The sequence below is a fragment of the Platalea leucorodia genome (genome assembly GCF_965183815.1).
Source record: "Platalea leucorodia genome assembly, chromosome: 5".
Lineage (NCBI taxonomy): Eukaryota > Metazoa > Chordata > Aves > Pelecaniformes > Threskiornithidae > Platalea > Platalea leucorodia.
In genome coordinates this window covers 87,967,621-88,111,799 of record NC_138827.1, presented here as the reverse complement: position 1 = coordinate 88,111,799, position 144,179 = coordinate 87,967,621, and the positions used below count along the sequence as shown (strand labels likewise).

General features: G+C 44.9%; 2 protein-coding genes across 7 annotated transcripts; both read right to left on the bottom strand.

Moving 5' to 3' along the window:
- Positions 1-20,569: 20,569 nt before the first annotated feature.
- On the bottom strand, positions 20,570-24,411 carry TMEM177 (transmembrane protein 177). Its single transcript, XM_082313264.1, has 2 exons — positions 24,304-24,411; positions 20,570-21,644 (listed from the first exon to the last, which is right to left on the bottom strand). Exon 2 carries the CDS (start codon positions 21,628-21,630, stop codon positions 20,680-20,682), a length of 951 nt encoding a protein of 316 aa, XP_082169390.1. The 5' UTR covers positions 21,631-21,644; positions 24,304-24,411; the 3' UTR covers positions 20,570-20,679.
- A 45,178-nt stretch (positions 24,412-69,589) lies between these two features.
- MRAS (muscle RAS oncogene homolog) lies at positions 69,590-111,296 on the bottom strand. Of its 6 annotated transcripts, none has more exons than XM_082312445.1 (7): positions 111,207-111,296; positions 110,528-110,703; positions 88,163-88,373; positions 78,579-78,732; positions 75,138-75,237; positions 73,728-73,807; positions 69,590-70,564 (listed from the first exon to the last, which is right to left on the bottom strand). In XM_082312445.1, exons 3-7 carry the CDS (start codon positions 88,353-88,355, stop codon positions 70,465-70,467), a joined length of 627 nt encoding a protein of 208 aa, XP_082168571.1. In that variant the 5' UTR covers positions 88,356-88,373; positions 110,528-110,703; positions 111,207-111,296; the 3' UTR covers positions 69,590-70,464. The 6 variants fall into 6 exon arrangements, with proteins under 6 accessions (XP_082168571.1, XP_082168572.1, XP_082168570.1 ...); XM_082312446.1 differs by having other exon boundaries at positions 111,239-111,290; XM_082312444.1 differs by lacking the exon at positions 111,207-111,296 and adding an exon at positions 110,957-111,068 and having other exon boundaries at positions 88,163-88,376.
- Positions 111,297-144,179: the final 32,883 nt, after the last annotated feature.

The window sequence follows — 144,179 nt, the reverse complement described above, 5'->3', positions numbered from 1 at the left end:
TGCAACTAGTTGGTTTTGTTGCAATCTTGTGTACCATCTAAAGATGTCTCCACCTATGCTGCCAGCCAGCTGCAATAGGCTGTTACACAACTCAACACGTCCCAGTTAGGCTCTAAAGCTGGTTCTGCCCAGCTCTCAAGATTGCATTTCTCTTGCGATCTGTAGTTTACTACTTGTGATTTGTGCTTCATGTTTCTGGTAACGTCCTGTGCCTATACCTTCAAGGCCTCTGCTATCATCATGTTCTTGTGCTCTTGGTGGCCTGCGCTATAATCCCCTGCTTTTCTTAAGCAGACTTCAAGGCATGGCTTCCTGATAAAATAACTAATGTTTTATTAGCACAATCTAGTCATGTGTACATCCCTGCTCTAGGATCACTGGCTAGCTCGATGTACAGAAATAATGGTCCGTTAGGATGGGTATAAAGATAAACAGTGTGTGATATAAATAGATACAATGCTTTCTTAATGACCTGTTATTAATATCTGTTGGTTATGGCAATATTGCTGCTGTGTTATCAAAACTGCTTTACAACATATGCGAACTTTTAACCAGACATATGGGTTGATACAGTCTAGAGAGCTCTTTGAAGTCAAACGGTGAATAAGTGAACCAGCTTAACTTTAAATCCTCTCAGAAACCACACATTTTATGGTACCAAACAACTCCAGTTCACTTTAGAATGACGAGCTTTTTGGATCAGTGCAAAAAGCTAAATCTAAGGAAAATGTTATTACTGTTTCACATTCTATTTCTCTCTCTTCTCTAACACATGCCTCATACATCGCTGGCTTGGAGCATGGGTTTTTTTCAGTGCCTGCCCAGAGTTTAACAATGGGATGCCAGATTCACAGCTATTTACATTGCTTGACTCCCACTGCCTGCCTAAATGTCAATTATAATGAAACAGAAGTAGAAACATGGTAGGGAGATCTTTTTGCAGTGAGCTTTCTAGATTATTGTGTCTTGTTTTTTACAAGCGTTTGTCATCTTTCATCGCAGTGTCCAGTAATTGGTCTTGTCCATCTTTCAGGTATTTCCATCAGCAATCTGTTCAGTTTCTCATCAGCTTTTAAACACTTAATTGTATCCATTCTAAATATGTCTTTTATATTGAGGAGACAAGAATATTTAGGGTGCAATTAATCCATGGGTAATTCCGCGGAGCCCTATAGAATATGCCCCTAGTTCAGGCTGCTGCGTTATCCTTCCGTGCCAGTCCCGAACAGCCTCCCTGTGACTAATGTTGCCACGGCCTGATTTACAGACACACTTAGTATCTGCAACTCATTATCATATTTAAACTTCTAGGTGGCTCAGCCCCTCTGAAAAATTGGACCTAATAGCATTCTACACAGAAAAGGATATAAGTACCTATTAACCTGTAGCAATTTACCATAGCATTTATAAAGATATGAATAATGTGCACAGTCACGCACATGTTACTAATGCTGACTGAATTATTCATTGCAAATCTGGGCAATATTTTTATCAAATACTTACCATGGATAAATGTTTTCCGTATTCAGTACCTCAATATATGTTTGAATAATGCTCTGCAAATAATATTTCATACAAATGCTGCACTGAAATATTGGCACTTTCCTCCATTGAATAATTATTTCCAAATCAATTTCCTTAGGATAAACTATTGTTATTTATTCATTGAGCTTGGTTCTGTCTAGGCTAATAAACAGACATAGTGTCAGCCCTGAAGTACTTACAACCTTAGCTTCAGACATGCAAGCTCTTGCACACAAGTGGATTTCTGCACTACCGCAATATTTCTGGGATCAAAATGGAGATAAAAGAAACATAGGAAACTGAGGAAGAAAAATGAGTCAAAAGTTAGAAATGTGAAATCACTGGTTGTATATTGGTTGGTATGTCTTTACTCCACTGACTGTTACTCTTTAGGTTGGTTTTGATCTTTCTCTGCCTTTTTTTTTCTTTTAATTCCTGAATGCACTCAGTCTGTCATTACTTCCTTGTCTGTCTGTTTGACTGACAGATTGACTAATTTATATTTGCTTGTGATTAGTCCCCAATCTCTGATCAAACGCTGTGCTGCAGGACTGCAAATGCACAAACTCTACAAATAACTCTCCAGCTATTGCAATATTCTCCAAGAACCAACTCCAAGACACACAGATGCTGTTTTGTCTTCTTTCCTTTAATTTTCAAATATCAATGCAGTCACCCTGAACAAAATTCACCTTTATCACCAATGGCCAAAACAGGAGTGCCCTGGCATTTTGTGGTACAAAACCTTATGGATAGCCTGTACTTTATCAATTTCAAGGAAAGTATTTCATCTAAATTACAGGATAGATGTGTATACTGTGAAATAAAATGTGGCCAGACAGTGATTCCCAGCTCCTGCAGGCACAAGCTGGCTTGTCTCCCTAATGATCAGGGCTCGTTCTCTCTTAGACAGGTCATGCCCACACCGCATCATGGCCCTTCTTGTTGTGAGACAGCATCATCATTATTATCACCTTTATTATTACTACGATTATGAAAATGACAAGGAGCTGGCTTTTTTTCAATTCAGTGTGTGAACTACCATGATGGCTGTGCTGCAGCCCTACGGAGCGAGGCTTTTACAGGACGGTCACGCTGTTGGCCTGGTGTGTGGTGTGCAGGAAGGTGGGGGCTCTGGGTTGGCACTGGACAACCAGCTGAGGTGACGGGAGCCACACCTGCCTCTCAGAGCGCATCCTTCAGGAAACGAGCTGGTGTGTTGTGAGACCGCTCTGCGACACATCTCAAAGCACGGGACGGCGGCAGAGTTGGGAGAGACATTTCAAAAGCATGCTCCTGAGCCAAACTGAAATGCTGCTGCAGATGCATCCTACAATGCTATGCACAGATGTTACGCTCCTGCAGCAGATCAAGCTCCCTTCTCCTAGGATGAAATGCTATTTCAGAAGAGCTTCTAGCTGAAAATCGGCATTACCACTTCCTTGCAGCGATGAGGCTTTGCCAAACCGTTTACTAGCATTACAATATACCTGCCTCTTCACAATTGTACTTAGCTTTGCGCTTGTGTTTGCTAATCACTGAAGCTGAAGCAAAAGAAAATAAACTCATCGAACACATGCACACATTGCTTTAAAAATAACGCAGCATATTACCTGTTAAATATATCTCCCTTGTCCTCAAAATAAAAAAAAAAACCCAGAAAGCAAAGTCATAAAACAGGGGCTCTGTCTACTCTGCCAGCTACTTAAAGTCTCTCTGTCTTGGCCTCTGATTAGATACAAAGTCAGATATTTACGACTTTGTTGGTTTTGTACCTAGAAAAATCTAATTTGTAACTACTTTTAAAAGAAAATTTTTGTGCGTTGAGAAGGAAAAGACAATAGCAGCACAGGCCCTGGCCTGATCTGATTCCCAGGTGATGCTGTTGCAGAGGTAGTGGATTAGGATACGATACTGTGGCCCAGTGACAGCCAAGGTAAATGGTGGTTATCCATTTCTAGTTTGGGCAATTTTGCATTCACCTACTTCATGTCTTTTAGGATAACAACCATAGGAATTTTTTCACATTTTCATTTACTGCCACTCTTCTGCTATTGCCTTACTCATGAAGGCTGCAGCAGTTATTATCATGCAGTAGGACCATATGGCTTCAAGATCAGAAACAAATTTGCTGAACTCTGGCTTTATTATTTTAATTCTTATCTTGATAATGAAACACTGAATGAGAACAGATTTCAGCCTAAGAGGTGAGATGTCAGAATAATTTTATATCTTGTCACTAGGTAATGATTCTAATGGTATCTCTTACTTAGCTGCCTTCCTTAATGACTTTATGGTGAGAGCATGTTTCAGCAATTGTGAACGTGTAGAATACTCCATGTTCTGGGGCAAAAGATTAGCTTAATGAGGGGAAAGCCAGTTTCCTGGAGAAGTGTCTTACATAGTTCCTGCTTTTAAAAGAAGGTCTGTAACATGGACAAGTTGTCATTACAAGGTATAAAAAACAGTTAACTTCACAGTTTGGTACATTTATAGCACTCCTGCAGAGGGAAGAGAGAGATTAATAGATTTCTCTCACCTAGTAAAATAGGTGGAAATTTGTCCTTCCAAGTCCTTTTGCTCAACAGGGAAACGTTCATTACCAACAGATTGTGTTCAAGGAGCAGACTATCACTTAGCTTCACAGGCACTTCACAAGTTTCACTAGATGTCTGTTACACCCTTAGCTACCTTTGAAAATGTGGCCCACAGACACCAGAACTCTGTGATAAAGCTTTCATAAATGCTCATATCTTTCAAATACAACATATTTTATTTTGTTATGGGCAAGTATCTTTAACTTCAGTAGTCAAGAAGTTATAGCAACAACAGGATTTCAGTAAGTCGAAACTCCGGTGCTGCAATCTTTAGCAGAAGTAGAGAAGCTGTAGAAAGGAACGACTCTGAGCATTAGGTCATCTAGTCCATCTTGCCAACAAAGGATGTTTCTCTACAGCCTTGGCAAGCAAACCTGGTAATCAGGCTTGCCAAAATAAAAACTGGCAAGAGCCTTGATACCTGATGTGCAAAGAAAAGAAATGAGCACAAACCTAATATTTACTTTGTCTGCATCTTTTTCAGAATTTAAGCAGAAGGCTACAATGTCCCTGAATGTTCATCCTGGGAAAAAGCTGCACTGTACTAGCTGTGTCTCGGCACTTGACAGTTTATGCCATCTTGGATTTTTCCAGTAAGCTTAAGTACTGTAGTAGAAAAAATTCTACAGGGAAGGTTTAATGTTTTTTTTTTCCTATTTACTAAATATAAGATGCACTATTTACCAGCCCACATCTGCAAGTTATGACAAGCTTACCATAATATAAAAAGACTGTGAGTTTAGGTAAGAGATTTAGCATGTTGAAAGATTATAGGTTTAGACAGTCTCAAGCTCTCTCACTGTTCTGCAGCAAAAACCTTCTGTCACCAAGCTCTCAAGCTAACAGCCCTTTTCCGGTGCAACCATTCTACTTCTTGTTAAGGTGACCCAGAACACATACTTACAGAGAGAAAGCAGATTCCGTCCGTCTACAAAACTACGCCATGTTAACAGTCCACTGTGATACGAGAAAGATGAAAGAAGCTGGACAGCCATTAGAGAAGCATCCCCAAATAGAAGATATCCTCATCCCCACATAGGAATGAAGTTATTTGCATGGCAGCAAGCAGCGTGGCTATGAATACTTAACTGGGCAAAATGCCTATCCTATACAAAAAATCATCTTTGTTAATGCCAGCCACCAAACAAACCAGACCAAATACGATACCTTTAGGCTGATGGTAAACAAAAACCATTATGCTTTGAGGTCAGGGGACTAGACTGGTGATTGCCACTCTCCCCAGCCCATGCCAGGCTCGCAGGTAGGGCACTCTGAAAATCCAGGTAGCAGCAAAGGCCGGGACGCGGTAACTGCTCCCCTGCTATGCTGGTGTGACAACCACTGCTCTGCTGCTTTGAAAAGATAAAAGGACATCTACTGGAAGTCTTGTTGTACTGAATATAAACCTGCCAGTCACCTTGTGTAATAACGATTAGACCAAATTCAAGAAAAAGGAAGAGATGTATAAAATATTCATTTTTTTGTTCCTTGTCAGCTAGTAGATCTTTCTGGTCAGATTAGCTTAGCTTTCAGGACAGTCAAACTGGCTATGAGTTTGGGATCTATTTAAAATATACTGGTCCAAAACTTATGGTGGGATAAATTCATATAACTCCGCTGATTTCAGAGGAGCTGTTGCAATTTATATCAGCTGAGTTTCTAGCCCATGACTGAAATTCATAACTTGCTTCTAACATACACACAAGTGGAAACATTGTTGTAATTTCTGTATTTTAATGGAAAATAAATCTTACAGGTGATCTATGTCCTACAGACCCACAGTAAATGTGCAAAACATAAATAAAAGGATGGATATTGCATTCTTTTCAAATAAATCATTCTTCTCATGCCTGAGTTTACATGAGTTGTGGCATCACATGCTGTGACTTCACTCCTACCCTATCACTTTTGCTTGGGAAATCTCAGAGTTCTCAAATACTGAATAATTAATTGGTTGTGGGAAGCTGTGAGCAGAAAATTTAATTTTCCCAATGCAAAGATGCTGTTCTCAGAGCATCAATAAAAACCACAACATGTTAAATCCATGTCCACAGAAGAAAACTTTAAAAAAAATGCATATATCCTTTCTTAATATGCATCAGATCCACTTGTCCTGTCTGATGCCCCTGTCTCACCTCTTAGATAACTCCTACCCATTTATGGTCATTGCCAATAAAAACTGAGATTCTCACTGGACACAAGTCAGCATTATTCCACCACAAACAGTGCAGTCATGGTAGTTTTCATCACCTAAAGATCTGAAAAAGATGGAGCTTATGGCTGGGGTTACACAACATGGCTTTTCTACAGCAAGTGATGTTTTTCTAGTCTTCTGTGATTCCTTGAGTTGGTAAACAAAACAGTGATCAGAAAATTAATATCACCATTTTAATGGAAATTTATATTTTCCTGGCAAAAACCTGCTTTTGCAGAGAAGTGGTCAGGGGATACCAATCAATGAGAAGCTGGCTCAGAGACAGGAAACAAAGAATAGAAATATTTGGTCATTTTTCTATGTCACATAAGGTTGATTGCAAAATACCCCTAAGTACCATACTAAAACCAATCTAGTTTGCTAAATTTATTAATGAATGCGTAATGAGAGAGTAGTGAAAACCAGCATTTTGCAGGCAAGAAAAGTCAGTGGACCAGGAAAAAACCTCAGTAGAGTTTGACAAAACTAGAGAGTGGGTCTAGCGATGAAAATCACCATAAAGAAGCATACGAAAATACACTGCAGAACTGAAAGGCGGTATTCACACACAATACAGGTTTACAAAATCTTACAGGATTGCTTTTATATGTGATCCAATTTTTGCCACGGACATATTAGCAGTATTACGTGGTGATTAGTCTTAGCCTGACATAACTGTCCTAAGTGGGATCCAGCCTCAGATCCTGCAGCTTTCATTTGGCCACCAGTCACACCTTACCCCTAAGCCTTTTCTGCTCCTGACTGCATAAGCCCAGCTCCCTCTACCTCTCCTCATAGGTCTTGTGCTCTGTGTCTGATAACCTTGGTAGCTCATGCTGGAGCCTTCCAGCTTCTCATCATCCTTTTTGAACTGAGAGGTCCCACAGTGGGTAATCTCTGGTCATGGACAACCCCCAAAATACAGGGGCAGCTGTCATGTAAGTACTCCCATCAGTGTGTCGCCCTTCCCATCCCACCTCCATCCAAAAGCAGAAAGAAAATTAAATGTTACAAAACTTTAGGTCAATAAATACCAACATAATTAAAACTCAGCCTCTGAATTTTAGGATGGGCTGAGGGAGAAAATATCCAACAAGGACAGTGCAGGTGGAAGCAAATTTCATTCTAAATATAGTCCTGAGGATCCTCTGGTAAAAAACTTCCACTAAACACATGGTTCAAAAGGAGTTCTGGCAAAATATATGGCATCTGTTGTGGAACTTCAGTGAAAATTACACTTGATGAAACTAGTCAGCCTGGACCCCTTCATTTGATACCCCCCCCCCCCCCCCATTATTCTATCAGTGACGACGACAGGGATCTATGCCCTATAAAGGACAAAAATCACTTTGTTATCATTAAAACATAGACACCTCTATGGCAACACCAGGCGATTCTTAATAGCCACTCCACAACATCTGAGCCCAGGAAGACAAATAACAGCTCCAGCTGATAATACCAGGAGAAACTATGTCTATTTAGATTAAAAACAGTAGAGTCCAGACAAGAATCACCCAAAGTGATGCTGAAAGGGCAGAGAAGCTACAAACACCCTTGACTTCTGCAGACAATACCTTCAGCAATGACATAACGCATCTGTTTCAACGGTAGTTTTCCAGCTTTTCAGATTATGCCCTATTTGTTTTCCCTAATGGTTTAAACCTCTTCTTGGCACTTCTACACACGTTCAACAGGAATGAAAAAGCTAGCATGCAGCTCTCATTAAACACTGAAAACTGTGAGGCATGCTGTGCCCACCAGATCCCCTGGGCTGCATCCATGGAAGTTATAATCATGACATTTCTTCTGTCCCTATACGTAGAAGGTAGAAGGGGAATAAGGACGACTTGAGGTGAAGGAGATTCTTTAACCAGAGGGATTCAATTTTATATTGTAAAATTATTTGAGTCAAGGGTTGGATCTTGCTGTCACAGGAGTGCCATAATCTTGATACCAATAATCCTCAACTGGCTGATGTAGATGATCATTGCAAATGTGCAGTTATTCTTCTGAACGCCACCAAAAAAAACAAAACAAACAACCAAACCATCAGGGGATTCAAAGTTCAAACTCTAGTGCTTTTAGCTGAGGCCAAAAAGTCAAGACAGTGGCTTTACATGAGGACTTTCAGTCTCACTTTCAAATTCCCATCTTGCAGGTGCATATTCTCCTCTGGTCCTACCTTTTGCACACCTTCTGCTTCTGCCCTTCCTCAGTGCAGGGACAGGAGTTTTCTGCCAGCCTGCGCAGAGCTCAGCCAGGCCCTGCCCTGGGGAAGCCGGCAGGCTCTGCCCTCCCGAGGCTGCAGATGCATCCACCCACAGTCTGGGCGAAGGTGTCGGGTCAACCTCACAACAACCATATTGGCCAAGATGCCAGGTTGCTCAGATGTTCTCTCCCTTACGTCATTCTCACCAAAACCATAAAACACTGAGATCTCCTGTGTTACATGAAGGTCATTCCTATGACAACTAAGCAAAACAATATTTTTTCAAAATGATGCAGAGTAAGAACAAACTGAGAGCTACCTGAAAACAATATACTCATCAAGCCTACGGTACCATCATTTGGCCAACAGATACCACAGAGCAACAGAAATGCTGGGCTGATCAGTTTTTTTCATTATTGATCAAATACAAATTTTAGTCCTGGTTTGAACCACATTTTTCATCCCAGCCTACCCTTTATACACACCTCCTGCTATACCAGAAGGATCCCAGTGCTACGCCTCCAACAGTGTAGAGCTGTTGTAGCTGGCTCCTCATCCGCTGGTCTCCCTTAGCTCCTGGTTGGAGCTGCGTAGGAGGATGGAGGGGATGCTGTGAAGGAGCTATACTTAGCTCAAGGAGGATTCTCTAGGAATGGATGTCACTTGGCACAAATTAAGAGCACCTTTCAGAGGCTTTTCACCTCAACCAGGGACAGAACACAGTAGAAACCTCGGATCCACAGTCAGCTGTCTCTTTGCCACTATTTTCTAGAGTGGCAAACTTCGTACAAATAAAAATTGTGCTTCTTAGTGGAGGGTGGTTCAATTCTTTCCAAGGAACCGGAATGCTGCTAAAGGGCCAAAGCTCACTGGGCAAAAGAAAATGTCTCCACTGGTGAGACACCTGCTGCATATGCCTTACACCGGGCTTCAAGCAAAGCCAGATCTCTGATGGGAGGTTCTGGCCAAATCCCGTTGACTCAAATGGCATGCTGTCCATCTGTGGTAACTAAATAATTCATAGTTGCCACAGTGTGGAGACTCCATTCTGGTCTTATTAATAGATGACAGCAATCTTGGGCCAGTTCCCTTTCTCCTTGGTTAGACTCCCATTAATCAAGCCCTCCGGTTAGTCGCTAGTTTTCCTACCAGCATGGCCTTGGCATTAAAAATCCAGTAAGTATTATGAACGGCAGATGTAACATTAGCTGAACCAAAGAATCTAAGCCTGCACCTCAACTCAGCCTGTTAATTCCAGGAAAAGCAGTCATGTCCTCAAAGTCTAGGTGCTTTGCTGAATTCCTGAAAAAAAGTACTCTTTCAGAGAGAACGTCAAGTGTTATCCCCACTGGGCAGGAGTTACTCAAGCACATATGCTCACTGACTTGCTGCCAGTGCTTGTGTGAGTGACTGCCTGCCAAGAGGTACACAGAGCTCATACTTGACATGCAGAAGCTTACCTAGGATGTTCACTGCTCTTTGGCCCACAACATTATTTATTATCATCAGAAAAGGGGCAGAAAGAAACCTTTGAATTTGTGACTTTTCCTTAAGTTACTTACAGGGACATTGAACAGAACAGACTGGTTTTTAAACTAGGGAATCACTGCTTTATAGCTGACAGCCTGTGAACCCATCCACCAACTGCAGGGTGGAAGAACTTTTAATAGCCGAGTTACAAAACGCTTGATGAGTTTATGATGTCATGACGGATGCACACATTAAATGACAGCAAATAAAACAGCTACAACATGACCTATATTTTACACGTTGCTTTTCAGGGAACCTATTTTTGCAATAGGAAATTTATATTGCATGCTCTTTGGTAGCCTGGATAGTGACTAACTTAAAGGAAGTTACAAAGTGCTAACAAATACTGTTGTAAAGATGGAAAATTGTAAAAGACACATGAGGTGATAATACTTCTGTGCTATAGTCTATGGAAAGATTTTTTTGGATCATAATGAAAAGATTTAGCAGTCTTTTTGCTCTCCTTAACCTCTTTTAGTAGCAATACAAGTGGTAGGTTGTTTTTTTTTTTTTCCTTTTCTAGGACGCCAACATTAAAAGAAAACCAAAGGCAAACTAAGACTTGAGAAGCAGGCAGAGGGGACACTGTTCCACACTGCTGAAAATAATCTGTCCAAGGAGAGCCCGATTAGTGCTTTGTGGTTAGCTCATCCACCTTGGGGGATTACTTGGTTTCAGTCTCCTGCTTCCCAAGGAGTTAAACACTTTCCACATTAGCTATAATGAGTATATGATGTAAATGTTCCTTGGCTTGCATGATACAAGCAGCCCAGGCTTCCTCCTGTTCAGTAACCTACCAAAATACTCTTTTTGAGTCCTCCCCTTGCAGACTCACGATTCCGGCATTTCCTCCCACACCATGACACAATTTAACAAGCGCAGGGATTCCCCTCATCCATCCTTGCCTACAACACCCTCCTTCAAATAATCTCCGGGAGATTAAGGTTTAAACCTACAAATCATAAGCCTGAACAGACGATTTAACACAGGTCTACTTCCTCAACATGCACGCTAGCATGTTACACAACACAGCACAATGTCACCTCCTCCAGCCATGTGTTAAAAGGACATCCCAGCTGCACTTTGTGATGGGTTTGATCCTAGCAGTGTAGCTTCGGGCAGCTCAGAGTGCACGGACAGACAGATTGCCTCCGCAGATCCAGCAGAGGCAGACTGAGCATGGCTGAGCAGGGTTCGTTGCTGGTCAGCACCGAGCAGCGCAACTGGGTCGCTTCCAGACCCTTGCTGAATTCTGCCCAGGTAACCAGAGGTGCTTGGGTTTGAGTGATGCATGTTTTGTAATTACAAAGCTGTATCATTACATCAGTTATGCCTGCTGCTGGTTTTAGGCAAGCACCTCTATTGGATTTGGCCATCAATATTGCCTCTATTTACCATTCAAGGCAAAACTCTGTAGAAACTCTGTAAGATTAAAACCAGAGGAACACCATGAAACAAAAATAGTGTGCTGTAGGTCTGTTTTTTTTCCAGAGGCTTCCATACCCACAGTTTCAGCTGACGCCAACATGCATCCGACACCCATAAAATACCAGGCAAGGAACAATTCATTCATACCAGACATCAGATTTGAAAGTCCAAGATGAAAATGTTCAGTGAAAGGGGAAGGAATTTTGACACATCTGATCCCACAGCACGTGCACACAGTATTTTGCAGGGTTCAAAGCTGCATCAAATCTGTTTCCAGTCTCAGAATAAAAGAAACTTCAGAGACAGCCATAATGTAATTTGGGAAATTCAGGAAAACTTACCTTTGGGTTCTCCACGTAACGCTTCTCCAGTGCAAGCCATTTTGTACCTGGATCAAGGAAACAGTAAGTACGTGTGCCAACAGAACTGCTTGTTCAGAACATGGCACCACATTTTCTTTGGTTTTTTCCTACTCACTACATAAGCAGATAAAACGACCTGGTCACCACATGACTCTAGAAGAAAATGTACCTTTTTGATCCATCTATTGTGAGGTTTCAGCCCAGATTTTTTCTTTAATACTCACTGAAAGAAATTCCAAATATGTAGAAAATCCCAATTACTCTCATTCTTATTCTGTTCTTAGACTGAAACTTTTGCATTCTCATGGCTCTATATATCCAGTTAAGCTTCTGGAAAGTTAGAAAAAAAACCTGAAAGAAATGTTTTTACAGTTCAATTTGCAATTGCTAAAGCATGACTTTAATTTGCAACACAAATTATGTTCTGGCCAGGAAAGTAAGAAAAAACTTTTGCCTTTTCACCTGCTTCATAGGTGCAAAGCCAACATACGTATATTAAGCTTTCATCTAGTCACCAGCAACTACACCATTGCCATCTTCACATATGATACAAGTGAACACTATTAAGATCTGTAAGTTGTGATTGCAAAAAACTACCTGGATTTATAACCTCCATAAAATGATGGATTCAGCATTTCCTTTTATAAGGTGCTGCCCTGCTTAATGAAAACTTCATCAGTTAAGACGTTTGTCTTGTTCCTGATTTGAGTTTTTCAATATTCACTATTATGTCTTTAGATTAAGTGGAAGAACGTGGAAGTAGAAGGGAATGAAGTGTTAAGGGGTGAACATAATTTTCCAAATTCCTTAGAAGAATATATAAAAAATAATCTTTGGGATCACTGGCTTTTATTTTCCTATGGCAACTTCTAACCATCACAGGCATATAATGAATGTCTGAACATTAAGAATTTATGTGTGCTGCCTTAGATGAGCATAATTCTCAACTATTATTAATGAGGAACTACAAAACACACTTCAAGTTTTATGCCTAAATTACATGAAGTTTCCCAAAACCATAAATACATCTGTCTATGGGTATCTACGGAGAATTATATAATGCGCTTTTGTAACACCGTCACCGAGGCAGTGGAACTCATCCCATTTGAGAAAAGATCTTACAAGGAAAACTTTCTACAGAGTAATTCTTCCCCTGCTTTGTTTTCTGAAATATTTATAGATGCCTCCAGTCTGGTCAGGAAATGAAGAAGAAAAAAAAAAAAGGAAAAAAAAAGTTTTTTCAAAACCAGCATCATTATTTACAACATGGCTTGATCTTAATTTTCAATCTCCCCTGAGAAACTGATCCAGTGTTTCATTTTATAGCAATTCATTTACTGTTTAAGAATGAATATAGCTTTACAATAGTAAAGCGGATTAGTTTTATCTTTACTTCCACATTCATTAAATCTCTTTCCAGTTACAGTGGAGTAATTTACTAGTTTTCACTTCTGGAAATTCCACTTCTAGCTTTTATATCACAAATTACGGCTTCAGTCTCAGCTGATATATGCTGATATTGACAATTGTATTTGTGGTAAAAGAACTCTGCAAAATTCCATTTTCTCTGGCTGGAAATAAGTAGTAGCATGGGCTTTTTGGACCAGCATACCCTATAGAGCCAGCATGGTATTGAACTGTCACATGTTGCTTAGTGGAAGTGGGAGAAGGAGCCATCACACTCAGTTCTCAATTCCTCTAAATCAGGGGCTACTCCACTGCAATCTCTGGTGGCCATGGAGTAACTGCCTCCCGCCTGAAGGAGCGCGTGGAAGAGGAACTGGTCTGGGTAAGGGAATGGAAGCAGCAGCTTTTGTCTGGGGTGCGTGCGTGTTACCTGGAGTACCCCGAACGTGGCTGCATGAAAAGATGTGGGAAGTGATAGAAAAGGTGGCTACTTGAGGATGTACTGAGCAGATGGAGTTTTACTGTAGTTGACATGGTCACAAAGATGCTACTCGGGAGCAGTTAAGTATCTGTGTGTACTGTCAGGACCACAAAGCTTATCCCTATTAAGGGATAAGTTTGGAGAAGAGAAGGCTGAGGGGAGACCTTATCGCTCTCTACAACTACCTGAAAGGAGGTTGTAGTGAGGTGGGGGTCGATCTTTTCTGCCAAGTAACAAGCGATAGGACGAGAGGAAACAGCCTCGAGTTGCGCCAGGGGAGGTGTAGATTGGATATTAGGAAAAACTTCTTCACTGAAAGGGTAGTCAGGCAGTGGCACAGGCTGCCCAGGGAAGTGGGTGAGTCCCCATCCCTGGAGGTATTTAAAAGACGGGTAGACGTGGTGCTTAGGGACATGGTTTAGTGGTGGGCTTGGCAGTGCTGGGTTAACGGTTGGACTCGATGATCTTAAGGGTCTTTTCCAACCTTAACAATTCTATGATTCTATGATAACCCAGAAATGAGACCCAATTGGTTACAAAAGTCTACTGCAATTCTTATGCACTGTAGCGCTTTGTAACAACACAACTTCAAGATGTAGAAAATTTAAGGGACATGGGATTATTTTCCTTGGTTTTCCCTAGGCTTTTCTTCTGCGTTCCAAACCCCTCACCCTTGCAACAGTCATTCAAAATATTTTTTTGGTGAAAAGTGACTAAGTGTTCTTTTTCATCAGACAAAACCAATAGACCCCTCTGCCTCTGCTCAGTGGCAGGCGATTAAAACACATCTATAAACTCCTCAGTGGAACTGGCAACACGAGCAACTGGAGAAGGCACAGTTCTCAAAGCCAGCATGCAATACGTCTTCATGGCAGCACTCAAGTGTAACATGGACGTGCCTGAGCTAGATCAACATCTGTACAAGCAGCTAATAGTACAACATTAGTTATTATTTTTCAAGTTACAATACATCACCCAACCATAAAAGTAAAAAATTCCCTGCAATTTTCAGGACCAGGAAACAAAATTTCTAGAGGGCTCAAAGGGAATAGCAGCATCTTAAAATTGTCAGAGGCAAATGATATTAAGATCAAAAGTGAACCTGCTGCCCAAAATGGCAAGTAAGAAATGTGTCTTTCAAAAGGTAATGCTAAATGGAAAATTCAAAAGCAAGATTAATTTCTTTTTTGTGGCAAAAGAAGAAAGTTTTTAACCACAATGTCTATTTTTCATTTAGTCAAAGGCATTTTTCATTGCGAAAGCATGTAGACTAAACCTAACAAAACAAAAGAGAAGTTCAAGCTGCTGTGGTCTTTGGGTAGTACGTACTGTAGGAGCAAGTAGGTAGTGCAAATGAAAGTGCAAGTAGCAAGTGAGAGCTTAAAAAGTTCACCAATCTCATTTGAGTGAGCTGAAGCAGCTTGCGAGATGAGGCAGCAGGCAGCAGAGGCAATTAGAGTAGCAGAGCAAGGGGAAATGGAAAGGAACAGAGAATGAAGAAAGAACAGCATTCCCACTGGAAAATTATTTTAGCAAATGATAGAAACAAAGCTACCAGAGGCCAGCAAGTCTGCACTAAACCACTAGACAGTTACTAGAGAAAAGTTGTATACTGCATACCCTTTCTTAATGTTCCCTCTGCCAGACCGGCTGGAGTTGGGAACCTGGCATCGGGCTCAGTGTGTCTTATGTTTCCGAAATACTATTAGTCATCCTAATGACAGCTGATGTTCTGCAAGACATCTACAGCAGAAGTAGCTTGGCCACACACAAAGGAGGATACAACTTCACCTGTTATTCGTTTATACTGAAAGAAGCCGTTAACGCTTTGACTACATTAACACAGTAATGCTCCTGCAGACCAAAGTAGCTAGTGACTCTAAGGAACCAGATCTGGACTGGGAAAGGGCCCAACTTCCAGACGATGGAAGTTAAGCCATAAAAAAAAAAAAAAAAAAAGTTCTCTACGAAGCAGGATTTGGAGGACAATTCTTTTTTCAAAACTTAGGCCCAATACACTTAATTACTGCCATGCATAGGAAGCTCATTGTTACACTGTGAGGCAGAGGTTGCATTATAGTAAGTACGGCACAAGCACATAGTACCACAAATGGTTCCTGCAGTAAGGAGCAGAGAAAGACTAAGGTGAGGGGAAATAAGCATACACCTGGGCTGGATGTGTTTTCTAAAGAGCATTTTTGGACACAAACGGAGTTTTTAAGAGCACTCTCTCAAGACTGGACACCAGGATACATCACGGCAAACTTGGTCTGACTGAGGAGAGTGAGAGCTCCCAACTGCAGAAACGTTTCAGTGTTCCTTTCTGGCTATGAAGCTTAAGAGTTTGGCTTGTCCAAAAAAATCCTTTTTTTCCAGATGGGGAAGACAGACTGATTTCTAGCCAAATTTTAGTCATTTTCTCCACTTTACAGGTTTGGCAGCTTGAGCAGCTTGAATATACTCACTTCAGCTAAACAAACTGATATATTCCCAGTGAAAAAGCAGCCCAGCAAAACATCCATAAGCCATTGTTCAGCGCCTTCAGATTTAACTTGTCTAACATAGCAATTCCTAGAGAATAATTACATTGTTTTTCTGTTCTTAAGTCTAGTTTTGATGACAACCAAATTCAGCTTCTCTCTCTTCCTGACAGTATTCTCCTTATTCTGAGATCTTAATTATGTCTTCCTACATCAGCATTCCTCTACTTACCAGTGCCTTCTGCCTTTCAGTTATATACACTTCTAGCCGAGATGAATGAAATCAAGGAGGAACTGGTGCATGCACGGATGGCAGGTTGTCTGCAACTTAATAATTTTTATATTAATGTAATCACACCTGCTACATGAAGCTTTTAATGAACAGGAGCGGTTAACAGTTGCAGGATATGGCCCACATACTTGTCTCAGTGTCTGCAGCTTGCTAAGAATTGCATTTCCACATAGCGGAGATGCCTGCAGCTGTTTTAATGATGCCCACAACGGCTGCATATAGCAGTAATTGCTCGGGGATGGATTCTCTGCATTTGTTCTTTTAGTGAAAGCTGCCTGTGATTCAGTCATGATGACTTGCTTCATACATTTTAATTCACTCCCACCCAAGCCACACTTTGTCACAATGGTTGTTTCACAACTGCTGTGGCCAAGGGCAAAACGACAGCAGCATCCCCTCTCCCAACACCACCAGCTTACCCTGTAGGGCAACACAGGCTCCACAGCTTCGCAGTCAGCTCTCTCACCATCTTATCTGTCAGGTTCTGGAAACCACTTTAATGTGAAAACAGGTGATAACAGCACTCTACTGTAATAAGAAGTGCTGTTTTCTAAAGGAGCGCTACACTTCAACTGAAGCCCGTGTGGCAATACCATGGGGGACGTTCTTTACTCACATGCCACTTGGGTGGAGATTTCTCTCTTGGAAGCCACCTCTGAAGCTCCTTCTTCCTGTAAACTGCAAGAGGAGCCAGATACCCATAGCAGCTGATTCAGAAATTACTTTAAATCAGATTATTTCTACAGTTTGTTTGTCTTCAAGAAAACCATCTAGCTCTCTGTCTTGTTCTATTTCTGACAGTTTTATGGTTTTGACCATTAAACAAGCTGAAGGCATCTCCATGACAAGAAACCACAATTTTTATGACAGGGAAAAAAACACGTGAGCCAGACCCTGCATTTCTTGCACACCTGTGGGAATTCTGAGCAAAGCACCTAGGTAGCCCTTGTCTCTTGCAGCATTATCCACTAAAGCTTTATGTAGCAGCAAGCATTATATTTATATAAAAATTAAGTTATAAGGATCATTTTCTTTTATCTAGAAAATTCAGGATAATAACCTAAATAAGCCAGTGAAGGAAATCTCTCTTTAAACTAGATTGTGTATAAATTTAAACTAGCAACTAATTTTGGTCATTTTCTACGCATACTTCATCCTTTAATCACTTCATCAGACAGAAAGAGCGCTTCATTTTTGTAGCCAATATCCATTTTTATGAGAGTTCATTATTTCATTCACACCTTTGCTTTTACAGTTTCTTGGCTTAGGCTTCTTATATCCATGTCTCCTAGCAATTCCCTTTGCTTAACATTTTCTATTGCTTCCCTACATAAAAATTGTACGAAGTCTGCCTCATCCTGAACAGTGCAAGAGAAGCCAGTTATTACTAAACAAGTTTTCTGAACTCCTCAGTTTCAGCTTCAGACCTGGGGGAGACTATAAGGCTGTTCACTGACGCTATTTACAAACTGATTCACTTGGGCTCTTCTGGGCTACTGAATAAACCCGCTTCTCCACATCTGACTGTTCGTAGCACGGAAGAGCATGATCAACCAACGTTTTCACCTTTAATTCTGGGGTGATTGCTTCTATCGTACTCTCAAAACTAGACCCATTTCTATCACCAGTATGTGGAACTTCTATTTGATTTCATCCAAGTTCCACCTACAGAAAAACATTTACAATACTATAAGACTTTGCATGAGTATTTTCATGGCCATATATTTGAGTTGTGCTATTCTTACTTGCCAAATAGCATAGGTGATCTTGCAAGCAACAATTACCTGGCAACACACACACGATACAAACCTTTTCCAGGACAATCCACACATTCCCAAAGTTCAGGGAAATCTTAATTAGCAGTTGTGATTTCAACTCCCATTTCCCTTATATTGACAGTAATGTGCTTCTAGATTACACAGATGGCAGCAGAATAGGATCTTGACTATATAGAGATGGAGGTGTTCTAAGCCCTTGGCAAGAACGTCTCTTCGGAAGGCAAGGGCATGTCTTAAAACTAGCCAGCCCTCCCCTACTGACACCAATATGCCACAGCAAGTTTGAAGAAGGGTAAATGAGACACAGCATTTACAGATACGTGGAGCTTCTTGGAGAATTCAGCTGTAAGAATAAAGCAAAGTGCACAACTGCAAAATCCATTAGCAACACCGGGGCTTTACAACCTGAGAACGTTAAATAACAGCACTAGCTGCAGGCACCTCAATGAAAAGCAGCAGCAAGGAGTGGTAAGAGGCAAGCAGATTAATTTAATTTTTTTTAAACTGCTACTTGTTGTAAATCTCAAAGAAGCCCTCTGTTTCCTCTTTGCGCTCTTTATGTAGTAGCAGCTCCCTACACCACATAAAACAAGTGGGCCAAGTTCTCTCTGAGAACATTTCATAGAGTTTAGACTTGTCTGAAGGAGTAACACGAGGATGAATTGAACTCACGGGCTATATAAAACAGGAGTTATATTCCAGTCTTGAGCCACTACATCACTCAACTAAAAAAATGCTGTCTTGACCTGTTATATTGGTTTGACCTGGAAGAGAAATCAAATAAGATTTAGCCTAAAGTTTTGAAAGCTCCTGCCTAAAGGTAAAGTCTCCTTTTATTCCACAGACTAGGAGATTTTGTCAAACTCTTTCACAAAGGTCACAAGAACAATAACCTTATGCCCTACAGTCAGAAAGCACCTAAGAGGCATCTCATGACTTGATACTTCAAGGACAACTGTAAGTGAAGGTCGTGGTCCAGAAAAACATCCGTGACACAGATTACTTCAGCAGAAACGCAAACGTCTTGTATATATGGCTTCAGCAATGTAAAGCAACACCAGTGCCTGAGTGGCCAGTATATCAACTTTGCATCACCGCATGACTCAAAGGGAAAGCAGAACGCAGTAATGCTTTGAGCAAACACAGGCATGACAGTTATTATTGTGGCAGATGAAAAAGGGGCAAAACCAGGGCAGAGAGGACACCGAGCACATCTGTGACTGAGAAGATACAAAATAATAGAAGTCTCCTGTAAGAATGACAACAGAGATGAGGAGAACTGCTGTGATGTCACCAGGGAGGGCTACCAGAACAGCTGCAATAGAAACACAGAGAGGAGGGAACTACAAAGTTTGAGAACTATCATCTTAGAGATCACATAAAAACTCCGAGGTGAGGCTATAGCGGAACGCTTACTGCCTGTGCACTAAAGACCCTTCTTCCAGAAGATCAGTGGTCCCGGGCAAGGCTGGGTTCTGCCAGACAAAACCTTCTTAGGCTATTCTGAAACAGGAGAATGATTTCCTTTGGCAACCCCTGATCACAGACCTCACCAGTTTCTGCACCAAATGCCAGATTTATTTCTTAGACCTTGCCTTTTTTGACATAAAAGGTGACATACATCAACATGTATTTTTAAATGAAACAAGAACCATACTAAAGCAAACAGAAAACCCTCCCCTGAACACGCTTATCCCACTTGTGAGAAAACAACCAACCCGTGACCATCATGTTACATACTGCCACTGCTGGGAAACTTTCAAGATACACAGGCTGCCATCACCATGTCATGTAGAGAGCAGAACTAGATTTAAGCTAAATGACTCAGGTGCTGGTAATAATCTAGCTGTATTAGTATGAACTGCAGCATAACTAGTGTGCCCTACTGAAGAACAGTGATAGCAGCATAAGAATTTACACAGTACAAGAACTTAAAAAAACCAGAAACACCACCTTGGTATTTATGTAACAGCATGATACAGCTGCCCAGTCTTTTAAACATCTTTGGGTTGTTGCATAGGAGGAATGGCAACCATACATACAAACAGGCCAGTTTAATTTATAATGCTCCCAAAACTCTGCTGGAATGTACCGTTTCCATTTTCCAGACTGCGCTGGCAGGAAGGTAGAGCAGAGCAGCAGAACTTCCAGATCAGCATCTAAGAAGTTCCCTCCCTCTGCGGTCTTGTGATTTGAGATGCACACAGAACAGACCACTGTTGAAGCGAGTCTTTAATATTTTAAGAGAGAATTTTTTATTCACAGAATGTGCAATAACTCCTTTCGAACTATATGCAAAAATAAACCCCGAAATTCTAATGAAGATACAGAGGAAAAAAAAAATAAAAAGCAGCACAGCAGTGTTCCAAGAGAATACATAATTCACAAGTTTAAAATTCAAGCGCTCCCTTCCTGTGCCTGGAGCTCTCTTAAAATATTAACAATCAAATCTCTTCGGTAAGTGTACGGCGTATACTTTATTCTGAACCAGTGTCTTGGGAAAAGGTTACCACTCGGGGCATACATTTTCGTCCCCTGTTTGCCCATCAGACCACGAAGAATCCTGTTGCGGGACAAGATTTTATCATAAAATTCAACCCCTCCTCTGGCATAGTCTTTGGAAATGGTAGCTGCCTTTCTGTCAGCCTTGCAGTCTAGATGATAGGTCATGGCATCGTAAGAAATGAAATAGCACATTAGTCCACCAGCGGCAGTTATAAGGTTAGAGATGCTGCGAAGTATCACGGGGCCAGGAGATAAACCCAGAAGCACCTTTATACCTCTCCCACAGAGAAATGTACCAGCTAAACAAGTCGGAGCCACAACTGCACTTGCTAAAGGGCTGCCATTGTGCAAATACACGACTTCTCTGGCAATGGCAAACTTCTGAGCTTCAAGTGAAAATGTCAGAGCTTCTTTCAAAGCAACACCTTTGTTGCTCTCCCAGTCTACTTCCTTGCCATTGATCACAACAACGTGGTTGACTATTCCTTTTTTATCCTCAGCTGTGCTATCAAAATTAGGCGGGATGCCCACCAAAGAGCCTGCAGGCAGCCAGGGGATTCCAGCACTCACAGGGTGGAAGCCAGAAGCTGCAAAGGCTCGATAGGAGTCAGTGGACTTCACATCAGTATCTTGAAGGACATCCTGAAAGACATCACAGAGCTTCTGTGAGAGCTCAGCTGGCTGCCCCTCTGACCAGCACTCATGCAACAGTTTGAATGTCTGCTCGGGAAACACATGATAGGAAAGGTTAGCGCCAAACAGTCCCACACAAGAAACGGCCAATAAAGTGATCTTGCGCTTCTTGAACCACACAGATGCCTTCCGCAGGAACTGCACTGCCATAGTCAAATCCTAACCTGTTTGTAACACAAAATCAGGAATTAAAGTGTGCATAAATGGGTCTCTCATCTCTGCAGCATTTTAAAAAACAAAGCAAAAAACACGAGAAGAAGCAGAGCACAATAACCAAAGAAACATTGTCTCTTTTACATTAACAAAACACCTTTACAGAGAAAGTGATACTCATTAATTTTTGGGCCTCGGAACATAGGATGATCGATACAGAGAATTAACTTCTCCCTCTCCTCCAGTAAATCAGTTTACCACAATAAAGACAATAATCAAGCCACCATACTTCCTCCTTCCCCCAGCAATCAATACACATTCTGTATTTACCCACCATACTTGTCTAGTCCTTGCCAGCACAATCCTACTGTTGCACTCCTCTACAGACACAGACTACCGACACTAAGGCCAGAAAGAGCCAATAATTAGATTAATCTATGCTAACCTCCTCTACAGTACAGCTCCAAAAATTTTAATCAGTAACCTCAATACTAAATTCGGTAACTTGAGCTGGACTACAACTTCCAAAATAGGATCACATTTTGATTTGAAAATTTCAGGATTCAGAATTTTCCTTTAGAGTTTGTTCTAATGGATAGTCAACCTCAATATAAAAAAAACAAAAAACAAAAAAACCCCAACAGTATGTGTTTTTTCTATTTTTTTTCAGATTTCAACTTCCAAGCAGTGGTTCTAACCTACTCAGCAAAAACCTATTTTCAGAAAGCAGCATGCTTTCAGTTGCTACTTTTAAAAATTTGTCGCTGAAATAATTTCTCTGACAAATAATACATGCAATCCAGAGCACAAACTGGAACAGAAATTGTTTCAGGGCAGACAACTATGTTGTGACTCTTTAAATAAGCAGATAAACTGAAAAACTTTCAAATCTGCCAACTCCTTCGGTTCAAGAGTCCTGCTTCCCTTGGGGAGTATCAGTTCCTTTTATGGTCCAAGCCATATGATGTGCTCTGCCCAGGAAAGCTCCAATCTCTTAAAAAATCCCATTGGCTACAGAATTCTCCCCTAAAATGATGCTACTATAAAGATATAAAAGTGAATTAGGCACCTAAATCCAACAGACATCCGTGAAAACTGGATGCCCCTGTTTCCATTTGCATCTTGCAATGTCTCTCAGGGCTTCAACACATGAGCTTCAGAGAATCTTTGCTGCAGCTGTTGAAGACATGAGTATTTCCAGCTGTCCTTCCAGGAAGCCGAGGTGGCAGACGGAAACTGTGCTTTGATACAACAACCAAGGTCTTAGTGTAGAGTACCATTAAAGGTGGGTTTCAGCTACGCTGCTGGGCTTTGTACGGCAGCAGCTGAAACACAGACATGTGCTCTCTTCTTCCACTCGGGCTGAACAAGAACCTCCCGCAGAGGGGTAGGGTGGACAACTGGGGGCTGTAACGTCGCGAAACAGCCCTGCATGACATGCCAGGATACACCAGTCACAATCAGCAGCAGATGAGTATTAACCACAGGGAAACAAAAAGGGATTAAATTAAAGGCAGTGTCTTGATGATATTTTGTTACTACTCCTTCCTATGAAGCTCTTTCAGACTGTAAATTCACCAGGGGAAGAATAATCTTGTTTAATGTTTATACTGCACTGAACACATACTGACTGCTTAATAAAAACAATGATGCATGTAAGTATACAATAATTTAATATGTATTTCTTAGTGTAGTAACTGTGGTATTCTTACATTCTGCTGAAGACCGGAGGTGGTGATTTGTTTGACAAAATTATTTAAGAAAAACACGCTAAAGAGCCAAGAGCTTGGATGAAACCCAATTTCAGGAGAAAACCTCCTTGATAATAGAGCTAAAAACCAGAAAATGGTAATACTAAACCCAAACGACCTCTTTGGAGTTAACGACCTCTCGGCAAACCTGGTAGTCTAGATCTGATTAAAAAGGTCATGCCATTTACAGTGGAGGGGGGAGGCAGCACTTCAAAAGGGATGACTGTATTAAGACTATCACTTGATCCACATGTGAAGCTGAGCCAAGGACTTCCCAAGCTTCTCCTGCTCATGTTAGAGAGAGCCCTCTTGTTTGGGCTGGCTAACATCTTTTTCAGATTAGGAACATAGCAAGGAGAAAACGTAGCCCCTTAGCTTATACCCACACCAGCGTGGGGAAGGTCAGCCCACGCTGAAAACCAGTCTACTCTCCTTTCTTGCATCACCGAATGGTGCTTGCCAAGCACACGGGACGCTGAATCCTCCTCCCGGTCAGCGACTCGGGACGCCTGGAAGCACACCTGGAGAGGCAGGCAGCCAGCAGCCCACGGGCCGTCGGGCGAACCGCAGGAAAGCGCGCAGGAAGCGCTGTGCTTATCTATATGCTTCTCCTAAACAGCAATAATGGCAGGATACACCCCCCCCCATGCATTAACACAAATTTTTTTCTGCATCAATCATAAAAATTTTAACTGTTGCTAAGTTTTTGTTTTTTGTTTTTTTGTTTTTTTTTTTTTTTAATTAAATTAACCTTTGTGCAGGCATGGTTTCAAACCTTTGTGGACAGACCCCTCGCAGCCCAGGCTATATTCTTGACTGGATTATGCCCTATGGTCCTACCAGATGCCTAATGCAAGAATAACCAGGAAATAAAGCAAGAAAAAGCAGTATTCATTTTCTCGTCATAATCAATACTCACAAAAACAACAGGAAAATTACCCTCAATACCTTTCAGCACTCCTGCTTTCAAATCTTCCCCCAAGGGTCAGCACAGACTCTCAGCTTCTGCAGAAAATCCCACTGCAGCCCTCACTGCCTATGGCATCTTTGCTTTTATTCATAAACTTTGTGCAATTTAGGTATAAGGAAGGCAACCGGAAGCTACAAGGCAATTTATATGGACCGTATCCTGCAAACTTAATCGTTTCCTTAGCTCCCATCAAGCCACAGCAACCTTTATAAGGTGGTCTCTCCCAAATGCTGAAATACTGTTTGTGGTGTGGGCGCTCATTCAAGCACATCCGCTTAGGTCTGAGAATTTTAATAGCTAAAGTCCAAAACGGGGGACATCCAGGCAGGTTTTGTCCTCATGTCTGAATAAATTTATTGCTTCTAATTGCGTGCAGCCGAGGGGAAAGCCCAACTTAAAACGTTATCAGTCAGGAAATGGGGGAGGGCTGGACCCGCCTCCAGGGCTCAGGATTTCAAGGCTCACTTGCCGAAAAATGAAAATTAAAAGGCGGGGGGGACGGGACGACGACGGCTAAAACTGGCTTTACGCGAGGGGCCGGCGAGGCCCCGACCGGCCCCGGAACCAGGCCGTGGGGGCAGCGCTCCCCGCCACGCCGGGGCCGCTGAGGGCCGCGGCCAGCCGGTCCCTCAGGGCCGGCGGCCCGGGGCGGCCGCTCGCCTCAGGACGGCCTCGCCTCGCCTCCCCCCGCCCCGCGCCCGCACCTACCGAGGCTCCCGGCGCCGCGGCCGAGGCGGGGCTCCGGCGGGCCGGCCGCCTCCCCGCTGCCGAGGGCGGGCGGAAGGGGCAGGGGCAGGGGCGGGCGGTTCGCTTCAGCGGGGTTTGGCCTCGTCGCGCTTTGAAGAGTTGGGAGCCCCGTGGGTGAGCCGTGGCCTCGCGTGAATCAGCGGCAGAAATCTCCCGTGGGGGAGATGAGACCCGAGCCGCCGCGCTGCCCTGCGTGCAGCATGGAGGCGAAGAACTAGGCCAGCGCTTTAATTAATACAGCCCCCCCGCTGCAGCGCAGGAGCACTTACTGGGAAGGCAGTAAGTGGCGTAACTAGCACCTGCCACACCGGATTTTTCTATCATCCGTAATAGGCAAATAACACATGCAGGGATTTTGATTTGGTTTAAGTTATGATTTGCTCAAAGCAGAAGATGGCCAGGGTAGTTTCTCAGTAACCCTACATGGATTTGTCCCGCAACCCGGGCGCCCTGAGAAAGGCCTGGGAAGCTCTGCCCTCCTCGGCAGCGCGGCTCTGCTGGGGCGCGGAGGTGGTGGGTGACGGAGCAGCTCCCCTCGGCAAGCGCTGGCCTCCCCGGTCCAGCCTTGCCCCTGGGTTGTGCGGTCCTTGCCAAACAAGGACAGAGAACAGCGTTTAGTCAGCTTAAGGTTTTATTTGGGCGGTGGATAGTAGAAGACTGGTTTTGCCTCGTCTATAGGAAATGTATGCATTGGTGCTCGATCGTTGCTTTAAAATGTCCCTTCACACCAGGCAGTCATTAGGTAACCAGTTTTCACAATCCAAATGGAAATAACACTTTGTGATGGCTTGAGAGACAGCAGAATAGAAATAAAAGCAAGCTGTGGTTATTATCTACTTAGATTAATTTCGATGGATCTTTCTTTCTTTGTAGCAGCCCCTGATTCAGGCATCTCTTACAAGTAAGGGTGCAGTTCCTAGACCTTCTGGCCTGAGATTTGCTTTCACATGAAAGGATTCAGATTATAAATTCAATACTTAGGAGTTTTCATTCAAATTCAGGTCTGCCTCCAGGACTTACATGAAAGTATCCTAATGAAGATATTTATCCTATCCTTTTCCTGCTGGATGATCTGCTTATCCCCTGCATTTTAGAAATGCTAGTGCTCAACAGGCCTGGCTAGGCATACCCAGCATCCCTCCCTGTTGTGAACAGGGGCTGTTAATGACAGCCTTGGTTTTAACTTCCAATAAACAAGTTGCTAATTGCTAAGAAAACAAACTACTTTGCGAGAGGGCCCAGTTCTAGCCTTAGGTTATGGTTTTATGGTGGCAAGGCAGATGAACGGTTTGCTGCCACCCAAAGGGAGAAATCGGAGGAAAGATCCCACCTTACCTACCTCTCTGTCTCCCTCTGAACCACTTAATTTTTGCAAGATCTGGCATCCATCAGACCCTCTCGTGCACTGCTTTTAACTCACTATCAGCATAAAACATAGTAAAGGAAGAAAAAAGGGATCATTTTCTGCCAGGATAGCAAGCCGAATGGGATAATTGAAAAGTCTGAAAAGTGCCAGGGCTGTAACAAGGTGGGAGACAGCCAGAAAAAAAAGGAGAGGAGAGCTTCATCTCCCCCTTTATATCAGCAGAGAGCTGTTCCAGCCATGGGTCTGCAGCCTTGGTGTGTCACTTCATCATCTGCCAAAATTTATCATTTTTAAGTTGGCATTGACATTCATGCTTCGTGCAGATGTACAAAGAAAAAGTGCATGCAGGTGATGAGGGACAGCTGGAGACCAGACTCCTCACTGACCGAAACACAGTGTGATGACAGATTTTGAAAGCCTGAGACTGACTTATCCTACTGGTGAATACGGAGGGAGGGTTGGACAGGTGTGTACAGCCTGACTTTCTGAAAGGTGCTTCTGCTTTCTGTACCAGCTGGAGATGTCTAGAAACCAATGATTTCTTACACAAAAACTCAAGAGGCTGACACAGCATTGCATTTGCACTATGGTTTCTCTTAAGAGCTTTATAATAAATATAATTATGCAAAGTAGAGACCCCAACCTTACTAATCACCATGTTGGCATGATTCTGGTTTCAAGAAGCAGCTGCTACAGCAAGGAAGGTGAAAGACGACTGAAGTGCACCCTGTTTCTGTTGCATAAGCACATCATTATAGTCAGGGACCAGGGGATATAGACCACTTTTAAATTAGCCTGCTAGGTGGTGCTATAGGACACGCTCTAAGTTACTAATTCAAAAATACATTACAGTTCTGTCTGATGTTTTACCAGAAGACATATAGGTGCCTACCATCACCTGCCTCTCTAACTTACAATTTTATATATAAAGTCTTGTTGCTACATTAGCAGAAAGGTTGATTTTTAAGTACAGAACTGAAAGTCATTGACTTCTCTTAATGATTTATGTGCTATCACAGTCTATTTTGCTTATGTGATCTCCAAAGTAAATGAGGTAAGTCAGTGAATGTCCACCAGCCTGAGATATATACATTTCTTCCCCCAGCCTCTTCTTCCTCTATGGAGTCCATTTATCTGCCCTTTTATGCAAGTTTGGGGGTAATTCAGCCTCCAGACATAACCTTTAATGGAGGGTAGCATGAAGAGCCTTGCGATTCTGGCCCAAATTTATGCAATGTTGCATGTCCCAAATGCTTCTTCCCGTAGTTCAGTTCTTGCAGGTGTCAGGTGGAAGAGACACTGCGGGATTCTGGGACTAGGGAAAGGTACTGTGTGAGTCTATGACCATAGAGTAACATTGACAGCCGGAAGAGAGACATTATAAAGTCTGCAGGACAGGGATCATCTGCTAATTATCTACAGAAGCAATCATGAAAAACAAGGGACTGAACAGTGTAGACATTAGGGGTTTCTACAAGAGCGCTTGTCAAATTAAAGACATGAGGACAGAGAAGAAGTCTGATGAATAACAGAGGAAATGTTAAAGTGCAAAAAGAACCTGAAGTGAGATGTGTTGGCAGATCTGGGGAAGATCTTGTCATGAAGGAAGGGCATGACATGTCAGTCTGGGGTTTTTTTTTGTGCAGCTACCTGGACAGCTTTCAATGTTGCTGAGCGTAGTGCTTCAGTAATGAGTGGTGAGCACATGGCGGAGTGGTGCAAGGCCCTTAAGCAAAACATATACCTAGAAAGTACCTGTATTAAGGTGATTTACAATGACCCATGCTGGAAGTACTTCCAACTCAGCAGAAGGCATCAGGCAATGCACTGAAAACTGATGTATTAAGTGACAGGTTCTTGACAGGTGTCAGAAGGTCAAGCCTGTTCATACTTAAATGGCCATCTTACTTGCACTGAAGGGGAAGAAAAGATTGTGGCAAAATGGCTTTCCAGCCTGTCACTCTGAACAAGCTGCACATCTCCGTATTGCAGCTAATAGCAAAGTGACAGTGGGATTAAAGTGTACACAATGTTTAGCAAAAGCACAGAGGTGCAGCTTTTGACATCTCAGCAATTTCAGTTCCTGTAGAGATGTCAGCAATTTCAGTTGCTGAAAACAGAAGATATCGGCCAATATTGATAATATTTCCTTGCATGTCCCATTCCCACTGCTCCTTTTATAGTTCCATCCCAGACGGAACATTCACGTTGTCCAGCTGATGTAGGATACAACTGCAATTTTTGCCTGTGCTCTAGGATTTTGCTATGGGCTCAGATAGCACAGGTTAGAATCCACATCTTCCCTTGTGTTCAGGTTTGGCTGGAATGCCAAAAGCTCTGCCAGTCTTATGCTGATAATCAAAGCCATGTGTAAGAAGTAGTAGGATAAAAAGCTTCCTGTCTCTTTGTTAAGCCTTTTCTGTAGAAAAAGATGATCTATTCCCAACTATTTATCTTATTCCTTGGGCACGCATATGTTCTTAAAGATAAACACATACCTCGTGCTGCCCTCAAGAGGAGTGATACATAGACAAGCATAGTAAAGGATGAGCATTCAGAAACACAGCTGTGGGACTAGAACAGGGAATTCTATTTCTGGTCTCAAACCAAACCTTTAAACCCCAATATTCAAGAAGGAGTGAAAAGATGGCTAATTGTGTTGTTGGGATTGGCAGGTATATAGATCAAAGCAATCAAAGTAAAACAGAGAGTCTTTAGAGGAGCTGGGAAGATATTTTCTTCCCAATGCACTACAGCTCGGAATTGGTCAGGGATCAGAAGCTAGTGTTTTAGAAGGCAGCAAAGAGGCTGTGAGGCACTTGGCTGGCTACATGACTTTGTGGGACTGACTTCTGTTTCCACTCAAACACCCTTGGCATTACATTTTGAAGTATTCCTCTGCTGGTGCAGATCTGCCTAAAACTCAGGCAGGCTCTTTGTGGTGGCAGATGTGGGAAAGGGAGAACACTCAGGTGATCATGTTTTTATCACTTGGCTACTGCATTTTCAGATCCTGGGACTAATTGTACAAGCTCCCTCAGACCTAGCTGTATGTACCAGAAGCTGATGATAAAGAACGAGCATCCTGTGCAGTAAAAAAGAAAATCCCTCTCTGGAACAGGACTCCTTAAGTATAATCACCAAGAAATCCTTGATCTGAATGTACTTTGCAATCTCTGCTAACGGACACGTATCCAGGTTAACATGGATGCTGATGGAAAATCTGGATACCGACAGCAGAGAGCTGAGAAGCAAAACAACTTACAGATTCTGGGTAAATCAATTCATGCTGAACTCTGTGGTTCTGCAAGTAGTCTACTGCTATTTAAAACTGCTTCGGGTCTATCCACATTGTGCAGACAGACCCTATACCATATTGCATTTTAAATTGCATTAGGGTCTAGTCATATTACAGACATCACTGTGATACCATTTGGCGAAATCAGAACAAAACTCAAACATAAGTTCATTGTCTAGCCTGGGATTTCTTGCCAGTGCATACGAGCCAAACTTGTAACCAGCAGAACTGTGCATTGTATATAACTAACATAGTCTTTATTTTCAAGAGCTCTGGTCCTGCAGTTAGCTAGCTGTAGTGAAAGGAAGGTAGCTATAGTGAATTAGGATGTCACATGTCTTCATAATAGAGCTAATTAGCACCATTCCCCTTCAGAACTGGAAGCAGCATGTCTTGGGAAGGGGAGGATGCCAATTCTTAGAGGCAATGCTATAATATTTAACAGATTTAATCATACTATCTAACCTTGATAATATTTACAATTCCTGATATCCTTACTGCAAAGGTAATGCTATTTGACAGCGAGCAGAAACCAGCTCTGTTTCACCGAGTCAGTCAGCCTAGGTGGTCACTGAGCACTGCTCCGTGGTGGGAGTACTTTGCAAACACTATGACCTTCCAGCACTCCCTGCAGATAAGAATATATTTTCCTATCTCATTGGTAGCTGTGGAAAGTACAAACAGAACATAGGCTGTTCTGGCAGGAGAGGGTCAGGGAGCAGAGACTCTGTGGACCAGATCTTTGGATTCTCTTTTGTGTTGTGGAACAAAACTTTAAAATGTTTATAATCCTGGTCCAGAGATAGACTTGGTCCTAGCTCTTGCTGGCAAGACTGGGAGGCAGAGCACAACTGCACTCAGAGGATTTCCTTCAGTGGAAATACCATGAAGAGGATTATTATTAAATATCCCATTTTATGCGTAGCTAGAATGATACGTGGAACAAGACATACCTGGAACAAGACAACATAGAAGTCCTAGGAATAAGTGTATCTATGAATCAGAAATGTTAGCTGCAACACACACAGTATTCTGATATAAGCACTAACCGAGACTGTTGATATGGATGCAGTGCCCCAGAGAGCTGGAAATATGTGCTTTGCTTAAGAAAAGCAGAACCAAGGTATGGTTGAATACTGGAGATGAAGTGCAGTTAATTTCTTTCACTTGTGTTCAACAGGGCATGACTTTGTACACCAGACCTAGTACACGTCAGCTTTGCAGGTTATCAACCTGAAAAAATACAAGACAGTATCTAAAAATCAGGTGGGCATGTTTTTGATTTGCTGAACTTTTCATGCACTCAGACTCATTTCTCAATAATCTGGACAGATCGCAGCAAAAACACCAAGAAGGCAGACACTGTTACCCCTGCTAAGGCTACATTTCAGAAACAAACCACTGTTATTAAACTTAGAATTTGTTGGCACCTACAGAGTTATTTAGAAACTAAAATGCGTGATTGATGTCCTCATAGCCTCAGTAAAGCATATGCATAAGTCTGGGGTCGTTTAGTGGTGCATACTTTGTAAGGATGTGCAAGGATATGTCTGCTGCCCCTAGCAATTTGAACTCTAAGGATCAGATTATGCCTGGAGAGGCTGGGCAAAGGAAGTCAAATCAGGGATGCCATAATATTTTCAGTGAAAATTCTCTATATTTCATGCATTTGAAGCCTATGAAAACAGTACATATGCCTGGCACAAGCACAGACCACAGATTCCACCCTGACTCAAGTCAGCTGAAGAGACACCCCAGTCTGGGGCAGACTTATCAATAGCCATGACTGGATTAAATGAAGAGGAAATGCAGGTTGAATGTTAAAGTGAGATCTATTTGGAATGTATTGAATTAATGGAAACCCAACTGGTTTAAGACTTGCCTTATTCAGTATTATAACCAAAGCTCAGATCCACATCTGTACTGTCTAGGGAAAGAGGACTCCTGCTGATAGTAGTAGTGAAAGATACGTTGTGTAATGCAGAAATAACTTCCTATCACCACTGGAAATCCAGCATTTTCTTTATGTTTCCCTACAGAATGCCAGTTTGCTCAGTGCTTTGCTGGAGACTCCCAGTCCCAACCTGTGGAGCTTCTAATTTAAAAATAAATTCTACCCAACTACATATTTTTTTTCACACTCAAAGTGGCATCTAATTTTTTCTCAGTCAGAAAGTCATAGTTAAAATAATTAAGAAAAGGTCATCCTGAGAAGATGGGATCATGCATAGCTGTAACCCTCAGTATTTTTTCTTGGGCAGTGTGCTTAACTGGAGAAAAATAACAGCTTCTGTGTGGGAGCTGATCAAGTCTTATGAGGAGCGTGTAAAGCAGAGAGCAGCCACAGTAAACTAAAGCTGTTTTCTATAAACCAATTGCTCTGCTGAACCAGGTGAAATATGTCTGCTTTGACACTGGTATGTGTCTGTGTGTAGGAGGGGAGGGGTCTGATCCCACACTCTCCAGAAAAAGCAGAACATGTTCAGCCACTGAACAGTCTGTGTTTCTACTGCAGCAATCACTTAAGGATCTTACAGTCCTTTAAGAAACATTATTGAGCTGTTCTTCAGACTGCACAGATCTCAGACTGGACATCTGGCAGCTTTAAATGTGACTGGATCAACTTGTGTGTGCTGCATCCTTGCAAATTAAATAAGTTTTGAAGACATCCCCTCTCAGCTAGAAGTCTAAAGAAAGCAGTACCATCCAAAGAGACTCATTCCTGTTTAAGCAATAAGTTTGATCAGGAACAGACAAGTTTGTTTGCATGGTTTACTAGCATCGCTTTATTTAAGTACTAGCTTTCCAGGTCAATAGCTTTTTCAGGATAGTTGCTAAAATGAAATCTGGATACCACAACATCAGGTTTATTTATAAATCTACTGCCAATCCAGTTATATGTTGCTGGTGATGCCTGATGAAGTTTACACTATATACAGTTTCCTATAGCTGGCTTGAAGCATAAGCATTCCATCTGCAAAGGTAAGCTCTAAAGAAAGATGCTGTGGGTACCTTTCAAAATAAGCACTGGAGACCTCTACAACTGATGCAGCATCCAAAGATCCAGTTGCCACCCACAGTCACTCCAGAACAAATTTATATGTTGTCCTCTAAGAGCTGCCTAAAACTGCAGTCATATTCCAGGTCTGAATACTGAAAAGTAAAATACCACAGGTTCAGTATCATTGGAAATGATAAAGTATGATTGTAGTATAAATAATAACGCTTCTGGAGTCTGTCATGTCCACCAAATAACTCTACATGAGGAGAAACTCCTGTGAAATTCCTGAGACAAACTTCAAGCCAGCCAGCATCCTACGAAGGGGAATGTGTGCTGGTTTACAGAAAACAGTTTTGTTTCAGAGAGCCTATTGTTTGAATCATGGTCTCCTCAAGAGGGTGTTACATCCTCTTCACGTCTCCTCACGAGATATTAATCGAATCCAAAATAGAAGCTGTTGTTTTTCCCCAACTAAAAGTATTCTCCAAGGAAAAAAATAAAAAGAGGAGGCTGAGAAGGTCTGTGGACTATGGTAAGGATAACATACTACGTGCAGATGAACAAGTGTGAAATACTATGACAAAGAACGTGCAAGGCAGGAACCTTGCAATTGTTAGACCGCTCCTGCAAAAGCCTATTATCACAGTAGTTTGCATTTGTATATCACAAATCACAAGGGAAGACACAGGGATAACACTTCAGAAGACTGCGAAACTGATAATCCCTGTTCTGAAACAGAAATTGTTAAATGCCAAGAATGGTTTGCATTCATCAGAAGTAATCTCCCTACTACTCTGGAGTTGATAACAGTGACTGATCTCACATGTTACATCTGGAGAATCACATGGGAGCCAACAAACTGGAGAGTCAATCAAAAAGCTGGAAGCTGCATTTGGAGAAGCAGTCCACGTTATCCATAAAGACAAAGGAAAACTTATCGTATATTATGATAACTACTTATTGGTTAGCTTGCCATAGGTAATTTAGTGCTAAAGCCAAAGTTGAGAGCAGCCATATCAAGTGCAACAGATATCCAAGTGGTTTTCAGAGAGCAGCTTCACAGATGAGTGATGACACCTAAGAACCAGGTGAGAATGAGTCATGGTGTCCTCAGCTTGAAAACAGAATACACTTTTAATAAATAGATCTATTTCTGTCACATGATTTCTTCATACAAAGTTAACAGGAGAATGATTTGAGCTTAGGAGAACTTACAGAACAGCACTGTAACCAACAAGAGCTGATGTTAGTTTACAGATCACTTTGATATTCTGATTTGCTGCACACAGATGTCGATATTTCAATCGACTGAAGAGTTACAGGACAAGACGACTGTTACTAAGTACACTGGCAAACCTTTGGGTCACTTATTTTTGCTTCACGCAAAGGAGCGACTACAATGAACAGTTTACACGGGAACATGCATACAGACAGAAACTATAGCTCAGGGGGAAAGAAAAAGAAAAAAAAAAAATCAACAAACCTCTTTGTGCTCCAAGCCTGTCCACAGTAATGCAATAAGTCAGGAACAGTGAGAAAAGCTTCATTTGCACAAAGACCAGCAAAATAGGAAAAAAAATAAACATACAATTTCTTCTTTATCTTTTCTCTTTCTTCTAAAAAAGACATTTGATTTACCAACAAGGTCTCTCTCTCCCTTAAATCTCCCCCAAGTTAATTAAGTGATTCCTCTCATCATCCAGGCCACCTGAGTCTTGTTTCCTTTCTAACCTGCATATTTGAAAAACACTAAGGACCATTTCTAAGGATGTGATCAGTGGCTAGTTAGTTATTTTACACAAAAATCAAGACCTCAGTTGTATGTTTACTATTGTTAGTGTAGGGGAAAGAATCTAATAGAGCCTCTGAACCTAAAAACCTTGTTCTGTTTATAACGTCCACAATGTAGTCCAGGCCTTCCTCCTACCCAAAAAAACCCAGTGCCTGAAAGGTTCAACCTGGTCCTTTCATCTTTTCTTGGCCTCTACTATTGACCACTATGTTTCTTGCTTTATTCTGTAAAGCTGTCTATGGTGCAAAATGTAGGCAATGTGCAATCTGAAATAAAGCTGCTTATTGCACAAAGGATGCCAAAATTAATAGCTCTGAATTTTAATGTGGAGATCCTTGATTTCTGTTCCACTGGGATTGCAGAGAGTAAGTTAATACACATGAAAACAGGGGAAAAAATAAATAGAGCAACCAACTTTTTCTGTGTAGGAGTTCATCCATTTAAATGGCTGTAACAAAACCTGTCTGCAGTGGACAAAAAAAAAAAAAGCTTTCTGTTTTTCAGAGACTACATGCCTGAGCTCTAACAACCTGCATTGCTGAGCTATTGTAGGTCCAGGCAAGGAATATCAAAACGGGTGTGTTAGGGGAAAGTTTGCTGCTTTCAGGTCATTTTAGAATCAGTCTGTCTGGGCAGATAGTGCCAGACTGACACCACCAGCCGAGCACTCGTGCTACCATCTTTGCCCTGCCAAAGTACCTCAGGAGTGACCTAGAGAGCCTCTTTCTCCAGCTTGAAAGTCTGTGCTGAGCCCCTGCTGTCCACAAATACTGTTTAGCATCTAGTTGCAAGGCTTGTTTTGATTACATATGCTAGCAGTCAGGCTGTGACTAAATGGCTATTGGCAAAGGTATTGAACCAAAGCCTAAAAGAAATGGAAACTTTCGTTTGGACTCCAGTGGGCTTTGGATCAAGCATAAAAAGAATAAAAGCTCTAAAGCAAATAAGGCAAAACTTCAAGATTCCCACCCTGTCTAGTCTCATGTAATCAAAGGCGACCATCAGGATTGTTCAGCTGTTAGATGCTATCAAATGCTATCTCAAACCAAGGTAATTAAAAGAGATCTTTTGAAAAGCAGCAGAGAAAAATAAATGCATTTGTGTTGACATAATCAGTTCTAGATAAACAACACATAAACCCATTTCAATTCAAAGTCTTCCCCAGGAGGTCACTAGGACTGCATGTGCTCTTTAGTTACTTAAACTGGGTTTTACTCTCCTCTAAGCAGAAGGGTGATCTGCTTAGACTTGTCCAGGTAAAGAGACTTTTTTCCTTTTGAAAAACAGACTGACCTCAGTTCTTCCTCATGCTGGTTTTGAATTAATACTAGTTTAAAGTAGCTAGGGACTTTGTGCAGTAGCCAGATGTGTTCAGAGTCCTGGACACCTTTCAGCCAATGTTAGACACAAGGCTCCAAAGAGTAGGCGGGCCAAGTAAGATCACCGTGGGGGGAAGCATGACAAAAAGTACCATCACCTGGTTATTGTTGCGTTGTTATGGACACGAATGGTTTCAAAATTCATCCTGAATTCCATCTCCATCTCCTCTGCTCAGCAAAGAACTTCTGTCCAGGGGGAAACGCCTTATGATGATTTAGAAAGTTCTCCCACTTCAGTCACCCTTTAATGCACGCATGCCATCTCGCTCTTCCAACCAACCCGTTGGCATTTTACCTGTGCCCCGCACAAGTGACCCCTTCCCCACAGCCCCGGCTGCTGGGCTCTGTGCCATGCATGCCCATTTCCATCAGCTGCCAGCCAGCCCTGGGCACCAGCCCTCCGAAAACAGGCAGCAGTTGCAAGAGGCAGTTCTAACCCTCCACCTTTTGGAGGTTTTCATATGGTACTGCTAGAAGAGGCACCAGCAGACCAGAGCTTTCTTGCCAGATTTCCTCATGCTTTATGGTCCAGGCAACAGGAAAAGGTAACCCTCTGTTTCCCAGTGGTTAAGAGAAGTTTGTCTGCTCGTGGCATGGCCATTGACTAGTGCCTGTGATGAGAGAGCAGGGTGGAGCACGAGCTGGCCGAAACCAGCATGGGTTTCACCCCGTCAGTTCTCCAGGGGTGGTTTCATTTTGTCACTCCCCAGTGACAGCATCTTATGCACTTACACAGTGAGGGACCTGATTAGTTGTAGGTAAGGAATTTGGAGCAGTCCATACGGGTTTCTACCTGATAATTATTCTTAGGAGAAAGGCTTCAGCTTGGTACCAGAGCATCCCCTGTGGGCACGGAGGGAGAAAGGGCAGCTGGCAGAACTCTGTCCCTTGCCATTTTTCACCCACCAAAGCTGAATCTGATCCAGTTCCCAGTGACACTCTTGACTAATTTCCACTCGCCTTTCCCCAAGTGACCTCCTGCTTCCAAGGATGATGAGGAAATAATTTGCCTCAGCAGCTTTGTCTGGGAAGTGTTATATTTGCAGTCTTTAATTACTCTTTATTCAAATGAATTGCTTTTCGTTTCAATTTACCTTTAAACTTGGCTGTGTGACTGGGAGGAGCTTCTCTGCAGTGCACAGTAAAGAGTGTATCCCATACTTCTTCCATCCTTTCATATCTGCACAACAGCAAGACCTGGAAAGCAGAAACATTGAACCATTTTGGTCCAGGAGTATAACTTATTTCTCTACGAGCTGCCTGCGGCATCACATGTATCAGGTAAGAAGTGACCCCATTCTTCAATGCACAGATCACACAACATAGCTCATTTAATTTGCAGGCTCAGTGCTTCATAAATGATACTTTCCTCCAGGGACTGTTGTGGGAAGACATCAGGGTAGAGAGCTGTGTTTCCCTCCTCTGCTTTCTAAAGCTTTGCACCAACCCAGAAAGCTTCCCCTCCTCCATCCCCAAGTAGGAACTCCAGTTTGCTATAAATCAGTCCTTTACGGTTCTGTACCACTCCAGATTTTATGGAAAATACTTCTGTTTGGCAGAGGATGGCAAATGGTTTGGAGGGGATTCTTCTGATTTTGCACAGTACACTGGGAGTCATTATCAAAGAGTTCATTCGAGCATTGGTAAAGTGCTGAAATAGAGTCTTAGCAGATCCTAAAAATGCCCTCTGGGTTTAAGAGAGCAAAACATCAACACATTCTGTCTAAACACAATTATATAAATGACTGTATGGATCATTAACAAGTCAAAAATGAAAAATCCTCCTCCTCTATGTCATCCTGCTGCTCTGTGTTACAGTACCTTGCTTGCACAGTAAGCGTGCGCAGCTCAGAGCAGGGAAGATTACCCACTTCAAAGGACTTCTAGTAACTGTGAGTAGGAGCAGAGTAAAACCTCAATAGGAAGCCCCAGTTCTGTCTGTCAGAAGGCACTGGACGTTGTAAGGACAAATTCTGAAGCAGGGAGTGCCACATCCTTTTACACAGATCACCACAACACGCTTTTGTAGGTACTCTGGATAACTGAACTTTCCTGGAAAGCCTAATCATTATTTGGAGAAAGTCCCAGGTACAGTAAGTCCTTCTGCAAACTGTCACCCTGGGAGTTGCTCTGAAACACCGAGGTGCCTACTGTGAATGCAGCCTTCTGACTCGTAGTGTCAGTCACCTTAGCTCCTCCAAGGAGATGACTGACACAAAAGCGTAGTTTTGAGAGACATACTCGGAAGTGCACACTATGCACTTCCCACTTTGATTGCCACCATCCACCGTGCTTCTTGGTCCTGAAAAATTGGCATTGCTATAACCTGAGCAATAACTGGCATTGCTATAGCCTGATGATGTGCTCTGCCTCTGGTAGGTGGGACCAGGACAGCTCCACTGTCTGCTTGCCATTAAATCTGGATCCTTCTGGGCTTCTTTTAGCATCTTTTGGGTGTTACTTGATAAATAACTGAACTGGACTTAGCTGTCATGCAGAAATTTGGGAAACTGTATGAACCCTTCCAGCATGACTCTCTCTAATTTAAAATTCTCCAGTCTTATCAACAGTCCAAGTTAGAGTACAGATAAATAATTCTTTAATAGAGAAGGGGTCTGCAATTCTGATAAAATAGCAAGCAAACAGTGCAAAGAGAGAACAAAGTGACCTCCCTCCTCTTTTTCCTTGTGGCTTAGAGAGTAACCCATCTCATCCCACTTACTGCTGAGAACCTCCCTCGTGGACTAGCCGCTTGGTCACGCCACGTCCCACCCTGACAGAGAAGGAGAAGCATGCCCAGCATTTCTTTACAAGCCTATCTCCAATCCCAAATTAATTCTGCCTGGACATCCCACCAACTAATCGGGTTTACTGACTCAGCTTTAAGAAAACCTCAGGTAGATAAGGAGATGAGTATCCACTTCACTAATCTTCTGCCTGATCTCCCAGTGCACGGTCCTCATAAGCAAGAAAGGGCAGGCACACTTTGAAGACATTAAGCTACAAGCCATTTGCAAACAAATTTTCTCACTTCCTTCAAACAGGCAAGTGCTTACTGCTGCTCAGCATCCAAATTCAGGATAATTATAGTGACCTCCCAGCTGTCACCAACAGAAGTGCGGGAAGGCAGATTATGCACATGAAGCTCTCTACAGCTAAAGCCACCATATGTCCAGGTTTCACTGGACACATTTCATAAAGCCAACTTTCTCCAGGCTGAAAAAGCACTCTGGCCATTTATCCTGAACTTGTGCATGTCTGGAACCCCTCCCAGGCTGGCTGACACTTGGACCGGAGCCATGAAACACGCTCAGATCCCCTGCATGATGGCTTCAGGTATGCTGGAGTCGCCATGTTTGTGCTGCCCATCTGCTGGGCCACAGCCTGAGGAGCCTTGAAAATCCAGAAAGAGAGGGAGGCTCAACCTTAGCGCTGGCAGCTTTCATCAAGGTAGGGAACTGAGAGCTCGCTCCTGCGGGCAGCTCCCAGCATGGGCTGGAGGGGCTTGGGGCAGGAGGTAAGAGCCCGTGCTCTTTGGCAGGAGGCTGCTTCTCCAGCGAGGCGCTGAGGTACTGCACCAGCGCGGCGAGGCGTGGGGAGGCAGCCCTGCCTGCACAGCCTCCCTGCTCCGCTGCCTCTGTGCAGACAGCCCCGTGCTAGGGCCTGGCAACCACAAAGATCTTGTGAACCACAGGTTATTACAGCGTTAGCTAAGTCTTGATTAGAAAATGCTTTCTGCAACACATTACTTGTAGCTCAGCTACAGATTCAAGAAGGTTTTTGACTGTTACTCTTGGGGTTTAAATGGCAATCTGCATTCTTCCAGTTCCAGAGATTCACAGGAGATGTCCTACAGACATGTTACTGTGAAATGAGATCACCTCCCCTCATCATGTCTCCATTGAAAGACTCAAGTTGGTAAGCCTCAATCAGTTTAATTCACCAGGAACTTTTTGAATGCTGAGTCTGTAGAAATGTTTGTTTAAGCTTAGGAAAAAAAAAAAGAACGAACCCTATGCCAAGGAAACTGAGAAGAAAACAAACAATTAGAACATGCAGGGCTTGACTTTTTCCCTCCAGTGAAACAACACAGACATTTTAATAATTAAGCAGTTTCATAATGTTTGTAGAGGGAAATGAAAGTTTATTGCTTCTGCTGTTTCTATAAAGGCACAGGGCAAAGCATGGGGGCTTGCGGAGTAGAAGACTTAGGGAAGAAAAAAAGTGATGGTGCTATAGCAGTGGAAGAACAAATCTCTAACTCCCTAGATAATATTTACAGTATTGCAGTGGGAGCTTGGTTAAGGAAGGAATGAGACAGGGTTTGGGGCCTCGTTTTGTAAAGCAATATTTTTGCACGTGAGGAACTTGGGTGAGTATGTACAGCACTGTGGTTTAAGAGAGACACCCTTCCAGCCTGACCCACTGAAAGCTGGATTGTGCAATTCTGACATATTTTAGGATCACTCATGCTCTAATTTAAATCAATGGGAATTTTTTTACTGACGTGAATGGGAACAAGATTAAGCCTTTGCTGCATTGTGATTCCCTTGGAGAATGTGGGAGTAGGGTAAAGTTAGCTGATACTCATTAAAAGGATCAAAATTTGGCCTCCAAAAGCAAGTGGTCACATCTTCCTCCTCTCTCAGAAAAAGTATGTGAATTGGGAGCAACACATTTATTTAATTTCTTTAGACAGATGTGCACTCGAATTAAACGCCCTCAAAGTTAGGAGGATTATTCTTCCTTTGTATCTATACAAGAGAAAAGCAAAGTTGATTCAAGACATACAGAGCTAAGAGATTTAAACTCTGCCAGTTCCTACAAAGTGTTGAAATTGATACAATATGTCTGGAATTGATTTTTCCTTGGATGCTGCAGACAGATCTCAGAGATGTGTTGGTGCCTGCTCTATAAATGAAGGAGTGACTGTAAGATTATGGATAGCTGGTTTGTACTTGCAGCATTTGGGAACAAAGAGGGGAAAAGAAATCCAAAGCACGAGCAGCAGATAATATGAAAACCAAGAAAAACACAGAGCCAGCACTGACAGCTATACAGCAAATGTAAGAGCCTGGTCCTACCCCTTAGTGGGAGTACCACGCTGTTCAACACCAAATGGACTGAAATAAAACATGGCATGGGTGGGGAAGAGGAAGGGATTAAAATTAGCCAGATCCCAAGAAAGACTCATAACGGAGGAAATTTAAAATTTATCTAGCTTTGTTTTTCTGATATATTTTCAAGGGTTTTTTATACAGTGTGATAGAGCAGCTATTGCCAAAGTAACTATTTCATTTTCAGCAAAAGTGATGGCAGATCCCAATAAATCGCCTGTCTGACAAATAACTGTTTTATAAGTTGCCTCATTCACCAATGATTTTCTTGTATTGCCTTGCTATGAAGGATTTGCCTGTCTGGGGGCATTGACCAGGATAGATCCTGGGGCAGGGTCAGATGTGGTCATGCTGGTGGACAGAGCCGGGTGTTCAACTGCGTCTTGTGACTTAGTGCCACTTGACAGCCCAGCTATGAACGGGCACGGTGGGAAGGGTTGAGCTTAGTCCTCGTTAGATCCTCTCCTGTCCCTCTCTGCTTGATAAATCTGTGCTTGGCAGAATAAGTTCCTGTGTGCACATTCTGGTCTGGAAATAAAGATACCTTATTATAGACTAGGAAGCATAGGAATAAACCCTAATTTCGTAGAAGCTGGATCAGCCCCTCTTCCATCCAAAAAATACAAAACGACACATCACATTTCCTTTCTTTTTGGTAATTATTTTTAAAGTCCAGACTTCACTGCGTTCATTAGTATTTTATAGCATACAGTAAGAGGTACTCTTACGTCTTTGGCAAGAGTAGTTGAATCTGTGTGACCATGCTACATTCCAGCTGCCTCAGCAGCAAATCCACTTCAAAGAAGTTTGAGTGCATAACCACAGAAAAAATTAAGTTAGCACACCTGAAAGGGCTGAAGCACTCATAGGTGGGGACTTGCACTCAGAGAAACATCTTACACTGGCTGTATTACTGGAGCAATCCTGACGTGGAACCATCCCCTTAGTGGCAGAAGAGCCTTGTCACAGGGACAACTACGAACTTTCTGCTGTGAAACAGGATGAGGTGACAAAGCTGTAAGGAAACACAGATTTGCTTGCCTTGCAGCCTCGGTAAGTGAGATTCTGCTTTGATTGTACTGCCAGATGTCAAAGCAATGGTGAATTACCAGCCTGAGCTAACTAATGCAGGGAGAGGAGGGGGAAGGAAGTGTGAAGTGCTGACACGTATAAGTATTATATAAAATGCACTTGCTCTGGAAAGGATAGGTCCCAAAAGGCCCATAGCATATGCATGTACCTGCTTGGACAGCGTGGTCTGCGTGGGGACCTGCATGCTAGTTCAGGCACAGTTAGGTACTTTATGTCGTAAGAGGGGACATACAGTGAAAGGGTATTTGGACATTTCTGCTGTAAGTGTAGAAATATATTTGGGATTGGAGGCAAGAGAGGTGGTGGATGAGGGCTGCTCACAATTTTCACTGGTTTTATGCTCCTCACACCTGTGGGGGAGGAAGGGGAGGAAGGGGAGGAAGGGGCTGTTACTGCTGCTCTGGAGGGGGAGGAAAGTGGGGGAACAGAGACCCAGAGGAAAGGACTCACTTGCCCATGATCCCATCACTGACCTGTGGAAATAATAGAGATTATAGCCCACATAGGAGGATGCCTTCTCAGCTAATCAGTTAAGCAGGATGGGAAGAAAGGCATGCACAGAGACATCAAAGCTCAAGCAACGAAGCCAGACGTTGTTCCCATGGTTCGTGTACAGGCAGAGCTCCAGCGTGGGCTCTCCTAGGCTTAGGAAGGGTCATCTCCATCCCACCCTTCCCTCCACCCTGTGCAGCAGCCTGAGGTCCTTAATATTATTTATCTTCTCCACTCCTTTCATGAAATCTGTGTATAATCAATACATTTCAGGTCTCTATTTCCCTCCTCCTGTCAATTGGTTTAAATTTGGGTGATGCAGCTGACAGTGATGGGACTGGGAGGAGAAGGACATGGATGACAGACGGTGCTGTTTCATAAGACTATTTTCAAAAGGAAACATGGCTAAAAATTGAGCAGTCTGGTGTTTTCTATTGGTAATTATCAGAAGACACCATCAAACCTCTGCTGATGAGGAGTATGATAAAACCATGTTGAAACAGACCATGTTTTTATCAGCACAGATATCAGCATGTAGCAAAGTAGTGAATCTAAGAGTGACTTTTGTTTATTTAATTTGGGTATCAACAAAGATTTTACATAGGGGAGGGGTCTTGGTTTTAGTTAATTATTAAGGAGGTTCCCTTGTTGCTGATCACCCTTGCAGAAAGATTATTGCGAAAATATTGGAGAGAAATTTTGAAGCCTCATGACCATGCTATTTTTCATGCCCTAATTACCTGGCGAAAATCCTACTCTCCACTGAGTCAGTCTTTGCTGAGATTAGTGGAAATGCTTTTGATTTACAGTGAGATATGAATTAGTCAGAATGTACCCCGAGGAGAGAGAGAGAATGCCATTTAATATTATTAAAAAATGAGAAAGAGAAGCTAAAATAGCTTTTGTCTGTGGCATAATACTGTTCCCAAAGAACTGTGACATCTCTGCATCTCCCAGGGCTAGAAAGGCATGATGTTTTGATATTTACTCCTTCAAAAAAAACCCCTGCTAACAACCTTTTTTCTGGGCTATAATAGCTCCATATCCACTTCAAATTGGTTGAGAGATACTGGAAGGCAAAGCACTCAGTAGGGACATGGAGTCTTTAAAGCAGCTCCTTCATCAGCGGTCTAGAGATCCTGGCAGTGCAGGGGTTAACCTGAGGCCAGGGAAAGTGCTGGGAAGGTTAGCACTGGGGGAGTCTTGAGGACAGGGAGGGATTTACTGTGAGCTTTGGAATACGTTCAGTATAATTGTGCTCCGGGAATGGAAAGAAATTAATAAATACACTGAAAAGCAAGAGCATGGAGGAGACGATGAAAGCAGCAGCAGTGTGGACATGGTAAGGATGCCCACCACGAAGCAGTGATACCAACCCTAATTAGGAGCAGCAATACTATTACTCTTACGGCAGAGCACAGCGGCTCTGACAGATGCTCCCTGGGCTCCCACCTACCTGCAGCTGGGTCAGCTGCCGAGTGCTCAGCAGCCCCTGCGCCGTCGTCACGTTCGCGCGCGGCCCCAACCTGCTCCGATAGCCCAAGTCAGGACCGTCACATGCAGGTCACCAGCAGGCAGGATCACAGCTATGCTGGAGGATTTCAAAGCCCCAAACTTGACCCTCCACCCCAGTGCACACTCTTCACCCCTCACGTAGCCCCTTGTGCACAGTTTGCGCAGCTGTGAGCGGGGTGGCAACTGCTGCAATTGCATTAGCAGCATGGAATCAGTGTTGTGCAATATGCTGAGCTGCACCAATTTACTTGCCCAAAAGTACGAGGCAGTGAAGAACTGGGGCCAGAACCTCTTTGAAGAGCTTGCCATCTGGTGCCGTAATTAAAGACGGTATTGATTCGAGCAAGAGCTGCTCTCTGGATGCTTGACCTGGATGCGGGTGTTGCACACGATTCCTCAGCTCGGCTGCCCAGTGTTCTCTATAAAAAAGGGTGTATTCCTAGAGGAATCCACGATGTAGTGTGTTGTTGTCCATGGAGGATGTTACAAGAAAACAGGCAAGCTCAGGTGTCAGGGTATTGAATCAACAGTGCAAGAGAGCTGGGGAGCAAAGGAGGACGAGCACGTGGAAGAAGAGCTGGTTTGAGTAGGACTGGGAGTCCCAGTTTCTCAGTGAAGCCTCACACTCTTCCTCTGCTCTGCCCTCCCTCCCTCCAGTGAATCCGGGGTGATTTACGTACAGCACGATGGAGGTGGGAGGGAGAGGGTCAGTGCACCGAGCATCTGCTGGGAAACCTATGTGGAGGCCTTTTCTGCCAGTACAGGTAGCCTGTTAGAGGGAGTACACGTATATCAGGGAGTGCAAATATTACCTGTAGAGGGAACAGGTTGGTGCTACTGGTCCTGACAATATATTTATTGCCCAACCTCTAGCAAAGGTTTGATCACACCAGCCCGCCTCAGCTCCCTGACTTCCATTTTGTGTGCAAGACTGGGGAAAATGGGGAGGCACCAGGTTTGTTACAGGTCCTCTCCGCCCTGGAGCCTGCAGCTTTGTTTCTTCTACTGGTGTTTCTAAAAGCTGTTGGCAGTGTGATGCTGTCTCAGGGCCGCCTGTGCAAGTCCCTGTGACACCGGAGGCATCTAACAGTGTCACCGGCGTTCAGGCAACTAAACAGCAAGAAGTTCAAGCACAGAGACGAGGCCTCCCCGTTTTCTGTGCCAGCTGCTAGGATGCACTGCCTCATTTCAACCAAATGGTAAATGAAGAAATAAGAAATCCGCATGCCATGGCTGAAAGAGAAACCTCAATTCCTAGAAAAACTCCCACAGCTTTTCTGCTTTGTATTTACTTGGGTCTGCTCCCCTCATAAAACGGGCAACAGTTGAGCAATTGAGGAAGAGAAAGGAAACTTAGATACACAAAAATTTGCATCGAGGACTCTGATTTGAGACCTCAGTGTCTATTTTAACCTAACCCTTCTCTTTGCTTCATTTGCTTCCCCTTGTTCCTTCAAGCACATTGCCTTACCGATGCAGCCATAACAAGGGACTTGAAGTGGGTTGGGAAGCTCTTGTTTTTTCCCTCTTTTGGAAATATTTCAGAGCAACCATCTGCCAGTTCCCACCAGCCCGGGGAGCTGCTCTGACAGCGGATTTATGCAGCATCTCCCTGCTCCAGTACTGTGAAAGGAGGGGACAAGCGAAGAGCTGCACAGGGCTTGGGAGCAGAGCTGCGGGTTGCAGCTGGTGTGAACGCTTTTGCTGAAGTGAAAAACCACACCAAATGGCTTTGCTTTCTCATGCACGTGAAATTGCTTGTTTGCGACAGTCAGTAAAAAGTAGATATTTTGTTTATTGCTTTCTGTGAAAAAGGGGAGGAGGACGGTGTGGCTGTGTCACAGCCACGTCTCCGGGGCTGGCGAGATCTCCAGAGTTAAGCAGAAGCAAAGCTGGTTGGAAAACCTCCCAGGGGAGCAGTGTCCTCTAGGAAAGGGACTGCTGGTGGCTGACTTGGTGGTGAATTGAGAAGAGATGAAAATCACAGCTTAATAATTTTGTCTTAATTGGTTGTAGGTGAGAGTTTGCTAGAGCAGTGGATAAATAACATAACACAAGAGAAGCCAGTACTGAAACCAATAAGCACCAGAATGCTATGAGTTTCTGCTGTCTTTGTAACGCACATGAACAGTGTCTCTGCTTTGCAGGAGTGAATGCCTCTGTTGCAGGTGAAATGTCAGAAATCAAATCCTACATCCATCCATACATCCAAATATTTGTTCTGCAGGAGCTGGTAGTTATTCATTCAAGAAATGGAAAACTACCTTACATTTTCTGACCACTCGATACCCCATGAAACTCCCTTTGAAGGCCTCATAGCAATATGCTAATGGATATAATACTTCCAAATAGTTACCAACTATTTGCTGACTTACCAAACTGTACGACAGCTTTACCTAATATCAACAGTAGGCTGACCATCAAAAAAGCTCCTAGTGTTCTGTATGTCAAAGTTTCCCCCTCAAAGTTTTAGCCAAACTCCAGACTCCAGTGATTAAACCAAACCTTTGTGCATTTTCCCCTCCTGGCTGGGAAGTGGTACTCCTTTTCCTCCTGTACTGCTTCACATTCCCCAGGCCTGTCATACCTTTTTACTGCTGCAACTGCTGTGTGAACGAATCCAGGATACACCTGATCATTTAACATGGTCTAAGTCCTGCATCCAGACTGACAAAATTATCCTAAATCATCTGTGGCTCTGGGGTGCAAACAGCCAGCTGGTTGCTGGTGCTTTGGATCTAGGGCTAGCGTAGGTGGAGCCAGAGTGTATATTGCTGTACCCAGGTGCTATACATGCCACAACTGAAGCACAGATGGCTTTATTTCCAATAGAGGCTGACAATATGTATGGTTTTTTATGTGGCAATAGGGCTGCATTTGGTCAGAGGCTCTAAGTAAATGCAATTTTTAAATTACTCTCTTTGTAATGAAACTTTAATGCTGTAGAAATCCATGGAGGAAATAGAGGAAAAGATCTTACTAGATACAGGAAAAGCTCACTCGTGTTTGATCTGTCTCTTGTACCCTTTGGAAAAAGATATATTTATTTACAGCACAGTCTCAGCTCCACTGAAGTCAGTGGGAAGTCTGCCACCAACTTCACAGGCAGCAGGCTGGTGCCTCCGAGGGCTGATCCGCTGAGCACGCTCTCCTCCTCTGCTGCAGAAGGAGCCATGAATGCATGCCCTTTGGCTGCTTGCTGTGCTAAACCCATTTATCTGAACCATGACAGCCTAAGAAGCAGTTTTGCTGATTAACCCACTTTTGTGGCCATAAAACTAATCAAGCTGCTTCTTTTTATTTACTAGGGAAGTCTGTTTTAAGTTCCCAGATGCTCAATTGTAGGGAGGGAAGGCAAGTTTTGCACGTTTAAAATGGAGTATTGTATTCATTTAAGGAGCGGGGGGGAAGGAAACAGTGAGCGATCCTTTCCCTGCCTGAAGATTGACAGCCTGGCAGCTTCCGAAACAGAGAAGTCTTTGTTTATTCCATCGCAGCTACAGTGCCCACAGCTGTCAGGTCCGGCGCTCCCGTACTGGCCAGCTCATAATATCAGGAAGAACCACTGTGTCCAAGTCGTCAGGGACAAGCTGAACAGATTCATCAAAGCGGGGCACGGGAGCCAAGCCAATAGGTCAGGCAGCTGATAGCTGAAGGTTGGGAGATCCTGGAAGTCCAGGCGGGTTAAGATGCTCAATGCATCTATAAAGCTGTGGAACAAATCTTCAGGGAAAATAACAGTGCAAGAAAGCTATCAGGTGCTTTGGGGGAGGGTGGTTGGAAGGTCACGCTTCTCTTTGAAGTGGTTTAGCAGTGTTAAATGTGCACTTTGAAGATCAATTATAATCTGAAACTGTAACATATCCCACCTCCAACCTGCCTTTCCTGGCTGCAGGGGATGAGCAGTGACTCCTGCCAGCAAACCGTGTGCAGATGGATGGAGAGGTTGGCGGGTGATGAAGTCCTAAACCACGGGCTTAACCTTCACATGGAAAAGTCCCGAGAGGTGCCAGCCTGAGCTATCCCCGCTGCACTGGGAGAGCAGTGGTGGGCAGGGGCAAACGGGATGAGCAGAAAACACTGTTCTTCAAGTTTTAATAGTAAGAGGCCCTTAAAGCACAACACATGCTATTCTCTTGATTTCTAGGAAGAACAGTTCAGACGAACACCCATGGGAAGTAACAGCCCCCTCAGTGCCACAGAGCCCACCTTCACCCTGCTTTATAGCCCTGAAGAGCACAGGTGATGCCGGTCGGCCGCAGGTGGTGGCCTGCCAGAGGGGTTAAAGGCTTCCCAGATTCCCCAGCCAGCTTTTCTCAGCTCCAGTCCAGGCAGACCTTGAGCCAGCATCTAAACAAAAGAGCTTTGCCCACAGCTTTCCTCAGCCAACTTCGAATTGCAACTTAAACAAACAGTCCCCAGCCGTGACTCAGAGCAGTGCTGCTCGCAGGCACGCAACCGGGACCTGCCCTGCTGCTGTTTCAGCTAGTTGCAAAGTCCCTCTTCTTGCTCCTGATGTTTCTTAATCCACAGGACACATCTCCTTCCTTCTTTTGCTCCTAGGAACCACAACAAGCGCCTACTAGAAATATTAGCAACTCAATTGCTTATCAAAGAGCAGCCTCACTACGCTTGCTGCCCCTTTCAGCAACTGTTTGCACCAGCCCCGCTGCTCTTACCCTGTATTCCAGCTGGAGGACTATGGGAAAAACTAGCCTGTGAAATGTTGTCTTGAAAGAATTAAGGTTATTACTGAGATTGGGACCTTTCAGAGATGCTGCAGCAAGCATGCTGAGGCTGGTTGTTAGGTTGGGCAAAGGTTTGCATCGCAGGGGACCGATTGGCAAGAGCTCAGGCAGTAAGGCAAGCCTCGGCCACAACTGCTGGCCCTGAGTGAGCCATTTGTGGTACTTGCTAATAAAATAAAATGAGATAATCATCTAAGTGGAGCAATGGAGCAGTTAATAGCCCTCCTAGATTTGAAACTCTGGAAATACGGAAGACAACTGGTTTAGACCCTATGTTGTTCTGTCCTTGTTAGCTGCAAGTGCCAGCAAACGTGATGAAGATGGCAGTCAGAAAGAAGCTGTATTTGTAACTGGTTCTGAATTGCTTGACAATTCTAATAGTTTTTAGCTGACTCAGATGAAGGGACAAGCTATGGACACAACAGAAAAGCTGAAGTGAGATATGGGAGTGTGAAAAGGAGACAAACGTATTATAAACCTTCTGAATGCAAAAAAAAAAAAAAAACAAACCACCACCATTTTTGCAAGGGTTTTCGGGTGCCAACCAGATGCCCACAACAGGGAGGAGGAGACTGAGGAGCACTGGTAGCGCTCAGGAATTCCTCCCAGGAGCCACGCACAGGGTCACAGAAACAGTTTGCCTGAAAGCAGCTGGGATGTTGCTAGCTTTTGGGCTTTGAACCCAGGTACAGAGGCTAATGAGGCAATGGAAAGAGCAGTGCACTGCCACTGAAATAAGTCTTCTATGAACAGCAAACCCAGCAGGGATTCACAGTCCATGCCCCTTGCACTGTCCCACTGCAATAATCCATCTCCTTGCCGTTCCTGGGGACATCCCAAAGAGCACACCTAGCTCCTCACCCCTCACTGTGATTCCTTTCCCGTGTTTTTCTCTCCCCTTTTCCATGTGTTTGGGCCCTTCACTCCCTGATGTGGCCTCTAAGCCAGCTTCCCAGCTGCCTCCCTGCCCTCCATCATCCTTTTTGCCTCTTGGCAGGTCAAAAGCCAACATGGGATGTGGCTAATCTGAAGCTACACAGGGCTAACTGGCAGCCAGCTGCCACCAAGCAGAAGAGGTGGCCCTTGCTTTTCCCTTGGTAGAGGCATTAATAATTTTCTCTTCTCTCCAGCCATGGGTTTCTGCATTGAGCTTATGGAAACTTTCTCTTGGAGGCCTCCAGCCGCCTGCCTGATATGTTTATATGGCCAAGAAATTCACATTACAGGCAGACAGAGAAACAGGCAGTGGGACTGTGTGGATGCATTCCTCTTAGGGAGCTATGTTGAAAAACTGGAATGGTATATTTATGTATTCCTGAAAAAAAATAAAGAAATCTCTAATAAAAGAAAGGGTTTTTTTACTAGCTTCAGAAGAAAGATTTCTGGGGAGCTGACAGATAGCAAATAGCTCTATGCACATCATCAAATGTCTGTTAGGTGCCCTTTGAGAAACAAAGTCCGTATTTCTACATGCTCTGTTCACCCTTTGGGAGACGCCTCTTCCTCAGACTAACATTTCTGTTACATTCATTCACCGAGGCATTTTACAGGAAAACACAGCAACATATTCGATTGTTCAGGAGGTACTGAACTTTACATAGATGACATTTGGAAACAGAGAGAGCTCACGCTTGGGAGCTCCAACTGCTTTGAAAGAAGCAAAGCTGCTGGACTCAATTATATAGAAATGTAAATTTGCTGTAGCAGAAATACCAAAACAGGGAGAGAAGTTAGCGCTGCTCGATTGTGCTACCCTCAGCTGCAAAGTGTACTTGAAGTTCACAGTAAAGTTGCTAAAAATGAAGGAGCAAGAAGACTTTTTGCAGTGAAAGCCGACTTGGGGAGAGCCACCTTCCTCTGGCTGTCCAAAGCTGCAGTCTGAGCATGCCATGGGGATAACATCCTAATGAATGTGAAATGTAAATGTTTTAAGAAACCCAGGATGTTTCCAAGGTCCCAGTCCCCCACAACGAACACAAAATTAAATAATCTGTCATGCATTTTAGATAATGCCTCAGTTTAACAGGCCAAGGTGTAAGCAGTGTGTAGGGAAGCGGAGGTGTGGATACCTTACTCCTCATTAGCCCCTGCAGAGGAGTCAGCGTGAAGGAGCGTGGGTCCAAATAAGAACATGCCACGTATGCGAAAAGGTGCCATGTCAGCTTATACCCTGTGTTTAGCGTCTTCAAACCACAGAAGAGTGCCAGGGAAATAATCTGTCTCACACTGACAACAGAAAAGAAAGACAAATACATGCACTGCCAAACGTAGTCACAGGAGAGCTACAGCAACACAAGGAGGCGAGTAAGCCCAAAACCCAAGCCTGCCATCATAAGAGCAGCCCCTGGGAAATGCTTCATGTTGTGAACACGACGATGAGTGGCCTTAAGTGGGGCGCAGGTGTTACAAACACAAGGCAGCTCTGGGGGCAGAGGAAGGTGACCCTGTCCCAGAGGAGATGCACCCTCCAATGCCCAGAGAAAGAGAAGATGGCCAAGTTGGCCAGCCTGGTCCAGAAGATGGGCCATAACCCAGGCAAGATGCTGGATCCTCCCAGCCCTGCACTTGCTTAACTGACCACTTGGCTTTCGCCTGCCACTGATGGGAGAAGCTGGCATGCAAAGCTGCAGCCTGGGAAAGGGCAGGGGCTCCTGGCCAGCGTGAAAGGTTTTATTTGAGCCTGGTGTGCTCCAGCAACCAGCCAAAGCTGGGCATTGGGCCCCATCAGCTACATTTACCCTGTCAGACCTGGGAGCAAAAGGGAAGGCATAACACAGTGCCATGGATGTACGGAAACTGGGGCCAAAGGAGAGAGTCTCAAGTATAAAGTCAAGATATGACAAGTCTATGCAAAGCATCAGTTTCTCACTCGCACACACGATTCTCTCTCATTTCTGAGCACATCTTGAAATATGTTCTCCTCTCTGGAAAAATCTTGCCTCCCTTCTTCCCAGCCAGAGAGTGCAAATGGGTTTGTGAACCTTAGTACATCATTTACAGCTGCCGTAAATCTGGAACAACATACACTATCAGATGTGCAGGTCTCATTTATAAAGCAGGATTTATCATTTCACCCCTTAGATCTGCAGATGGGTTTTATTGTGATTTATGCCTGTGTCATGAAGGACCATACATAAGAATTACCTGATGTTATCAAGGGACCTATTCTTTTTGGCCCTTATCTTTCTTCTGAAAGCAGAGACTACTTAATCACTGTTAGCTACATACAGAGTGCAGTGTCCTCTGTGATTTACCTATATCCCTGTTTTCAGTATTATTAACTTGTGATGGTAGGACTAATCCAATGAAACACTCACAGCACATGCTGAATTGCAACTATACATACAATTTGTAAATGGCTCTTCGGTGACTGTGTTGGTAAATATAATTACAATCTTTTTAAAGGAGACATTACATCAACATTAACTGAATGCCAGCATCAAACTAAGATACAAAAAAGGCTCTTCAGGTCCTCTGAGTAAAATATTAGGTTTCCACGATTATTGGTAGAGGCTACACATCAATAGCATAAATTGTAGTGAAAAATTCCCATTTCTGAGAAAGGTTGTGGCCAGATTTCTGAAAGCATTCAGCCATCTAACCACTACTGATTTAAAAAGGCATTGAAACACTACAGAGGATCTTGCCTGGAGAAGCAGAGGGACACCTAGTAGAGTTTCACAATACCCCATGCATTAGGCTCCCATGGTTTTCACTGGACCTGGGTACCTAAGAGCTTGTCAGAATGCCGCTTAGGTCTCCCCACACCTCTTCCAGTGCTGACGTGCCCTCAGAAATCAGGCCGATAACCTGTTCTTCCTTGAAAGCTAGTAAGTCATGGGCTCCTGGAGATGTTTTGGTATCTTACAGTCATTGGAATTGCCTTTGATGGCACAGGTCTAACTGCATAAAAAAAAGATAACCTGTGCCCTTTAGGTGGATTTGAAACATCTGCAGCAATTGCTAGGAGATGCTGCAGTCTTTCAATAGATCTGTTTACTCTCAAATATACTAACGGCCAGGTGAAGGCCCAAAACATAAAGCTCCAGCATTGCATCCTATTCTGCAAGTGTTCCTTGGCCATGTAGGTCTGATTGATAGTCCTTCTCTCCGCTTTTGTTCCCGGAGAGAAGGGGAATTTCTCTACTCAAAAACTCATACAAGCCTGTGGTGAGACACTGTCTTGATGAGAGAGGTCTTTGAATCTCCTTCAGCCAAGGGGTGAATTAACCCTTGGCTTCCTGCTTCTTGCTGATCCCAGCACTAGGAAACTATACAAAATGTGGCATTGCCACTGCCCTTCCAGCAGCTGCGGCTGCGTGTTGTAAGAGAAGGGCCCAGGTGTGTTTGTGGCTCCACCTCTACAAACAGGTCTCAACAGTGATTGGGCTTGAGCCCAGTCTTGGTTTCAAGCACCACAGACCTACCATAAGGGCAAACCTCATGTTTAATCACACATTCGTTTATGTGAGAGGATAACTGTAACAACAGCCCTCTTCCTCCTGCCATTTCTACCTCAGCAGTAAGAAGTGCTCCCTGGGAAGAGGTTGGGGTGGTCTGAGCACCAAGCCCTCAGAAAGCATCAGGCTGTGCGATGCTACTGCTGAACCTCCTCCCATGCGCCCTGCCGAAAGCAGCAGTTATCTGCAGTGCTGGACTGTTTCAGGGAGGGAGTTAAAGTGCTTTCAAGTAGCATTTTCCTCCCTGTGTCCCCCAGGACATTTGTGTGAGCAATGAGAGGGATTTCCCGGAGCACTTTCTTATTCCAGGCTCCGTAAAGATTTTTTTGCCGCACAGGAGAGGAACTTACCAAGCATGCATCATCCCCACTCTTGCCTTGCCTGCCGTGATGGTAACTTCTTCCTCTCTCATGGAGAAAAAAACCCAGCAGATTTCTGGAAACAAAGTTGGGAATTTGGGTCAAAAATGGCACTGATCGCAAAGATTTTGGGTCAAAGATCGCACTGAGGCTGTCAGGGTTGGGTGGAATTGTTCGTTTAAATGAATTTGGCTTCAGGAAAGGACTCTTGTGATTTGAGTCCTGGTTATTTTTTACATCCACGTGTGATGTGCCAGGACTTTGATCTCGATTACTGGCACAGAAGCCACAGAGGGTGAGATGTCAGGCACCGGGCTTAACTTGCTGCCAGCCACGTGTGGATGCAAGTTGCTAGGAAGTCCTTTTAGGAGCTGGAGAGTGGCCTAAACTGCCTGTGTAGGCACAGCTGCTTTGTTTGAGGTATTCTTAGTGCATGCCTACCAGGCTGAGCTGCTGCAGGGATTTAGGGAAAGGAATGCTAAATTTCTGGATCCCAAAGAGCTGTAGATTCACATGACATGCTGAGCTGCTCAGCCTGGACAGGAAGGGAGCACTTCGGAGACCCAGAGGTCGCAACAACTGTAAACATCTGGGGAGCTTTAAACAGGGAGATGCCTTTGGAGTTTACACATCTGAAAGCCTGTCAAAAGATGAGTAGGGGTTTTTCAGTGTCACAGTATTAGATTTAGGCACCTCCATCCCACTTTAGGTTTAAGTCTTTAAGTAGATCTTGTTCATACCACTCAAATTAACTTCAAGAATTTTCTTATTCTATATCCAACTTCCCAATAACTCTCCCATTTGCTTTCAGGTTGACAGCCTAAAGCACCCCAGTTTAGATCCTTAACTGCTAAGTAATGTACATTTTTCATGAAAGCAAGTAGAAATCTTAAATGAGATATAGATTCTTACCAAAATTTCAGCTTTCAGCAGTTCTTGTTACATCCATTTAAAAAGCGTGTAGGCAGAAGGGTTTTTTAAAAGTGTAGAAGTTAATTTCTTCTTCAAGCTTCTATAATTCAAACAGCAATTTAAGGACTACAAAACATATGACCCATTCCCAGTGCTTTCTATCACATCTCCCTATTTTCTCTCACACAGAGACATTTAAGAACAAAAATCTCAGCCCCAGAGGAGCATCTCAGATGACACAAGGGCATGAAAATAAGAGGCTGAAATGCTCAGTGTTTTGTAGCTTTCTAAGTGGGCCTAGAAACATTTACAGCTTTAGCTAATCACATTACATTTGCTTAATTAATGGGAAGAGCCTATGCTCTCAAGCTGACAGGTTTTGATAGATGAGTACAGATTGCCCTGGCTTCCAGGAGCATGTGTGAGTGCTTAACGGGAATAGGGTGGGGGACAACAAGGGATGAAAAGCAATGAAATAAATGTACTATATGTGAACGGAGCTCCCATTCATGCTTACTCTGCCACTGAGATGGAGAGGTAGCTCCAAGTCCTCTACCTTTGTGTCCGCTGTAGCTGAGGCTGTGCAGGGATCTGACCCATCATTGCTGCATGGAGGGGGCAGCCCTTTCCTTGGCACAGCCCAGACCGTCCCTGTGCCCTGGGTCACCAGCCCATGGGGGTGCTCCCACTCAACATCACGTTAGGCAGCTTGAGAGAGGCTTATTGTAACAAAGAATTGGCCGTAAATGAGAGCTAGAAGACAGAGAGAGCAGCAGTGGTTTCCTAGGCAGGGAAAGAGAAAGCCTGCTGTGGACGGCACAGAAAATCACCTGTGTTTTTGAGAGCTTCTCCTGTACTTAAATCAGAAAAACAGCCTGTCTCTTGAATTATCTGCTCCGTTCCTGTCCAAAGGACTTCTCGTGTGCTTGCATTACAGTACACGAGCCTAAAACACATGATATAAGCAGCTGCCAGGCCAACTGCTCTGATGATAATCGAGCCAGTTGTACATACTTTCGTACATCATACCCCATTGCATCCGACTCTTACTCACCCTGCTACCAACTGCTTCTTGTCTGTTTTCTCTAGGAAATGGACTTTATCAGTGTAATTTGCAAGAAACCCTCCTGATCCCAGCTGGGGATGTAATACTCTCCCCCACCTCCCTTCCACTGCTTTCTTCAGGGCTTTAAGTTGCACAGCAGGGCCAATTAGAAATTCAAAACAGGTAGAAAGTGAATATACAGTAGCAATAAGAGCCAGTGGCATGATTGATGATGCTTATACAAATGCTTCTGGTTTGAAAAGCAGTGTCTGGGTTGATTCCAGAAGCTGTGTCTAATTTCAAAAGGATCTTCTGAAAAAAAAAAAAAAGGGTTAGCAGCGCATGCTACAGAAAGCAACTTCCAGAGATTATTCCATCCCCAAAATATCAACCAATTACTAAGAGCAAAGCGTGAGGGAACTAACAAGAGCTTTTACTCATGCTGATCCTCCTGCACATTTGCTGAAATAGGGATGAGACTTTTTTTAATGATGTGGTCTTCCCAACAGTCAGAGTTACATTGGTCTAAGTATGGTTTTAAACTTGTTACATATATTAGGAATAATGGCTTAAAATTACAAAAAAATGAGTAGCTATTAGCCACAGTAAAAAAGCAAACACTGAATTTCCCACTGATTCAAATGGATCTGTGCAATTTTTGGAGAAAATAAGAGATTTTTCTTACATCAGCCTCTGATTTTTACAAATGTTTGCTAGTGATGCCCATCTGTGCATCTGTGGATTTGTGCACAGCTTTGATATGGTTAAACCCAAACGCCCCATTCCCTGCCTGTCCTTCCTCGTCAGTCAGTGGCCCCTCAGTACTGTCCTGGCACATCCCCTTCTGCCAGCCACGGCAGGAAGGGAACAGGAATCCTATGGAAAGAGGTTGACCCAGATTTACCCTGGAAGCCGCCAAGCCCAGGAGAACAGAAGATGAATGCAGGGTGGGCGTCAAGGAAGTGTGCGGACCTGCCAGCTCTACAGCGACGCGGGCGATGAGCTAGTGGATATCTGGATATCTGCCAGCCTGGGCTGCTGGGCATCTGGAAACCCTGGGCAAATGCAGAGGGACACTGTGTCCCATGTGCAGCAGGTCTGATGCATTGGGATGTGTTAGCCTTCTTCCACATGCGCAGAGGCTATTCTGAGCAATCCAGTTTGGGATGCTTTAAAACACACTTTTGGACCCGAAGGAGTTGTTAAGTTTGTGTGTACAGGCTGTAACAGGACTGGGAGAGCCCTGGAGGGTGCAGGGTGAGTGCATGGGCATGGAAGGATGGTTAAGATGGGACAGGGGAGCCAGAGGTCTCCTCTAACTCTTGGCACTGAGGTGAGTATTTGCACAACCCAACCTGAGGCATTTAAATGAGGTGTCTAATTGAGAACTGTGGTCTCCAGAGGCCCTTGTACATTCATTGGAGAGAGGCAGGCTGTCCTACAGGGTGGTCTGCAGCAGAGCCTGTATTATGTGGGAGAGGAGCCCATCTCATCCAACAACTGCAGAGGGAGCCATGGTAGTTTGGACTCTTCACTTGCACACCTAAGCGAAATGTACGGAGTTAAATGCTGTGACCAGCACGTCTATCCGAGAGGGAAAAGCCATAGCGCTTATGTGTTTAAACAGGTGTCTGGATGAAACAGGACATCCCTGGCCCTAGGTACAAGACCCTTAACCCTCAACAGACCATATCCCCGTGGTCCAACAAGAACCGCCTCCCTCTGGGTCGTACCAGCAGGACTGCTGCTTCTGGCCTCATCCTAGCTCTTGCCAGTGGCGCAAAAGATGATTTCCCCTTATCCAGGTGTCTGAACAATACTGGGATCTGACTGGCACCTACTGCTGTCAGACTGTTTCCTGGACTGTGTGTGGTGTAACTGGTCCCTGACTCAGAGGTGGGTGTATCATCCCTCTGAGTAACTACTAACCATGGTCAGACATGGGGCAGCCTCCAAAGTCCCACCTCTTTGAAAGCTTTTGCTCCTTTGGTGACTACTACTTCATTGCCTCTAAAATCCTTAGCATCAGTAGAGCTCTTCAAGTAGGTTTAGAGTTTTCAGGGTGCTGGCTGTTCTTTTATTTTGTAAATACCAAGTGAGAGGCAGTCAGATGGGTAATCACTGATGCTTCGTTTAAGGCATTGTTGCATGTGGCAATTCATTAAAAAGCCCCAGGGGACTAGAATGAGGTTTTTATTTTAAAAGCTATAATCTCTAGGACACACACAATGTTCTCTCGCAACCCAGATTTGTCACAGCCGGCTGCTATAAAGCGCCATTCTCTGCTGTAAGCCATCTTCAATGCATTGTCGTTATAATTGACAACAGATCTGTTTTTTTCAAGTGACACTTGAGGAGGATTGGAGGATGACAGCACATGACAGTAAAATTATAGTTAGGGAAACATAGGAAGAGCCGACTCTTGCCAGAGAGCTTGTGGCTGTCAGGCAAGGTTTTCTTTTTTGTGTCTGAAATGGGATTAAGCCAAAAGGCTCATGGATTTATTGCCGTTTGTGCTCTGGTCCTTTATAAAAACAAGTAAACCAGTGTCTATTTTGAATACACTGGATTAAGATCCAACCTCACGTTTTGCAGTGTTTGGGCTTTGGATTGAGTCCCTGGCAGGGTCCGGTGTGCACCAGGGGGTCTGGGGAGAGCTTCCCACACTGCTGCCTTGGGCTTTCCAGTATGGTCGTGAACGAGCCCCTTTGGCTTGCTGGGACCCCCCTGCCTTGCAGGCTGCTGCATGATATGCACAAGACGGGGTCTCCAAATTTGTTTTTGGGGTTTAAACAGTCTCTCTCCTCCAGTCACGTTTCAGGCAAGCAACATTAAGCTCTTGTCTAATTACTGCCTCCCCTCCACCTATAAGGTCCCTCTACTCATTCAACTGACCAAGACTCCTCTTTGTTCAGATGAAGCCCCTGCTCCGGTGCCACCTTACAGGCACAGCCCTGAGCAGCAGGGTACATTTTAGATCCTACATTCAAAAAGGCTTCAGCAAAGAAAAAACATTAAATGCCAGTAAGTCTTAAACAGATGGGAGAGTCAGTGGCAAGAACTACAGCAGAGAATGCTCCAGAAAGGTGATGTAATGAAGAAAGGCTCTTATACCAGCTATGGTGGATAATATGGAGGGAAGATGGAAAGGTAGTGATGGAGGAGTGAAGGCGACAGCTAAGAGAATGAAAGGCAGATAAGGAGAAGGAAAATATGAAAGGAAAACTGATGAGAGTGCTGATTTCTGGAGAGACAGTTTACTCTTGTAAGCTGCAAAGTACAAACGCTCTGCTTGAAAGTACCCTGCACCAGCAACGCAAAGCATTTTCTCTGTAATGCATGCATTTGGTGAGCACTCTGGATTATGTTGTAATGGCCTGCCATAAGTCTCTTAAGCAGAACTGAATGTGCATTTAACTGCAATGGTTTTATGAGGGTAGCAGGTCAGATGGACTACAGCCCCTCTGCAAACCAAGCCTCTTACTGTACTCAGCAGATATTACTTGTGTTAGATCTTAGAGATTAAATACATCTCTGTTCAGTTTTGTATGGCAAAAGTGCAGAAAATACTTGTTAATAGACTACCGCTGCATGTCACTGTCATTTTTATGTGGTCATGTCTTGCCAACCCCAGTGAAGACGGGCTCCTTGACCAAGCAGGGCACTGTGCAAAGCAAACAGAAAGGTGATTCTCGAAGCACAAGAACTAGCAAGGCTCAGAGTGCAGGTAAAGAAAAATAAACTTCTGTTTAAAAAAAACCCACCCATGAACTGACAAGTGATCAATTCACCTGGAGAAGCATCTTTCTGCCTTTTAGAAAGATGTTACCAGATGAAGACAAGAATAAATTATGTAGCAGAATTGAATGTTTTAGAGAGAGGTCATTTCTTAATTGAAATTGTCCAGTAAGAAGGATGGCCATGAATTAAGGCATAATTGCAGAGCCGCATGACTTTGGTATGAAAAAAGAAGCTGGTCACAGCTTTTCTGTCAAAATGATTACTGAATTGAAAATTATTGGCGAAGCTGGCATTTTTTGTGGAGTGTGTCTCCTCTCACAGAAGCACTCTCCATTTCTGTTGCCAGAAGCCTAACCAGCGCAAGGTCTCAGCCACTGCTTCCCCTCATGGTTTCTAACTGAATAATATCTGATTTATATTTTGGCTTTCTTGATGAAAAGTCAACATTTTTTCTGCGTTTCTCTCCATTGCCCTCCCCTGTCCCCTGTCTAAGAAGGGAAAAGCAGAGAAATAAAGCAGCTACAGAAAACAGCCTCCCACAGTACCTCTGAATGGACAATGTGCTTTAGCAGTGACTGAGGGCTCCTTTGAAACCAACAATAAAAGCATCTTTTCTGTCGAGGAGCACAACGCTCACAGGGGCAAGAGACTTTAATGACACCATTATCTTTCAGGCAATTAGGACTCACTGGCACAAGCCAGCATTGGTACAGGCACTGTTTTGATTGCACTGCCATGGCTTAGTGAAATGTAGACTGCTGAGACTTAGGAACATCATAAATCGCTTTTCATCTCAAACCACCATGGATAAAAATGTACTAACACAGGCATAGTCGGAATTCACAGGCATATTTTCTCTTTTAAACACATGCCCAGGAACAGAGGTCTCCCCCCCTCCCATCCCCTCCCTGCGTACATGAGCCACGTAACGCTTATTCTCCTGCTTCTCTCCTAAAGCGCTTGCAAAACCGGGTTTGAGCTGCCAGCTGCATGCGTGTGTTTGTTGTGCACTGTGGATTATATTTTAATGACATACCCTAAGCCTCTTACGCTCAAATGAATGTGCCTTTAACTGTCTGTGCGTTCGTGCCGGTTTATAAGGTAGAGGGTCAGCCAGCTTATCCCCCATCTTCTCTTCGAGAGCACTGTCCAAGAATTTTAATGGAGCTTTCAAAAGCCTCCCATTACGCAAGGTGCCCTTAATGGAGAGTCCTCCTGCCTCTGAAAGTTCCCTCGTTGCTAGACACAATGAATCGCGAGCCATAATCTCTGCAGAGAGCGCCCGGATTTTTTCCTGTTGCAGCGTGTAGCTGGGATGCAAGGCATGGCTCCCTCCGCTCTCCTGCCACAACCAGAGGGATTCATTTCATTAGTTCGGAAAGCTATTTCGGAGGGAAGGGAGGTTATGTAGGTCACCGATTCATCCCTGCTGCCTTGCAAAAAGAATTCATTATGAAATTTCACTTTAATTAATGCGATGCACCGGCTCTTAATAGTATTTCATCAGGACATCTGGTAAAAGCACATTAGCTGCAGTTTAATGTTAAGACATAATTGAACAGAACTCCTGTTGGAGCTTGGCTTTTGCAATATGTTTCACTTCTGCTTCTCTTGCAAGCTGCCGATTAAAGGAATTGTGGGACTCCCTCATCAGAAGGTGATGGAGCCTGATCCAAAGCCTGTTCGACTTAACAGAAAGGCTCCGGCTAACATTCACGGGCTCTGAAGTGGGTCTTTGAGGAACAAACCCCACATCCATCTTATATTTATATACCAGGTACTACTGGTACTGCCGCTGATCTATAATCCTGAATATAAAGTAACAACTCTGGTGTTTAGTTCCCCTTGTTTTTGAAAGGCCACCATCAAAAGGTCTTTATAAACCATTTTCTTTTGGCTTAACTTAGAGCTTTTTCCTCTTCTAATTTTATCTCTGCATAATTGTGTGTTTTAATACTTATTTGATTATCTGCCCATATTAATGTCAGCGCAGCAGCTTTCCAAACAGCTGTATTAAATATTCACATCCAAATGGGATTTTTTCAGCCCTTTGTTTTACAATGATCTCCTGGAGTATAAATGTGAAATCTCAAAAGATTTTAGTTACTCAGTAAGTACTAGGTCATGATTATTTAAGTCTAACTAACAGGCTAAAGAGCCTTTGGAAGATTAATATATTTAGAAAAAGTTTGTGAACAGTTTGAAATCTTCTGTTTGATTTGAGGCTGCTGCCTCCACTTCTCCTTTTCTTTTTTTGGGTAAAAGTGTTTGAATAGCCAATAACAGTAATAATAAAAAACATCCGCCACTAATGCAAGTGCAGATTCCTTTGTTTCCCTTTTACACTCTGCCCCTTTGGCAGTTTTTTCACCATTTTTTTGGGGCAGTTTTACTCCCAGCCTTTGCGGAGAAGGAACACAAAGGACTAAGGCGTTAGAGAAGCTTTTCCTGCTGTTTAGTTGTTCCTTGGGTTATTTTCCACACCAGTAGAAAAGAGAAGGGGACAGGAGGGATCTGGAAAAACATAGTATGCCCTCACCGAAGCCCCCTGCAGGTTCCCAATGGTGCCCAGCACCTGGCAGTCCTGCTGGCAGTACCTACCCTGCCCACACATGAAGGGGTCCCGAGGGCATACGGACCTCCCCGCTCACGCCAGATGCTGTACAGCCACCCACCCTGTCTGCATTTGCTGCTGGACATTGTCACAAGGGGCAGCTGGGACAGAAGGAGAGTGCTGGGACAAGGCCAGACCACACGGCAGGTAAGGCCACCTCTCCTCGCAGATGCTCTCCTTGGGTCCAGCCTCTCTATAAAATAGCTAATCCTGATACCAAGTGAAAACACAGACAAATTGTTCCTGTCCTTGGCCGGTCGACGCAGGGGATTAATTTCTGGGAAACAGCCAAATTGCCCCAAAGAGATGCTAAGACCCCCTTAGTGATACACGGTGGCAATGAATTTGCCCCTGTCCTTGAAGCTGCTCCATGCAGTAGACACAAACCCAAGCCCACACCATCAAAGTCAAGGCACCAGCCTCTCTCCAGGGAGGAGCACCAGCTCTGTCCCACCTTTATAGAGCTTGTGGTAAAAGGCTGTTGCTGAGAAGAGGCAGCTGGGCAGTAAAAGATGCTATGCCGTAGCCAAAATGGCTCTCCAGTGATTTTTCAATGCTACACGTCCCACGCTGGTCACAGTAAGAGGAAACCCAACTGAGACCATTACTAGGGCTGAATCAGCCTGCAGTTTGGCATTAGTTGGCAATAAAATGTAAGAAACATGTAGGCAGCCTTCCTCCCTACAGCATTGGTCAGGCTGATGCTAACGCTGGCCCGAGAAGCAGAAGTAGTTTATTCAACACAGGCACCAGTAACATCATCTATATGGCCAGTTCTGAAAATCCTCTGGATGCTAAAAGGAACAGCGAGGCTGGCATTAGATGATAGCATACTTTCTTTGTTGTTGCCTTAGGACAACATGGCCAAAGGATCTGTCATTTTAAAAATGAGCATTAGCCTCTGCCCCTTGGAAACTTGAAACAGCAGCCCAGCTGTGGGCGCACACGGCTTACTCTTGGCACTCACGGGTTTGTTCTCCTAGGGCAGCCCCTCGCTAATACAGTCGCTGGTATTGGGGACTCCATGGGACAAGCAGGATTCAAGCTTTTTCTGTGTAAGAAAAAACAAAGCGGTCATGTAAATAAGTCCAAAGGCATTTTACAAAGAGTAAACTTTTTTTTTTTCCTAAATGAAGTAGAACTTGTGACCTTTTCCATTTTTATTTTATCTCCATGATGTGATAAGCTGAATCCAAAATTAGGAAGGAGATGGATTGTTTAGGAAAAAAAAATCAATGGAAAATACTGGGAAATATGCCACTTCTGGAAGCAGTCTATATCTAGTAGGTATTTACAATTTGTATCAGGGACTGAACCTCTCAAGATAGCTGGCCTTAGACCTCTTCTTTCAGCATTTAATATTTATCTTTAGTTAAGTCTATGCTAATTGTAGTTTCTCAGCTTGAAGCAAATTGAGCACAAGTCCCAGCAGTGCTAGGTGTTTGGGCATCTCACCAACTTCAGCTCTTTGTTTCTCCACGCTTCGGATCTCTGCACTCTCATTTCTGCAGCCTACAGAACAAGATCTGCCACCTCTGAGTGTCCTGACTGCAAAGTGGTTGGATTGATTCATGAATGCTTTAAGGTCCTGAAATGAAAAATGATTAGTGCCACTTCTCTGTTCTTACACCAGCAGGTATTGTGTGAATTTTCCCAGAATAATTGTTACGTGTTAAGAGTAAAACCACCAAAAACGTAGCAGAGTGCCATCTCTGACTTTAAGTATTTCATGCTGGCGGTGTGACTCCTCTTCCCCATGAAGCACCTTCTGCCAAAGGCTGCCCAAACACCCCCCCACCAGCAGGCTAACCCTTCTGGCCAAAGGGTGCTGAGGAAAACAAAGAAACTTCACCAAGCCAAGCAAAAAAACGTGGGAATGAAACTCTGTGACCAGCTCTGTGGGAAACTCAACGCCAGAAACTGGCTTAAGCTCTTGTGAAGGTTTGGAGACGAGGATGAGGGCAGGGTAAGCCAGGAAGCTCCCAGAGGAGGGCGGGCAGCACCCTGTCCCCAGCTCACACCATTGTGCTTTGTTCAACCTCCACAATTGTGTGAGCAGAGCCTGGCGCATCAGCCTTCACTTCCAATTTCCTGCTTTTTGTCAGCTCGCATCCCGGGGACTGTTGTTTGAAACACAGCTCTTATTATGGAGCTTGCAGAAAAGAAACCCCTGCCCCATAAGCATGTGCCCAGGCCTTTCAGTGGGTTCCCAGCACCAGGGCTCCTGCTTTAAGGGGACATGGACTATTGAGATGCAAAGAGAGATGCCAAATACCCGACCGGGTCTTGGCCTGGCTAGGCTTGACTGCTGCAGTTGAGAGGAGCTGCTGTCAGAGAAGCCACATGATAACCCCCTCTGCATGCACAGTCCAAGGACCAGCTCGTGACTTGTTCAGCTGGGCTGACTTCTCAGCAGAGATTGTCCTAATCACAGACCATGCAATGTCTCTTACCCAGATTTGCAGAGGATTTGGCTTTATAGAACAGGCTCCCAATTCACAAAGCTCCTTCCTCCTCCTCTTACTCCTGCTCTCTTACTGAGTAAATCCAGGATTTTGTCTGAGTCGCTCCTCTTTGGCTGTTGGACCTGACCACATGCCCAGTCTGAGCTCTCAGACTACGTCACATGCCCTGGGAGGAAGGACGGAAACCAGAGAAGCAGTTAACGCTTGTGGCAAGTCAGACTGCTGTGTTGGGCTTGGAATGATGTTGCTGGTCCCCCAGGATTTGGCAAAGGGAGCTCTCAATTCAAAAGAAATAAAAAAGCTGTCCCAAAACTGCCAGAAGGATTAGGGGATTTTGTCTGTCTCTACTCTGCACTCAGCACTCCAGGACATCTCCATCACTGTCGTGAGCACTAACGCCTGTGTTCACCAACCTGGAGGGTCTCACGTGCTGAGCGTGAGCCTTCCTCCCCCATCCCCCTCCCCTTGGCACCGCACACAGCAGCGACGCAGCGCCTGCACTGCTTTGGAGGTCCTGCCTTGGGAAGTCTTGGCCTGCCTGACCTGCTGGGCACTTACTGGTGACTTCTTGGAGCTAGAGGGATTTGCCACAGTGGTGGGGAAAAAAAACCCCAAACCAGAGCATACCTCCATGTTGCCGCTCCTCCTTGTCTCTCCCTGTCACAGGATCCAGCACACGTAGAGTCACCTCCTTGCTCTGTTCTGCGGCAAGCAAGTCCCATGTCATCCCAGAAACTGTGTCTGTGAGATCATCTATGAAATATTTATTCCCCTTGCATGCAGGAGAAAAAGAACCAAAAAGCCTGCATAGTATCGATGGAATCCCTGATAGTCAAATATTGAATTATTTACAGCCTAATTGTGCAAGTGAGACTCATGAGATCGCTTAGGCTGCAAGATGCAATTAATAATTTTGCAAAATTGGTGACTTCTACGTCAGGCTTTGTTTTGATGCATCGGTGAGTCCCTAAAAAACAAATGAGATCCCTTTGCAGGAGAAGAGCTAGAATATCCACAGCCACTTGAAACAGCCACAGACTTTTCTCAGAGCCCAGCTGTGAAATAGGAAAGGGCTCTCAAACCACCAACTAGCTGGTCAACTAGCTGCCTGAAAATACGCATCTGGAGTCATTTCACATGCTCACGTGAATCTTACCTGGCTGCTAGCTGTTGCTTCAGAAGAGCACAGCTCTCCCATAGGTCTTGTGTTACATCTGAAACTCCCAGGCAAATGCCCTGCATACCCAGAGGCATCTCAGGAGGCATTAAATACATGTATGCAAGACACAGAATTGAGCCTATGTGACTGCTGGCCCCAGCAGACCTCCCAGCACAGGGAGCAGTGACCAAGAACTGCAGCATTCCCTGTGTTGTAGCATCCTTCACCTCCTTTTTACTGTAGCGCTGGATGTGTAGCTGTAATGCAGTACTTCACACGCGCACTAAAGGTCCTCCTTTCTGCCCAGCCTACAGCAGATAGATTAGATTGGCCATTGAACCCCAACTCACAGAACTTGGATTTCTAGACACAGTTTTGCTGTCCAGTCCCACGTACACGGGTTGATGTGGCAGTTGTCACAGGGGCTTGAATATTTCTCTAGTGCCAAACTTCTCTCAAGCCCTCTTTCTCTCATTAGTAAATCCGTATCTGAACTCTGACACTTGGAGTAGTCCACAAGTTGTGTCTCTTAAAACACTCTTATATTCTGTACTCCTCATTATATTCTACCCTTAGCAGGGCTTTTGGGGGATCACCTCATTCCCAAGCACTTCAACAGCATTTAGTGATCATCCCTTGAAATCACTGGAGCTGAACAAGGCTCTGGGCAGTCGGTTTTGGCCTTAGGATGGTAACAAGCAAAAAAAAAAAAGGAAAAGTCTGAGCCAGTATTACAATGCTGTCCTCTCCGTGCCTAATAATGCTCATTTCCTCTCGAGACGAGACACATCATCTATGTCTAAACGCTTCAGCCTATCCCAATCTACAAATTCTAGTACAGCTGTAGGTTTAAAGAGCCAGCCAAAATTAATTATGACAGATTAAGGAACTGAGCAACATACTGCAATGCCCTCTTGTTAAACTGAAGCATCTGATCCAAACCAAGCCATCTCAGCCCCTCATTAAGCTCCTGCTTGTCTTGTTCACCATCTCTAGCGTTTTTCCGCTGAGCACCATCAGCTGAACATGGTTTACTCAGATGTACCCAGGCAGTCATTCAGCAGCTTTGCCAGTGATAGCACTGGCCTTGGCTGAGACAGCCAAGAAAGCAGGTTTGTAGGTAGCCCACCACCCATAGGGCTGCACAGTTGGGGTCTTTTTGTTTGTTTTTGTTGTTATCAGGCTTTTGTTCCATTGAGTTGGCAGGCAGAGAGGGACAATTAAATCCTCTGCTCATGCCAGAGAAAAATGTATTTATTTTAGCCAGGTACTTTTCCTTCTCTTCCTTCCCACCCCCCTTTTCCTTAAATGAGAGACAAAGATAGATGGACAGATGACTTTGCTTGTACAATAAATGCCATACATCTCAAAAGCCGATAAGAAAACAAGCCACTGTCTGCTTTATAGGCAGGACCTGAGGGAGGAAACAGCAACATGATCTGCCTGAAGGCAGTGGTACAGCTGGGATGAGATCCCAGGTTGGGGAGGTGAATTACGCCTTTACAAAGCCAAAATTTATGCAGCTTAAGAATTTTTTTGTTGTTTTACAAATACTACTCAGTGCCTAAAATGAAAAAAGCAGACCATTTGGTAATCAAATACAAGTGAACCTGTAAGGTTTTACCCCTCTTCTCTTCTCGTTTTGTTTGTAGGTGTCTATTGAAAGCAAGGTAAGGCTATGATGGCCAGCTCTGCCGTCTAAATTCCTGTTTAGCAGAAGAGGAACCAGATTGCTGTGAGACAAGTGACTGCAGATTTACCCAGGGGGTGAAGATGACGTCAGGTCACTTAGACCATCAGTTCTTTGGAAAATGAGCCCCAAGCATACCCTTACAGGCTCCTTCTCCAGACTCTGACCACAGCAAAGAAGTCCTTTTCCATTGAACGTTCCATAGAAAAAAATAAGCCACCCACCAGCACGGTTGGTGCTTTCAGTAGCATAAGTACCACCAACCAGTGTCTCTCAACCCAGGTCTCTAGGTGCTGCATATAGCAAGGAAGGTGCTCTTGGTTTGCTAACAGCTCTGAGTATGAAAGGGTGAGTTAGATGGCAATAGGCTTTGTATCTCTTCACTGTTTTGAGCACCCTAAACTCATTAGAGAGGCGATCCCTGTTGGAAACCACTCCTTGCTATAAAGAAGTTGATGAACATAGAAGAAAACGAGCATGCTTTCCCCATTTGCCACTACCCATATTCAGTTGTTAAATGTGCTCCTTTCCCCTCCTTCCTCCGTTATTCTGCAGTATCTGTTAGTTGCTAAAGAAGCTGAAGAAACAATTAAGATGCTTCAGAAAAAGCAGATAGATAATTTCTCACATGCAGTGCTGAGTACCCAGCAGATGTGACTCAAGATACACACATGCTGTTTTCAAGCAAGTATTCCCAAGGGTTTAGATAAAAATAATAAGGATGAGGGGTTTCAGCAGAAATCAGGTTATTTTTAAGTGGAAGGGCTCTAGGGGGTATTAGCAGGGCTCCCTGAAAATGCCATCATCTTCTTGTGTGGGGGATCCCATAGCATTAGTTGTGTATAATTAAAAAAAATTAAGCCAGTAGCCAGGCTAGACAGGGATTCTGGCAGGAAAGCAGTACCGGGGGTTACAGCAAATTGGGTTGGTTGCACACATCAGACGCTTTCTGATTTACTGGAGGCAGAACAAATGAGATGTCTACAGGGAGCTCTTCACCCCCAGAAGACAGTGGCAAGTCTCAAGAGCCAGGATTTGACCCGGATGGTTTCGGTCAGCACAGTTCAGCCAACAAGGAAACAATATAGTGGGAGAAATGCTGCGATGGTCTGGAGCCAGATCTCAGTTGACACAGGGTGTTGCAACTTTAGTGAAGCGTGTGGCCCACATTCAACGCAAGAGACCATGAAAAATATTTCTTCCCAATATCTATCTGCCGCCTCAATCCAGCCCCAGCATCTGTCATCACACAAAAGGGGACGGAGGCAGTGGAGCCAGCGTTATGGTAAGCAGCTTGCTGAGCCAGCCGCAGACATTTGCCATCTTCTGGCTGTGATGAAGATTGGACAAATTAGGAAAATGTTTTCATTAGCTGGACTCACCTGAAAAATAATCCAGCAGCCAACTCCCATTTCACAAGGTGACCTGGCAAAGACTCAAGAAACGAAATCCAGCGGCAAATGGATTGCAAAGACAAACATAAACAATCAAGTTTGTGATGATCCACCATCTTGAACAGATCTTCAGTATCCAATACTAGGATTTTCTGCACTCAAACACACAAACCTCAGGCATTCATACCCTGCCAATATTTTAAGTCATGCCCATAAAGCATATTTGAATAGGATTCAAGCTGATGAAAAGCAAGTTGTTACTTTTAAAGGGGTTTGGTGACCCTGTGAATGGAGCTGATGGCTTCAGTCCAGCAGATGACGACCCATTAAATTAAAGTTGCCACTGCAATTTTTAGTGCCAGCAAAGGTGTGAGAGAAAATGTGGCCCCTCCAGGATGAGCACAACCATATTTCTGGTGCCACAGATGGCAGCTTGAATGGCTGCAGGTTTTCTGCCTTGCCTTTTCCTAAGGCATGAAGATATTTAGTCTCCACTGCTTCCACGGAGACATTTTAGATATACTAAGCTTATGAAGAGACACATCCCACTTGAGTAATTTTCAAAACACCTCTTCCTTTCAAGTCACCAAGTCTCAGCAAAGAGGGGAGAAGAAGAAATGAAGAAACATTGAGCCAAAGCTCATAAACAGATTTTTTGTGTATGTGCGAGATGAGCCTGGGAAAAGCAAAACAATTCATCTGCCCAAGAGTGGCTTTGCAGGGAAAGGTTAAGGCATAATAAAGAGGGATTTAGATTGCACCATTTTACACACATTTATGAGGGAGAAATTCAACACGCAGATAACAAATTCAGTTCAGCTTTTACTTCCTCTCTCCCTTTCCTCCCCCTTAAAGAGGACAAACCCTTCCATTTGTAAATTACTTTAATTTAAATACTTCCAGGTTAACAAAACGTCTTAACTTTGACATGCCCCAAATTACAAAACAGAAACAAAACCTCTTGACAAAAGGGTAAGAAAAAAAAATAATCCAAACCCAAACCTCCTTTCCTAAGCTGGAGTTTATGGTCTGTGAGCTGGCTGCCCTCCAGAGTCTGACACAATGTCTGGAGCACCCAGAGCAGCTGGAATTCATTTTCTTCCTCCAAATCTATGCACTTTCATATGAAGTCGTGTTTTGGCACTGCCGCCTAAGAGAGAGTTCAGTGCAAAAAATCTAACCCCGGCCGTGTTTCTTTGCAACCCAACGCTTGCTGAGCAAACATGAAAAAGGAGAAGAGGACAAAAAAAAAAATTTAGAGAAAGAAAAGAAAAGCCCTTTCCCTTCCCCCACACATACACAGACAACTGTACCAAACAGGGGGGCTATTCATGGCTCTTCAGAAATGGGTCACAAGGAGAAATGTTTGCAGCTAAAACCAACACTTTTTTTTTCTTTTTTTTTTTTTTTTCTTTTTCTCCCTTTTTTTTTTTTTTTAAATAAACATCATGGAGGCCCCTGGAAGGCGCTGGGGATGTTCGAGAGTCAAGGTCCTGCTGATCCCTTCCGCCTCCCGTTCGCGCGGCTCCCACGCCAGCCCCGACGCGCAGCCCCCCTCCGGGGGGTCCGGTCCCCATCGAGCCGCCTCCGCCGAGCCCGAGCGCCGTGGGGAGCCCGAGGGGGCGGCGGGGCCGCGTGGGCATCGCGCTGCTGCTCCGTGCCTGGGGTGGCGGTGGGTCAAGGGGGGAGGAGGGAGGTGTCCAAGGCACTCCCAGGCAGTCCCGTCACAAAATCACACACTGGAGTTTGTGGGAGCCCGTGGCTCTGTCCCCTCGCCATTTGGTCTTTTTCTTCTTCTTCTGGCTTTTCTCTGGGATCTGTTGCCTGTTTTGGGAGACAGAGAGGAAAATAAGCAGGTGAGACACAAGGCTGGGTCGGACATCAGCGTCCAGAGCCCTGGGCAGCCAGCAGAACAGCATCTTAGTGTGCATATATATATTTGCATATATATCTCCATATACCCTTCCACCACCATGCGGCTTTTCATGTCAGACAGCTAACAAGAAAACTGCCTGTATTTTCAAGGAAGGAGGAAAGAAGCCATAAGCAAACATTAAGGCTAACGGCAGGGATGTATGTCCTGCTAGGGAACTATGCCTCGAGTTGCCCTAGGTGAACTGCTGCCTCCTCCCCTGCCAGGGGGCTGCTCTGGGAAACAGGGATGCTCTAAGCAATGCAACATCATCCATCACACTGCTGCTAATGCTTGTTAGGGAGGAGGGCGAAAGAGATACAGACTCCACAGAGAAATAAACCCTCCCGGCAAGATTGGCTTTCAGCTGGCATTGCCCTTAGCCAACTGCACTGCTGTGGACTTGGTTATGGAGAGGGGCTAAAAAATAATAATGAAAAAACAGAGTCTGCTGCTGACGGGGCTCTGGCCTCCCCTGGAAGCTGCGAAGAGCACCAGAGCACGGAGAGCGAGCTGACCCCAGAAAGATGTCCCTGGTTGCCTGAAGTCACAGCTGTCAAACGGGCAGCTGAGAGCCCGCCTGCGCTGCGCGCCGGCAGCCCCCATCAGTCAGGTGGGCTGTCGGCGACCTCTAAAATGTTATGTTGAGGGCTTCTCCCTTTTCACGATGATAAGGCATTGCCGAAATGCCTGTTTGCAACTGTACCTGTTTGCAGCAGCTACTCTGCTAGCCCAGTGGTGCAAATTCAACAGAAGAAGGCTTTGCAGCTCAAACACCCAACAAGCAGCCCGTAGACTTAGATTTTATTGCAAGATAAACCATACGAACACCGGCAGCTTCCGTTGATTCAAACAGTCTCTAAATAACCAACCTGAGTTCCAATAATTTAAACCCAGCCTCTTTGCTATGTAATATGCCAGGCACTAAACTGAGTGTTTAGACCAAGTTATCCAGACCAGGATGAGACGTATCTGGGGGGCAAATCATTACGGCTTCATTTGGTGTTTTTCTTATAGCCTCAGCTCCCAAATGCTTGCAACCACCTGAAAAAATGGGCTTTGACTAATAAGATTTTTTTTCCAGCAAGTATCAAGGCTGGAGGCATAAAAACCATAAAACTTCAAAGCTCAAAACCAGAAAGCTGAAATAAAAAAATACTTTAAAGTTAATTTGGATAAACACTAAGCAGTTGCAAGCTGTTCACAGCGTTCTGGAACTGTTTTAGAGATCCAGAAAACCACGTCCCGCGCCAGCTCAAGATTTCTGCTGTGACAGTCCTTGTGTACACACCGCTGCAGCATAAAAGGGATATCAGGAAATTTAGAAGACCTATTGGGCGGACTCAATCACCTGACTCCTTTCTGAATTACTTCCAGACAACAGTTTCTTGCATGAAGCTAAATAAACTGGGAACCGGCCAAGTGCAAGGAGCACAAACAGTGCCAACCCTGAACAAGCATCCTCACCCTGCAAACTCACACGGGCTCTGAGGAGCCTCTGCATTTGTAAAGCACTCCAGGAATGACACAGTTATTAGGGGGTTGTAAATTTACATTTTCTTTGGAAAAGCTCACTTAAAGAAAAGCAATACTTGGTGGGTGATGCCATCCTATGGATGAGGACAATTTGCAATGTCCAAAGACCAAGCGAAGCTGCTTTGTGGCAAATGACCAGCTAGATCACACAGCACCTCTCTGCTCTCTGACTTAACCCGAGTTCCAGCTCTTGTGAACATCTCTGGTGCCCTTGATGCCACGGAGGGTTTCACCTGGCTGGCAATGACTTTCACGGTGACTACTGAGGGAACTGAGGTGCATCACCTATTTTTGAGGTTATGGAGTGCATTTTCAGGGCTTGAATTTAGTGATGTCTCATTACAACACTCCTTCCAGCCTGTCTGGAGTCCCGTTATGTAGAGAAAGCAAACAAACAGAGCCTTACCATCTTATTTTGGCTATGTTTTTTTTCCCCCCCGAGTAGAATAGATGGTGGTTAAGAGCTCACTGTAACACAAAAGTAATATCTAGCCAGCTAATGCTGAGTTACAGAACAGTTGGGAAATAGCTTGGGACATTTCCAACTCAGCTCTGTAGTTCTCCAAAGACTTTCTGCCCCCTGCTTTTGAGACATGTGGGAAGAGTGGGCAGTACCATCTGCTTTTGATGGAGGCTGACTCGAGGCTGCGCTAAGATATTCACAAGTACAGATATGCTGTGAATAAATGCCTCATGGTTTAATTGCCGAGCGAGGCACTTTGACTGCACGGCGGAGAGGAGCATGATTTCAGCTCAGCACCCTCCCAAAACATGAAAAATGAGGGCCCAGAAAAATCTGGCAGACAAACGGTGCCAGAAAAACAAATCTTCTCAGAGAGATTTGAGGTTATCAGCCGAGACGCCGAGATGTGCATGCAGCTCTTTTCCTGCAGGGCAGCCGGGATTTTGGAAGGCAGTCCCTCCCTGCCGGCAGCGGGAGCAGGGGTTCGCCCGGAGAGCAGGCGTTTGCCAAAGCGAGCCAAGGCAGCTCATGCCAAAGCTGGGAACAAACCTCTGCAGTCTGAGGAGGAAACCTGTGGCTTAGCCATTAGGTCATGCTGTTTCTCCTACAGAGCAGCTTAATTTTTTCCATTTAGTGAGCAGAAAATGTTAGAAGTCACCTACAACACTAGAATTTTGTAGAATTTTTTGCCAGTCCTTTTTTAACTTCTGGCAACATGAGACCCTGAGAGGACAAAGCTATGAAAACCCAAATTACTGGTCCAAAGCTTTTAACGCCGGCCTTTTAAAGCTGATCATTGTAGTAGGCTTTGCACTATTCATTGAATAATGTATTTTTGTCATGGCCACAGCTAGTTCTCAACCTGCCTAGCAATGATGTCCTACAAGGGTAACTAAATGTTAGTAACATCCCTATGCAGACATAGGACAAGAAAGTTTAATAAACCCCAGAAATCTCCCACCCCCAACCAAAACACCTGGCCCCTGCTCCCCGAAAGCTGGCTCCTGGCTCTCCGGGCCAGGACTCCTGCACGTCCCGTCCATGGGCAGTGAGCAAGTGAAGAGTTTGCAGCGTACCTTATTACTCTCACCAGATCATGGAAGGCCTTGTCAACATTTAGAGGTGGGTCCTTGGCGCTAGTTTCTATATAGGGAATCTGGAGGACAGAAGCGTATCATGAAAGAGATTAGTAACAGCCTATGCGTTGGTAGCAAACCAGTTTCAAAATGAAAAACCCTAAGGGCTGGAGAAATCGGGTGCCTAAGAGACCAGGGAAATACAGGTAAACCAAGTGTTGTCATGACACTGCTACCAACACCTTCACGCTCACAGCAAGGTCAGCAAGTGCTTACAAAAGGTCTGGAATAAGCACCAGGCAAACCAGCTGCTATGAGAGCTCCAGGTTTGGGCAAGAATAATCATGGACTTCATGTTGTCAGATGTTCTCTCCCTCTAAGCTGTGCTAGCAGACATGAAAATAGCCGAAGGTTGTTGAAAGACGAGCACTTGCCAAAAATTCTTGCTTGCCACATTTTATTAGGACTACTGCATGAATATTTCATGACTACAATTCCCCTTCAGTGTAAAATGATCTTCTCCTTCAAAGTCTGACAGCCAGATGGGGCCTCCTAGAGTGCTTGTCCAGCATGCTGGCAGATTTATAAAACTGCCTCTGATAAGGTATTTTCGTACACGGCTTTTTCCAAAGCGTGTGTGTACAGATGGGTGCAACATGTTGCAGTTTAGGTGTCCTGGCTCCTACAGAAATGAGCTTCCTTGGGGAGGGGAGGGAGTGAACCTGCCCTGCCAAACCCCCATCGTGACTTCTTCAGAAACACCCCCCGGTTTGCTGTTAAGGCACAGCAAGGTGCCATGAGGTCTCAGGCTTGCTTGCCTTTACCTTCCCATTCAGTTCCTCCGACGGGAGCTGTTGCCTCCCTCTGGGTATTCACGGCTGCTGGCATTTAGAGGTGATTAGTGGAGTATCACGTCATCTATATTAATCCAAGACTGATTTCTCAGGCTAAACTATGGCATGAATAATGCAGAGCTAAGATGGTGGGCCAGATTTATATAGGCTTAACAACTCTGTAACTTCATTATCTTTCACAAGCTCACTTCCTACGGACACCTGGGTATATTTCCTAATGCCTGACTCTGCCTTTTCCTCCAGGAGGGTGTACTTTCTTCCCTCCTTTTGAACATTTCACATTTCTCACCACTTGCAGACACCTTGTACACGTGGCTTCGTGATGGCCACAGCTTTGCTACAGCCTGGTGTACAGCAGAGGCTCTAGTTTCAATGACGAATTGGCCCTACTGAAAAGAAACTGTATAGCTACTACTCTGTAGTAGTCGAAAATGTAATTGTGAATGTTTGATTGTAAGAGAAATGCTTTAATTCAGCTCCAAATGCGTAGGGAATTAAATTCTGAATGCCTATAATGGTACTTACAACAACCAATTAAACAATCCCACAAACTTACATTATGTTTTGTTGCCATTTCTCTTCCCTGTTCTCTTGTAATTTTCCGTAAATGCATTAGATCAACTTTGTTCGCCACCAAAATCATTGGAAAGGACTCTCTGGAAAAAATCAAAACCACCACCCAATTATTAGCAAACTACAATTAAAAATACTGAGCATAAGTTTCACTTTCTGATGCTGACATCATCTAACATTTTCAGCTACAGACATACCACATACGTGTAAAGAAATGTAAAGAAAGACCAAAGGAACACACACCAGCCCCCAGCCTGTTCTACACATATGTTCGTATCCTAAAAATTTACTTGACAAGTTGCATGCATGCCTGCACACATCCATTCTTATTTGCAGGCACTTCAGGGACTTAGTGTCATTCTTTTTGCAATGCCTGATAATAGCTAAGACTGACGATCCAACTAGATGAAGAACTACAGAATTAGTCAGGAAATTAACTGAGACATAGAGACAGATCTTGAACAGGAGAACGGGACTCTTTTGCAACAGTTAAGGCATCTCAGTAACAGCATATCTTGGCAGCTGCTAGTCATTGCAAGGTAATGAGCTATGTTGGAGGAACTGGTGTCGGCTCATGTCCTGGTGGAGACTCATCCACTGAGAGCAACTGTGGGGGAAGAAAAGACGGACTCTGGGAGAGCTGGCACTTTGCGGGGCACCTCATGGGGGAGAACATGAATGGGGGCAAAGATCCCCACAGTTACCCCAAGAGAAACTGAAAGAGTGGAAGTGGTAGCTGGAAGGATGCTGGAGGGAACCGAAGAGTCTTCCTAAGTTTCCAGATGCTATTACCTGCCTCTAATCCCAGAGCAAAAACCTGATGAACAAAGGTCCCTTTGTACCAAAACCATCTACCTCTGTACTAATACTCAGTATTTCTTTAACTTTACAGGGCATGTAAGTGACTGTCTTCAGTCACTACCTGCAAAGAGACCCATCTCCCCACAGCATGTCCAGTGCAAGGCTCTCCTGATGAGGTGTGTGGGTCAGGCTCTTCCCTGGTAGAAATCCCTGTAGCTCTGGTGACTAAACCAAACCGAGCCACCTTGTGCCACGGGCGGTCCTGGCAGTGCGGCTGCTGCCCATCCCACCCCACCCCACCTCCCATACGGGAGCCTCTCCTCTGGCTGCGTGATGCAGAGAGCACAGGCGTGCTGCAGGGCCTTTACCCACTGCTGGGATGAAGGAGGTCCCTTCTGATAAATGACAATTATTGCAGTATTATTTTCTTGTATTTAACTTTAAACCCTCCTAAAATGATTCCAATGTTCTCTCCTGTAACAGGGCTGATTTTATGGGGCTAAGGAGCAGCTAGCCATACTCATTTCTGCATAAAACACTTCCCTGAGTAACTCTGGATTTTCAGACAGCGTTTCTGTGTCATTTTTCATCACGACGATAAGGGCTCCATCTTCTCTCTGGCACGTTGCCCCATTGCTCTGGCTGGAAAAACACCGTACTGCACTCTGCATTTTAAATGAGTCTTAGAGTTGTTCATTCTGATAATGTGGCTTTGATTTAATTTTAATACCTGAGCATTGATATATCTTGACTCTGATCATTCTGGAGCAAAACACTTGCTTGTCTGGATTATTTGATTCCTTTTTGGCTTGCAGCACATTGATAAGAAAGGGATTGCATTTGGACAGTATCTCATTTGCCTTGTTTACATCAGACATAAAACTCTATGGGGACTTTGTTCCCCGTTGTAAACCATACGATTGCTAGCTGGACAAAGCTACTATGGTTGGAAGTTTTACTGTAATGAAGATTATGGAAAGAAACAGGAGGAAGGCTTTGAACAGCTCTGCTAATGCGGCAGCCTGCAATTCCTTTGGATTTTAAGCTGCCAAAACTGACTGCTAGCTTGAAAACCAGGGTGATGCTCTGCTCCCAGCTACCTGCGGGTCTGGCAGGACGGTTTCTTTACTCACGCTGCTCCTATTGCTGCAATTTTGTGAAGGTGCTCAGGTTTTGGATGAAGCATTAAGCTCCCCGGGCTCTGCGCTCCGGTGGCGTTGAGCGGGGAAACACAAACAAGCTCAGCAGCCTGTTTCGCTTCCTGCTTCTCACATGCCGGCTGCCGTGTTTGCACAGCGTACGGAGGGGTAGAAGTTTCAGTCCAGAGCAAAACAATGAATACCACACCTTATTTTCACGAAGTTAAATTAGATAAAACTGACATTGGTTTGGGGCAGGTTACAGGAAACGCCGTCCCATCTTCTTCAGCTTTCAGAAACAGATTTAATTTGCCCCAAGCTGAGCTGGCAGTGAAGAAAAGACTATCGTGATCTGGGAGGCAGACTGAGTGACTGACATTTCTCTTCATTTAGATGAAATCAAAGGGTGGTTTTTCCTTTACTTTTCACTCTTGTGGGCTCTGCTTTGGATGCTTTACTGGAAGAGCTGTCAGCTGTGAACCTCACATGATATGAGTCCACCCTTCCTGTGGGGAAGTTATTCAGAGCTGCGAAAGGAAGCCAGCAACGAGGCCCGAACCCTCTGGTGGCTTTTCTTGATGACTTCCATAATTAAAAGCCATTATGAATGGAAAAACTAAGTGTTTCAAAGCTGCAGACATATAAGGGCTTGATTCACACCCCACCCAGTGAGGACGGATTCATCACCTCTTGAACTGGGATAGGAAGAGGGAGTTATCTCGGAGATAAAACCCTGGCAGCTTCCCCTCCCTCTGTCAGGACATATTTTCTTACCACAATTAAACCCTCGGTGCTACCTTCTCCCACGCATGCACAAGGTGGGGAGCGGGTGACCTCTCTTGCTTTCTCCCCAGTCACGCTGAGATGTTTTATTCATTGAAAATGGTTGCTGCAGAGCACGATGCATTAACTGCATTACACCCCTTGTAAGAAATACAGTTCCTCCTGACGTGAGGTGTTTTCCCCTTCAAGACACTTGTTCACAGCCCCATATCATGCAGGACCTTTGAAGGCTTGTTTTGCCCAAACTGAAGCCAGGGAAAGGAGGATGCTGACAGGACACACAAAAGGATTAGGGCTGAACGAACACTTGTTGAGTCCCTGCTGGTGTTCCCGAAGTGCCTGCACTGTGCACAGAGCATCCTCCCTCTTCAGAGCCAAACGGGTTACCTTCAAAGGTGTCTGCCTTTCTCGCACTGCTCTGCCAGACTGTTCTGGCTGGAGTTTCTCCCTTCCAGACCCATTTTCACTCCATCATAACACTACTGAACTTTTCCATGCTGAAAGCACTAGATGCTTATCAGAAAGGTAAAATACTTCTTTTTCCTCATATGTAGGTCTATAAACCCACACAGAGCATGCACGAATTTGCCCCAGGACACCTGGGAGGCAAAAGGCAGGGCGAGACGTGCAACCGCCCCCACGGCACGGTCTCCAGAGCGGCGGGAGGGGGGTCAGGCAGCGCCTGGCTCCACGGCACCCACCTGTCCTTGACTCTGAGGATCAGCTGGTGGAACCGGTCCACGTGCTCGAAGCTAGCCTTGTCCGTCACTGAGTAGACTATAAGGAAACCATCTCCAGTCCTCATGTACTGCTCCCGCATTGCGCTGAACTCCTCTTGGCCTGCAGTATCGAGAACTAGGAAAGAAGAGACAAAGGTTTTTAGTTACGGTGATGACCTGCAGCTGCTGTCACCACTATGTGTCCTACACGGCCCTTCTGCCTCCGCTGGGCTTGGTCCTCTCAAAAGCTGCAAGATTTGATGAAAGCAAGTTGGATGGACAAGGTGGTTTCTTGTGACAAAGCAAAAAACATTCCCAGACCCCACTCATCACCGTGTGCCTACAACAGGAGCGGATGGAGGGGAAGAAGACTACATGGATTTTACTTTCCTTTTCCAGTATCAAATACTGACCACTGAACTTGGGGATTTGCTCCTCTGGCAAGATATGGCTCAAAGTATTTCGCAGCCCTCCATCTTCCAGCTCCCTTTGTTCCCCGCATGGAAAAACCCAAGACTGGAAGAGTAAGTAAATGCCAGTTTAAATGTCAGGGACAATCTACAAACTGCAGGGTGAAGCAGAGCTGGGAGACAACCCAGAGTAATAGCTACAAGCATTTTCCTTTTCTCAATGCCTGGATATTATTTCTACACAATTATGTGCTTTCAGAGCAAGACAGTACAGTCTTGAGGAGCTCCCCTTAACTATTTATTCCAAGTGGTGTTCTGATATTGAGAAGCTAGTTAAAACAGGTGGAAAAGGTTTAAGTGATTTGCATATCCTATATAGCAATTGTGTTTCCGTGCATTGACAATGCCTAGATCTATCCTCAAATCCCCTAAAACACCCCAGTTGTGGCAGCAACCGAGATGCTGTTCCCCACTAGATTAACCGCCTCTCTAATGTGACCATAACCCACTCGTTCTCCATCATACTGCCTTGCAGGGGGTCCCATCAGCCACATCATGGACCACATGAGGAGCAAACTACGCCAGCCTTCTGGGTAAACACCACATACTAATGCACATCATCAATGCCAATTCTTGGGCCCCAGCTTCGTACACTGCCAGGGCTTTGACTGGCAGGAGGAGGGTACAAGAGGAGTTCATCAGTTTAAGCTATGCCAGTACAAATGTGGTGTGAGCTCAAAATGCATCGGTTGCTCAGAAGTAATAGTCCTAATGCACTGTTGTATCCCAGAGGCAAACATGGGACCTTTATGACGACGGGGAACATTTTCACATCCCAGTCAATTACGCTGGGTGGGAAAACTGTTTCTGCCTCTGCTGTACAGCCACAGCGTTAGCATCTGCTGCCCACGAGTGATGGGGAAAGCCCAGGGCACCGGTGGATGGAGACTGTGGCAGGAGTGTACTGCTGACAGCATGGCTTGATACGAGTTTTTCTAGTCTGAGCAGGCCTACAGTCCTAGCAAGATGTTCCCTGTAGGGGTAAGTACTCAGGCTGCCCCGATTTCCAGATGGGGCTAGGATAAAGCCCACTTCGCTGCCGGTGCTACTTGCTGAATCAGCATGGGTGGCCACAGGCAGACATGCTGCATGTCACAGCGCACCCCACGAGCCAGCCCCCACCTTCACTATAGGTCTGGAGGAAAGGCAAGTATGCTGGAGGACCTGGAGACCTTGCTTGGTGATGGCAGGCCCTTTAAAGCCTTCAGCCTCATTCGTTCACCTGCCCTAGCTGGTCTTGAATGCCTGTTTCCAGAAGCCTTTAAGGTAAAAAGAGCTTCTAGGCTCTTGCAGAGACCCTGAGATTTAGGCTTGTTTGCTGAGTAGCTGGAGCTTGCTGGAAAGTCACGGGTGCCTTTTCATAGTCTTTTATCCTGCTTCTATCCTCTAAATCTAGGAAACAAGGGTCTCAGCTCAAAGGCATCCAAGCTATTCTTAAGGACTGTACAAAAAAAAAAGAAAAAGAAAAAAGACAAACAACCCAAAGACACTGCATGTGCTGGTGAATTTCTATGCCCTGAGCAGAATTGCTACCATGGAACATGGCCAGGACCACGTGGCTAGGATGGAAGAGGAAATTAATCCTTCCTACCCACCCAACCTGTAAGGAGAGGTTGGGCTGCCCTCATCTGACTCCTGCACCAGCTGGACACAATGTCAGGGCAGGGCTGAGAGCTGACAACCAACAGACACACACAAACACACACTCCCTCCCCCTCTCCAACACACAAACCCAACTTGTGGTGGAGTGGGACAGCTTCTTGCAGGGGGCCGGGCTCTCCAGCCCTCCCTCAGGTGCCCGAGCACAAGCCGTGGGCAAGGTGGAGATGGATGTGCTGTATCCTGCATGGTAATTTGCTTAGGGACTTCCCCTTGCTCTGGCACATTTGCAAACCTCCCATGAAACACATGAGGAGCATTCCAGCTCTGCTTTTGCACCCATCAGCCCATCCCCAGCTGCTGCCCCTCCAAAACTTTCCATCCCCTGCGAGAGGGCAGGGGATGAGCCCTGGGGGGTCTGTGGGGATACCCAAGGGACAGCACAGGGCTGTGCTCCTGCCGCTGCTATTTTGCCTGGATCTTGGCCACAGCATCACACTAAACACAGGCAAAGCTGCTGTGTCAGCAGCTGCTATTTAAAGGGAATTCACTTGCAGTGTTCGTAGAAAGGCGAGCAAGTCCAGGCAGCATTTAGAACAGCACTTTGGAAATGCAAGTAAGACACGCAGCAGTGAAGGTTAAGGTTAATCTCAGATGGGTTATTTATGCAAAATTAAGCATCATGTGGTTGGCTAGAGAAAGTCTTTGTTTTAACTTTAAAAGTGCTCTTAAAGACACCGCCTCCTCCCCCCCGTCCTAACAGTTCTGTGCTACACGAATTGTAAACAATCTGTGCGATCTGGATCCTTCGTAGGCAGGATGGGACCACATCCTGGAAAGCATCAGCACCGAGAAAGGGCCAGATGCAAGCAGCTTTGCTTCTTGTGGCATAAGAACTTCAAGAAGACTCTTATTTACAGAAATGGGAAAGTAGCTAGGAGAAACCTTGAGAAGGTGAAACTGGGACGGCGCTTTGACTGGCTTCCCAAAGGGGTTAGGAGATTTAGGATGTTAGCCAGCACTCATCTTTTAAAATCCCCGTTTCTGCAGACAGAGAAGAACTGTGAGCTCCCTCCTCCCCTGGTACACTTTAAAACCAGCAATTGCCTCTTACTGGCAGTTGCCCCACTGGCAGTGCATAAAAGCCAATGTGGAAACAAGGCTGGACCAAAGCACAGTGGGTTTCCCCTACCTCATTCTTCCAAGAACTGAAATCAGATTCATAGGCTGCACAGCACATGGTGAGGGACTTCCAACAGCAAACTTGGTGAAATTCCCACAAACTCGACCGAGGAAGCAGCAAGAAGGAGCGTTAAGGAGTGTTTGGGTGAAAAGAGAGGAGAGAGAAGCCAAGGAATATGTCTGATGTAGGAACAGATATCCAAAGAGGGCAAAGCCGTTTTACAGAGCTATCATGCAATCAGCTGGAGACTAAACTAAGAGCAATTAGGCTGAGAGAGCCCAGCAGAGAGGTCTCTTGCTTCGCAGGTAAGAGGCTGCTCAGCAAAGAGATGCCCTTTTCCACTTTCCAGTGGATATGACCCCAACTGTTGTGATGAACTCCTTGCTAACTGAATCCTGCCCCTTCAGTGCTCTGCATACCATTTTCCTGTGAATCCTGATGGGTTAGGTAAGAGTGCGGCAGCTTAGAGAGCACTTCTGAGCAGGCACAGGAGCCCAGGAATACACAGGAATTTGTGGCCCAAAACAGAAGCACTTGGTACTTCCAGGTATTTTATGTGGCAATGTCTCTGCAACCACTCTGCTCTGAGTGCCCATCCAGAGACACAGGCATGTAAATCTAAGCCAAGGGCAGAGACGTACTATGAAATCTAAGTCACAGCATTGCTTCTTCTAGAGCCTAGGCTGGATTCAGTTCCGATTCAAATACAGCCTTCCCAGCCTTCAGAGAGCTCATATTTGGCTGTATAGGTGAGTTCCTCTTCTCTTTTCATACCTAGGTAAAATGCCCTCCTATGTCTTTATCTTGACACTGCTGGGCAGCTAGGTGTATAGATCAACCCAGGAGAGTTTCTCCACTGTCCATGGCACCTAAGGGGCCAAAGATGACTAGACAGGCAGGTTAAACCCATTTTCTATCCTTCAGCCCTTGGGTTTCACTGCTCGAATCAGACACCGGTGGCCCATTCCAAGCAGTGACTGCACATTGCCGCAGCCAGTCCTGAAAGCAGCTCCAGGCAGCTCTTGGAGCACCCTGCCTTACAGCATCCAGAGGAGTGGCTGCACACCACGGAGCTCAGGGACAGGACAAAGTTGTTTGTGCCTACCTTGATCTCATGCTTGGAAAGGTGAACACAATGTGTACGATTCGATTTTTGCAAGCAGTCTCCAGTGAAATCCCTTTGGCTACATACACCTGGCACACGTGCAAGCCTTTAAGGAGCTGGATGGGTCAGTGGGCAGGTAAGAACTGGGTTCACAGCGCCAGGGAGAAGAGCAGCACAAAGCAGCCTGACCCCAGGTGTTTTCTGCTTCTTCAGCGACTTTTTAATATGGAATACAGAAAAGTCCCTGCAGCAAAGAGCACAACTGGGAATGTGGCACTGTCACGGGAGCACTGCCATCACGGATTACAGAGCCAGACTCCTCTTGGCACTTCTCTCTCAAAGTCTTGCTTCCCTCTTGGCACCGCAGCTCTGCTTTCAAAAGGTGAGGCCAGAGAGAAACTCCATCCCCAGCTGCCCTGCAGCTTGGCAGCTAAGCTTAAGGGAAAACTCAACTTGAACTGACAAGTCAAACCAAAGAGTCTCAGGCTGAGGAGAGCCATCCCCACAGTCTTCATCTTCCTTCCATCAGCAGCGTGGTGGGAGAGGGCAGCCCCCATCAGACACTGGCTTCAGCCGAGGAACTGGTATTCTGGGCACTGAGCAGATGGGGTGCAGGGGCCAGGGCTTATATTCTGTATTCCCACATCCCAAGTCACCCTGAAGAGGTATGAGGTGCCCATGCTGTGCACAAGGCAAGGCAGATGCTTCGCTTGGTCACTCTGATGCTTCTGCTTCTTCTCAGATACAGCCACACTGCCCCCAGCATGAGAGCTTTCCTCAGGGAAGAACACAGGACTGGGAAACACTGGGGCTTTTATGAGCCCTTCTTCTGTGCCCTAACTAAATACACAGATGTTATAACATGGAAAACCCAAGTACTTGAATTCTTGCCCTTTCTTTAAGGAAAAAGAAAAGAGGGGCCTTCAGAAGAAAGGCTTCCACATCAAGAAACAGAATAAAGATGCGAGCCCTTAAAGGAGCTCTTTCTCTAACAAAGGGCAAGTATTCAAAGCCTTGTGTTTTCCATGTTGCAACATCAAAATTTTCCTGGCAGGAAAAAAATCCCCACAACCCAAGACAAAAAACCCTCTTTCAAGGTTGCAAAATCCCAGCAATTAAGGGAGGAAAAATACTGTACACACAAATAAAGGAATGAAAGTACAAACTTAATTTGAATTTTAATTCCTTCAATGACACTACCCAAAGTTTAAATAAAAAAAAAAAAAAAGAAAGCGAGCCGCAAACCAACCCTTCTGCCTGGAAGTCTGAAGTGACCTTTGATCTCCCTCTGGCCTCCTGGCTGAATTGTTCCCCAGCTTCCTGAGGAGAAAAGCAGAAAAGCAGGCAGCCTGTCCTGGGATGACTAGCAGCAAAAACCCTCGGCAAAAAGGGCTGCATGGGAGACACGGGTGGAAAGAGCAGAGAGGGAGCCCAGGGGAAGGAACGGTGCTTGGTGTTACTCCATGGGGGTGCACACCAGGGCTGTGCAGGTCCAGCCCCACGCAAGGGCACCCAGGAACTGAGAGGGGACTTGGGAAGAAGAGAAATAAAAAGGAAAACTGAAGCGCAGGAGTAGGAAGACAATTTCTAGGCAGTGAGAGTTTCATCTCAATCATACCGGGGAAGGAAAGGGAAGAGGTGGGAGACCACAGCCTCCTTTCACCCAACACACAGGCACAATTCCTTGCTTTGCTGCTACCAATTGGCACAGCCCTACTGACAGCTCAGGGTTTAGCCCAATCCATCAACATGCCCAAGCCATGTGCTTGTGGCCATCTCCTTCTCTCCTCTTCCTCACCACCTTTTTATCTCTGTGTGGTTTATGAGCTGTAAAGAATTTTGAACCATTGGGAATTTTTTGCCGCGTTAAAGCATTCCACTTTTGGCTTCATGCCCAGATTAATAATTCCAGACTGGCATTTTGCAGCCACACCAAAAGAAATTCTGTGCTAATTGCTAAGTTAGCCCACACGCAGAAAAGAGTGTACAAAATTAATGATAGCAACTCAACTGGAGCAACAGCTAATCAAAGCAGATTAACCCTGGCCCCCACTTAATTCTGACCTGATGTGTCTATATGGCACCTGCGTGTGAATGCATTTAACCAAGCACATCACTGTCCTGACCTCTGCATGAACAGCAGGGAATAAATGAAGATAACATATGCAGAGAAGATTGGAGGCTGATCATAAAGCCTTGTTGGGGTGGCAGCAACTGAAAAAATGGGCTAGCCACAAATTGCCTGTGCATCCCTTGTTCAGGGTAAGTGCCCTGTTCCACTCTATGACACTTGTCCTCCAAACACTGCATCGGTGGTGTTATAAAGCTAGTGTAAGGCCAACACTAAAGTATTTTTGGGTAGTGTTGGACTTGAACACACCAAGCACAGGTCCCACAATCTTCTGGGAGGCAGGGAACTATCGTAGACATTTCTTTGGTAAGAAAATAGACACAAAGCCAGAGAGAAAATATGTAAAAGAAGAGTTTGAATGCAGGTTTGGCTCCAAGGTCTAAAATCTGAAATAAAGCCTATTTCTTTTAAGCTTACTTGCAGTGAGAGATTTCAGCAAAGGAAAAAAAATACAAGTCAAACATTTCATCACACTGCCAGTTAGTGCTATTGAATAAATGTGGGTGGAGGTCTTCATGGAGGGAAGCCAAATGCTTTATGCAAGCTGGCTAGCACAAGGGTGTTTTTTACAACATAATGCTGGTGCAGATACCAAATGATAGAGATGCTTTGTGCAGAACTGCTCAGGCAACAGCCTGGAACAGGGTGGGCTGTGTTTTCTTTTTTTTTTTTTTTTTTTTTTTTAATTAAGTTGTTGAATGCCAATGTATTTGGCTTTTTTTTTTAATAACTATTTCTGCAAGCTTAGAAGCTTATGGAGCCCCTCACGCTATATCCTCACTTGGTAGTCTCATCTTCTAAAACTAGTTCCTATTTTGGGGGTGGGCAGCTTCTTCTCCCCACCAAGCACTGCACAAAGCATCAGCTTGTAAAGGATTTAGCCATAAAGTACAACTGGAAAGCCTAGAATTTATCATGGTGCATCTTTACCCTTCCTATCATGTTTGTCCCTAATTTTATACCATAAGTGATTCATGCAACCACGTGTAACCACAACAAGTGCAGCTGTCCAAGTATATGGTGACCTCCAAGAATGGCCTAGATCCAAAGCCTATGACGGAAAGCTGTGGCAGAAGACACATGTGATAGTCAGTCTTTATGCCCTGTTTCTACTGGGCAGATGGCAAAGGCTCACATGCTTTTCCAAGCAAGAATGTCGCCTTTCTTCCAAAATTCTGATTGTTCAAAATCTCAAGCGGTAGGAAAGAGAAGGAGAAGCTGCAGTTTCACTTCTGTGGCTGCAAGGCATCTGTGGGCACAGGAACTCTGAAAGTCAGGGATTCCCAACATGCCATTCAAGGCCACAGCTGAATTCAGTTTAGCCCAAGTACAGCCACTAAACTCCATCTGAGCAAAAGAAAGGCTTTTGCAGTAAAACAAAGGGTTAAGTTTCCACTTGTTGGAAAACAATTTCTTTCCCCACTCCCACCCAGGTCAGGGTTGTTTTTTATTTTCTTGACTAAACAAAAATTCCAAATATTCAGTGAAAGATGCCTTTTCTACTTCCAAACATTTTACAAAACCCAGGCTATTTCAGCCAACAGCAATGTGTACAGCAGCTGGTACTGTTATATCAGAACATGGGGCATATCAGCAAAGATAAAGGTTGCTCATTTTAGAGGGCTGGCTCTGGACTAAAATGAAAGAATGGATTTCATTTACAGCAGGACTGGATTTTTCTTTTATACAACACTGCCATTTTAAAAATAAAGGTGCATAGGTACATTACGTGATGATTAACGGAGAGCAGGTTATCAACAAGAGACATATTTGGGCACCAATTTCGCAAATATTCCCTCCTATCAGCAATCAACTACTAACATATTTAAATGAACAAATGTTGGCAAGATTAAGTTGCTTGGGGTTTTTTTGTTTGTTTGTTTGTTTTTTAAATACTGAGTAATGACTGTTCTTTAAGGACCTTGGGGCCATTTGTACTCACTAAACTGTATCTGGTAAATCCTTAAGAGTGCAACTAAGATTCAAGTTTCCAGACCACGCTTACGGTCTTCACAGCAAACCCCACCACCCTCCACATTCCACCACTCATGCCTATCCCCCAGTTTTCTGTCCCCACACACCAATGAACCTACAGAGACACCAAAGATCTTGAGCGCCTTCGTGACAAGAGGATGGAGGTAGGAACTTGTCGTAAGTGAGGTTAAATTTATTTCAGTTGTGTTAGTGGCCACATACATGCACTTGGGTAATTAAGGCACAAAATATTTGCTTGCTTTTATGTACTACCTAATTATTGTATAAAGCCAAACAAAACTTCTAACATTTAACAGCAAGATTCCCCTTATGGCTGTGGTCAGTCTGTCTCTTGCAGCACAAACTAATAAGTTGCAGCTTTAGGTAATATAGGGCTTTTCCCTCACCTGCAGAATCAAGATTTTTTGGTTTTGTTTTTTTGGGGTTGGCCGGTTTGAGTTTTTTTAGTTTGCTTGGGGTTTTTTTGTTTGTTTTGTTTTATTTTTGTTTGTTTGTTTTAAAAAAAGCCATTTTTCTTCAAAGAACTGAAAGATCTTGGTTACAGCAGCTCTCCAGGCTGGTACCCTACCTGTATTTAAATGGAACAGGTAACTAGATATGAAAACATCACGCCTGAATGATGGGAGTTAAGAGGTGTTACAATTCTTCACTGTCAGTGGATGACAGTTTTGATTAAATGTTCTTTCTGGTTATAACCCTCATTCAGTTACCCACTCACTGTTATTTCCCAGGGGATGAGCCTAACCACAATGAAGTACCATTAGCAATAGCCACCTCACAGTGCTATAATTCACCCTTCGTAGAAGCCTACCCCAAATGTTTGATGATCTATAGGTTTTCGTGCTCCTGCAAGAAACATTTCTGTGCAGAACTGGAACCAACGCAACTGGAAGCAGAAGCTTTGCTAGAGGTCAGCTGCAGACCACGCTCCGCAGTGCACAGGCCAGTTTGCACTCAAATTCCTGGCAGCCCACAGCAGAGTAGGAGGGACACAAGGGCACAACACGCTGGGGGAGGCACTGAGGTCGATTTGTGCTTACGCTCAGCAAGAACGAAAGGGGACCACGAGAGTAGCTGGCTTACCATCAAGAATTGCCCATTGCCCATCTATTTCTGTGTGCTTCAGGTAGGAGTCTTCAATAGTTGGGTCATAGTCCGGCACAAAAATCTTCTGGAAAAACTGGATGGTGAGAGCGCTCTTCCCCACGCCTCCATCTCCAACCACCACCAGCTTGTACGTGGGGAGGTTTTCGCTGGGAACGGCACTTGTAGCCATGCTTCCAGTGTGCTAAACCTGCTGGAGAAAGAGATCATCTCTGATCACTCGTTAGCAATGAAAAGAGGGCAACACGCACAAGGCAACTTTCACCTGGTGCCGAAGAAGCGAGGATGAAGGCAGTACTCCAAGGCAGCATCCCAGGGGTTCTCCTTGGCTATACCCCCTCCCTGATGCACTCTGACATCCAAAGTCCTTTTGGACAGGAGTGGCAGCACGTACCCTCCCCAACAGCTCTACCGCAACCCAGACCCATCACTTAGAAGTGCAGACAACCCCACCGCTGTGGCTTGTTTACTCCTGCCTTGTCTACAAGGATCACTAATTGCCACCAAAGGCGTGTGCAAAACTTTTATCATCTGAATACCTTTCCTATAGGGGTTGGGCCCATGCAGCCATGCCAAAAATCACCCTGGGTCAGCGCAGCTGTCAAGTTCCAGATAATTTCCAGTTGCCAGTGACCAAATCCCATTGAGAAGCCAGAGCCTTGCTATTTTTCACTGCTTAACCTGGGATACAGCAAATATTAAATGGTGCATTACATCTGGGGGGCCAGATCTGCTGGCAGAACCGGCGGTGATGGATGAAAGCGGAGCTAAAGCTCCAGTCCTGGCTCTGCTGGCAGACAAAAATGCACTCAGCTACTTTCTTCTCCCTCATTTTCAAGTTTGAGAAATAAAAACAAGAAGGCAGCAGGCCAGAAACAACAGGTGTTTTTTGTTTTGCCTTTTTTTAAAAAAAAAAAAAAAACAAACCCAACCCTGCCATGGCAGGAAGGCTGGTTTCTGTGGCTATGACGCAGCCCGGAGAGCCAGGAGAGCAGCTTCCCCTGCAGCGCGGTCACACCGCTCCCCTCCTCTCGGGTGAGCCGAGGAGGAACTGACTCTTCAAAGAGAAAAGAAAAAAAAATTCACCGGCTGGAACTGGGCAACAGCACGTGTGTGTGGAGAAAGGAGAAGAGGCAGCCATTGCTGAACAGCCCATTTCAACACTCAGCAGCGACCACTTATTTACGAAGAAGCCAGGCGAGTGGTTTTGTGTGTATGCTGCAGAAGGCAGTGTCCTCCACCCGCTTTCCCCACATGGGCAACAGCGATGCTCGCTCAAATCACAGGGGCAATGGGTGGCCACCTCCCAAATTTGAATGGCCATTGCATTTTCAGGGAGGTTTTTCAGACAGTAGAAAAGTAAAATAAAATAGAAAAATCCATCCTAATGATAAGGCTCAAGAGAGGGCAGTTGATTTCCTTGGTATCAGTTTTCTTGACACAAGCCGTACAGTGCGGGAGCAGCTGTGGTGACACTTTCTGCAGGCACCTGCTCCCATCCATTTTGGTTTTCCCATCCATTTTAGTTTTGCTTGTGCCCTTCCGGCTGCAGGCACTGGCTGGGGTCAGAGCTGATGGGGGGCCGAGGACTGCTCTGGGGAAGCCTCCAGAAACTGCTGACATTCCGATCTGTATCCCCACTTGCTCACATAAGCTTCTGGAGGCTTCCCCAATAACCACAGGGATTGTTCTTCATTAAGAAGAGGACTTTAACTTTTTTGTTCTCAGAGACCACTGAGCAAGGCTGATGCACTCGGTGCCGCAGGCTGACCCAGGTGGTGCTTAGGAGCCAAGACTGCAGGGCTGCTGTGTCCACAGTGCAAGCTGAGCCACCAACTAGTATCATTTTATTTCAGCCTATAGTATAGAGTATTTTTTTTTCCCCCAGAAATTCTTTCATTTTGATATTTTCCAAACAAAACACTTTGACTCTTCATTTCCAAAGAGGCCCAAAAGCCAGCTTGGACCATTTTTCAAAAAGACAAGAGCATAACCCCCTAATGGTTTGATTTCATATTGAAGAAGATATCAGACTTCCAAGTTTCTTTTCTAGTTTCTCCAGTCCCTTTCTCCTAAATCACTATTTCAGTTTAATCCAAATGATTGAACCATAAAGGCACTTGCTTGGGGGTCCCACATTCCTTACTGTATACTGGAGACCCCATCCAAAGAAAGGGCTTTTCACAGTCATTTCACAGCTTTACTAACCAGCTTTTCCCCCCATGACTTACCCACCTTCCCACACGTGTAGGTAAGTGCATGAAAGGAGACAAAATAAAACCAGTCGTGAACATTTGCATTTGAGTTTAAGTTTTACTTATGGGAAAAAGATCCTCCGGCCAAAGCAGTTGTATCTGAATTTGGGCTGTAATTTAAAATATAACCCCCCAAAACATTTGCTGTCAGCAGGTGACCCGAGGCATGCTGTGAGAGCACCATTCAAATCATAGCAATGCCCAAAGACAATATTAAAGACAATGAAATGCGAGTGATTCACCCTATGCTTTTTCTATCCACAAAATAGGCATGAGAACAAAGTTTCCTTGCTCTTTCTTGCCTCCGATCACCATAACATAATCCAACTAGTGCCAGCAGGACACAGCTCTGGGAGTTACATTCCCTCCTACAGTCACAGCTCAATGCCAAAAGAGAAAAACCCTCCCATTTTTCAAATGAGGGAATCTCCTCTCCTCCATCCTGCCCAGCACCGTGTTATGTATGATGACAACGTACAGCTTGCACTTCAGGGACTTCTGCAAACACAGAAATAACTTCCCATATGCACAATCTGTATGTTGTGCAGGTTAAATGTCTTGACCCCTAATTAAGGTCACGTACTGTACATTTCTCCTTGAACCAAACGTATAGGAACTGTCTTAGTTTCTCCTCTAAAAAGAAAATCCCGTAAGAGGGAGAGAGGGTGATCACAGAGGTGAGATTGCTGAGGCTAATAAGAGCTGCAAAGGCCTTTTGTCCAAGTTAAGACAAGCCAAAATTTTCAGAGCAAGAAGAAACATGATCAAGTCTGCTTGTTTCTAAACTATCTTTGGAGAAATTCTTGGGAACAGCAAGAATTTCCACTGCAAGCAACAGCTGCTGGACGGGGAGAAGGAGACCAAGCACCAGCTGAGATCTCAACCAGTCTTAATGCAGTTCCTCACCATAATCCCTAGTTTTAGGGAAAGTAAGCCACTTTGTCATGTTTCAAAGATCACATCATCAACAAGCAGCATGCTTGGCTAGACAGAAACCTATGAATTTCAGCTACATTTCTCATTTTTCCTTGGAAGACCAAATTTTCCTTCCACGTAATCCCACTAGGGCCAGATGATCCTCTCAGCCTCTTTAGGACAGAGACCCTGGCTAAAACCCTGCCCCCCCAGCACATTTGACAACCATTTTTTGCTTTGCCCATTGCCAAGATTTCACCCCATCCTTCTCTACACGGCGGAGCAGCTCCGGCCGGGCGGTATGAAAGGCCAATTGTTACTGACATGGCGGCGGACAGGCTGCGGATGTGAAAAGCATACTCCATTTGTGCATGATTTTTGACCTCATCACAAAACGACATGCTACTGCTCAACAGACAAGTGTTACATTTTCATTGATGTTTAGTACCAGCCCCTTTAACTCGCTTCTAAGAAGCCTCGAGCTTATCTTGCGTGAAACGCTCCCCAAAGTACTAGGATAATATTTAGCCCGTTGTACAAACTGTGACTCTGCCCAACATACTTACGGGTTGAATTGGGGCATTTGCTTCCCATCATTTCCAGAAGTTTGGTCATACTGTACATCTAAGCTACCCGATTGAGTACTATGTAGCCTGGGGAGAAACAACAAGAACTGAACTGAACTGAAAAAAAATAATTTTAAAAAAAAAAAAGTCAAGCACTGTAGGCTGGTTTGTTGAGCACAAACCCTCCATATTTTAGGTGACGTTAGCATGAACAGACAAAAACTTCTATTGAGTGTAAAAAAGCAGCAAGTTTAGATGTTTCTGCTGAGCTGGTTCTACTGCTCATGGAAACACTCCTTCTACTGAGATGGCAGGTCCTGTGCTCCCGACATGCAGTACATAAGGCAAACCCTCTGAAAGCCAAGTTCATCAATCCCTCTATACCTCCACCTGCCCTGGTAACCAAAGCAAGAAGACAGCTCATGCCTTGATGAGATTATCATCTAAACCAGACAATAAATCAAACGTTAAAAACAACATATGTCACCGCCTGGAAAACATTAAACACTCCCAAAGGTGTGCAGAGCTTCCGTGCCAGCTGGTTACGTTGCTACAGGCAAGTGCACAAGACTTGGGCTGATTTTCATGTGTTTTTGGAAAGAGTACTGACACAGTCCTCCTCAGATGGGAGCAAGAATAAGCGTGTTTGCTGTGGATCCTACTGAGAAAAACGAAGCACAGACGTTTATCTATTGTCTGAATACAAAGCAGCATGTGGTAATACACTAATAAGCTCTGATGATAATCATCTTACAGTTTATGTAGTTGTTTATTTTGAAGCAGCCAAGAGAAAGATCTATACCCTACACTGACGAAAGCTGTCAGGGCTCTGGTTAAGTCACTGGAAGGAGGCGATTTATACCACAGTCTTCATATGCACCAGCAAGATCTGCGTCCTGACAGCACAAGCCAGTGATGCTGAGACAGTCAGAAATGTGACTACTTCTGGGTAGGCGGCAAGGAAAAAAGAGAAACGCCGACCCAAGAGTGTCACTGAGGCTGAGCCTCCTCTGCAAAAAGGATTTTTTATGGAGGCAGAATAAACTGTGTAAAACCCCATTTACCTGTCTGGATGCAAGGATGGAGTGGAAGGGCTGAGCTATCCCCTTGGAGCAGCCAAGTAATATAAAAACACCAAAGACACAGAAATTCAGCTCAGTTTGTGCGACTGGACCCCCAAGTCCCAATGGGTCGCCACAACATATAGGTAGTGTATCTAATCCCCATTTTCGTTGCAAAACTTGCTCTGAATGCAAGTGAGATAGATCTCAGCTTGTGTAAATCGGTATAATTTCTGTTCATCTGAGCAGAGGTGTGGCCACATACCACAATAATAAAACTGACCCCAGATATTTGATATTCAATGAGTGAGCGCTCCTATCCCCAGTCCCAGCTCTGCTCTCCTGGAGGCAGAGCTCTCAGGGCAAAGCCATTACAGCAGGTAAACGAGCTCAGAACCAAGCCCTGGCTTTGCAGAGGAGGTTAGCACAATTAAAGACACTGTCTCCCTGACAGAGAAGCCCAGCATGACAGTGATTTACTGTCTCCATGGCAACACGTGACACAAATTGCTTAATTCTGTTATGAAACCTCAAGCAAAAGCTGCAGCAAGGTCTGCGTGGGAACCACCAGCTCCCTCCTCCTCTGCTACAGCTCTCCAAAACTGACAACTTTAGGGAGCCTGCGGCCGCTATAGCAATAGGTTGAGAATTAGCATACACTTAGGTATATGTATGTATGCTGACCAATGCCATCAGCCCATGGCCAAGGGAATTTTTCTATCATTGGCTTGCTTTGGCCCACGGATAGCTCTTCACATACACCCTGCCAGAGCTCTGCGTACCTGAAGACACCAACCTCACCTGAGGCCGAGGAAGACTATCAGCCACTAAGGCTGCCAACTACTCCTACGGTCGCAATTAATAACTCTTCCTCTAGCCATAGCTCACTGGATTACGCCCTTTTACCTGGCCACTTTGCAAGCATTAGCAGCTCCATGCAATGCCTCCAGGGCTGAAACTCTGCAAGATCTGAACACTTCCCTCTCTGTTCCTCTTGCAGACTGCTGGCTGCAGCCACACAACCACCACGACACACCCAAAGACGCTTGCCAGGTACCAAAATACTTCAGCCTTATGTGTTGCAGGCAATCCCTTGGACTGGGAGCTACTGAGAACCTTTGAAACATGGGACATGCCCTTTCAAGAGGCAGCTGCCTCCCTTGAGTCATGCCGATCAGGACTGAATGAACTTCAGGAATTTCTCCCTCAAGTTGGCATGACCATGTTCCAAATCTTCGAAAGCCAAAGGACCCACAGATGTATGAATAACCACCAACAACTATTATTTAATAAAGATGATTACCTCTTAGCCAGGTTTCCTCCAGTCTGTCAGATTTCCTGCTCGGTCAATGCCTCAAAAAGGACACACCAAGCCAAAGCTGGGCTGCGTGCAAGTCTTCAGTGGGAAGTCAGTATAGAAGAGATCCATCATGTGGGAAGCCAGAGCCTGATGCCCTTTGTAGTTCTGGCATTAAGTTGTTCAAAACCCACGTGAAATTTCAAAACTCTTGAGGTTTTCTAATAAGGAGGATCCTGCCAGGTGAGAACGTTCTCAACTCCCATCAGCTTCCAGGAGATCTGATGGAGCCCAGCACCTGGCAAGACCTGCACTTGAAATTACAGGCATTTCCTTTTGGAGCAGTGATCAAAGCATTATCATATTGCTACTAAAGAGGAGGGGAAAAAGTCATAAACCAACTGTTGTTTAAAAATAAAATCCTCAACCCAGCAATAAAGAGCTGCAACCGGTTGGGTTTTGAATTTGGGGGGTGTAGCTGCAGGCCTTGGAAGCAGCCTCATGAATTTTCCTCCAGCGCAAAAAGATGCTGTACCCCAAGGGCTGCGCTCCCTGAACTCCTCACCAGCCTCACGTGCCAGCCAGACCTTTTCTCCTTTTCAACCCAAGATTGCATTGCCTCCCGCACCGCACAGATGCTGCTCAGATTTACTGTAAGAGAAAGAAAACTCACCGGGGGAGTAATGAAGCACTTGAGATTCACACAAAAGGCAGCTAAAGGCAGTAGCTGCCTGATGAATACTCGGTAGTTATTTCAGGAAACATGGAATTATAGCCTGAACAAATAATAATAATGAAAAGCCACGTCACTGGAAATTGCTTAGGTGGTAGGTGGCCCCCCCGTCTCCCTCTGCTGTGAATCCTTAAGTGATAAGAAAGAGCCCTTGCTGTAGCACTGAGCAGCAGCTTTCCCATGGCCAGGCTGGGCTCAGGGGCTCACTTGTATTTACTTGGAAGCACGTGCTTGTCGGTGTCCTGATCTGTATGTAAATGCAGCACAGGATGCGTCAATCATATTGACAAATGTCATCCAAAACGAACTCCGCTTCCCTGCCCCAACTCCTCCTCCACCTCCCACAACCACTCCATTAATCTTCAGCCCGTTTCTCTCAGTGATTTAGTGCTCTTTTCAAAATACATAAGAAGATCCCTGTCACTCTGACAAGCCAACACTCAGATGCAGAAGCCAGATTTTTTTTTTTTTTTTTCATTAAAAACAACACTTAAGTCAGATTTGGGTCATCTGTAGAGTTACAGCACTGCCACTACCAGTTTTGTAGGAGAATCCAGATACGCAACCAGAAAGCAGCTATCCAAGATCCATTCCTGTATCTCTCAGACCTCGATTAAAACTGTATGGTTTCCAGTTCAGGGGTATCCACTGGAGGCTGATCCAAGCCTTTTGCTAAGGCGTGAAATGAGAGCATCCCTGCACATTAGACTGGGGCCTGAGGAAGCAGATGGCTCAGCTACTTTTACTTCCATCACTTCTGTGTGTTTATATCCACCATCCCTTTCCTTACTCATTTATTTCCAGAGCTCTTGGGAGACATCGAGGGATGACAGATTCCTGTATTACTCTTGAAAATTCTTTGCTAGCGAGGCCAGGAATGCCTCTCCTATGTTATCATGGAACAGATGAAGCTGACCTAAACATACTATAGCAAAAAATCAGATAGCCAAGACGTTCCCCTGCCCTGCCCAGCCAGAGATAACACAACAAGAACAAATTTACAGTGGAGGAAGCGGCTTCGAATTCCAATAGCTGCCCTTCCTGCTCGCACAATCCCTGGAAATGGGCAGCTTCCCTCCTACACATCCCAGTCTGCTGACACGCCAATATAAAGACCCCAAATCCACTGCCCTGGGTGGTTTTGCTGCTCTGTTATACTGCTCAGCAAGGTTTCCAAAGCAATAGCCCAGTGCTGAGGCAGCGCTCGGTTGGCAGCCAGATGCTCTGCTGCCTGCACGTGGCCCCGCTGCTGGCGATGCAGCCAGATGTGCAGGGCACAGCCCTCCCGGCCTCGGCTGGCATTGCCCCGGGCAGGCAGAGTGGTCCACCTGCCGAATTCATGCACCGCAGAGCTGGGGGGTGAGATCCTGAGCAGTGCCAAAAACTGCCTAGCATGGACTCACAGCTTCATTCTGCCTTCCCCACCCACGGCCCTGCATCGCCCTGCCAAAACAAGGGGTGCTCAATAGTATCCTGACCACGCTGTGTACCTGCCCCCTGCCCAGCTCCTTGATGGCTTGTCGCACTGTGGTTTTATGGACATCATGATGTGCAGAGGGCAGGCATGACTGAGCCAATGCACAGACTTCATGGCACCTACGGATGCTTTGGAGATGAATAGAAAGGGTACAGGGCCATCTCATCCCAGTCACCCTCCTGCAAATCAATCAATGCATTTGGCTCCAAGTTTGTCTTCCAGTCAGGCTCAATTCGGTATTTAATGCTTTTTACATCTCCAGTGTTGCTACCGGATGTCTTTCGGGATGTAAATGGCTTTTTAAAGACTCCTTTCCCTCCTGGCAAACACACTCTGCATCTCTTCAGACAGCTGTAAAGAGCTGAAGGCTGCGAAGGTCCCTGGTAATAGCATTTCCATGTGGGGATAGGTGAATCCTGTCAAGTCCATGGCTGATGCTGCCAGAGCCTTTTGGGGGAGATGGAGGAAGGTGAGAAGAGTGGGGATCTCCAGGCTATTTCCAAAACCTGTGCTCTACTGCAAGCAGTCTCCAAAACTTGACTCATGATTACGTCCTTTCTAGGCAAAAAGACTATTGTTGTCCAGATCTTATGGAAAAAGAGACAGATTGCCCACTCCCTCTCTGCATCCCACTGCTCCCTGGAATTACCTGTGAGCTACTGAGCAGCACAGATGTTTCTGCAACACTTCTACACCCCAGGGCACAGGGCAGGGCGCTCTGTCAATTTTCTCAGGCTGCTGGGTCAAGGACAGTCCTCCTGGTTCCCCACAGCTCATTTAATACTCATTTACAGGTACAGAAGAGCACAGAGCATGCTAGTCTCCGATGCTGGAGCTTTAGCAGAACTTCACCAGTGTGGAATTCATCTCCCAGGTTTACCCAAATAGGCACCTTGGGGATTTTAGGCAGAATTTCATGACTGTAAATCCCAGAACCATGTGGAAGGCTATTTTCCAGGCATTTCCCGGGTCCGTGTCACTACTCTGTCACTTGGAAGACTCTAAGATCTAACCGCTGGCCCAGGACCCATAACAGTAATTTTTTCCAGGCTTGTTACAGTGTCTGCCAAGAGCATGTGCCTCTTATTTACGTACAACATGCTGGGGAGGCGACTCCATACTTGGCAAATCCCAACAGGCTTGTCTGAAAGAGGAATGTGGGCAGAGCTCAGAGCCAGGTACTGGGGTGAGGAGTGGGATGGGGGACATGTGCAGCCCCCTCCTCCGCCCCACTCATGGTGACCCACAGCTGCGTGAGGCCACAGCACCCCTGTGAACTTGTCTGAGGACAGGGTGCACGTACACCACCAGCATCCCAGCCACGTGCCGGGCCAGCCCCAGCGCCTCTTCTCAGCCCTTCTCTTTGGCAAGCTGCACAGCTGTCAACTCCCTCCCTGCTGTCCTCCTCCTTCTCCCCGCCAGCCTGGGCAGGCTCTCGCGGTGGCAAACACACACCCTGATGCTCAGACCAGCAGGTAACCGGCCAAACCACCCTTAAGGAACAGAGTTTACCCACGCATGGCTCAAGTTCTCCCTCCCATCGAATGCATTCACCCTGCCAGCACTGGAGAGAAGCATCCTGCAGTGATACCCCTTTGGAAGAGAGGTACCAGGATCCCAGCTGGTCCTGCTCAGTACCTGCACTTTGCTATTGGATGCTCACGTTTCTTCTCAGGTGTCACGAGTGGACGATTCCACATATCAGAGAGCAGCAGCTGAAAATCAACACATCTTTGAAAACACCCTATGGCTCAGCTGACCCAACTTCAGACCCCGGCCACCCCTCACCCCCCAGTTTCAGCACAGACCTGCATCAGGATACCCTAAGCCTGTTCCGTCCATGCTCAGGCTAAACCCTCTGCCTCAACTTTTAAGTCATTCAACTTGCAGCCGCGTGGGAGGGTATATATGTACATTCATTAACATTTCCATTATGCCCCGTGGTTTGGCAGGTGGTGCTGCATTATGGCTTTAAACAGTGCCAGCAAGCAAGTCTACAGCACTTCACTGGATTGGCATGCTATGGGAAATCATACCTCAAAAGTGTCTTGCACTCTCGTGAAGCACCTCCGATGAACGAGGCAACAGCAGGGCTCCAACCACCACTACCTCTGTGCAATCACATCAGAAATTCACTCACAACTTCAGGAAAAGATAAATCCCCTCAAAAAATCAATTGCCATTTGGGAAGAAAAAGAACATAAAAAGCAACAGCAGAGTCTCTCCCCCGTTAAAGGAAAAAGGAGAGGCACACCCTCCACTGCTATCGCCACAAAGCATCTTTCACACACACCAAACAATAACATCTTCTGCTTTTGCCCTATAAACTGGTTCTAACATTTACATGGGAGAAACACACCAAACATGGTTATACTCATTTCAGAAGTCACCCTTGAAGGTACTCAGCCCCCCAGTGCCCCGTGCCAAAGATGATGCCTTCTGTCAATCATCGGGCTGGCACTAGCACGTTTCTAGAAACTGTACGGTCAGATTCCCCAAGGGGATGCTGTCCCGGAGGGATGAGGAGATGTGCTGGGCTACACCCAACCCACCAAAGAGCTCCCTCCCCACAGCAACGTGGACAACAAATGGACCACTTGGTATTGGTGAAGGGGCGGATAAGGAACTTTGATCGGACAAGAGGATAAAACATTAGTTAAACACAAATATCACTGCATTTCTCATCATTTACTGAGGCTGGACACACTTGTTTTTACTTAACTGTGAGTGGTCCTACGTGCAGTTGTACCTGCTGCAGTACAGAGCGCTGGCTCCCACAGGCGTACAGGACTTCTGCTGTACCCGGGCGATGGGAAGGGTCGTTTCACAGGTAAGACCACACATGAACTGAACAAACCAAAACTGGACAAAGTTTCTGCCTAGACTCTCGAGGTCAAATCAAGAGCTACTTTTAAAGAAGAATCCCTGGTCCTTTATTAGCTCTTCCAGAGCATTGTTTTCATTCAATTACTCTGGTCTCCTATGTGAACAGGTTTCCTTGCTTGGATTCTCCTGAGTTTCAATCCCCTACAGACCTTGGCTAGAGAAATTTCATAGAAATGTTTAGGCTCTACCATCAGAGCCCAGGAAGATTCTTTCTTTTCTTCCATCCACCACACAGATAAGAAGTACAGCTATCCTGCTGCAAAGTCACAATGGAGTCAAGACATCAAGGTCTATTCTCAAAAATACTGGGATGCAGCGCTGTGTTGCTCTGACCTTATGGCAGACCTCCTATGCCAATCCTATGCCTGTATAGCGCCATTGTTTTTAATCGCCAAGCAAAGAGATGCTAGCCTTAGTCTTGGCAACTCAGGTACATCTCTCATTTGCATCACATTTTAAATATCGGACTCACAGAAAGAGAAAGAAATTTGGATTTGGCCCTTCTTTGAACACTGGGTTCTCCCTAAGGGACATTCACTCCACGTGGGGAATCTTTTTCATACACTTCAGTACATTCAAGGACATTGCAAAAATAAAATTTTAACTGAAAGGCAACTGTAGATATCCTTATGTTTTATCTTGACCTTGTGAGCTATAACACAACATGGGATGGTTTACCCTGATGGTGTCTTGACATGTTTCTGCATATAAAAATCTCTCTATTAAAAGCACAGATAGAGATGGCAGGGATTGCAGCCACTTGAAAAAAAATAAATAAAGCCCCAAAGCATTAAAGGCTGGTAAGGGACAAGATTACTTTCATCCTGCCACAGCATGTTTCAATTTAACCACTGCATCTCTCAGCACTTTTGGTTCATATTCTTTTACCACACAGAGACACAAGTTTGGTATACGCCCAGCCTTAGGAAGGGGAAATGGTATTTTGGGTCATCAGCTCCACCCACCGTGTCCACCCACCCCTCCACTCGACAAGGCTTTTGAAGTGCACCGGTCTCAAACAGGAGCGAGAGCACATTAGCCTGGGGTCAGGAGCGTTCCTGACATTGGGAGGCATTTTGGGAGCTTGTTGGGGCCAAGCGGCTTCATCAGCAAGTCCCTCACCTCCTGTTGCCCAGGAGGACACCCTGCCCAGGGCTGCCTGCCCCTCTGCCCCCACCATGGATGCTAGCAGACACTTGTTCACCTCCTTCCGCAGCTCCTCGTTCACTGCCTTGAAGGTGGCAGACCTCCACCCGCTGCCTGAGTTCAGCAACCCTTCACCTCTTTGGCTTAGATAACTCCTCTTTGTGCCTTCCCACCTCCCAGCTAGACCCATCCACCTCTTTGCGAGCCTTCCCAAGTCCATGCAAACTGCAACTACTGTTATTTTACTCTATCACTTTTCCCCCCAAACAGATGAGGCAATCTGACCTCCAAACCAGAGAATTGTTCCTGGTGTTTTATGCAGCAAAAGGATTTATCCTCACACTGCACGAAACCAAACAGATGCTTCAACGCAGCATATGCCTGAAAACATGATTTTGCTCCTTTGCTTTGACAACCTAACATGTATTCCCATATTCTTGTGAGGCTGGTATGTAAACAACAGGGAGTGACTTGCTGTGCTCAGGAGACCTTAGAAAAAGAGTTGTATTTCTCTGCCCTCCCGCATCCAGTAAGTCGTCCTCCTGAGGTTCAAAGAGCTCCTAATCTAAAAATCCAAGGAATAAAACTGGGTTGCTGGAGATCCTTACAAACACAAAAGTAGATTGAAACTGTTCTGTTATTTAATAATTCAAATCCCAGATGCTTAATTAAACAGACTTGCTACATTGCAAAAAGAATAAGAAATTATATATCCCCTAGAAAACTTTGCTGATTTACTTGAAAGACTTCACACTCCGCAGGTGTTCAGTCCAAGTCAAACTTCTGAAGATGGACTTAACACTCCACAGGTAAATCTCACATAACAAAACACTCGCAGCTCACAGGACAGGGGCATTGCAGCATCTTATCAGCATGTCTGTGCTGCATGGAGCCATTTTGCAGAATGCGCAGAGGAAACGATGCTCAGCAGAACATTTTAACAGAGTTTTTTCAGACCAGACCAAACCAAACCTCAAGAAAAGCAAATGGTCTGCTCAGCTCCTCATGTTTGCTATTTTGCCTGTTTGCAGATTAAATTTAAAAGCATCCACAGCATGTGGAGGAAACAGAGAAGTCTCTCTCCCAGCGCTCCGTCCTTGAGCTACAAAATATTTTCTGAGGGAAGAGCTACAAGTACTCGTTCAAGTCCACCTCATCGCTACAGCTCATCGTAACCTTCGGACTTTTAATACAGAGTTATGATCCTTCACCAGCTGTCACCAAAGTCTCTTCAGGTGGAAGCGAAGCAGAGCGTGCACAGGATGGGCTCAGGCGATACCTGCCTTGTTCTCCAAGGACAGTTGCGTCAGATGTAGACTTGTGGCTAGGCAGGTACCCAACAGCGAGATCATACGCTACTCAGAGCCACGATGGCAATACTTGATGTTGCATTGTCATTTCACAAAACCAATTTGCAACAGCTTGGGATTTTGCCAGAGCATTCGGGCACGTCTCCTCCTCCTCGGTTAGCTGGGGACTCTTGTCCCCACCAAATGCCAGCAGCCATCAAACCAACCTCCAGTCTGCAGCTTGGCAGTGAGCACTCCTGAGCCAAAGGGATTCCTTCAGTCATCTCCCCCTTCCCAGTTCGTCTCCCCACAACACAAGCTCTGTGAATGCCCTTGATGACTATTTCTGGGATTGAGGAAGAAGTTATTCAGTACTCAGCGCTCATGAGTCCTGCTTTATAGATAGCAGTTCCCCACCCGGCAAGTCTTCTACTTACACTGGTGGCACTAATACTTCCATACCAAGTATTACACAAGACATCAGCTACGTATTTTCTGAAGATCACAATCTCTACTAAATTGCCAGCTGTCTATGCAGACCCCTCAAGAGCTATTTGGGTATGTTAAGTACAGATGACAGACCCGATAACAGTGTCTGGATGTGCCTGAAAGATTAAATTCCATCTGCATCCTGTTACTTTTTGTCATTTCATACCTTTCTGGAGTCTTTGTGTGTCACAACAACCAACTGGTAAAGGAGCTTGTATCACTGGCTTGCAAACTTAGAGAAGAAATCCGCTAAATGCTTTTTTGGAGTGACCAGGTACCTGGAGACCTGCGGCAGGGGATGTTTTGGTAGCCCTTTAAGTGGGAAGGCCAGATTAAGAAAAAAATGCACGGGATTCCCACTGCACCAATGGCCATTAACATCCTTTCAAAGTGGGTTGGGTGGGTCTTTGTTCCAGCTATTGTACATCAGACTCACCATTAGGCTTTGTGCTGCCAGCAATGCAAATAACATATCCCTATTCAAAAGCTTTTCAACCCCTCTTACTATTGCAAGATGAGCAAGTATTTGTTTCCATAAACCAGAGACTTACACCGTTACAGCCTTTTCTGTTTTCTACTGTACCCCTGAAAAATATACCAAAGGAATCTTAAATATGCTCATTTTGATACAGATATGACCGATTCCTAAAGAAGCAAAACAAAAAGCCCACTAACCCTGAAGACTTCATTTTAATGATTATTTTCTGCTCACTTTGAAAAGTCCTTCTCTCAAATAAGTGGGCGAAACAGAGGAGCTGCAGAGCACCTTGTTGTTACCAAATCTGCATTTTCTGGGCACACCACGCTGTCTGGGTTTGTTCAGTGAGTCCGTCTCCATCCTCTGTTCCTGGCCCACCCAACAGAAAAGCCCCCGTCCCAGTCCCTCCTCTGCCTGCGACCAGAGCTGAGCCACACTGGCAAGCAGACACTTGGAAAGCTGAATTCACTGGCACTCTCAAATAGAACAGTATTTCATTAAGGAATTTTTAAATAAAAAAACAAAGAAACAAACAAACAAAAACCAACACTTGCACTTCATAATTAAGTGCAAGCCAACTGAATTAGTGTCAAGGCATGCCATAAGCGAAAGTGTCTGAATCCTGGCACCCCTGTGTCCCTAGCAGGCTCTGAAAGGAAAGCTTGGCAGCTTGTGCCACAGCAGACCCTGACCTTACTTCTCTTTGGGACTACAGCTCTTGTAGAGGAGCGGGCAGAAGCCGAGGCGTGCCCAGGCTCTGCCTGCTCCCACTCAGGGTGCAGGTACCTGCTCATGTGGTGCTGTAGGCATGGCTTGAGAGGCACAGGGACATCCCTCCCCGGCTGCGACCAAGGTGTGACTTTCCAGTCGCCGCTGGGAGAGTAAAGATCTCTGCTGCAGCCCGCGGCTCAGTGAGCTCCCGCCCGAGCTCAGGGAAGTCAACAGCACTGAGCGCTCCCAGGTTTTTCAAGAAGAGTATTTCACTGTAACCAGCACAAGGTACATGATAGGGACCCCGAGTGAGGCACAGCGTGACTTAGAGCTGACTTCAGCAGGCTTTAGTTTGATCCATAAATCCTCTAGACACTTCACAAGAGTGTTGCTCAACTCCTGCTGCCTTCAGCCTCACAAGAGGTAGACATAAATACTTAGCATTAGCATAGCTCCCCATGACTCATTTTTTCTCCTTTTTAAATATAGCATCCTATAAATGTGGATACATTCTGAGCAATAAAACTCATATTGTTACTGTTCACCATGCAACTAAAACAAAAAATTCCTCCTGCCAGCTTTGCGACAGCTTCCTCCCCCAAAACCAAAACACTGGTGCCCCTCACAAGGCCGGGTCAGAGCGAAGGCAGCTCCGCCGTCAGGGAGCCCAGGCAGCACAGAGACACAGCGCGGTGGCAGCAGATGTGGAGCCAGCGGCTGGGCAGAAGGCTTCATCGTCAACCCAGGCACTCATATCAACTTTATTAAAAAGAGCAGAGCTGGCTCTGGGCACAGGAAGAGCAGGGATTTACCCCAAGTAAAGGAGTTTCGACAGCTGTGAAGCAGCCTGTGTCAGCATCGCTGAAGCTGGGCTCGCTGAAGAAGTGCTGGTGGCATCTCTAGCTGGAGGATGCTCCCCATTCCCCATCTTCCCCTAGACATACATAATTTTCCTCCCTCCATCACCAGGCTTGAGCTTTCCTCCTTCAAAAAGCCAAACCACACCTTGGCTAGCCAAGGAAACGACCCAACAGCCTCAGAAGCACTGTGGAGGAACCTGATGAGAAGAGCATGGACCAGAGCTCAGTGGTCTTCATGGGAACCGAGACCCAGTTTCAGCACCCTCCTGCCTGTTCTGCTGCAGACTTTCTTGTGTGATCCTGTGTGCTGCATTTAGCTTTACTGAATGCTCTGGTTCCCCAGCTGTACAAGTCAGATAAATAGTAGCTCCCTATCTCACATGTATGTTGCAAAATAAATAGATTTTGCATTACAAGTGTTACAGGAACGCTTTAAAAATTGCACAAGTACCAAGACTAATCCATCACTGCTCAAAAAGAAACGGAAGATTGATAGCAAATTAAAGTCTTACCTACACAAACATAAATACTAGAGTATGCAAGACTGTTTTCTTAGTTTATCCATTTCTTCTGATAACCATGTTTGCCCTGGTGACTCGAACTGTTCCAGTCACAAGTTGTTTGAATTCAGTGCACCAAATCATGTCTGGAGAAATGTATGTTTTGCTCTGTCTACAGTGACGGCCGAGACATCAGTCATCCTCCTAGCTGTCCTGAAGACATAGCTGAAAACTACATGCTCACATCCATCCTGCTGTCAGGTGACTGAAGAGTAGACGTTTTTACATCTTAGACCTCTCTAGTAAGATTACCCATGAGAATCTATTTTCCACGGTATTTTTCTAATTGTTGCTTCAACCTCCTTATTTAATATCCGAAATGAGCGGAGTGGCAGAGCTGCCATGCTCGTCCTAGAAACTGTCATTTTAAAGACACGATAACAGAAGCCTTTTCTTAAAACTTCCAGGAGTATGTGTGGCTTAAAAAGCTGATTCCTGTTTAAAATAATGACTAAGACTCTTAGGAATCTAACTCCCGAAGTCACACAGGTAGTTTTGATTATGTTACCCTTTTAGAGTAATTATGCCATCAAAGTTCCAGTCAAAAGCTGATGAGCATTACTAATATATGCCAATGAGTGAGCCTGTAAGTGAAAGACCTTCTTGCTTTATTTACACTCCAGTAGATTAGAAAGCACAAGACTTATTTTCACATACAGGAGTAACAGACCTGACCCCAGGAGACACTTAGCGAGGTTAACCCACAGCCCAGGGAGCAGGTTTATTGTAAACTGGCTGCAAGCTGATGCAGCTGTACTCGTTTTCACTGGAGATGATGGAAACTTGGAGCAGCTGTTTGGTCTTCAGTGGACTAACAGCAGTCACTACATAAACCAGTGGTCTGGCCCACCATGTTTGATCATTACAAGTCACCGTTCAGATGTGAACCAGTCCCCAGGAAGCCCTCAGTGATGCTCATCTCTAGACCAAGAGCTAGGCAGATGCAGTCACGAGTTGGCAATAACCAAACACAGAGAGCAGAGATCAGCAAACCATTTGGGAGCATCTCCCCCACCGTTGGGAAAATACATAGATTTTTTCCCCTCCATTAAATGAAGTGCCCACTTCAAGTAGGTTTAGCAAGTTAATACAAGAATGAGAACTGTGGTATGTTCAAAAGAGAGGCTTTGTATGAAACTGGAATTTGCAGCAACAACGAAGGCTTAAATAGTGGAGGGCTGAGAGGGATGAAGAAAGAATAAACCATTTTTACCACACTGCATAAAGTTATATATTTGGTACAACATCCTTTCCAGAAGCAGACCTTCTGAAAGGGTAGGCAAGGCAGGCATTATATTATCTATCTGGGAGAAGGTGAAAGGGTGTCTGCACAGTTTTTAAGCTGCTCTATAGTAGTAGTAGAAGAAAGTACAAGAAAGTAGCTCAAGGTTTTAATCTCAAGCCCACCAATGGCAAACAAACTCTGAGGCAAACAAGATTTAGCCAAAAATTAATAAAAAGACCTCAGTTGTAGAAGCACTGAGCAATTCTGCTCGTCAATTCTGTCCAGAAGAGAAGCCAGAAGAAAGAGGAATCCAATCCCAAAGTATCCCAGATACTTAGATGCCTTCTGAAGTATCTCAGCATGTGCTATATTTATGCTTCCAACACACCCCACAAAGAAACTTCTACTACCCCATTTTAGAAAGAAGAAAAGTGGGCTCAATGAGAGACAGATTGACACTTACTGGTATCTATAAAAGCTGCCTACCCACCTTTGGGCAGTCTGTGACAGAGAAGGTACATAGGCACCTATCTCTTCAGCTAGCTCCAGCCATTGGACTGGTCTCTCTGATGAAACCTATACATCTGAGCAGCATTAACCACCACTTACTGAAGAACTAGTGTCTGAAGCAGTAAAATTAGCAGGAGAGTCAGTAGTAAGTACCATAAGTGCTATAAGTACAGCAAACTACTTAAAAATATCATTAACCTCCCCCAACCCTCTCCCCACCTCTTCACTCAATCATTATTTCAGGAGATATTTTTGTATAATTATTTCATCATCTAAGAACAGGTGGCCAGTTTGCCATATTTCTATGCAAGACTTCCATACGTATTACTCCTCCGCTGACATTTTCTCACATATACATGCATGCATGGATCAGCAATTGCTCCACTACATTCTCAAATGGAGAATAAGAGAGTCGTAAATCTCAAAAAAACAAGTATGCCAACAAAGTCAGCATCTGAAGTTCCAGCTGTTTATTTCTCCTCTCTGTTCAGAAAGAGCCAGTTGTGGCTTATTGCAGATGCTATTGAAGTTGATGGACTTGCTCTAGATTTACATTGGATACAAACACTCAGGATGTGACCCACTGGAGCGTTGGACCTTCGTTTCCCCCATGGAGAAAAATACAGCCAGTGACATTCAAGTAGAAAAGGCAGGCTGTACTCCCCTCCCCACTGAGTATCTTCTGTCAAGTCCCTCTGTAGGCAACAACAGGAGAAAGCAGCGATAACTCCAGCAAGGAGTGGGCTAACGTTCCTCCCATCTGCCAGTCCCACGCTCATTCTGTTTTCACTTGGACCAAATCCTCCCAACCCCTTCTGCTTTATACTTCATTAAACTTGGGTGCCTCAGACACCAAGAATAATATTGTTGATCTTTGAAAGGTCACTTTCAAGGCACATTTCCATATCTTTTAACACCACTTCTCTTCCTCAGCCCTGCCTATAGTACTGTCTGGGAAGCCTGAAAATTAATTCCATATTTTCTATATTGAATCTGTCCCCTCAACCCTGATGTACTTATTTGTGACAGTAAAAGCTTATGCAAACACTGCCAACATGGAAAAACACTCCCCTCTTCGTTCCTGTGGATTCACGTTAATATTCTCCATCTCCCAAGTCTGGAGTACCCTCTGCGTCAAGGGCTGCACATTCCCATCCTGAGGCGCAATCCCTCCTGCCTCCACCTCTGCAGGTAAGAGAGGCAAAGAGATGCACAGTCACGGAGGAGTTACAACGCTGAGGCAAGGGCAGCTCCCACACGTAGGGGCACCACGCCGCACCAGAGGTTCCACGCAGGCTGAGCGAGGAGCCACCAGGAGCGACAGCGTGGCTGGAGCCGTGCAAAGCAAACAAACCAGGCAAGACCACATGGAGACTGGTCCAGTTGAAGCCTGGAGCCTAAAACTTTCACAGGGCAGACTGATTCATCCTAATGAACTGGCTCACCTCTACCCAGCAGGGATGCCCAGCTTGGCAACTGCAGGAGGTAGGTAGAGGCCCTTGGCTTGAATCTAGTCACAAAAAAATATTTCACACCCGAAGAGGGAAGATAAAAAGGAAAGGGCAGAAATGAATGAAGCCAAACAGCCTTCCTCAAGGAGCCCTCCAGAATTAAGAGCAGTAGGGAGCAGAGTTTCTGCCCTGACGGTCTCAACAGCGAAACACCACTGGCAGCATGTGGTGTGAGCTAAAGGGTCATGCAGGTCTTGGGTACAGCACACTGCTTCTGCCCACAGTTAAAGAAGAGCTCTGAGGAACCACAGCACGATGTCAACAGTAACGATTCACATTCATTTTTCTTATATACACTTGTCCCTCCATTGCCCTCGTGTACTATATTGCCGATGACAACACCAGCTCATGTACAGGACTCATCCTCCTCCTTCCAGTCCCCAAATGCCATGTTTCCCCCAGGGCCAAACAACATGTGAGGAGAAGGAAAGAAGTCCTTTCTAACCACCAGATGATACAGTTTTATTCCTCCCTTTTGTTAGCCTCAGTGGCAGTTTAAGAAAAAAAATCACCCAACGCAACACATACCAAAAACTCCCCCCATGAAGAAGGCAAGCTATGTTTTTGTAATTCTTAGTTCCTCTGCGAAAAATTTTGAGCTTGTGAAAACACCCACAAAAAACTTCAATAAGTAGAAACTGCCTTTCACATCAGTTCTGAAAACAGATGCTGGGCCAGCTCTGGCCCCGGTGCAGGAGTCATGCCAGTGGGGTGTTTGGCCCTCTGCAATCTGGGCTACACACTCCTATCGTATGGGATATCTCCTGGAATGGAGAGGCAAAATCAGAGGAAGCCAAACAAATTAATGCAGAACTATAATATGAAGAACACATATTTTTCTATATGCACTATTATTTTTAAAGAGATGCTGTCAGCTTTGTATTTTCAGACTCAAAGTACAGAGAAAGAAATCCTATCTCTATTAGGCAGTCCTAAAAAGCTGTGCTACTAAGAGGTAGTTCTTTTAAAGCTATTACTTCATTATTTCCTTGCCACACCCTTGTTCTCTCTCTTACCTTCTCCTAGTTTTTCTTAAATTAATAGACCCCATTTTTGCAATGCCCCTAACAGATCCAGAGCAACAGAGAAACACCTTTCATAAAGAAAAATAATGACAGCTGACCCATGCAGTCTTAGGCCTTTGAAATGCGTCTCTTGTGCAGAAAGGGCCTGAGCTAACCCGATATAATTTCACAGTGAAAATTCAGAAAGCACACCTATATCCAGGTATGACTATAAAGTTGGTGTGCTTGTTCTTAGTACCAACTACTGTATGAACAACAGTTTCCAGATAAGACATCAACGGAACATTTCCAGTCAATAGCATCCCTTTAAGCCTGCCACCAAAATCCGAATTTAGATGCCTTAAGATACCTAAGGAGTTGGTGGCTTAGATTTCCACACTTTCATAAGATTAGGCAACTAACGTAGACGAGTGCCAGCTGATGGGTGCAGAAGGGCCGCAGTTACCTGTGCTGGGGGAGAGCCTCACGCGGCGGTCAGGACTCCACCATGCACTTTGCTCTTCTAACAGAACCCCAGGCTCTGCTCCGAACCGCCACGGTGTAAAGTCCCAGTTTGTTGCATAAAGTCATCAGCTCAACAGGGAGGGTTACTAGCGCAGCCAAGCGCAGGAGGCAGAGACTTGGTCCACCCAAGGTCTAACTCTTAACTTGTTCCTCTGCTTGCAGCCAGCGTGGCTTTCTCTTACTTTCTCGGGGAAGCAGCATTTTCTAAACACTGCTTCTAGGGCTCTTGAGTCGTTTAAAAAAAGGAAAAAAAAAAGTTACAAGTTTTCTTTCTAATCCCCAGCAATCCCAAACACAAGAGCTGAAAAGTCCTTGTCCTTCAGCTGTGGTTCAGTTCATTTTCTTAAAGCAGAGAAAAAGTAAAACCAGGAAAAAAAGTACCTCCTCCTCTTCTTGTTTCTTTGTAATTAAAGATAGCATCTATATCTTTCCTCTAAAAGTCTAGCAAATAACTCAAACACATAAATCTGGAAGCTTTCACAAAGTATATAGTGGTCCAAGAGCAGTTTTAATGCCAGATAAGAAATCTTGCAGTACACAGATAAGAACATGCAAGCGGTAGGAAAGTAAAAGATTGGCGTGGCTCTGAATCTGCTGGGGGGAAAAAGCCCAGACAGCGCAAAAATCCAACAAACCCTCAACTTATAAAGATCTTTCACGACACGGCGCAACTCAGAGCGGCCCCCTCTCCCCACCACACCCCCCGGAGAAGACATGAGACCCGCAGCGGTCCAACCATCGCTTTATACAGTCCCTCTTCAAGCGGCCAGCAGGGAAGGAAAGAAACCCCCCGGACACCGAAAGCCCACCGAAAGCAGCGAGACCCGCGGCACAAAGCGACCGTACCGTCCCAAGCCCGGCGTCTGGCGCTGCTTAGAGCGGCGGCTCCGCGGCGACAGTCGGCGACAGCGCTTTCTTCCCGACACCGACCTCCGGCCAGGGAAAGCGGCGGTGCCCGGGGAGCGTTCCTCCCGGCGGGGGGGCTCATGCCAGAGCGGGGCACCGCATTTCAGCAGGAATGACTGGGGGAAGAGGAGGGGAGAGAGGGGGGAGCCCCGCCGCCGTTACCGCTGGCTGTCACGGCGGTCCCACCCCTCCCGCCGGCTTTCCACGCGTGGAGCGCCGTAACTCCGCGCGGCGCTGTCCCGCACCCCCTCGCGTCGCGGGGGTAAAAGCAAAAGAAACTGCGATTTATTGTTTGTTTGGGTTCTTTTTTTCCCCCCCTGCTGAAAGCGCCACCCAGCCCCGAGCCCTCCAGCCCCTCTCCCCGCTCACCCGGGCTGCCGGGGCCGCGCCGCGCCGCGCCCTCAGCGCCCGCCCATGCCCGCCGAGAAGCACCCCCAGCCGGGCAGCGCCGCCGGCCCCCGCCCGCTCCCGCCCCGCCGGCCGCGACAGGGCAGCCCGCACCCGGCCACCCCTTATATCGCCGCGGCGGCTACTATAAATAGCCCGGCCCCGCCGCCCGGGGACGGGCCGGGTGCCGCCGGCGGGGGTTTCTCGGCGGCGGCCCGAGCCCCGCCATCACCTGCGGCTCGGTGACGGCGACGTTTTTCTCACTTTTGACTCATTTGTATGCCGCTCTCCGGCGGGCGCGGCGCGGCGGCGCGGCTCCCGGGGGGCCCGGGGCCCGCCGACCCCCGGCGCGGCAATGGGCCCGTCCGCCGCCGCAGCCGCCGCCGCGTTAAGGTGGACCGCGGCGGCGGGAGCGGGCGGCGGCACCTTAAGGCGCCCGGGCGGGCGGGAGGGCGGCCGGTGCCTCGCCTCTCCCCGCCCGGCAGCCCGGGGGCGGTTTGGCTGAACGGGAGCGGAGAGACCCTCCGGGCCGCTCGGCAGCCGCCAGCAAAGGAGGAGGAGGAGGAGGAGGAGAGTGAAGAACCGCGGGCGCTGCTTGATGGACAGGGCAGCAACCGGAGGGCACGGGATTATACAACCGGAGTTCACGGCACATGGACACAACGCACACTATGCCATTAAGAACCGGCTACTATACACACACACACACACATATATATATTCATACTAAATACGAGGAAGCCGTATCAACTTTTATCACAGTAACAGAATTTGTGTTTAATACACCAGAGTCCATCCTAGATGGGAACACATGGGCAGCAGTTACTTTTCCTACCTCTCCTTTGTGCCCTTGGCAATGGGAGACAGAACCAAAGCAGCGCTTCACATCTCCCCTGCAGACTGCTTTGCCACCTCACACCTTCCCCTTGCAGCCGACGGGAGCGAAAGCCCAGCTTCTGTGCGTGCACGGGTTTATTTACACGCGCTGCCCTCACAGAGGACGCAGGCAGCAGCTCCGTGACAGCAATCCACGTGAGGAAGGACTGCTTGGTCTGGCTCTGCCCCGTGTCCTACAATGGGAGCATCTTGGGCACCATCCTGCAGGGTGCTGAGGGACATGCCAAGCACCCAGCGCATCTCACAGGGCTGCATTTAGACACCTGCTAACTTACCTTGCTGGGTCAGGGTGCACCTCCATGCTGGTTTGCAAAGCAGATGTATGTGACTTGAATTGGTTCTCACAGACAAGCGAGCAGCCCCAGCTTCCCTCCTGTGCCAAACTAGCATTACATACACCCCAGTACTCCCAGAAAACATCTACCCAAGGCAGTCTGGCACGTGCTGCGGCCTGCACAAAACAAGTAAGAGGCAGAGAGGAGCACGCTGCCATTTTACAAAAAAGATACACGAGCCTCTGCCTCAAAATCTGCATTGGTCCAGCAGCATGGAGGAGGTGAGAGGGAGCAGACCCACAGCAAGTGGCCACAGCGCCCACGCCGGCTCACCCTGCAAATTCTTCATTAATCTCACCCTGTCTCGAGACACAGGAGACATGTCCAGGGGAACCCTTGGAGGCTTTCCGGACCAAACCGCGGGACTGAGGCGTTTTGTTCACGTGAATGAAAAGCTGCGTTTGTAAGACGTGTTTGTCAACAGGAGTCACAGGTTTGCACGTGAATTTGGTGCGAAACTCAGCTCCTCTGTTGGTTGCAGATTTTTCTTCCGGGACAAAACGGTCTCCTCAGTTTCTCAAGGGCAGACTTTGTTAGCAGCCACATGTACAGCTCAGCAATGGAGGTGGCTGGCTACGAGGAATCTGTTTTTTTTGCTATCAGCACATCTTGCCCTGAGCGAGGGCAGCACTGGCAAAGCTGCTGGTGAGCGGTACCCATTAGTGAGTCTCAAAACACAGCAGGTCATTTATACACCCTCGAAGGTGTGGAAATGTTGTCACTAAATGCTGGGGACACAGCAGTCCTGCGACCGGTAAGTGAAAGGTTTCAAGTTTAGATCTTTAAATCTGAGCATCCAGCTTTGTACTTGGGCATCTTAAGCAAATCACCCTTCAGAGCAGGCACATTTCTGCTTCTGTGCAGGCAGCTGTGTTTCCAAACCAAGCCCAATATTCAGACACCCAAACCTGAAAATATCTGATGTGTTTCATACCAAAGTCAGTAACATTTGAGAGGAAAAGTCCATGGCCTGGCTCCTGCACGTCGGGTCTCCAGGGTACTCCTCAGTTCTCAGTAGCCTTCCTGCCCATAAGAAATACTAAAATTATGTAAGGAGGAAAGCCAAAAACTCCTCTTTCAATTCCAGCCAGTATCTGGAGCAACATTAAATTTCTTGTAGTGCGTATTAGTTAACAACATTGCTAAAGGGGAATTGCTGCTGTGGTTGAGCGCTTACACAATACAACTCCTATTTAAGTGCATTTTTGTATCCTGCTGAGTCATCCCAAGGAGCCCTCAAACAAAACTTCACGTTCAGTTTGACAGCAGAGGCAGTGGCATGAAGAGCCCCCCCCTTTACCAGCCCTCCCCGGGGAGATGTGAGCACAGGATGGGCAATGCTTCAAACTGTGGAACTTAATACAAAGCTAAAAGCAAAAAGTGCCTTAAGATTTCAGCCAACATTCCCCCCCCCATACAGCTTTAAGCACACGACATTTCCAGTCTGTTTCAGCTTCACTTAATAGATTAAAGTGACCGTACGGTCTCTGAACAGCTCAGGTCAGCCTATACTTCAGGCGAACTGTCTCTAAATAAGAGGACACATTATTTATATGGCATAATATTTCACTATTAGGGCTAGATGAATGTGGTTGTTTATTGTCCCATATTAAAGTTGCGTGGGTTAACGCAGCGTGAGCCACGTGTGGCCTCTCAGCTTGTTTTGCTGGCAGCTGCCTTTGGGGCTGGCTGAGGATGCTTCCCTTGCCGGCCCCTGGCGCGCTGCATGCGAGCTGAGGTCTGCAGCGGGCAGCTGCAAGCACACGGGCTTGCACAGCACGGCAGCAAGGCAGGGACTGTTTGCACAAAAAAAGCAATGTTTTCTCTGCAGAAACAGGGCAACGGGTAAGATTTTTGTCTGCAGAAGTTCCTGCCGTAGCCAGGGATAAGAGGATAAGAGGTCACTGCAGAGAAGGCAGAGGGTGGAGATGGGGTCTGAGGGCACGCGGTGGCCCTGCCATGAGCTAACCCAAGGAGCTGCTGGCATCACTGCCTGGAGGGCAGCTGGGTTGTGCTAGAGCAGGGAGCTGTACCCGACTGCACCATGCAGAGATGCATCCACCATCCTGCACCGGCTCAGATCTTGCTAGAGTGGAGACCCACGCGCCTGGCCTTTGGTGTTGAATTTGGAGAAGAGCACAAGGAGACCAAAGCCTATGCTCTGCCTGATGGCTCAATCTCAAATGAGAGGCAAAGGAAAAAGTTGAGGTGCTCCTATGATGTGCCAGATGGCTCCAAATCTGCATGAAACCAACACAATAGCTTTGCTGTCACTGTAAATCCAGTCGGTCAGAGGTAGCAGATCACTCCTTCAGGCTATGGATGAGGAATATTGCTGTGCATCTATGGACTAGGAACAATGAAGCTATAAAAAAAGACAGCTTAAACAGCTGAGATTCATTTCACTGAGTTTCTGTGTGGTGCCTGGCACGGGCTGCGGTAAAGCTACTTAGCGGTAGAGGACATCTAGTGATATTCACATGCAACTACATAAACCCGATAAAAGTTCACATGTGACTGCGTAAGAGCCAGCGTGGCTAAAGATGGGATATGGTGTGGCTGTAACAGCTGCAAGAGGGCTGGGACAGGCTGGCCACCCAGCACCCTCTATAAACAGGTCACGAAGCAAAAAACCCCGAGAGGCTTTATATGTAGAAAACATACAGCGAGGCCGTAGACAGAAAGCTCAGGGGAGCTGGTGGTGCTGCACCTTTTAACAAGGAGACGTTACAAGGAAGCACAGCGCTTTTATTTCTACAACAAGGACCCTATAAGCAGGGTTACAGAGATTAAAATCAGTAGTTTTCTTTCAGGAGTCTTTGCTCTTATCTCAATTTGCCTTTCATGTGACTCACCCTGAGCACACACTGCGAACATCAGCCTCAAGATCAAGATTTTTTTCCTTCCCTAGTACAAGAGATCAGCCCTTTCTCCATGCCCTTTTGCAGGCTGCCTCTCTTTTTTAGGAAGAATACATAGAATACTTCCCCCCTCCAGGTTATTTATACCAGGGGATTCTCTGGAAATATTTTTCCATACATACTCCAGACCTGGGATGAGGAATTTAGCTGTGAAACAAAGAGACTGCCAATTTGGTTTCTAGAAAGACAAGGAGCTTTATGAAAGAACACACTTCCATAAGGAAGCAGACTAATTTTATCTGACACTTCCTTTGAATGGAATTACTCCCATTAAGATCACCATTAATTTAGGAGTAAGGGCTTCACAATTTGAGGCCTCACCATCTTGCACTTATTTCCATGCCAGATGCACTCAGTTTACAAATGTTGAGGAAAAATGGGACTTTATTATTCCTAATAAAACTCAAGACAAATAAGTTTCTGCTGGCCAGATTAGATCCTTGGGAATAGCTGTGCAAACCTACAGCAGGCAAAAGTTTGTGGCTCAGCTGCTCGAGCTGGCTGCAGCTCAGCAAACAGGTCTGATACAGGATCTGAGTGGTACCTGGCTATTAAATGATGGCAGCAGACCAGGTCTGGGAATAAACTCTGACCAGCGCAAGCAGAGAGCCACCACAGCATCGGTGAGTAGCCAGACAAGATTTTTTCTCTTACAGAATAACTTTTCTGGGCTGAATTGCATGTTGAAGGCCCGATCCTGGACACTTGCAATGAGAACTGAGTATTAATTTGGTATGCAGAGATATCTCCTCAAAATTCAAAGGATGGTGTTGAAAGGCCACAGGGACATGGACAAAAGAACAGAGGAAAAGGCTGTATTAGCTAAGATGATGCTGCAACGACTGTTTGTTCTTGGGCCCTTCATGCATTTATGTTATTTATCAGTGGGCTCTATATTTAGCAATCATAAGACCAGAGTGTGGAGCAGCCCCAGCTCCTTGCTGGCGAAGGGGCTCTCCGGAGGGGAGCTGGTGGCTAGCAGAGGCTGACCCAGTCCCGAGAGCTTCGCGGTAGCTGCTTGTACAAGGCAGGAGTCATTTCTCCAGCACACTGAGTCATTGTAGGAAGGAGACCGAATCTTACCCAATTTCCGAAAGCAGAACAGCTCTAAGCTCTCTTGTGATGAAAGAAAAGCTGGCAGAGCACATGCTGTTATGGAGCAGGCAGAGAGGCCACTTGAGACACATTCAGGAGGTCTTCATATGAGCAGCAGGAAAGGACACTTCAGAGGCTGAAAGCTGCTGGTGTTGAGCAGGGGAGGCACAGTGCTGCTGCTTCAGTACTGGAGAGCCGCAAATTAATGTATGATGTGAGTTTTAAAGCAGAGGAGATGAGGAAATCAATGACCCAGACAGAAGGGGAGATAGTGCCAGATGAAGCCCGATGACGACATTTCCAGGCAATTTGTTCACACTGCTGGGTGAGCTGCTTGTGGAGAGATGGAACAGATTAGAGATGACTGCATATACTTTGCCCAAGAGCAAGATTGTGAGATTCACAGTTGCAAGGGCCTTGGTGGCTGTGCTGCTGCCATGCAGAAATATTAATAACTGATTCTCTTAACTATCAACGTGTTAGCTCCAGCTGATTTTACCATTTCTGCATGTAAAAAGGTAATTACTTTCCCTCTTAGGGATTTAATCTGAGGGATGTACAATGTTACAGTCAGTTACATGTTCACTCACAAATAGAGTCTGGTGAAAAAGGCAGGCTCTCAGGGGAATTTGAACCTGAAGGGACACATATCAATCAGAACACTAACAAAATTTAGCTATGAAAATCTTAATCTAAGAAATGTTGTACTTGGCATTTTACTGGAAAAAGAATGACAAGGGCTTCTTACATTGTGCTTGCAGTCCAAAAGCAGTTGCAGTAGACTAACCTGCAGAAATCTAACAGTCAACAGGAAGAAAAACTAGCTAATCTATCTATCTATCTAGTTAATGCTCAGGTTTCTGGTTGGACACTCACCACACGTTAAGAGCTAAGGCAACAGAATTAAGCACAGGAGAAAGACAAGTGGCCTGGACACTGGCTGTGTGCTGCGAGACATGAAGACAGAACACAGCAAGTGGAAAGCGGGGTATATTTGCATTGCTTCAGTTTTTAATGATCGCAGTCCCACACGTACAAGAGAGTTTATCTTCTTGGAGTGCTTGAGCTTTGGGCAGGTCAGTTCAAGCACCGCAGCTGAGATGCAGCACCACAGCACTCTGGAGCACACTGTCTCTTAGCCTGCAACCCCAAACACAAAGCAGGGAACACACATTGGGAAATATTATACAGGGAGAGCTGTAGCAGCTGCAGTTGGTGGTGGCTCTGTCCTGCTCTTCTCCAGCACCACCCTACAAGTTATTTATTATTCCCTAGGCTCATTTCAACCATCTTATCCAGTGACCTTATGCATCTTCTGGGCTGCTTCAATATGGTTAGAACATCGAAGAGATGGTCCCCTAAGAGAAGGTGCAAGACAGGCTCAGCATGGAGACTAAAAAGCAGTAAAGCACAGAGGCAGGACTTCCCCAGATCTCTGTTCTTGCACCTGGAGTTTATTTCTGCTTCTGCTGCAAACAGGCCACAGATGTATATGCAGAAAGTCCTGTGCGCGGGCAACTGTCTGCCCACATGCTCTGGAATCGGCAGGGCTAGTCTGCCCTGCCATTTACTGAGGGCAATACCTTAATAAAGCAGTTGAGCTTGTAGTGGCTGTCAAACCTACACTGGGGCAGGGACCCTGCTCTTTACTTGGGCTTATTGGCTTGTATACAGAGCAGAATGCTGTAAACAGAGCTATAAATACTCCTGTGCCTGCTGCATGCTCGAGGTCAGAGCAAACGAGCATAGCAATTCCTTCTGGCTTTAAAAATAAGCTATGAATCAATGCATTCATTGCAGGCTGAGTATCCCTGGAACGAGTCTGATGGTGCTGCTCCAAAACGTTGGCATTCTGGGCAAGAGCACTGTAGAGAACAAGGTACATGGGAGTGAACAACACAGAAGAGGGCACAAAGCAGCCTGGTCCCTAAAACCCACCTCTGGCAAGAAGTGATTCAGCAGAACACCTGGATGCCAAGCCTGGAAATACCTGTTGGCTCAAGGAAGTATTTATAACCCTCTGAACGGCACTGACCTGTCAGGTTACATCTCAGATCTCTCTGCTGCATCTCAGCCTCCACGCTCTCCATGTGCAACTCACTTTATCAGCTCATAGCTGAGGAAGCAGGACAGGTGAGAGGAATGGGAGCTGACCTGGAGTTGGAAAGCCAAACCTCAGCCCTAGGCGGGGCAGCACAACTTCACTGCCAGCACATCAACTACCACCCTGCAAGCCCAGAGAACACAGTCAAGAAGGCAGGATGCATCCTGCTCAACATTGCCAAGAGCAAAAGCTAATGCTCTTCAAACTCCTTCAAGCCCAAACTCCCTACACAGAGAAAAGGCCCTGGATCCAAACATCTGCCAGGATTATATGGTGGTAGAATCCAGCTTTAGATTAATCCTGCCTTAGCCAAGCACGTGAACAAAGGTCCATCCTCCCTACCTCCTTAATGGGAAAGCCATGTAGTTACACCAAGAAGTGATGCACCCTCTGAACCCACCTTGGATGTCCCCTGCAGGGAGACACTTCTCTGATTTCTGAAAGACGGTTTTATGTGGAAAGAACAACTGTCTCCAGTAAATTCTTGATGCTCCTGGCCCAAAGACTACGGTAGCCAATATTTTTGTAGAAAAGCATTTCAAAGAGGCTCTCCCTCGGATTCTCTTTCCGATTCATAGTGGTCTTCTCCCCCTACTTACCAACTCTGCAAATATTTTTGTGGCTGAATAGCATTTTTGGTCCACTGCCTGTTTCAATCAAAGAAAACCTTTCTATTGGCTTCTGGGACAGTCAGGCCCAGCTATTAGTGAAACATAAAAGCATTCGAACCCCACACTACTGGGACTGTGTGTGTAAATGGCATTACTTCCCTCCTCCTATGGTTGCTCATGAGATCAAGACACAAAGGCAGCCTGTCTTTTGGGAGCCTTCCTTCCTTTAGAAGCCTGTTTGCCTTTCTATCTCGTAATGACAGTGAGAAATCCTTAAGGGTTTTCTAACTCCCATTCCCCAGCAGAGAGCCCCAGCAGGCAAAGGCTTTGTCAGGCAGCATGTTAATGAAACAGAAAACATGACCTGAATTTTTATAGCTTGTACTTAGCAGGTCATTTACTTGTCATGAAAAGGGACATTTTGCATTGGTTGCCAATAATAGCTTCAGAAAAGCAAGCACTTAGCTCTCATGTTTAATTCCCATGAGGAGGAAGGGGGAGAGGAGACCCAGAGCTGCTCCTTTTCCCCCACCCCACACTGGGATATTCAAACTATGCAGAGCACTAAAATTTAGTTGCAGGAATGGGAGTGCTTTGGTGACCCTGATAGTGAAGCCCACGTGTGTGGCCAAGCTGAGCCCCAGATCCCAACCGAGAAGGGTTTCTCATCCTCACAACATCCCGCTCAGCGGCAGCCCAGCTGAGCAGCTCTTTGCAGAGCAGGGCTTGCCATTTTCCTGGCAGGCTTGCACTGGTCTGGCTGGTCAAGTTAGCTCTCAAGATCAAGGCTGCATCACCAGACCCAGGCTAAAATTGTAATACAAAGTGCCCTAGCTGTGGGGTGATTTTCACAAGCTGGACAGTCAGGCCTTCCTCTTTATGCAAGGGGAACAGTGAGGCATGTCCTCAGAGGTAAGGAAGATGTTCTTAAACAGTCTCTGCATCCAAACTAGCGCGTGTACCAGCTGCAAGACTGAACTGGGCCCAAGAGCAGTCTAGGCCTGTGCCAGACACTAATCATTAGATGAAGTGCTGATAAGCACTTTCAGTCTCTACAGAAGGGACACAAGGGCCCATTTCTCTCCTCACCTCTCCATGCCCATGTAAACTTCAATAATAAAAGAGGTTGGGATGAACCTCCTCACAAGACCTTTGAGCACCTTTAGCAGCTCCTGCACTGGCTGAGAGGTGAACAAAACTTTCACCGATTCCAAGTATTGCATTTTCAACTGTGCCATATTCTTTGTGTCTCATGGAGAAACCTTAAATTTAAGACCAAAAATGTTGGTGATTTCCACTCTTTAAATGGGAAAACCGTCAGATTTCCATGGAAAACTCTAGAGACTGATCTCCCTGGTTCGTACAGACTGCTTTGCTCTCCACCCAGTATTCTCAGTGTTTTGGCTCAGCCTTGCACCTCCTGTTGTCCTTGTTGCCATAAACCTCTCCAGTGCCTCCTTCTTGATGCCTTCAATTAGCTGAGCCCCTTCCAAAGAAGCATGCTAAAGACTGATGAAGAAAAAGAAAGCAACACTGTGATATTGTTTCCAGCGCTCTCATGATTCCCTGTGCATATATCCAATATCCTCTACCCATCCTTAGACCCCTTGCTGTGACACTAGGGTGTGAACTTTTGTGCATTGTACAACATGAGAGGACTCCTGGGCAGGGTCACACGCTCCTGGAAAGGCATGCTGGAAGGAACCTGTGGAGGTCTGTAGTCTAACCTCCTGCTCAAACTGGAAGTTATTGCCAACACTAGACCAGCCAGCTGTGGTTTTGAGCCCAGACACAACTGTAGTGCGCTAATTACTGCCTGCTGCTCTCTCACATATGTGAGCTATGTGACTGTTGGTCAACGGTAACAAAATTGAGTCACAGTATTATTCCATTAATTCCTTCTATTTCTACAGCTTACTTCTAAGTCTTGCTGTCATCTATACTATTAATGAAGTCATCTATACTGTTAATGAACTAAGATCACATGCCCATTTTTCTGGAGGGCATATAAAACTAAAGGCCAGTGTTTTCACGCCCTCACCAATTAGTAGTAGTAGCGTAGTCTGTCACGGATCAATGGGGCTGTTGTTGAATAGCCCTTTGCTCCAAAAAGAGCCAGGTATCAGAAGACTGTCCTCACCAAGAGACAGGACTTGCCCTCAAGAGCTTGAAGCAGACCAAGCATAGGTGAAGACACATGACTGCATGAGGTAGGAGCGAGGAGCGCTGACATGACGGTGCTCTAACTCATGTAGGTCCGCACGCTTCATCATGCATTTATGTCTCCGAGGGACAAATCCATGCATCGGTCGGACTGGTCTGACCGATGCCTTTCACACATGAGCTATCAAACTGCCAGACTTGCCCCTGTGCAGGGTCTTTAAGACCCTGTTATCTGACTCTACTCACCAGGGCAGGATCATTGAATTACTGAGTGCACTCAGCACAGGATATTTAATAAGGGCATGAAAAAGCTACCAAGAAACAGAGATCATGACCCTGTTTCTGCTAAACCAGTTTAATTTTAAAATAAAAAACTCTAAAGAAAAATTCAAAGGGACCTGTAAACATGTATAGCATGGCTCATCAGATTAATTACAGGACAGAGTGCATTTCAGATATTGATCTGGGTCTGGAAAGGATTTAATAAGATTAGTTAGGAGTTACTAGCACAAGATGGAGATATTCATCTAGTTCATAGCTTTGCTGAAGTCAGGGTACTTACACTAGACAGAAGTGCAGCCCTTTGAAATCCCCAAGCAGAAACTACCACGAGCCTTACAAACATCAGTAAATCAAGCCTCAGAGGAACTGTTACCTCATTTCAGATATGGGAAATGGGAAAACAAAGGCTCTTTGCCCCACTGTTTTAAAGGTGGTTGATGGGAAACCTTCAAACACAGCAAATTTTAGAAGGAGAAAACCTACTCACAGCTCAGTGAATCTGCCAGGCATTACATCAGGTCACCAACAAACTTATACTCCTTACTCAAAAAAGGATGGTCTTGAAATGGAAAGTCGCTAAAATTGCTGTCATGGTTGGTACAGGTTAGCTTCTTTTTCGGTGCTTCCTGGAAGAGGAGTTGAGTTTGGAACGGTTTCAAAGACAGACTAATGATTTCATCCTGAAGAGTCACTGCTCGCCCAGCATCCAGGCACCACGTGGAGACCTTATCAGGTTGCTGCTTGTATTGTGCTGCTCTTCACGTTTCTTCTGCTTGCTGCCAAGTTCTGATAAAAGTGAGCTATTTCTTTTCAGAGGGAAATCAATAATATGTTGCCTGAATGAGCAAGGACTCAGCCTTCTCTCCCCATCCCCTTGCTCACCAGGCCTGGGTGGTGTTTATGGAAGGCTGTACATTTTTACAAATATCTCTTTACAAGAAGCAAAGCTGAAGGTCACAAGACTTCAGTGGAAGTCTCCTGATGAAGGCTCCTAATGCTCTAAGAACCTCTGCTTGAGTATAGCTACATGGATGCATGCAAAGTTGCTTGCAGCATTGAGGCTCCCTCTCACCCTCAGTATATTGCCGGTCTGAAATTCATTTTGATAATGGACATTGCTTGCACAGGTCTTGATATCTGAGGACGTAATCTTTTGAATTCTGTGACAGTCTGGGTCCCAAGGAATAATCCAAAGGGTGTCCTGAACGAGCACATGGGGGTTGTTTGCACCGACAAGATGTTAATTTGATCTGAAGAGATGCTTCAGCATGCTCCAGTAATTCAGATTGCATGCTAATTCAATCCCTGGCCTCTTTTCTGTTGAGAGTATGTCACCAAAATTTCCAGTATCCCATATCAGCCATGCCCTTTTAAAAAATAGAAGCTGCCAGCTCATTAAAAAATCAGCTATCAAGTAATGTCAGTTTTTACTCAGACCCCAGCCAAGATCCACATCAGCAAGACCAGAAATAAAAGGCTCTGAAGTGGGCTACTAGCTGGGACCCATTCATTACCCCTCAGCTGTGCAAAGATCATGAACAGTTACATGATTTGAGAGCCTGAGCAGCATTTCTCAAGCCACAGAGAAGCCACGGAATATAAAAGTCTAAGTGTCATGACTCAAAACATTTGAGGAGATATCATAACAGAGTATGAGGAAAATTCAGTCACTTGCAGAGAGAAAATAATTTCTGGGTCACAGGGGCAGGGGGACCTAGTTCACCCATGGGTTGTTGAAAGCAGTCTCGCCGTTCATGAGAGATTTCCCCTTCTTCTGCCACTAGAGGATGACATAAACAATGGAGTGCATTGCATCGTTGCCTTGAAGTAGACATCCACTAACAGGAATGGGAAATCTAAGACTTAAGAGAAGATGGTCTCGATGCGTGACTTTTTAAAATGTTGCAATTAAAAGAAAAACCCCTGAGGAAAGCAGAAAGTGACACAGGAGACTGAAAATAAAATACTTGGAAGAATATAGACTCAGGCACAGAATACAGGGATTTAAGGAGCTGACACATCACGTGCACTTCAGAAAAAAGCTACAAATAAAAGTAAGCATTCCTTTGTAACTTGTACTTTTCTTTGGGAGTGAAGAAAAAAAAAGCCTGACTCACAGTTCTATTGGGGGAAAAAACATCTGATTGTGTTCCTCTCTAAAGAAATTAAGCTAACAAGGGATTTAGATTTGAAAGGAAGAAAGGGGATCCTCTGCTTTCAGATTAAATACCTAACAATGGCACTTCTGCCTGGAGTGCTTAAAATCTGTGGAAGTGCTCACATGTACACTAAATCCACAGGAGTTAGATGTCGGAGGCTGAGACTGCAGAGGCTGGGTGAACACCAGCAGTCGGGTTCCCCCTTCTCCCACTCCCTTTTTCAGCTTTGATGTGAAACCACCATTTCCAGGACGTGTTCTTGGAAGCTCACAACCTGATTTTGGGGGAAATCCTTGAACCATGATAAGCTGTTTCCACAGGGATTAAATATTTCAGTTTCGTTTTTGTGCTGGGAGCTTCTATAGAAGATTTACTTGCCAGTTTTCATGCCACTAAAAAGATAAGGAAAATATCACCATGACAGAGGTCAATTTATACTCCCTCCATGTAGAAGATACTGGGTAGGGTGAAGTATGGCTTCTGTACGACAAAATTCTGTATGACAAATCCAAACATTTTCTCATTATGGAATAATCTCAATATACATATGAATGAGAAATATCAAGGGATCAGTTTGAATAGGTTCAAGTCTCCCAGTCCCTATTAGCATTCCAGAAGTGGCAATAGAAAAAACAATCCCCTAAACCCAATCTGTCTGGAGAGTAAGCTAGGAAAACTGGCAGTAATGACATACCTAACCAGGGATTTCTCATTTGCTTTTTATTGTATTAACAATAACTGTCCCCAACCTGAATTTTGCAGCTACGCAAGATTCCCAGTGAAGCCGCCAAGAGTTTACTGGGGCAGGGAGGAGGGAAGCCTCTCAGTTGCACCTTTGATATCTGGAGTCACTCCACCTGTGTGGAAAGGCTAAAGCATCTTGGCCATATCCTTTTATACTTGATGGAAAAGCTCTTAAGTTGTACCTAACTTAGTAGTGTCACTTCACTGATAAAAAATACATCTTTGATACAGTTTTTCCTCTGCTTACTAGATTACAGAAACACTTATAAAAGCAGAGTGTCCCATTTCATTATAGACTACTTATTCATACCTCCTGATTGCAAAACAGATATTTCCGTGGCTTGGCAGGGCTTTGGTCCTGCTCCGTACCTGCCTATTTGCATGAGTCTGAATTGAGACTAGATTCTCACAGCTTGGACATCTCCTTCACATATTCCCAAGCTTAGTCACTGAAACCAGTTGTGAGGTCTGTGGGGTAAGCTCTCCTTTGCTTTTGTCTCCTCAGATGGGCCATCTGAGTAGAAGTCTAACTAGCATCCTGCTCTCAGAGCAGTGTCCCTGTGTCAGGAAGCATGGATCCAAACTGGTCTGCAGAAGAGCCAGAGCAGGCACAAGCCAGCACAGTAAGAGCAGGCAACTGAGCCATGCAACAACCCAAAGCTTAACACTGACTTGGCACTGGTGACACCCAAATGGGTCCTTCTTCAAGGCAACTCTGCAATGCAAGTGCTGTTGCTTGTGCCATTCATACTTGGATGGACCTGGCTTAAAAATGATGATGGGAGACACCATTGGCCTATGATCAGGACCTGAAGGATTTGTCATAGTCCTGGAGCTGGTCAGACAGTGGTCAGAAAAGTTGGGTTTTTTTCCTCCAGAAGTACCATTTTCCTGTTGAAAAAGTGTGTGTGTTTGTGGTTTGGGGGGGAACCTTCAAAATAGGTTTCATCAAGAATTCTCATGCTTTCACTACACACCTCTAACACTTTTAATCCCAACATTTTCCAGGGGGAAAAAATCCCACAAAAGTCGACAAGAACATCATCTAAAGCAATCCTCCTGGCTGTCTTTCTCTGCTCTTTCACATTAAGAATGGGAAAATAATGAAAGGTGCTTTCTGGACAGCTGTGTTGGTGAGTAACCTCCAAAGGATATGGGACTTTGAGAACACAGAAAAGACTGGTTATCTTATCCCCTCCCTACATCTACCTGCCTGGGAAGCCAGCTGCAGTGCCTGTCCACCTTTTTGTTGTCAAATAATGCCAGCCTTTAAGGTACTCAGGAAGATGCTGGGTTTGGACACTGAGGAGTAAGCAAGCACTGCATGAGCTAATTTAAGCAGCAAGGAGAATGGACGGGGACATCTTTGCTTCCAGCTGTTTTGTTGTGTGCTGGCTCATTCACTTAGTGATTTGTAATTTGTTGCTGGTGAAGCAAACCAGAGCTTCTGCCCATCGCTGCCACATGAAGAGCAATGGGGAAAAGCCGCCTCTGTAAGCTGCCAGTGACACAGACCTTCCCATTGATGCTTCTAGGTTTGGAGCATATTCGCAACACATTGTTTAAAGGCTGAATTTGATGCCGTCTATCCTTTTAAAGAAGCTTTGAAGCCACTTCTTTCTATTTAGCAAGTATCATTACTTTGAAGAAATTCAGTTCTCAAATTCAGCTTGAAAATTACTATTTCCCCCAACCCCTGTTACCAGCTGGAGTAAAATATCCACACTGTTTTCTTGATTAAAAGATTGTTGCAATCAGCAACGAATGAACAACTGTTCATGAGGGTAAAATTGAAACGATCCCTGATGTGAGCACATGAGCTGTTACAAATTTTTCCATGCTGAGCTTTTAAAATAATTATAGTAACCCTGCATAATTCGGCTTGGGCTTTATTGTATTCCACATCAAATCAAACCCAATAATGGTTATTTCTAAAATAGCAATATTCTTTCAGTACAACTCACCCAAATAGAATCAGTTCTCTCAGTGGGTTTTCTCTTCTATGAAGAATACAGCGTGATTTACGCTTACACAGAAAATTGGCCCATTGATGCAGTCCTATTGGTAGTACCATGAATAACAGGCTCTGCTGTCAGAGATTCACCTAGTTAAGGACAGCGGGTATTTCACACCTAATGCACTAGTGACAGCCCAAGCCTTCCAGCTGCTCTCAGACTACACCCTGGAGAAATAAATGCTTCTGTTTTTTCATTCTGGTCCTGATCTTGCACATAAAAGCAGCTCTGCCAACTGGCTTCCAATAGTCACAAGCTGGATCCTAACAATTCATAAGAAAAAGGATCAGGTTAGAGACCCATGTCCTGAGATTTGGCTGGACAAAGAAAAGGAATCAAGAATTATATAGCAAAGGAAAAAGATCAAATTAAGCTGAATTTAAATAGGCTTAAAATGTTGTCAGATACAATTGTACAAGTTAATGCTCAATTGGGCAAAGGTTGGAAGCCCTAGAACATAATTAGAAGACTTTGGACTGACGAGTTTGGGGAACAGGAATGGGAACTGAAGGAGGTAATCCTCTTACTACGCTACTAAATTGTTGGTGGAATTACTGGGTGAAAGTCCAACTCGTGAATTGATGCATTCAAATATTCCCCATTGACTGGAAATTTTATCCTTCTGGAGTTTACCCTAGCAGGCAATGACAGTACTTGAACAACTTGCTGAAAACCGAAGCTGGAAAAGTTTCACAAAGGAAATAAGGCAAAGTATTCTAAACCAAAGTCGGTGTTTATCATTGGAACAAATCCCTGGTGGAAGGGCTGGATTTTCTCCCATTTGTGCTTTTGTATAGAGACAAGATGCCTTTGAATAAGATCTGAAAAAAAACAAAACAAAACAAAACAAAACAAAAACCCCACAGTTTTTGACCTTAAAATAGGGGAACTTAGTAAAGTTAGGATCATCTGAATTACAATGTTGTTCCTTCATGAAAGACTTCAGTTTTGAAATAGGTTTTTGTCTTCCACCAGCTACAGAAGTAAAGCTTTCAGGACTCTCCAAGTCCCAAGGACAGAAAAGAAAGATTCCCCACAACAATTAGCGTGCCAAAGCCCGGGGCGGATCTGCGTTATGGAGCTCTGGTTCAATCCCTTCTCTGTCCAGGCTGGTGAAAACTTTTGGATCTCCCTTTTTGCATAATATAAATGCTACGAAGGTGTTTCTTTAAGGTGAGCAATACCTATCATACTGAAATTAACAAATTAGTAATAAATTCACTGATTACATTTATTAAAATAATTCCCATTACAGAGACCCGCTTCAGTTTTGGGAAATGGGGCAAGGGGGAAATGTGAAGAGATTCCTCTGCAATTCCACATGGTGTTACGTGGCCTGTGATGTGCAGGCGATCACAATACATGAGCTGGTGGGCACAGACCTTATTCTTTCCAGCTTTAGACATCTAGGGAGTAAGATTTTATTACTGAGCTAGGTGAAGTTTAAAGGTAGATATAACTAGCTTAACAGGGACAGCTGAAAAAAAACAGACAGGTATCTTTCCTTCAGTCTGAAATAAACACTGAGAACTATGTGAGGTTTCCCGATCGACCATTTAGTTATCGGTAAACATGCGAGGGGGGAATTGCCTTCAGCATGAAGCACGGACTGATGTTTTACAGAATCAGGACCCAAAATGAGACTAATACTGTCTGTTCAGTAACTCATTAGCAGATATCACATGAAAGCGTTTGCACTTGGTTATCCACAACAGGACAGCCGTGCTCTTTGGATCAGGAGGGATTCTCAGGGATTTTCAGCTCTGTATCAGGCCCTACACCTTAGAATTTGCCACGCTCCCCAGGCTTCAGAGGAGCTAAGCCAAGCCCCTGAATGTGGATTACACTGTCTACAAGTGTGGGTCGCATCCTGAAGCCATTCAAACCCACCAGGCATCAGGAGAGACGCTGCCAACCCCCAGGTGCGCAGTCAGAGCCTGCAGAGGGCTTAATTTTGAAGATTAACGCCTTACGTAAAAAACGCGGATACTCAGATCTTAATTTTAGCCCCTGTCCTTCCTGAAACAAGAGCCCTCCCTTTTGCTAGCTGATGCAAAAAGCAAGTAAGTGAGGACACTAAGTGGAGAGTCCTATAACAACACCCTCCTGCCCGAGGCAGCTCCCCGATGCAGCAGGAGGCCAGGAAAGCAATACCTCGATTTTAGTGGTCACTGGAGCTTCCCAGTGCCAGGCCAAATAGCAAAATGGTCACACAAGTGTTCACACACACAGCAGTAGCACCTCTGACCTCCAGACAAGCAGACTAAGATCCTGCTCAAGTTCTATACAGAATAAATGACAAAACTTGATCCCCTTGCCAGGCAGTGTAAGCATTGTAACCCTCATCCTTCCATGCTCCAAGCCTTGTTCCTTCATGCTAGCTCAGTGCTCTGGGCAGCTTGATATCTCAGTTTATTCAGTGTGGCATTATAAGGCACAGCATTGACTTTTACATCTCGCTTGTGAGTGGCGAGGATCACTATGCTGGTATCAGGGAAAAGACTTCTCAGCACCTTCTGGTGGTGGGACTATGAAAAGACCTTGGCATTTGCATGACTTGGGGGGAAAAAGATGCATTATTGTTCACTGGTAACTGGAACAAAGTGATTTTTCTAGGAGAAGAATGTGGAGTAATTTACTCAGTAATTTTGAAAAAAAAAAATAAATCTAACATCTGTATTAGATACCAGGAAGCTGAAACAATACCCTGATGTCTGACATTTTTAAAATACCTGACTGAAGTATCCTACAGAGATATATATCACCCGTTTTCTGGTTCTTTTGCCTCACTGGCTGTTTGCATTGCAAGCTGTGACAAGAACTTTTCTCTAACCTGTCCTGCCACTATAGATCTGAGATAGCATAAGAGATAGAATAATGTCTCAGACTAAACCAAAGGTTTTTCTCCCACACAGTTTTTCCAAGGCTATTATGTTTGCAAACTCTGCTAACCAGGTTAAAATTAGGTTGCAAATGAAATTTTTTTTCAGAGACATCTCTGTAGCACATAGGGCATTTGCAGCAATGCTACTAAAAATAAGAGCACGGTCTGACAGAGCATTCAATTATTCATGCGTTCACAAGTACAGGACAGGCAGGCTTGCAGCCTTCAGAGCTGCCACCACATCACTGGTACCGTCCGGATCCAACATCTGTCAGTGCAGCATCTGCTGAATGCACTGCACCCTTTTGTTTAGAAGGGGCCAAACCTTTATTTAACAAAAAATTATGGAAGTCCAAGAAGGAACATCCCCAGGTTCTTAGAAAGCCACCTCAGCTACCGGAGTCTTCGTGGCCTGCCCCTGCAGGCACTCAGGCTGTCACCGCCACGCCAGCTCCTTCCTCTCAGGCAGACATCTGTTGGGAGGCCAGCTCGCGAAACGTTCACTCTGCATCAGCGTCACACACTGTGCACTTTTCTATCCCAAGCTATAAAAAAATGCAGTGTGCCTCCCTGCCTTGAGTTAAAGGGAATGGTTTTGCAGTTAGCTGGTTAACCTTTTCTTTCCCACCCTCCACTTAAAGATGACTCCCTACTACTTTACCTTAACTCATAAGGTACCCAAGTGTTCAAGGCAACTTGCAGTAGCAGGGCACATCTGTTGGGTGAGCTTCCTTCAGAAATGACTGGGCTGATAGAGATTTCTGTGAGCAGTGAAGCGGTGACAGGGACACTAAAAGTCTTCGACTGAAGCCTGGGGCATACCTGGGTCCTCTGGAGTCCCTTTGGGAGAGGCTGAGGCAAGGTGGAGATGATGTCTTCTCTCGGGCCTCTCTGAAATGCTGTTCATCCTGGGTCCATATTACCATTAGTAAGATGAGGCACCAAAGTTTGTCATTCTGCATTTCCCCTCTAAAGGGAGATTAGTTGAAGGACCCAAGATCCATACAGGGAGTTGCTAGGTGGGATGTGGCCCCACTAGATTAGCAGCACAAACCACTGCAGACAGAAAGCAGGCCCTGGTGGGTTGAAAGGCTGTAGTTTTCCACCTGAAGGCTTAATGATCATGCAGTGAGATGCAAGAAGAGGTTACAGACCATCCTGTGTTAGCAAGGTAATTTTTATGGGTAAGGAAGCTTACCTAAATTCTGCTCTGCGAATTTCTAATCTAGCTGGCACTTGCTATTCTAATGTCTCAGGTCCCATCTTTGAATGGGGTAAAATATTAATTAGTGACTGTATTAAGGAGCCTCAATGGAAAAGAAACTGCCAGGTGCTGCAAACATGCAGAGCACAGAAGCCATCCCTGTCTGGGATACTTTGCATGAGAGCTGCCCTGGTCAAGGACAATCTTGTATTACATGACTGCACATAGATAAAGACCACCCATGTCTCTGGTGAGGTCTTTAACTTATAATGACAGCAAAGGATGAGAAGCACTGCCCATTGTAAGATTAAAATGTAATCGCCCCCTATAAACCATACACTAGTTACTTTGTTGGTGCTGTGCCACTGAACAGTTCCGAAATTGCCAAAGAGAAACGGTGCATCTGTAAAGTCGGAGCCAAGTAGTGAGCAAACATCCTCTTGCTGCCAGAATCAAAGTGGTACTGTCATCCAGGTATGAGCTAGAAAGTCAGAGAGATCCACCTTCATCCTGTTATATATTAAAAAGCTAAAAGTAAGACAGATAAGGTTCATAGCAGTCAAACTTGTTCATATTTAGGATTTAGGCATGTTTCCCCCAACCAGTTTCTAACCAATAGTTCATTAACTGTTTGGGGTGATTGAGTGCTAATTTACATGCAACTTAACACTTATGTTACCCCTAAAGATTATAGTGCTATTGCAGCTCTCTTGACCCTGGGACACAAACTAAAAGCAAAACCCAAAAGGCTAAAGAGCTTAGGACTGCTTGAAAAACATTCCCCCCCCCTCTTTAAAATGGCCACATCAAAACTTCCTGAGGGCTGGGATGGTGAAACAATAGATTCAGCTCCTACTTTGAAAAGCGGTGTCTGCACTACAGACTACAGCTGATTGAACTCACTCGGTGGAGTTGCACTCAGGAGGGTCGGACCCTGGGGCGAGATGGGAGCTTAGACGCCTCAGTCGGATTTGCTGAGGTGGAAGTGAACCAGCCATGTTTTGTGCTAAGGAATCTGCAATTCAAACAGGAAGGAAAATTCTCTTTCATCACAAACTTCAAAGTGCTTTCCAGTAGTCTCATTGACTGGCTTATTGATTCTGCCTTTTGTTCTCAGAGGGGAAAAAAATGTCCAAGAGAGGTAGCTTGCCTTAAGAAACAAAAGGCTATACTATGGGTCTCATTTAAATTCTGTGATTATTCATTATTTGGCAGCTTGTTTCAAAGCATCTCTTCAGCTATTTTATATGCCTTCATTTCTAATGCTGTCCACGATTATCCTGTAAGGTCCTGATCTCCTAACTCAAAGCTTCATCCATGCAATAGAACTCAAAGGACCCTTTCTGTGATTCTTAAATGTTTTAACAGCAAACTCCAATGGGTGGCTGCAAGTACAGTATACTCCCTGCCAGCCCTCGCCGCATCCCACTGCCTTTCATGCAGCCTGCAGACAGCTTGTTCAGGTGTGCGCAGAGCATGGAAAAAAGGGTGCTCAGTAGTATGCAGGGAAGACCATGGACATCTTCCCCTCCTAATGCTCGTCAAAACAGTCTCCAGCTCTACTGGGCACCCAACTGTAGGTTCACCATTATCTTGCCTCTCAAATGCAACAGAGATGTAGCTAGGAGAGTTCAAGCAGGTAGCCCTTAGTCAGGTAAGCATGACAGCGTCTACCACCTCTTCCAGTATCTTCCTCATCTGGCCCAGACATTAGAATAGATCCTCTATGATTATCCCACTTGACACAAAAGAGCAACATCATCTGTGGATTTTTTGCTTGCTACTTGCAGACCCAAAGGGAATTTCCACTTTGCTTATGCAGGAAGATGAGTATAAGGGTAAGTTTTCTACCTATCTGTTGCACACAGAATGGTGATTTATTCAACAAGTGTCTGGGAGAAGTTTAAAGCAAGAAGAGATGGGGTTTTGGTCCAAAGAGGGACCTGACAGTGATACCTTCAGATCCCATTCAATGCTTACAAGAGCAGTAGTAGAGAAGTGACTTGGAAGTGCAAGGCAGATCCTGAGAGGTACCTGTTCCCACTATAACCCTAAATCATCTTTGATAGCTAAGTAGATTTATTAAAACCATCAATACACAGTAGCTTTGTGAATGAGTTGTAAATTTTGCTCAGTGTCAGCTTAACTAGGATCCCCTATAACAACGACTCAAGTATCTTCATATTCTTATTCATTAATAAGGTTTCACTCCCCCATCTCTTCTGAGCTTTCAATTAGGAGCTGAATCCACATTTTCAGCCTTACAGTGACTAAAGTAGGTGCATGAAGGTCCTAATTGCACACTCCTTTGGCAATTACAGGAGCCATCTGTAAGACTGACCCCTCAACCCTGTGCCTGGGTTAGGAAAACATTGTCTGACTGGGGCTTGAATTCAAGGTCTATTCTAGTTGCAACTGGTGACAGTTTAGTAAGTGAAGCAGTCAAAAGAACCATCTTCTCTGGGAAGGGCAGGGACAGTTGTTTGTCAGGCTCTAACAGGTTGGAGATGACATCTTCTACCCCACTTAACTATGCCCACCCTGGAAGCGGCCCTGAGAGTACAAAACTCCCAAAATATTACATTCAGGTTCCTAAGTTTGGTAATATTGGCTGTAATTCTAGAAAAAAATAAATAACTGTAGACAAAAAGTTTCCTGACTACTTGATGGCAAGTTTAACTGTGAACTGGCAAGCCTCTGAACTGGCTCTCAGTGCTGCAGGGCAGCATTCACAGCGTGAAGATGAGTGCGGAGCCTTGCCAAGTGCAGCAAGCAGGATGGGTAACAGCTCCAGTAATCGCTTTGCCTGCATTTATTGGAGTTTAGCACCACCTAATGTGTAAGTGCTTCAACTTCAAGCACTTCCCAGTGCAGGCAGGATGGAAACAGCCTAGCTGGAGCTAGAGAAAGCTGTGGCATCAGTAAGAATTAAAATTTGATCCCTTATCTGCTCAACTCCTTACTCTCCCCCTACTAGGGGAGAAGAATTTAGGAGGATGAGAAGGCAGCTCTGTTGTGAGCACAACTGGGACAGTCAAGAGGCAGAAGAGCCAGGAGAGCAGGGAGCCCAACCACACCAATGGTGACTGTCCACGGTTCAGACATACAGGGAAAGGTCATTTTTCATTCAACTGACAGATACAGCTGGGAAGAGTTAGCAGCCTTCTCTCGATCATTTTCATCCTGGATATTTGACATTTGTAGGCTTAAGCATGACAGATGGCTACTCCAGCCATTTTGGGAGCAGCAGCTGGCGAGGGAACCTGGAAAGGATTTCAAGACTGCTCTGAGTCTGGGATCAATTCGGACTCTCCAAAAGCTGCAGGAATTGCCTTACAAACAGCTTTGCAGGGCTTGAGGGATGAAAAAAGTACTTGCACTTCTAAATTAAAGCAGTAAGTGTAATGATTCTCAACACCCTGCAGGAGTGTGGGGCCAATTTCCAGAGACCACTTAGGAAAGAACTGTTTCACCACAAGTAATTCAGTTGAGCTCTACTGATATTCCTATGTTTCTTACTTTTCTTTAGCCTCAGAAGAACTACGCTTAGGAAAAATATTGCCTCCAGTAATACTTTGGGGAAATCAAAATGAATAAGCCAACAGATAAATTGTCTCCCCATTCCTCCATTTAAAAAAAATTGCTATTACAATTAGGATACACAGACTATGAGGATAACCAATAACTTCAGCAAAACAAATTGAGAAGATTAGAAAGGATTTGGGTTTCTGACACATTTAGATCTAAACACATAGAAGAGAGGGACTGAAGTGCTGTCCAGGTTTGCCAAGGCTCCCTACAGAGTACCTGGGAAGAGGTAAACACCTAAGACACCCACAGCAGCCAGCTCTAGAGCACCTCCTCTTACACAAAGCTCCTACCTGCAGCTGAGCATCTCACCACACCTTTCTCGCAGAGTACAGACAACAAACTTTGTACAGACAACAAACTTTTCCTATACCCATACTTTGAGCTGTTGGCCATTTCTTAAAGCTTAGCACTTGAGTCACATATGGTGCAAACAAATATTTTGGCTTCTGGCCTGGCTAGAAGCCACCCTTGGCTACAGAAGCCATTATTTTCTTAACATACTATATCTAAAAAACAAAACAGCCCAAAGCTTCCATCTGCTTCTCCCCTGTGACTGGGAGAGGACACAAAACAGGCCAAGGTGACAGCTGCTTCTCAAAAGACCCCGCAAGGAGTGATGCCAGGATCTGGAAATATGGCCTTAAGCTAAAAAAAAAACCAAAAAACCAAAAAACGTTAGAGTGTCAGGAAAAAGATGAGACCATGCCCTGTCCAGCCTATGTTGATTTTTTGGAACAACCCATTTAGAAGGCAAGCCTAGCAATATGTAGGCATGCTCTCAGTTTTACCCTGGGTAGGCATCCCTTAAGACACCAGGGTGCTGTTTTCAGTCACAAAATCCGTGTTATGAAAGCGCACAAAGCTCAGTATCTCACTGCTCAGAGCCATTTGTCTTCACTTGCTGCCATTTCATGCAGTCAGGAGCCCAGGCAGCTCAGCACAGCCCAGTGCATCTCTGGAGCATCTGGAGATGGTGTCCTAGCCAGAGCTAGGGACTCCCCAGCTCCCATTTAACAAATAATCTCCTTTGGGCTCCCCAAAGTGACACAAGTCAGCCTTGTTATGATCATGAAGTAGGCTCTAGGTTTAGCTGGGACCCATGCCAGGACAGAGAACGGGATTTCAAATAAATAGAGTTTCAGCCATATCAGGGTCATTCTAAGTCAGCTTAGAATTCAACAGACCCTGAATAACCCCCCTGAGAGCACCATCCTCCCTTGACCAAGTGTACTTGCTAGCAAGGTGACTCAGACATAAAAAGAGCACTTCAAAAGAACTGCAAACCAAGGGCTTAGAGGGCTGGGACTTCTAGATCTCCATTACTTGGTAAGATTCAGTGACCCAAACTTGAGAAACTTTTCCCCCCAGAATCATTACATTTGGAGGCATTAGAAGCTTTAAAATTAGATGACCTCCTAGAGTATATGCTGAAAAAATAAAACATATCTATTATATTAGTGCTAACACTGCAGAATATATGGTGTTGTAACAAATGAAAGGCATGTTTCATCTTTGTTAAGTCCAAAGTCAAGTGATTTTTAGCAGTCAGAAATTAACTAACATCTCTAGAGATAATTATCTGTGTGCAGTTATGGTTCCCTATATTCCTACCCCTTTAAAAAATGTGATCCAACCTAATAGTAGGATAATTCAGGAGTCCCTCAACCGTTTAGATCTTGACAGCTCATGGTTTTTAGCTGGATTCTTATAAATATTTTGGTGTTTAAAGGGGCTAATCCGTTTTGATTCACAGCAAGGTTTTAAGTGACTTTTCAAACCACTTTCAGTGGCCAGGCTTTTCTGAGGTGCAATGCTCTGGACCTTTTAAGTCATTGATTTTGGTCACCTTACCAAAGTATGTGAGAAAAATCTCTGTGTCTGTATAGAGCTTGTCCTAACCGTAAATAATTTTGGTAAAGGACTAGTTGTAACACGTAGGAGAAGGCTTCAGCATTTCTTGTTTGTACCACAGAGAAAGCATCATGAAGTTTCAGCCTGGGCTGATTATTTCCCCCTCCTCCACCTCGTAAAACAAAAGAACAAACTACAAGTGGTTCTATTTCATGAAAAAAACCTTTCTAGCGTACACCCTTTTAAAAAGTTTCATTGTCCATAAAGAAACTACTGTAATTTTGTTAGTCTTTTCAATCAACTCTAACTACTATCCTTGAAAACCAGGACTGTGTAACACCACTCATCAAGTCAATATAGCCAGAACCAAATCAATTAGTGGATTTATAATACAGTATTAGAAAAGCAGTTAATAAAACTACCAGCCTGAACAACACTGGGAAAATTCAAGCAGCACAGGACTGGTTCTTACAAACGTACCAGACCAGGTCAGAGCACGTTCTGCTCAGCAGCCTAAGACAGTAGGCAAGTCTTTCTATTCTTACTGAAGTTTCACCTTAGCAAAGCTTTTTAGTGAAATATTAAACAAGCTCTCAAGAAGTACGTCAAAGCTAAGGTGTTACAGAGCACATCAATAGTCTGGCTCAAGGTTTGCATACTAACTCCGCCTGCATTTCCCAGCTGGCAGGCTCCAAACTAGCCCTGGTTCGAAGTCCAGTAAAATACCTCCACGCGTTGCTGCGTGCATGGTTCCCTGATAGCACAGTCTGCAACTTTTCTTTATCTTACTATAAAAAGGGGCACCCGTCTTTGTGCAGAAGTGTACACACTCCCTGCAGATGGCATTATGAGCCTCCTTTTTTTCCTCAGCCATCACAACCCCAAAAGCACCACTGCAGTGATCCTCTTGCTCCAACAGCATCCTCTGCAGCCCATGACCTTCCAACATGTTCTGCCAACATCATCTCCCAACGAAGCTGAAAACAAAGAGGGAAAACCAATAATAATAAGACAGGCAAAATCTACGTAGTAAGGATTGTGATCATAAAACACACACCCAAGTCCTCAAACACTTGTCTCCTACAGATGCACAGCATCATTTCCCTCCTAGAGCTTGTTTTCCCCCATCAAGCTCCTTCCTGTTAAGTCCTCCCTATGCATGACACTCTCCAAGAGTAACACAAGGTGAAGCTAATGGAGGTGTGATGGTCTATTAAGCCCTCCTTAATAAGTGCGGGATTACACAACTCATGAAAAGAATTTAATAAAATGGCACAAATGAGAGGAATGTTATAAAGAAATATATGACCTCGCTATATTGCTGCTTTGAAAAAAGAAAGAGGGAGGGGGATAGCATAAGAACTGGATTATCTCCTTCCCCCAGAGCATGTTATCAGTTCTTCCTTCAGAATGAGACAGAGTACTGCAAGACCCTAGTGTGAAGGGGAAGCTCACACCAGATGTGCAACACCTGTACAAGAGCAGGACTATCACTGCGTATCTTCTCTTGCAATTTAAATGTGCTCCAGACCAACTCCCCAAAAGTTTGAAAGTCAAGCTTCTTCCAACACATATAAACCCAAGTATTCTCCTTTAAGAAAAGAACTCGTGTGATCTTTTGTGTAAGGCTTTTATTCTCGTCTTGCATCAAAAGAGAGCCTGGAATGGAGATGAATCAAAGAGACACTTCCCATTTATGCTATGGCTGTAGATGCAATTGGAGATGAAATTATGCAGGCACAAAATTGTGCTCATCTTAGTCTCTGTACAGAGAATGGAATGTAAAATTAGGATAACAAGCTTTAAGAACAGCCACTGTGAATGCAGTTCAGCCCAACTGATCTTTGAAAGAGAAAAGTTTTTTTCTTCAGAAACTATCAAATCAGAAGGACTTGAAACTTCAGAATAATCCTAAGGCAATGCAGCAGCATGTTGCAGAACACCATTGCCTTTAATAACAGCTTGGTGGGTTTGTTTATTGCTGGCAGTGGCTGGAGACTGGAAATCTTGTTAGTTCTCCAGATCACTACAGCCTGGCTTGTACGGAAAGAAGCCTGCCCCTTGCTGCCCCTTTAGTCTGATGAGGTGGAAAGTGAGTGCCGATGGCTTTGGCACTGAATTTCCTTGGCATTATGGCTAGCATTACCAGTAACTGTTATAATTAGTATATTTGGCACGTGGAAAATGGTACCAGAATAAACTGACCCTAATATGGCCTTCAGTCAAACAGTGTTGCTTTGATTTTGGGGGCTGGAAGGTTAATTGAAGGCAGAAGCTGGCTTTGCCTCCGTATAAGGGTGTATTTTTCCCTCCCCACTTTTTATTTTCCTTGCTTGTACTACCACCTTTAAAGGCACCAGTTAATAGAGAAATGTTTTTACTGTTAATTCTGTATTCAAAACATCATTCCAGTAAAAGGTAAACTTCCCCAGCTCAGGAAGACCATGGACTGAAATTCTATATAAACATAAGACACTGATATCTGCAGGTCTTTTTTTCTTCTTTTTTTTTTTTAATGCACTTCTCACATAACACACTTGTTTATTCTGATTTAGTAACTTCATTGCTGCACCTCCAGTAACAAGGCAGAACTGCACCGTGCCAGGTGCTGTATAAAGAGAAAATAATTCCTAGTTTAAATAAGTATGAAGTGCAGTTTAGGTAATATATTATATCTCCCCTTCCCTGATCGTTGTCCTAAGATGCCGGGAGTCGACAGCAGAGCCTGGAGCTGCCCCAGAAGCCCCCGCTCCCCCTCTGCCAACTGCTGCAGCAAATGCTCCTTTTGCCCGACACATGCCAACGATGGTGCATTTTACAGCATAAACCAGAGGATTGTTCTGTGCTGAATATTAGCATATGGCTTTTGACATCTGGTCCTCTAAGAGCGATAAACTGCCAATCAGGAGGCATATTGGGTACAAGCATATTTTTATCACTACCCTTACTAATCACCAAGATTAGTCCCTGCTTGGCAATTGTGACTGACGAACACACTGAACCTGTTCAAATATCCTCATCCATATTCATTTCCATTTAAACAAATTAAATTCTCTTGTAAAATAATCCTCAAATTCTCAAAAAAGCTGTTTGTTTTTCTACTTAGGTGGCACGAGTTCAAAGACATCCTGTTAAATATGCATAATTTCTTAAGAGCAGAAATTACAGCTTTTAATGGTGTTTGCCTTCCACTTCATGAAAATCTCTTTTAATGTCACTAGAGATCTTTGGAGCCTGGACAGAAGTTTCCTCTTCCAGCCCAGGGGGGTAGAAACGTCATCATTTTCAGAGCACAGCTGCTTTGTCAAGACACATTGGCACACACAGTTTGAATAACACACACTGAACTCCAGCAAGCATTTCTAAATCTCCTTTGATTAAAAAAAAAACCAAATTCAAACCCATCAAACCCGAAACAACAGGCTGTAAATGAGAAGGACCAGATAATCCATCCATCCATCCTGAATCCTTTGACTTTTGGGGAAGGAGATGGGTTTTTCCAGAAAGTGACCTTCAGCAGCTAGTAAATACACATCAGAGGAGGCCACTTTTCAGTGGTTGTCTCTCAGAGGTGAGTGAGAAGGACATTAATTTTAAACAGAGATTAATCTAATGAGCCATTGTATTAATAATAAGAAAAAAATCTTCAACCTAAACTGGATTGTTTCAGGGAGTCAAAGGGAGATGAGATTGAGAAGATGAAATAAAACCAAAAGTGAAAAGTAGTAAGATGGATTTGACTGTACTGCTAATTGGCATGGAAACCTTAGCCTCTCATCACTTAAAAAAAATAAATTGCCAGAGAACAGAGACTCTAAGACAAACTTCATGAAGACAGTTAGCGTAGGAAGGAAGAGGTGAAATGAACCAGGAGGAATGGGTATGGCTACATAGGAATAACTTACTTTGGCTTGCATATAGCATGGGCAAGTTCTTCCTGTTAGATCGTGACTCGCAAACCTATGGTTCAAAAGATTTGAATATTAATAAAGACAATCGAAACGATGCAGAATGATTTGATACAGTTGGCTCCTTTTCCAGTCTTCTGGTAATGTGTCACCTCTATTTCTGGTACATGGTTTTGTTCACACTCCTCATTTGGATACATTTTTTTCTGAATTGATTTCAAGATTTCCCTGCTACCTATAGGCAATAGGTAATTTTATTCTAAAATTGTTTTGCTCGCTTTACTGTGATGACTCACTCAGAAGACTGTTCTTCATTAGGAACATGGATATCTGTATTTGGCCTTACATGAAATAATTTCATGGAACAAATTAATTGTCTGGAAAAGTTCTTTCTTTGTATGTTTATAAGAATATAAATATTCCTGAGGAACAAATATTGGATCATAGATTTTCAGGGTCTGTACTTTCTTGCTGCAATAAACTGTAAACCAGAAATGAAAACAGACTACTCTAGATCAAAAAGGCAGCCCAGATGCCATTCTAACAATTTCAGGGTATTACCGTGACCTTATAAAAATGACTCAAGTTAGGAAATTGCACCGGTGTGAGAAGCACCTGTGATGTTCACTTTCTGTTGCTTTGTCTTTGCATGCATAGGGAAGAATAATGTGTCATTTTGCAAGCAGCACATCAAAAGAAGATGGTGATTCTGGGGACTTATGTCTTCCAGCTGCCTTCCCAAGTGCATACTTTGATGTTTAATCAAGGGTCAGTTTATGCCCCACTCTGTATTCTGGGTAAAAGCACTAATAGAGTCTTCTCTGATCTTTTCTTATTTTTGCAAAATGTATGGGAATTTCAGGTCTTTGAAACTTCTACTGTGTCAAACAAATTCAAACAGAAGGAAAGAATAGCAGAGATACTTACATTCCTGCAAACTTTGCTTCTACAGAAAACCAGGATAAACTGTGCAGGTTCAAGTCTATTAGACAATTATTCCCTGGTGGAACCTCCTGGAAAATGTAATGCAATTTAGAAAATATATTAGCATGCCATTAGACACATATTTCCTACAGTCCTTAACCTCACTAATGTTACCATCGCTTACAGAGTAAGAAGCACTAGATAAAGTTTTCCAGAACTTAGCATGAGCCAGAGCGCAGGAGACAACTGTGCAGAATATTGCCCTACATCCCTGACGTTGTCAAAGGACCAGACAAAGGCTGCTCACCAATAGTGGTAATGAATGCTTAAAAAACAATACGGTTTCCTTGTGTCCCTCCCAGATCCAAATGAAAACCATAGGTCTGTAGAACAAAAATGAATCCCCCCATTTAGGGTTTTTGCTGCCTCAGAGTCAGGACAGGCACGAGCCCTCCTTTAGGCAGAGCCCATCACCTTCTTCCTTGGCTGCTTGCTAATTTCTCTGCAAGAGCTTTTCAAGCGCTGGTCTATGGGAAGCTTTGCAGGCTGTAGCAGCTCACAGGGATGGAAGCAGGCTTGCAGGCTGTATTTATAGGTTTTCAGCCATTTGGCAGGGCTGGGCTCAGCGCAGGTCCCAGGGATGCGGAGGGGGAGGCAGTGCGGCAGCAGCACCGCGCGATGGCACAACGCACACGCCAGTGTGGCTGCAGCCGCCTGCAGAGCAGCAAAGGCAGGGAAAACCGGCTGCTTCTTTCCCCTGCTTCAGCTGCAGAGTTTATTAGGCTACTGAGGGGATAAAGCTAATGAAAAACAGAAAGAAATTCAATCTTCCTAACTGGGAAAGGAAGCATACCACTAAGCCCATCGGAGAGGTTGGGAGCATCGGCTGCTACATAGTGCACATCACAAGTGGCCAACAAGGATGTTCTGGATTTAAAAGCAGGACTGAAATCAGAAGTCGCAATTTTGTCCCCTCTTTCATAAGGACAAATCTTGGGAGGCTGAATTGATCCCTCCCTCCCTGGGAGAGAATTTGCTACCCAGATGACTGTTGTTTGGTGGTTAAGGCAGGGAAGTTTGATTGACAACCAGCACTCAAGCATTATACTAATGCTATCACTCTGTTGATAGGCAGACAGACAAAAAGGCAGAGGGGAAAAGCAGAGGAAAGCAGGGAGGGAAGGGTGGGTATTATGGAAAGCTAAAAGCCAGGGGCTTTTCAAGCTAGTGACTGGAAAATAACTAGAAAGAGATGTAGAAGATTCAGCTAGAGTCTTGAAATGCTCTTGCTTTTATTCATGGATTTTTTTTTTTTTTTTTTTTTTTTTTTACTTTGCAGAGAGCAAAGGTAGAGGGCATCTACCACCAACCAGATTTACTTCTGGGCACAAGGCAACAACACAAGAAGAATGATTTCAGCTGCCTTCCCACTAACCCCGAGATGACCAAATAATGTTCAGTTTTCCTGACTTCTTATAGACAAGGTCTGCACATCAAAGATGGCCTTGCTGGCTAATTGTTAGCAAGCTAACAATTTTTAAAGATGATCAAGGTGAAATATTTAACACTAAGTAAAATGCAGGCTTGTTTTTGTTCTGCCTAGTGTAACAATCCGTTCCTGAAGCTTCTGAACATTTTATGAAGTGTCTCTTCTCCTTCATACTTCAGTTTTTGTGAAGAACTCAGCTTGCAGTTGGGAGTGGATCTGGGAGAGTCAAAAATCAGTGGTTTCTCAATCATTTCAATCTAATTAAGCAGGTACAAGAGGCTGAGGCAAGTTCTTAAGAAGACTGGATCCTACCTGCACCACACCTTGAGACTTCAGATGCTCTCCTAGCCTCTGAGAGAAGCCAATGCTATTTTGGACCCTGATGCATGATCAAAGCACTATAAAGCCCAGCGTCATGCTCCCACAGTGACAAGGTGGGAGCTCCCATTTGTAGGGTGCGTCATTTTTCAAAGAGCATAGTCTTCCTTCCACATCCCTGCAGATTTACTCAGGGATCAGATAGGAACAGCATGCAATTTCTGCAAATGGCACTGTGACAGCAGGGAAGTCAACTCTGTTGTTACTGTTAATCTCAAAGCCTGTGTGTGTATCCAACTCCCTGCTCCACTACCACTTCCCATATGTGAAGAGCCATGATGCTGCATGCTCTCTCCCTGGGAAATACAACTTGTTACTAGCAGTAACCTTTATCTCTGTGTGACATTTGTGCTGCTAGGAGAGGGTGGCAACCCTTTTATTCCTGTGCTTGCGCCTTCCCTTGGCAAAGTGTCAATCAAATCTGGCATGTGGTGCTTCTGCTGCAGTTCTGGCATACTTCACAGGAGGCACAGAATTACAAGGTTTACAGAATGCTTTATCACTGCAGACAGTATTTTCCTACACCACCTCCTGTATTCCTCTCCAGTTAGTATGAAAGAGAGCAGAAGCTCCTATCTGCTTCTGCTGGGCATGCGACTGATCCCCTCACCTTGCTCTCCTTGAATTCTTCAGCGACCTTGATTTCACACAGAAGATCACTAAGGCTGTTGTGTTTCCTGTTTCAAGGCTTGTCTGCCTATCTGTGCCAGGACTGAAAAGCTTTCAATCCTGTCTTTTCCTTTTTACAAAGCCCCAATCTATTTTTTTTTTTTTTTAAATAAAAGTCCCTCTAAAGTAAACAATTTTTTTTTTAAAAAAAGAAAACAACAAAACCAGGGATTATATAATGGAGGTATTAGCAGGGGACTAAACTTTGCCATCCAGAAAGTTCCTTTTACTCTTACATTTCTGTACAGATGACAAATCTTTGTCAAGCTGTATTGCAACTGGACCTTCATCCTGAACCTGAAATTTGCTCCATCGAAAGTACAATGAACTCTTTTTAAGTTCTTGAGCCCCTCATGTCATACTCAGGTTTTCATTCTATTAAAAGGAATGAAAACTCATCTGAACGACTTCAATTCTGCAAAGCCAGACCTGTCTGAAAGCCAATGTGGCTGGCTCAGATTCTGAAATGGAACAACATCCTAAAATTTTGGGTTGATGAGAAAGCTTTAAATAAAGTTACAGTAAATTGATAACATGGTTCTTTCACACTGCATCTAATGTCTGTCTATATATAGAGTGAAAACAACCCTTGGTAGGAAAGGCAGAGACCAGCTGTGCAACTGGATGCCCGTCGCTGTGTGACGGATGGACACTTCAGGTGTTCCACTTCCCTATTGCAGAAAGTCTTGTGTGGGCTGTCAGATATGACTTCTAGGATTATGATGATCTTGCAAAAAATAATCAGAGCTTCTGTGAAAGATTTTGGTTGTGGGTTTTTTTTCCCCCCTCCCCAGAAAGCCCTGAGAACAGTATTTCAATGGACCCGGTAAAAATATACACATTCTGGTTTGTCCTTTCTGATACATGCCACACTGGGGACCTGTCCCTGAAAATTATGTTTCATTAAGAGAGTCACACTTTATTGAAGCTAAAACTCAAATGCAAGTAGCTGATACAATGAATATTCCTGAGCAAGTCCAT

Coding starts and splice junctions, on each gene's coding strand:
- TMEM177 (XM_082313264.1), bottom strand. CDS start 21,630: ATGGCAGTGCAGTTCCTGCGGAAGGCATCTGTGTGGTTCAAGAAGCGC.
- MRAS (XM_082312445.1), bottom strand. CDS start 88,355: ATGGCTACAAGTGCCGTTCCCAGCGAAAACCTCCCCACGTACAAGCTG. Junction 78,733..88,162: donor GCAATGGGCAATTCTTGATG/GTAAGCCAGCTA, acceptor CTTCTTTCCTAG/TTCTCGATACTGCAGGCCAA. Junction 73,808..75,137: donor AAATGGCAACAAAACATAAT/GTAAGTTTGTGG, acceptor TCTGTCCTCCAG/ATTCCCTATATAGAAACTAG.